The following is a 109,257-nucleotide window of genomic DNA, read 5'->3' on the forward strand; positions in this document are numbered from 1 at the left end:
CCTGTTTGTTGCCCATGCTGCATGCGTTGGTGTAGAAGCACTTCAGTTGTGCTACTGATCCCACCACCTTTTGGGGGGGGTGGGAAAACCCCAGCTTCTACCTGACCATTCCCAGGTGCTTCCATGATTTCTAACCCATCAATATCCCTTGTGTCTTTGCTACCGCATGGCACTCCATCCCCTTCCTCCCCTGCGATGGCAGACCAAAGCACCTCACTAGCATGCTGTCCCACAAATATTGATGTGCCGCCCCCAGGCTTGTCTCTGGTAGCCTGGTTTTATCCCTTTCCCCCTTCAAATGTAGCTCAAAGCTCTTTCAATGAGCCCTGCCAACTCCTGTGCAAAAGTCTTTTTGCCCCTTTGAGACCGCTGTACCCTGTGTGTCGCCTGCTGGCCTGGTGTCATGTAAACCAAACCATGACCAAAATACCCAAAGTCCTCCTGGAGATGCCACACTCAGAGGGTCTTCCTATTTCTGCCCCCATTATACCCTGCAGCTGGAGGGGTAGAGGAGAACACAACTTGTGCTCCTGGCCCCTTAATCAAGGCCCTGAGGGTTTTCCTGACTGTCTTGTTTTAATTTTGTAGTTATAAAAATGATTACTGAAATAAAAGATGCTGCTGAAAGCACCGAGTCGTGTCAAAGCAGCTCAGACTTGTGTCATTGCAGAGTCCTTGACAGGGAGAACCAAAGATTTTCACTTTAAAACCAGTCACAAGATAAACATCCCACAACGTGGGGAGATGTGCTCTTTGTTCTTTTTTTTTTTTTTTTTTTTTTCTGAATTAATACTGCTTTTAATTTTTGGGCATGCTTCTGGAAGCAACCAATGTTAACACAATGTACTTAGCCAGACAGAAGCATTTCAGGAGGATGCTGTGGTGTGTAGGAGCCAAGGAGTGCACGACAGGCTGCTCTGGGAAGGAAGGGGTCTGCTGGTGACTTAATAAATCATTCAAGGCACAGCTTCACTGAAAGGCCATACGCTGCCCCCCTCCCAGTTGCTCCTTGCAGACCATTTCTTTGTTTCAACATGGGAAACTGCCAAATGAAGGAGGTGGGAAATTTGCAATGTGCATAGAATAGAACGTAATCAGGCTTCTGTTAATTTTGTGCCTTCTACCTAGGAAGCTGTCGGATACAGTTTTGGAGAACTAATGGTGACAAGGCTTTGCTGGTGTGGTATTGCTTGACTTGTGTGGTGGAGAGAAGCCTTAAATTGGCAGGAGAGAGTCACCAACAAGCCGGGCCTGTTGCACGTGTTGCAAATGCATTTGCAGTTGGGCTTGTCAGGTTGCTCTTTGTCAAAGTATGTTTCAGAATGAGATACGCAAAAGCCGCCTGGACACGGTCGTGGGCAGCCTGCTGTAGGTGACCCTGCCTGAGCAGGGGGGCTGGACCAGAGGACCTCCAGTGATTCTGGAAGGCCTTTCTCTTCATTGTGATGCTGGGATTCTGGAATTCGTGCTGGGATTCTGGAATTCGTGCTGGGAGAGGCGAGCGGTGTGGTGTGCTGGGAGTGCCTTGCTCACCACTGTCTCCTGTGCTGGGAAGGCTGCGTGTATGTTCTGTCCTGAGACACTCAGCGCCTACGTCTGTCTGTCCAGGTGCACCGAGCAAGGTAAAAAAGAGCGTAAGGTCAGAAGTGCCTTTGGGAACTGCTGCGAGCTTCGCCACGGTAGACGGGGACTGCAACTCTTGAAGGGAAGTATAGTCGTGTTGGGGAATAACCGCAGGAGGTAGCTGGGTAAAGTGGCTCCAGCGTCAAGTTCTGATCTGTGTTGGTTTTGTTTGTTTTTTCATGGAGAGGGATGTCACATCTGTGGTCTGCATCAGACACAGGGTCTTCGCTGTTGGGGGCTGTTGGGGTAGAGAGCTGAAATTCTTTCCTCGTCTCACCTTCTGCTGTAGCTTTGTGCTTGTGGAGCATCTGCACAAACTCGGCAAGACAATCTGTAGGCTGCACTTGAGTGAAATAAGGCCGATTGTAGGATTCTGGTACAGACCGTCTCTGTCACGCTGGTGGCTTTTTAGACTACAGCTTAGGGCTTGGATGAAATGTAGGGTTTTTGCCTAAACCGCCGGGAGCGGGGAGGCTTTCTGCCTAAGCGGGAAAGACCTGACCCGGTGGTACTCCCTAAATCACCTGCTCACTCACTCGCTAAATCCTCTTTCTGCAGGAGTAAAATCCGGCAAAGTGCAAATTCACTGAACCTGACGACTACGAGAGTGCAGAAAGTGACTTTTCCATCTGCTGCTCCTCCAGTGCTTGTGAGTTGCTTCCTGTTTCTCTGGGGAAAATGTCATGGAACCAGTCATGAACAACAATTCAAAAATTGGTATAACTTTTATAAACCCTTTTATAACCCTTCCCTGAAATCACTTTAGCTTCCACCTCTGGCGGAATGAAAGAACGACGCCTGTCAGCTGCAGCCTTTCCCAGAGAGCTAGGGAGTCTCTCCGTGCAAGAGGGAGTTAAAAGTTGCCTTAGAAGATGCCTGACTGTGTCCTGGGTGGTGTCCTTTCTAAAAGTGAAGGGGTTTTTAGCCCTCCCTGCAAACTGAGTGTGCCGTTTCACCCGGGTATGAGCTAGCAGCCCGGGCTGACTGCCACAAAAAGGAGATGGACAAATTCCCTCTCCTTCTTCCCGATGCGTGGTCCTGCCTCCTTCCTTGTGCCACCTCTTATGCTTGCTGGTTGTCTCTGCAAGGCAGTTGAGCTCTCGAAGCTGGTGGAACACCACCTGCTTTTCTGGGTGAGTTTCCTGCCTGCTCAGGGAGTGAACTTGGCTCCTAAAGTGCTCTAAGGCACTGTTAAGGCAGTGCGAGGTGAGCCACAGGAGTACGGTAGTAGAACAAAGGAGCAGATGGAGAGATGGGAGGCGGCGGCAAGTCCTCTCTTTTGGTGGCAGGGAAGTCAGCATGTTTTGTGAAACCATCTCTTCAGCTGCGGCTGGCCATATTTTTAGCTTTTTCGTCAGTAAGCCCATTGCATTGTTGGCCCTTGAAATGGATTTTCAGGTACTACCGTCAGTCAAAACTGACGTCCCTGAACCCTGACTTGGCTGAATGTGATTCTGCTTGAACATGTAATTTCTCCATGTTTATTCTACTTGGAGCTTTTTAATGCAAAAATCTATCCTCAGCCTGTGACTCGTGGTACGCTCCTTTCTTTGGAAATAGTTTGGAAGTCATAAGTACCTAAGGTGAAGACCAATGGTAATTTTGGCTGCTAGAAGACAACTGACAATAAGTAACAAAGGGTAAAGTACGAAATCAAGGGAAAGGACAAATGGAAAGTTGTACCTGTTACTGAGAAGCTTTTTAAAATCTGATTTTTCTCAGCTCCCATCTTCCTAACCTGTGTGAGTAGACTTGAACTCAGTGTATTGGGCTTTTTCCTGTTATTTCTCTGTGGATACGTCTGGGTCGCTTTTTGTTGGTGATCTCACAGGCATCAGAAAAGCAAAGGATTCTCCTTTTGCTCTGCTGGGAGAGCAAAAAGTCTCCCGAGTGCCATTATTTGCAAGGAAAAGAGCTAGAGGTGATGTCTAGGGGATTTTTCACTGCATACTGATGAAACTTCTGTCACTCTCAAGAATAGTTCTGGCTGACGTGAGTCTAGTTGTGCAATTTTTTCCTGTATTTACAGCGAAGAATGCAAGACCTAACAGCTGAGGTAACGAGCAGTCTGCTGCAGTTTCCAGAGGTGACTCTTCAGGCACTTGGGGAAGATGAGGGAACCCTCGGCTCTGTGCTGTGCGGGAGGTTTTCTGGAGGTGAGCATTTTCCTTTAAATTTGGTCTCGGTACAAAGCTGTTCTTGCCTGGAGGCTACCTGAAGCCTCAGGTCATCGTATCAGCTGTGTCAGGTTGGTGCTGTTAAGAGGCATCCTGTTTAGAGAGAGAGAACAAAAAGGGTGCTTCAGCGATGACAAATGCTAATATTAAAACGTGAGTATAGTTAAACTTTGAAGTGGACTTTCCAGGTGATGTGACAGTAGAGCTGGGTGCCTATCTGGAGGTCTAGGCTTCTGTTAAGACCAGGTGGAATCTATCTACCTGAGTGTAAATGCAGGAATTGAGCTCATACTTCCTTTGGGCTGGCAGTAGTTCAGCGAAACAAAATGCCTTTGATTCTTCCTCTACGCTCTAAGACTTGTATTCCCATATGCGTTTAGATCATTTCTAGCAAAACCAAGGCGAATATGGTATAAAGGCTGTCGATCAGGACCTTGTCATCTTTATCCCAAACAACCCAGATTCTTCGGTGCGGGAATGACAAGTACCAATGCAAAATAACAAGGTGGTTAATTTTAGGAGGGATTGCTTGGGGATTTCAACGGGTGATTTTGAATCATTGACTAGAATGAGGTAGGTCGGTCTTCCTCTGCTAGGTACGTTTATTGAAGGAAAGGGGCAGGCACTGTGATTTTTTTTCAGCTGTTTTCAGTCTTCCGTTGGACATTTGCTTCAGTCCTCTTTCTTTTCTCTCACAGGGAGAAACGGCCTGGCGTGGTTGGCACGTGGTCCTCACCTTGAGGTGGTGAACTGTGTGACAGGAGAGCGGCTCTCTGCGTACCGTTTCAGTGGAGTCAATGAACAGCCTCCCACTGTTCGTGTGGTGAAGGAGTTTTCCTGGGAGAAGAGAACTGGACTGCTGGTTGGGTTGGAAGACGCAGAGGGAAGTGTTCTCTGTCTGTACGACCTTGGACTCTCAAGAGTGGTTAAAGCAGTTGTTCTTCCCGGGAGGGTAGGTACTTTTTAATTGGAGAAACGAAGCTTTGATGTTGTTAGGTGCTGCGTAGGCCTGTTTTAGGACAAGCTTTGGAGCGTCTCTTTGTAGGAGGTATTTTTTCTATCGTGCGTTAACATCCTGTCACTTGAGAGTATCCAGTCAAGACGGTGTTGCTGTAAAATCTTGGGCTTAATGTGCCATTATTGTTGGAGTTTACTGAGAGTAAAACAAGTTTTCTGGTTTTATTGTAGAGCACAGAGTTACCTGATTCTCTCCTTCCGCAAAAAGGCATTGAAAAGCACCTTTGTTTGGCCCTAATTGCTTGATTTCCATCAGAAATACCGTCTTTAAAATGGCTCAGAATTCCATAGTTGTGCTGTAAATGACTTCGACACATTGCCTTGAATCTCAGCCTAGCAAGCAGGCTGAGGAGAACACATTTTTCTGTTGACTTAGGAGAGGAAAAAAGAGCCTCTAGTGAGTTATCTGACAGATTGTTGGGAGGTCACCTTTCAGCCTGCAGTCCTTGAATCTCTGCTCTCTGACTAGTGTGTTTGTGTAGATGGGACACACTGGTGTAATGTTGCTGATGTTTTCTGTCTTCTGTAACCCAGAAACTCAAATGATGTGTGTCCCCTAGCCTCATTATCTTAATGTAAACAAGAATCGGTGGCAGTCAATAGAACATCAAGATTCATTTTTATCATCTTAGAATCTGCAACAACTAACTAACTAACTTCTTAGCCAGCTTTCCATCAGCTGCTTTGGTTTGACTTGCTAGAATACAGGTGGAGTTTTGTTTGTTTGTAATGCTACAGTGTGATGACTAGTAGTAAGCATTCGTATTGGGGTGACTGAGAGAGAGAAATACGTGCAGCTTTAGCGCAGGAGTCTTTGTGTGCTCGTGTCTCTGCTCTAGCAGTCAGTGTTGTCCTGGGATGTGCTGCAACGTGTGCTGAAAGGTCTGTCTTCGCCTTGTGAGACAGTTGCGTGCAGACTGCTGGGCACGTGAGAGAGCAGTGTGCGCTTCCTCCTTTAGGTGGAGTCACCTTTTTATCTGAGAAGCTGCTGCTTTAGGCTGGCTTTTAACATTTTTCTCAACATTCGTGAAAGCGCTGGTGTGCATTTAAAGCTTCTTTTCCTTTATGTGGTTGTTACTTTTCTTCTAAATGCGGACTAGTGTGAATTTTACTAAGCTGGTCTCTCCCTTCAACGCTTTCTAAATACGTTTCGCTCCCATGGAAATGGTGTGTCTCCCATGCAACTTGGCCGCTGCCTCGTCTGACTCTCGAGCCCTGATTTATCCTAACGCCCGTTTGTCAAAGAAGGCATAGACTGTATCGCGGTGCTGGTGGGCTGTGAGCGGTGGGAGACCTCGATGTAGTTGTGTTTGTCTGTCTTAAGCCCCTTGAATACGATAAAGTTTCTTGCGTATAACTGATTTTCTGTGTTTTCCTCCAGTTAATTACTGTGAAGTAGGAAATGGAAATTGCTAAGCTGTACTAATAGAATGCCCCATGTAAGTTGAAGTTAAGTCACTTACCCGCAGGAAATCTAGTAAATGGAAGGCAGTAACAGGTTTTTGTACGGGGCTTTTTTGTCTTTGTCTCTTTTCTTGATCTAATTGCAAACAATGCTTTGATGCTCCTGTATTTACTTTCTCTATTGAGCTTGTCAAAGAGCTCAAATAGTAACTTGTAGTTTTCCTGTAGGTAACCGCTATAGAACCCATAGCGAATCACGGAGGACCCAGCGTGAGCACTCAGCACCTCCATCAGAGTCTGCGATGGCTCTTTGGGGTGGCAGCAGTGGCTACAGATGCTGGCCATCTGCTTCTGGTTGACCTTAGTTTGGATGATTGCTCCTGCACTCAGAATGATATCGAAGCATTGGGTAAGCCTGCAGTTTTTCCACATGAATTTAAACGCAAGAAAACTTCTGTCTTCTAACGAAACAGTATGCATCCCACTTTGAAGACCCTTGTGTCAGACATTTCTGACGACTGGTTACAGGTGGCAGTTTGACATCGTATAGTCCTGACCTGATTAAACCTGGGAGCGTCTGACTGCTCCTCGCAGTGTTGTAAATGCCCCCTCCCACCAAGATCCCTGTGCCACTATGATTCTTGCCAGAGAGGTGTAGGAATTTTGCCACGTGAGCCGGTGCGGCCGCCTGGTAGGAAGTTGTGTTGGAGGAGCCCTGTTTCCCGGGAATGCTCTTCTGCTTGTGTTAATTGACTTGGGGCAAATTTTGGGCTTGTTTTTTAAAATAAACCCCACTTACCAACACCCATGCATTTGGATGAATGAAATCTCGAATAGGTGTACTCAGATTGCATACACCGTTTTGGCTATTACAACAGCAGCTTCAGCAATTGGTGCCACTTCAAACAGTTTCATCACGAGGCACAAACTCCTGATTTTCAGAGTCCAGGAAGAATTTGTCCATGAAGCTTACGCTTTTACCTAGCTTTCAAACGTGAGTGAGAATACTTGTCTGATCCGAGAGTTCTTATGTTGTTCAAAGACATACATAATGGAAATGGCAAAAAAAAGTGTTGCATAAATGGCTATTTTGCCTGGCACGGTAGCATTAGACGATAGGGGTTGTCACGTCAGTGCCTAAAATGCAGCCTAAATGGCATAACGTATTCATTTATTGCTTGGTTTTGTGTGTGTAGATCTAGAAGTTGTCACTAAAAATCCTGCTGAAGTTGCACAAAGAAGAGAAACTGTGACCAGCGAAGGGAGACATCTCTGTTTTCAACTACAAAATGCTTCCGGAACAGCAGTATCAGCCCTGTGCTACATAAGCAGAAGCAACCAGCTCGTTGTGGGTTTCTCGGATGGCTACCTGTCGCTCTGGAATATGAAAACTTTGAAGAGAGAGTAAGTAGGCCTTTACACTTGGCCATGCCTGGAGGTGTGGGGCTCTCGATTTGTTGCTTAAGGAAGTATGTGGATGTAAAGAGAACTTTTTCAGGGACTGACATGAGTATGAGTATAATCTTGGCACGTTCAGAAATCCTCTTCTGACATAACTTTTCAGTCATACCTGGATGAAGTGGTCCGCCTTCTCCCCAGTGGACTAGGATTGTTTTCCTTATTGTGCCTGTGGATTGAGGAATTGTGGGAAGCATGCTTCCTGGGGTTTTCAGAACCGGTTACTGCAACTGGGGCATCCATTGAAAGGCTGAAGTATGTCAGTGATGTGATTTTGGTGCCGATATTCTCTAAAGTGTCCAGGGTGAAACTAGTGAGACATGAAAACTCAATAGCTGACCTGTGCCTGAAAAATGTATTCTTTGCTACAGGTCAGCCTTGCCAAGATAGGAGATTGACCCATTCCAAGGCAACGGTGCATGTGCATGAAAGTTTGCTTGGAACATTTGTCAGTGAGAATAATGGATGTGTAAATGTGCAAGCAATTGAAAAATTAAGAGAGGACTTTAAATCTGCCAGAGAGCAATTTCTCTTGACGTATTTGACCAACTTCAGATAGTGCAGATCTGCTGAAGTGCCTCCCAGAAGTTTTCACAAGTTTTCTGGTTTATAGGCCAGCCTTTACTCTGTGCAGCAAAGTCAAGTGCTGCTTTGCCTGCGTGGCCTAAGTTGTGATGTAACCATTCTCCCAAGCGATACAACTCAGAATCCAAGGTGATTCTCCTCCTTTTATTTAGCTCATCCACCTTTTGATTCCACTTTGTGGCTGGCTGATTATCCTTAGTGTGAGCTTTAACCCATCCCATCTTAAAAGATGTTTTCCTGGCTATACCTGGCTATAATTGCCACTCTTTGTTTCTCCAAACTGGAGATCTATTTACTTCCCAGTTCAAGGTTTCCCACTGACAGAGCCACTGTGTGGCATCAGCCAATACTGCCTAAGAGTCTACGTATGTAATTTTTGCTCCGTTCTGTGCTTACAAAGCAGCTGCTCTTACTTCTCCTACTTGTGCGCTGCCTTCATCTTCCTCTATTACTTGTTTGCCGGTGGTAATGTCTAACGCAACAGAATTATATTGCCAGTTACCGCCTGCTCTTTTTGCTGAAGCATCTGTAAACCAAATGTTTTCTGTTGGAGTATTCTCAGTGAGGGGTGGTGCATTCAGAATGGGTGACAGTTTTAAAGGGTTGTTCTAACGCCAAAGGGTCTGTGTTTATGGGCATTTGCAATTTGGAAACTTTAGTGTGTCCTTCAGTTAGTTGCATGTTTTCTGCAACTCCTGTTAGGTAGGCATACAATTCTTTGATAGTGGGTTTCTGTGCAACTCCTTCTGGGGGAGCAGTCTCCTTTAGGATTGCTTCTACTAAATTAAATGGTCCTCTAGTTTGCACAGGTTGCAGCATGAGCAATTGTGGGTGAATCTTTGTACTCCTGTGGGAGTATAAACATAAAAGGTATATTGTGTTCCCTCCCAAGTGAAAGCAAACCTCTTTATCCTCCTTCAAGGGAACCGTAAGGAATGTATCTTTCACATCTAGCGCTGCCATCCATGGGTGTGCAGCTCTCTGCAAAGCAGCTGTTCAGTTTGCAATGTTGGGCACAGCAGCAGTTAGTGGGGCCGCATGAGCATTTAGGCTGCGATAATCAACTGTTAAACACCACCTCCCATCTGGTTTCCGAACCGGACAGACAGGTGAGTTATATGGGGGGTAGGTTCTGGAGATAATTTGTCTTTTCTCCAAATCAGCTATGACTTCAGAAATTCCATTTCGTGACGCAGCAAATATCGGATAATGCATTACTGCGTTATCCGATCGGTACACCGGGTAGTGCAGATCGGTACGTCAGTGATCTTTGACTCGGGGCACAGGGGCTGCGCGGAGCACCTGCGCTGCGGCCTCCTGATTTCTGCCCGGCTTAGGGGGATGTGGATAGCTAATGGCTATGGCCATTAGCCATATGGCCATTAGCCATATGGCCACATTAATGGCTGTGGATAGCTCACTTACTTAGAGATTTAATGGGCATTATGGAGGGTTCACTCCGCTCCATAATGTCGATTCCTCAATAAGCTGCCCAGCTGGTGATAGAATGGGGTGTATTTGTCAGGCTGGGGCCTAAATTGAAGAAAACTCCCAGATCCAAATAGCCGCTGGCTTCACCTTGACTTAACATCATTTGGTCGCTAGTGCTTAAGCATGCTCACCACAAATATTGAGTTTCAGTTTCACCGGGATTTCTGCTATATCTCTCTTGCAAATTCATCAATTGCAAGGGATCCCAGAGGCTGGTTCACATAGTATGTTGCAGATTACCACCCCGAGGTCCCGCAGTTTTTTCTGTTTCAACAACGGGTCTGCCTTCATATTAGGAGGATTTGTGGGGAACAAAGGATCATCGTCTTCTGACTTGGGATCACCCCAAATGTCTCTGTCCCAATCTTCAAGGGATACTATTGATCTGTACAATGTCAGGGGGGCGGGGAGCCTGTATAGGCATAATTTTGAATTTTTTTCCCATTTTTTGCCTTTTCCCCTTTGACATACAGTTGTTCGTCAACTCTTGTGTCTTGCATGCAACTTTATTTTTCCAGCTGAGAGCAAGATAGAAGCCAATCCACAGGTAAAATTTGAGTGGTTGTTGGGATTTTTTTAATTCCTCAATTTAGAGCATGCTCTGCAATTCCACGACTTTCATTTTACCACTTTTATGACAGAAATTCTTATGTTTCTCAAAGTAGCCAGATTAAATATTGGTCTTGGATAAAAAGTGCCTTGGCAGATGAAACCACTAGTTGTGTCAGCCAAATCCCTACTGATGTCTGGAGGTATGTGGACTTCCGTCCTTACTCGCTTGCCTGTAGCGAGGCAGTGGGCTGTCCTTCTCTGGAGATACCCAGAAGACTGAACTCCTGAAGTAAAATGTGTAGTCGGCCATACCACTAGAGGTGTCTCAGACTGAGGTAGTACTAGCATGTTACTGCCAACTTTCATTGAACTGTAGAGAAAAAACCCTCCTCAAAATCCTTGTAGAAAGCGCATAGCGAATGTTCCAGTTCTTGATAAAGATATTGAGAAAACTGGTAGAATTTAAAATATGTGAGGGAGACATCAGTATTTATTTTCTATATAGAACACCACTACTAATTTGTGTGGTATGGGATTGTTGTGGTTTAACCCCAGCCAGCAAGTAGGACCATGCAGCTGCTTGCTCACTCCCCCCAGTATAGGGTAGGGAGAAGAGGGGACAGAAAAAACCCTTTAATAGAACAGTAACAGAACAGGAAAGTAATAATAATAATAATGGTAAAAGGGTTTAGGTTTCTGGCCCCTTTAAAACTATCAGCTGCGGTATTTCCAGCACATCCAGAGGGGATCCACCTACGAGAGCTGGAAGACGTCTCATGGCAACATCTTTGAAATTACAAATATGCTGCTTAAAGGAGTGCAAAAAACATAACTTGAGCTCAGGTGTATGAAATTGGCCTTGGTGATCATATCTTATGAGAGAAATACGGTGGAGTAATCTGTGCAGCAAACTGTGTTGTCAGTGATGAAGTTTGTTATGGTGTTCCTGCTCCCCACCTCCCCAAGAAACTACAAGTGCTGTTACATTTTGTCCCACTTCGCAAAATCGATAGCACGTCCTAGCGCTGTGCTTTGTATTGGGCGCTAGGAAGGTGTTGATAACACACCGGTGTTTTCGCTACTGCTGAGCAGTGCTCGCACAGCACCTAGGCTCGCTCTCTAACAACCCCCCCCTCACCAGTAGGCTGGGGGTGGGCACGATCCTGTGCAGGGATATAGCCAGGACAGCTGACCCAAACTGACCAAAGGGATGTTCCATACCCTATTGCTGTCTGCTCAGCTACAAAGGGAAGAGGGGTGGGGGACATTCCTTATTGCAACGCTTGTCTCTGAAAATTACTCTGAGGTGTAAAAACTCTCCATCTCCTTCAGCTGCATCACATTCAACAATGTTTATTAACAGAAAAATCACATGCAAACTGTTGGTCTGTAGAATCCTAGCTGTATGGGAGATTGCCTGATGGAATTCCCTTCACTTTATGATAAGGTTTCCCGTGCATCTTCGGAGGTTGGTGACTTCAGCGCACTATCTTCCACCACCTACAGTTAAAAAAAAGCCTGTTAATGCAATAGTCATTACCAAACAGACTGACTTCACACTCACACAGATGAAACTGAGGACAGTGAAATGCCGCTTTTCCTTTCAGATCACTGCTGGGTGTAAAGTCAGAAACATACAGTGTACTCTCTGCTACCGATGACAGCCTCTGTGTTTAAGGGACGGAGAAGAGAGTGTTCAGTGTACGCCATCGCGTGCCCCGTTTCTGGTATTTCTGTTCCTGACTACGATTTGCCACCACTCCTGGACAAAGTGAGCAGTTTTACAATGCGAGCTGTAGCCACAACTGGCAGAAATCATCCCATTGCAGTACTTCCTGCACTGACGACAAATGCCCACACGGCGACCCACTCTGCATCTAACAGGGTAAAAGGCAACGATGAGAGAAAAGCTGAAAGTTCCAGTCGGCAACACTTTGTCAAACTGGCCAGCCCTCACATCCGACAGCTCAACCCTGCACTTCAAGGAACCGCTTGGACTGCCTGAGACAGCACAGTATATTCTAAATAGCTCCACCTCGTCTTTTCCCGTTCCCTGTGCTGAGCAAGTATTCGTTCCTTCTAGATCCACGTGAAGATACTCGGGGTTTTACGGTGAGAACAAAAGCAGTAACCGTTACTTATTTCCAGGGACTCGGATGGTCGGGATAATTGAATCCACGTGTAAAGACCTTTGCCCAGCCCTCTAAGTTGCAGTGCTAGCCAACAACGGCAGAAGGAAGCAGCCCCTCAACAGCAGTCTCCATAGAATCAGCTTATTTTCTTGCCTCCCGCCTCGTCAAAACTTGCTAAAGCGATATATTATTAGCAACACGCCATGCTTCAAAACTAAAGTCAAGAAATACTAGTCTGCGTAAACTTTCCTTTTATGCTTACAAATCTACGAACAAGAAAGCAGTAAGCAGTTTGTCCTAAATTCAGTGAGGGCCCACAAGCCAAAACCAGGCGCTTACATCTACATCAGTACCCACCAGTTATAACGAAAGCAGAAACACCTTCACTGCACTGCTACGGGAATGACTGCGGAAGCTTTGTGACCTGCTGCCTTCTTCCCAACCCAAATTTTCCATTGACTCCCATGAGGGATTTGCGTATTCCCAAGTCCAGCCCCGTCTTCTCTACAGTGTTGTCCTAAATCCCAAAGCCGAGACGAGCTGAATAAGTGAATGCATCTAAGGTCTCTTCTTGTTCCTGTCTCTAGTGAGGGACTGGCGGGTGCTGTTGAAACCCAACTGCTTGCTCTCCTGTTTGGATCTCAACAGGTCCCATTTTAGAAACATCCTCAATTTTAGAAACATCCTGCTGAAGAAACAGCACGTTTAGCAGCTATAAAAACGACATCATCTTTAAAATCCACCTTGTGAGAAACCGGTTTTCTCCTTCATTCCTGCCCAGGATTCTTTAATTCTGGACAATATTTTCGCCAGAAAATTTGGTCTTCGACGCACATTTCCTGCTTTAGCTTGTTTTCTTACTGGAGTTAATGGCTTTGGTCTTGAGACTGGAAAGCAAGAGGGGGAAAATTTCAGCCTGGTGTCATCCAAGTGACAGGGAATTCTCCCCTCTATTTCCCCCCGCTACAAGTTACCTTCTCTTGAGGCCAGTGCAGGCAAATGGTAAAGCTTGGCTCTCTCTACGGCCAGCTGCCTTTCAATTCGTGGAAGGATCTTGCCATATTGGGCTAATAGAGAATTTCTGGCAACTGCTCTGTCGGTCAAGCGATGATCGCCGTCGTTCTGATGAAGGAAAAGCGGAAAGCAAAAGCTTAACTCATTACAAGAAGTTCATTGCACAGACCTCTCCGTGCTATTTCGCATTAGTGAGCAGATTTCCTCTACGGGTGTGGGAAAACACCTCCACTGCACAGAACAGCGGCAAGTTCTACCCATCCGCACACACCGATTTCACCTGGTACTTTTAGCAAAGTGGAAGGAAGACTGGAATAGCAACAGAGCCTACAACTTGAAGTTAAAACAATGCTGGCACTCTGCAGAACCTTCTTCTGATACGCCTGTTATCACCTGCAATTTTCTGATATCACCTGCAATTTGCAAACGACTTACTACATAGCAGGCTTTCCCTTGTTCTTCCTGAAACGCCAGTGCCCTGAATATACGGGACAACTGGAAATTACCCTGGACAACATGATGTGAAGATTAAAACAAGCAAGAAAAAGCGACCTACGCACACCACCTGGCCGCATGACAGTTTTCAAATGCAGGACCTACGACTTCCAAACCACCTTAGAAGTTTGAGTCACTGGAAAACTATGATTCCAGAAAACAGCAAACGCGTCACAAATCCAGAACACAAGTTCACGCTTACCATAAGATTGACATTCATGGATTGATTCAGCTCTAGTGCTGCAATGTAGTTGGCACGCTGCAGATGGTAGACTAAAAGGAATTCTTGATTCTGAACACCAGCACTGGTCCTTAAAAACTTCTCCAAACACTCCTATGAGAAAAAAAAATCATTCCAAAAATCTGTTATGGCTCTGCCTTTTCTCTTTTCAAAGAGACGATGAACATTTTTCCTTGCTCCCACTTACTTGTTCGGTGTCTGTGAAAGGCAGCTTCAGCAAGTCTTCCATCAGGCCCATCTCCCGGCACATTTCGTACATGTGTTTTAAGAGGTCTTCTAAGTTTGCCTGAGCGGCATGTTGGTGCAACAGACCCCAAGCCTCCACCATGCACCTGTAATTAATGTTTCAGACGTAAAGGCATGTTAATAGCATAACCAAAGAGATGCCCCAAGAGTCTTGTACTCAAAGTTTAAAGGAAACTTAGGGGATGATGATTTCTATTCTTTGTTCTCCATTTTCACAAGATTTGCGTGACAAAATGGTGGGGTGTATTTCTTTACCTATTGGAGAGCAACACAGTGAGGAGAAGCTGCACTTCCCCGCTGCTTGCCGTGGGTGGCCTCATCAGCTGGATGTATCTGAGGGCTTGCCCATGCTCCCCTTGGCACAGGAGGGACTGAATAATTCTCCTGTGCTGCCATGACGCCGTTTTGATTGTAGCGGGATGAAAGAGCAGGGCCAGTGAATTCTGTACAAGTTAGAGATCGGGTTTTAAAATCATTTTCTAGATTATAGCTTTGTACTGCCATGTATCTCTAACTCAACTCTACCATACTTACTTCGTAATCATTGTGATCTAGAAGCCAAAAACCTTCAACAAGCTTAACAAGTCCCCAAGGCATGCCAAAGGCAGTTGCAAAGGAGTCGACTGAAGTTTCTGTCTCACTCGGAAAGGAACGCTTGATATCCAGCAGCAAGTAAATTGTCTGACATCAGGTATCTCATTAAGGCTAATCAGTTTGTAAGACCAAAACTTTATCACATTACCTTTAGAAAAACATAATGAAGTAAGAATATAAAAGTGGTAGGAAGCAGAAAATACATTCAAAACATTGGAGCATCCAACGCTCAATTATTACAGCAAATAAATTCCACAGTTGGGTTTTTCCCTCATGTCCAGCGTCTATAAAACAGTGTAAATTGTGGCATCCTTACAGTACAGCTCAGCTCCGAATGATTAAAACTGGATTTAAACCAGTATGCGGGTCACTCATTGGTAGCGTCATTTTCTCTTTCTGACGTCCGTTTTTAGGGACATCGTCTAACAAGACAGCTCTGGGCTATAAGCATTTCTAAGCCCCTTGCTCTCTAGGCTCCCTTCGCGGGTTAGGCAACAAACAGCAAAAGCAAGGCTGTGTATTTCAGCAGCTTAAAAATTAAGTTTCTGCCCCCTGACTTTTCTCTTCTCCCTGTTGCTTATTCCGTGTGCCTGCACTTTCAACGGAACCAAAGCAAGCACTGTGAGCTGCGCTGCAAAACCCGTGATTTCAGCAAAAATCCGGTACTGGTAAACCACTCTTAGAAATCCTTTTGCTCTGAAACAGAAATTGTTTTATAACCCATCATGGGTGTTTTAGAAAATTTTAAACGGTGTTTAAATTTGGAGAAAAACTAAGGACATTTTATATCTTCAACCCTTATTACTAAAACTGTTTTCTCCCTATCGGAGAAGACTTTTGCAACAAAACGTTTAAGAAAAAAGTCATCAAAAATCCACAGTACAAAGAAATAAAACAGCGCTTCTGTCTACAACTTAACGCTAAACTAAATGTTTTCACTTGCATCGTCTTTGAAGCATAAATGAAAAAATGTTACGAAACAGGTCGGCGACCAACACTGAAGAACATTTATGTGCATCCCCTGGAGGTGTAATAAAAATAACTAGAAAGGATACAATTGCGTGTTTGCAGTTTTCTTCAATGTTTTCTAGCAAATAGAGATCCAGCAGTGCCTGAAATGAAAAATTAAAAGTTCTGAAAAAACGCCTGTCTTCCCTAAATCATTGGCTTTTGGGTGGGGTTTGGCGGGGAGGGCGGCCGTTTGTTGTTGTTCTCAGTGAACAGGACACTCACATGCAAACTGGCAGGCGGGTATTTCCCAGTTCCTCCTGCATCTCTCCGCCACAGCTTCTCCACTTGGTCTCCTAACTGGGAAACCATTCCATCAACCATCAAGCAGTCCGAGTCCCATTTTCCTCTGGAACAAAAGGTAGCAAGGATTTGGACAGAGTTAAACACTAATTCCAGCCTCCCGGTGTAACGGCTTTCCTCCAGTCTTCTGCTGACTGCAGCCCTGCCCTTTCATCTCCCGATGGCACAAAGCAGAAAAAGGACACTAGAGGCTCTGTGCTTCGAAGGAACACACGAGCCTGTATGTAAGTTACTTGAGAAGTAAGCCAAGGAAGATGAACTTTGAAGTCAATACCTCCTACCCTGCAGCTTCCACCTTAACTCACCTTGCAGCCTCTTGGTCACAGTGCCATCGCCGAAGCTTGGTCAGCTCTTTATTCAGTTTTCAGTACAATTTCCAAAGAAAAACCTATTATCGGCTAATCCAAGGCATGCCGCCTATGTGCTAGGCAGCTAGTCCAGGAAAGAGAGCTGACGTTAGCAAGTGACTTCTATCCGACAGCCAGGAGAGTGCGAGGCGTGCCAACTCCATGTAACTCCAACCATCTTACGAAATCACACCACGTACTTGGGAGAAGGGGACTTAGGCCAATACAGTTATGACCCTCTATTGGTCATGTGGTCATAATCGGTCATATGGTCATATGGAGGTGACTGATCCTGCCCTAATCACATGGCCTTTTTCAGTAGTCAGAAATTATACACAGTAGCCAATGAATAAAGTAGACTCCCGAAAAATGATGATACCAACCAATGGTACTAAGCAGAGGTAGATAGCAACGTTTTAACACAGGAAAGTAACCTCTCTGTTCAACAGAACACACGTGTCACTGAAGTCAAGAATATTGCTGGCAGCCGCATTACGCATAGCCCATGCAACTGTTGAGATAAAAGCCATTCCCTTCCACTTCTGAATTTGCCGTGGAAGTGTTCTAGAGTCTTCCTCTAGCTCTTACCTTGATAAACGCTCAAGTTTCTGTCGCTGACCAGTATAGTAGCTCTCAATCAGAGGATAATTGTAGAAAGGTCTCGACAAACGCGTATCGTCATCTACAGGCAACAAAGTAGAAGCAAGTTAAAGCAGTCATATCACACTTGTAAACGAAAATTTTTGCCTAAAGAGACAGAAGATCGTACAAGCTAAGCATCAAGAAGCCTCCAACTCTGAAAGAAGCCAATCCTCTTTCTGCCTTTGCTAAAAGAACTCTAAGAGACAAGACTCAATTCCTTCTTGCCCCAAGTGCCGTTTCAAGGTTACAGTTCACGCAGCATTCACAACATGTAGGGTAAGCTGAAGTTCACTATAAAAAAAACCACCCAGTTCTCAAAGGGAATGGTTTCTAAACATGCCGCGTGAGCATCTGTGAGACAATTAATGCTGACAATGGAATTTCTAATCCATCCAACTAAAGAAGGATTTCCAAGGTGTACTTTCTCCTCAAGCAACTGATAGAAAGTTCAAAACATGCAGGTAATGCTCTCACTCTAAAAACAAGCATTCCGGTACTTGTTGTTTAATAGTACTTTGTTTAAAATCTCAAGTAGTTCAAGCTGTGGACACAAGCAGCGCCTTGAAGTCCGGGGTCCATTGCTATTCCTAAAATCCACCCAGGAAAGAAACTGCCTGCCTCATTCTACGCTGTGTACTTGACAACCCAGCAAAATCTCAACTTCACCCACAGAACTTCAACACACCCTGCCACTGAACCAGCACGACTTCTTCCTGACGAAACCGTTACAAAAACATGGCTAAGCATGCGTTCGTGGGAGTCACTCACTGGATGGTCGCCTTGCTACAAACGTATGACAGGTCACGCTTACCTAAACCCTCTGGAAGGAGACCGGATCGACAGAACCAGATGACCACTCGTGCATACAAAGAAATGAGGCCGGTTACCGCTTGCTTATTTGTCACGTCTGCAAAACCTGAACAAAGGCAGGAGATGATTAGCGTTATGCAATTCTGTTCATTTTCACAAAACTCCCTTCATCCTACTAAACCAAAAGTATAAAAATAGCACATTAGAAATCTTTCTCTTTGCGTTTTTCATGCTGTATCGCTTTCTTATTTGAAGAAAAAAACCACTATCACCACCAAAACAAAAAGCAACCCCTATAAAGAACTAAACTCACTAAAGGCTAAAATAAAAAAAAAAACAAAACCCCAAAGCCTGAACTACTAAATGCATGCAGGAATAAGACATCTGTTTCTCACGTAGCAGAGATTCTTCTGATAGCAAAGGGATATTCTTTTCTTTTCTCAATAGGCCAAGAACCATTTCTAAGAGAAAAAGCTGTAGAAACTCAAGTAACTTACTTTGCATGTTACTCGTTTACGCTTCCTTCGTATTGTTTAGCAATTTGCAACACGGTGTCTGCATGCAACTAGAACTTGCTAGCTAAGAACTCAAAGGAATAATTTTCAGCAATACCACATTCGGTTGCTGTAATTTCAGCCCAGTTGCCTACTAAGCTTCTCTCTGAATGTAGCCTCCCCCACCCCCTTGCATGAGCTCCACCATAAACTGTTGCCCTGAACTCCATGCGTGTTTTGTGGTGGTCCCAAGCGCTCAGCTTTAAGCCCCTTCTCCCAGCTAAATGTGACTGTCTTCCAATCCTCAAAAACAACAAAAGCCCATGTTGCCACAATTCCAAATCTTAATAAAACATACCAAAGATTTTGTAGCACTACTACAAACCTTTTTCAGTAAGCTCTTGTGCTTCTGTGAGAAAACAGTTTAAGACCGTGCTAAGGTTGCTCAAAAGCAACTGGCAGCGCTGGAGAGACCGTAATGTCTGGGCGTCAATGAAGTTGCAAGAGCCATCAAACAGCGGAACACCTTTTCAAGAATAAATATTAAATCGTTAGCCGACAGAGCAATTCCAGAGTTTCAAGGCGCACTTCAAGGACCGCGTGCAATATCCTATAGCGGCGTATTACTGAGGAAGCTCAATCAGAAAGAACGACTTTAGGTTTGCGGAATGACTACACTAGTACTCACAGATTTGGTCAAATTCTTCCTTTGTAGAGATCACTTGGTTCCATGTCCACTCAAGAACAAACCGTAAATTACCAGCAGACCTTGGCTGCTCTTTAAACAAAGAGAACAAAAAAGAAATGAATCAACAGGCTCCAACTCAAAGAGGTACCACGTAAAAAAACAACGTTCCAAGTATTACCTTCAGATATCCAATGTTTAATGCATCCAGTCAGAAGTCCCACAGAACCTGTCTGGACAGCAGCTGACAATACTGCTTCCAGCTGCTCCTCCTAAACGTAACAGACAAACTCAAATGAGAATCTTACCTACTTGCACCATGTGAACCATCAACAGTAAATGTTTCTTTCTAACTGTATACTCATTCAGACATCACAAAGTCAATCAGGACACAGGCCAGGAATGCCACGTCCTTTCTCTTAATTCCAGCCACAGGCTGGACTGCCCACTGCTCTGAGGAACACATTAACACACTTCTCCTCTGACATTTCAACTTACTGCAGCCTAATTCTAATCTTTCTTCACATGCCTCTGCATTACAGTCTTCACGTACTGAGTTCCAGCTTACTACGTCCAGAAACATCCTCTGCTAATACGCGTTACACATCTGTGCATATAAGTTTGCCATCAGGAACGCAGGAAGGGGACAGGACAAACACAACTGTGCAACATCCTAATGGCTTAAATGTTAGGCTCTTCAAATACTGTATTATATTGTAGTGGTAATCCTTACAAGGATAAATCACAGGTATGCACAGACGCGCGATATTAAGTAGTAGCTTATCTCAGCTGGTGTTCTCGTACTTCTCTCAGGTGAGAGGACCCTTCGTAAGTTTTTACTTTGGTTTTTGGGATGGGATTTGGTTGGTTGGTTGGGTTTTTTTAAACACATTCAAAAGTATCTTTCCCCTCTAGGCAAAATCATGACATTCAAAGCGACTTCTACACATGTAGAACACACATGTGATATTGCCATCTTTTTCTGAAAACTGGTTTCAGACAAGGAAACACACCATTGGCCAGCTTGCCAAGAAATGTCTTTGAGCTACCACACTGTGCAGAAGCGTTCATGTCCTAACACACGTCCACAAATGTGGTGACGAATGCAGGAGACAGGAAGAGGAGGGCAGCGGGAAGGCTGCTCTCCCCTTCCTGCTGATCGCTCCAGGGAAAGGTTGGTGCATTGCAAATGGAAAACCTATGGCAGGGGGAGTGAAGTCACTGTGGTGGCATAAAGCACATAGAAGGTAGTGAGTGTCATGAGATAAAGGTGATTAAGGTGTTGCAGCTGCAAGAGGGCAGTCTCAGAGCAGCAAATTGGGCTACTGCAGCACAAGGCAGAGGCTACAGAGGTGAAGATCCGCCCGGAGAGGATGCAGAAAAGCCTACCGATGAAGGGAAAACGAGGGCAAGCCGTGAAGAAATTGCCAGGGAGAGCTGACAGCAGTAATCCTTTACCACAGCCCACTTCCTTGGAAGCAAATGATCACGTACAGTGACAGTGCAGCAAGCCGACGTCTGCAAGAGCTCGCATCCCAGTGAGACGCCCCCATTGTCGGCTACTGCACTGAACCACTGCTTTGAGAAACTGACAGGGATGGGGGTTGCTCTGGGGGACACATGCGTTATGTTGGGCATGACCAGCACTGACTGCACGCTTCCTTGTGCGCATCTGTGTGTGGCACCGAATTAAGAGAGGGGTCTCTAAAGACAGATCTCTTAGGGCTGTTCCCAGTCAAAGTCACTACTTTGGATCTAAGGATACGGTTACTTCTGCTAGCTCAGGTCAACACCTGTATTTCAAATTGGAGTATCGTGTCTTGTAGCCCCTCCAGCCCTGTCAGACCAGATGGATGTATTTCCCCCTTGATTCCCTCATAGGCACTCACCTGACTCAAACTGGATGGCTGGACATCAACTGGTCTTGGAGACAGCAAGCCAGCTACAAGACACCTATTGTAGCTCTCCTGAATGGCTTCCCATATTGAAGGGCCAGATTTCTTCAAAAAATTCAAGGTCTGAAACATCGATCGAAAACCACAGATTAAGACAGCATTGTTATTCCGTCACTACGCTTCTGGATAACCTCTAAAAGGAAGAATCTAAATGTTCACTGACACCGTCAGACAGCCTGAACCACTAAGATGCTTTAGGTTAGCAATCTGCGTAATTAAGTCTTTTCTACCTTCTCTGTCTATACACAGGCCTTGCTCTTTCCCTCAACACTGACACAAAATACATTCTGTATAAGCTAAGCTAACATGCAACTTCACGCTCTGGAAGATCCTTTCTATGCCTATTCGTATGGAAGCCGATTCATGTTGGAAACATTTAGTGAGCTGAAACTTCACTCAAAATTATCTGTCACAATCTGTGCCGTGGCTCAGAAGTTATAATTGGCCGAGTTTGGGAGAAAACAAAATTTTCACTCCTCAAACAGTTATGTCATTTTTCATTTTCTCCATTCCCTCCTTTTTCAAGAGAATTGGGGATCAAAACTCTAACTCAAGACTATGCAGGCAGTTCGACTGAGGGGCAATAAAGAAGTAACACCTTTCCCCGCCTTCTACAGTGGTTTTGTTCTTGCTCCTGGAGCAACGTTGCATTCCTTTCTAGACATTCAATCCCCAAACGTGCTTCAAGAGGAGACAACGGCAGTTGTACAGTCCCAAGAGGGGACCTAAAACATTACCATTTGCATACAACTGGCGACAGGATACAATTGCAACTATGCGTGTGGACGGGCAGGATGAGCATGAAACGGTCCCTAACACGGAAAGCAGTGCAACAGAAAACTTTGAAAAGCTACATCTCCTGCCACTCGCAATAAAGATACAGTAAAAGATCACCTCCTTCTGGAAGCCGGTGCAAGTCATGTGAACGACTCCGGAGGTCAGCAAGCACGTACCATCTGCAGAAACAGGGAACGTTTGACAACCTTCCGTACTCTCACAGTTATGGCATGACCACTTTACATTTTTTACACACCGGTATCTAGAAACATATAACTGAGTGCTTTGAGCTTCAGTTCACAGTCATTTCAGGCTATAACCAGCACCACTTCACCGGCTACATTACAAAAGCACCAAAACTCAGCCGGCTGTCAGATATGTTCCACAATAGTAAATACCTTGTCAGTACAACGTGATCAGAGTTGGGTTTGGGGGGGACTGGGTGTTTTTTTGGTTTGGGTTGGGTTTTGAATGACAAACAATGACTGAACAAGAGAACCAATGAATGGCATTTGACCTCATTTTAAGCTTATCACTCTCAAAAGCAGTGAAATACCTACCAAAGTTATAGTTGCCCGGATGAAAAAACCGCTCAGGTGGTGGATAAGAAGGAGGAACTCCCCGACTTAGACTCCGCTCATGGACCAGAATATCCAAAAGGAGCTTCGGAGAAGTCACGCTCACTACGGTATCCAGCGACCACAGTGCAAAATAGGGGCACTCATGAGGGAATTCTTCCGGCCTTAAAGAAAACAAGCGCGTAAGCTAAATGCCGACATTCAAATGAATTATTGGCAGGCATATGGAAAACTACTGAAGAAAAATCTACCTTAGCGAATCTGGCATTTGAGCAGAATACCAGCGATTAATGTCAAATACACCCAGGTAAGTAGATGGTTTTCCCTGACCGTACGTATTCACTTGCCAACTGAAGATCGAGACACTGGTGTCAGGAGACGTGACTGTAAAAGACAAGACGTTGTTTCTGACTTGTAGAAAATACGATAGATCCGATAGTTTTAAAACACCACTTTCTATTTTGGCTTCATTCTCTTCTGTCACTCGTGAAACACAACACTTCCTAAGAGTGATTACAGTAATTACGGAATAGCAAACATCTCTGTGATAGGTTTCAGTCACACTGCCCCTTTTTCTTGTCCCCTCGTCCAGATCACTGGTCAAGATACTAAAGAGAAGTGGCCCCACTGCAGTGCCCTGGGGAACAGCACTTGTGACGGGCTACCATCTGGATGCAGATGCGGACATCGGTTTGAAGAAGGGAAAAAATTCTGGTAACATTCCTAAGCAATGGAGAGTTTGAACTTCTTGTTCAAAGATGGCAGCTGGAGGAGTAAAATGACTGACCGTCATCATACAAACGGCCCCACCATACATCGCGATAGCATGTCAGCAAGCATAAAATAAAACCCACTTTTTCCCTTAAAGAAGTCCCACATAACTTAAGCATCCATTTTTTCTTCGTAAATAATCCCAACAATCTAGTCTATGCAGATAGGCAAGACTTTCAGACTGTGGGGACAGAACAGCATTCGTTGCTTAGGTTCCAAAAGCACTTCTTTTAAAATCACCAAACACGGACATCAGAACAAACCTTCATTTACGCTATCCTCTCCGTCAACGTCGCTGCGGAATTTTTCGACAGTCTGGCAGCTGATTAATTTAGTACTCATCTGGCCTCTCAAGGGAAAGACTCCACCCGTGAGATCTAAACTGAACTTTTCGCCACAGTATTGCAAACCCTGGGGGAAAAATCAGAGAAGAGAGCAAAGGTCATTTTAAGATAAAAACATACATTATGGCTAAACATGAAAGACAGTCTAACAGAATAGGCTTATTATACTGTGTATTTCGCATGAGCCTCTTTCTGATGGTAAATAGAAAGTACGCCTGACATGCAAGAGAATGCAGTGTCAAATCGTAACGGGTAAGTTTGGCTGTAAAGGCTTTGCACTTTTTCAAAATTTAGAATTTCCCTAACATTATTCAGATCTAAACATGTTTTGCAGAATTCCTTGCGACATCCAAGAATGTTCTTTATAAAAATAAATATATCGCTACAAAGAGATATCTAAAATGATGCAACACACATGCATGCAAAGCTCTTTGCTCCATGTCTTGATTGCAGAACTGATGAAGTTAGCGAAGCCCCAGCATTCGAGCAGCTAAAGCGGTCAAGAGGTATTTTCTATGGGCACACCACCAGAGTGACCGTGCACCCCTCTCTAGTTACTGTGAGAACTTCATACTGATTAGCAATCTTCTTTCAAGCCACGTAAGCTATGACAGCTCCTCCTCTCATCTTGTCAGAGACTAACGGGTGAAATATCCCTCAGCTCCTTCACCAAGCACAGCCAACAGCAAAAGGGAAAACCAGAAAGGACACGGGGTGCACGTGGCCAAGGCTTTTAGCATCACGAATTACTACACAGTAAACAAACTAATTTTGAGATACACAGAAACCCCGGCACGATTGTGTTGAACCTCTGATAGTGCCGGTTTTTAAGTAAGCATGAAGTGAAATACCGTCTTTCCAAATACAGCATTCATTCAAACTGTCTACCATACAACACATGAATGGGTGTACTGGGGACAAATAGCAGCTCTATAATTAAAAAAAAAAAAAAAAAAAAAAAAAGAGGGAAAAAGAAACCCAACCTACACAACCCATAAACTGATAACGCCACATTCTACCCAGGTTTCCTAAACTTGCAGAGCTCTGAAACGAACTGGCATGAAACCACACATTCCCGTATGATCTCATAGGATACATCTAATTCACCTAATCTGAGAAGAGGCGAGCTTTCTCTTAATGATTCCAGGAAGTGTTACAAATAAATATGAAGGTTGTCTAAAAAGAAAAATTAAATAATTACAAAAGTCTTTCATAACTAAAAAGAAAATGCTTCTGAAGCAAAGCAGTGCATTTTAAACTTTCCACGCCGGGCAAAGTCATTCTAAGGAACTCCATTGTATGGGAGATGTTAAGTAATGACTCCATTGACTAGCAAAACACAAAAACAAGTTTTCAAACGAGATGCACTGCTCAAACTCTGATATCAAAGTAGAGAGTGTATACTCTGCCCATCCGCAAGCATTGTGCAGAACGAGGGTAAAGATGCGCTCTACGATCGTGATTTGATGCACCAGATTTAGCAACTGCTGCGACAGTACAAAAAGGTCTTTGGAAGCATTACTTAAACATACCTTTCTGTTTAATTACTTAAGCAGACTTAAACCAGCCTTGAAGGCAATGGAGACAAGAGTTTGACACGCATATAGAAAAACACAGTACCACATGTTCCATAAGTCCTATTTGTGACTCTTACCATGACACACAGTCAAAGAGGCACTGCTTCATAGCCTCAAACCTAATTCCTGGAACAAAAAGCACTGCTGTATTGAAAAAGTCTTTTGAGCTCCTATGAACTCTATCCAATGAACAAGGATCAACAGTAGATTCCTCCTTCTTTACTCAAACTTGGCCTAGCAAACGGGAGACACTTAAATTTTCTACCCCTGAAGATGGACAAGAAACTTGACTCAGACAGCCATGCAGGCAGACAGTCATGTAGTACTAACCAATCTGTGACTACAAGGAAGTGTTCTGAGACTAAAAGTATCCGCTGTGGAGCACAGGTCCCGCACATCAACAAAGATAAAGAGATAGCATCCAGCACGCGATGAATCCCTGGAAGATCCTTCTACTTGGTCACCGTGATAGATAATGCATTTTAAAGAAACACCACCTTTTCCAAACACCTAACCTCTATCTATGCAAAAGCAACAGTGCCAAATGAGGAAGCACCTTTCCTACACATAAGCAAAACACTCAAAATCTAAATTAATCCAAAAAAATCAAAAGGCACAGTCCCTACAAAAACCAGAGTACCACGATACAAGAGTCACCCCTGTTTCGTTCCATAGCTATTGAGAATATGCAAGAGAAAGTACCAAATCAGGAGGAAAGACTTGCTCTGAACTAAGATTACTGTCCCCTCAAAAAGATTTTGGAAGACTTCCAGGCGTACAACTGAATGGAATTACACATCTAACAGATGCGCCTTGTCTCTGTTAGCTATCTGAGATACAAGGATACCTCACATCTGTATTTTAAACGCATCCTCCTTGGAGCCAGATCTAACATTTAGGTACACTCTTCTGACCAAATTACATATTTTCCTGGCTTTAAGAGTAGATTGAATAGGTCACCCAGCCAAAAAGAAGAACGAGTTATCTTTACAGCTACTAAGTGTCAGGATCAACACTGAAGAGACACTGTAGGTGCATTTCATGTGAAAAGTCCGGCTGACAAAGCTCTAAGGGAAACCAAGAATATAAAACTGAAGATCAGCAAAGACTAGAGTATGACTGTATTTTAAGAAAGGGAGAGAGACAGAAGCTTATTCAAGTCCGAAGCTTGGTTAAACCAAGCGATTCAAGGCCCAATCTTCTCTTCCTACATGCCATTCATTTGGTATTTCAGAATAATTTTATTTGCAAAAGCCGCGTCCTCTTCAGGAATTTCATTTATACGGGCTCTTTGCAGATGGATCTAGCTGGAACACACGACACTGCAGTATAAAATGGTACGCCTTCTTTCCAAAAGGTATGGACAAAGGCCGTGCCCAAGAAGACTCAGCAAAACATGATTATTTTTTCAGCCAGCTCTGAAGGTTGATGGTAAATCTCACCCCTGTAACTCAACTGATACTCCCTTAGAGAAAATTACTATTGTCTGCTTTTCCCACGCATGCACCTCTTACCTCATACATGACTTGTCCTGAGGCCACGCGTTTTCTGTCACCAAACGCTAACTGCTGCAGGTGTAAACTCACCACATCACCTTCACTGAAAAAGGGATAAATTATGAAATTTGGTTACAAAGCTGCTTTATAGTCCTCATCGTCGTGTTAGTAGACCTAGACGTTTTCTTAATAGCATGCTCCTGCTGAAAAGAACACCACCTCTTCCCAAAACATGATCATCGGCCACATTTAGCCACTGAAACATGAAGGAGGGCGTTTTGACACTAACAGCTTCAGGGGCAAAAGCCAACCGTACAATTGGAAAGCTGTAATATGTTGTATGGACTAAGAATTGTTGGAAATAGTTCTTCACAATGAAGAGTTCTCCATCAAAACTGCTTTGAAGTCAAATTTTAAAAGACTGCCACTCTACCAACAGCTGAGCTGATGGAATCGCTTGCTGATGCAGACAGAGAGATCTCTCTGCCCTTCCCTTACCACCAAAGTTCCCCTCCCCCTCTTGCACACTCTGCACCCTTCCAAGTCCGATTTGATTCAGCAGAACAGCAGGAACCCATTGGCTTTTCTGCTGAATCGTTTTCTGCCCGGGGAGCTGCACTGGCTCACCAAGGCTCCACAGACTGCTGACGCTGGCACAAGGCCATCGGCAATACTGTCACCGCCGCCTTTAGGGGCGGCAGGCTGTTGTGTGGGCACGTCTGGTGTTCTAGATCTGCAGCCTCAACTGCTCCTAGTGGTATTTTAATACCACGGTGTGACTATCAAACAAATGATGAAGCGGTCATCGAGGAACAAAAGCAAACCATTTGAGAATGCGAGCAGAAGAATATGGCCACTGTTGCTTTGCCTTCCGACAGAAGGCAGGAACTAGTAGGTCCCTCTTCACGTCTGGTAAATCCTGTAAAAATTGCATTCTAAGTTTAACACCTTCCGTACCGGAAAGAATCGCAGACACACAACAAATACACATGTTCAACTGTATGGGAACAAATATCCTTAAAAAAAAAAGAATTAATTCATTGGCTGATAGTTAAAGTTTTTATTCACCTTTCCTGCGTAGACTGAACAGCCCACAAGTAGCAACAATTGCGAGGATCATTCTCAGGCTCTTGAAAAGTGACAGCATAGACAGGAATCCTCCCTCCTTCAAGCTGAGCGTGGTGCCTACAGATTTAGGGGAAAAAAAAAGCAAAACGAAAAAGAAAACAAAAGGTGAGCCTAGTGGCCCAAACACAGGTAGTTTCTCGTTTCTTGGACTACGTCAAGCATTGTTCTTCCTGACTTCTGAACCTTATTTGTACCTCCACACTCTACTCTTGCCACCTAATTATTCCTCCACTGTCTATTTATGCATCCAACAGCTCCTGGGGAGTCAGTGCAGATCTGCTGAAGTGAATCCCGACCAGAAGTTAGCCAAATATCTCAGGTGAGATTGCTCTTTCGGCCAAAGCTGACATGCAGGAAAGAATACATTTTTCAGGCACAGGTCAGCCATTGAGTTTTCATGTCTCACTAGTTTCACCCTGGACACTTTAGAGAATATCGGCACCAAAATCACATCACTGACATACTTCAGCCTTTCAATGGATGCCCCAGTTGCAGTAACCGGTTCTGAAAACCCCAGGAAGCATGCTTCCCACAATTCCTCAATCCACAGGCACAATAAGGAAAACAATCCTAGTCCACTGGGGAGAAGGCGGACCACTTCATCCAGGTATGACTGAAAAGTTATGTCAGAAGAGGATTTCTGAACGTGCCAAGATTATACTCATACTCATGTCAGTCCCTGAAAAAGTTCTCTTTACATCCACATGCTTCCTTAAGCAACAAATCGAGAGCCCCGCACCTCCAGGCATGGCCAAGTGTAAAGGCCTACTTACTCTCTCTTCAAAGTTTTCATATTCCAGAGCGACAGGTAGCCATCCGAGAAACCCACAACGAGCTGGTTGCTTCTGCTTATGTAGCACAGGGCTGATACTGCTGTTCCGGAAGCATTTTGTAGTTGAAAACAGAGATGTCTCCCTTCGCTGGTCACAGTTTCTCTTCTTTGTGCAACTTCAGCAGGATTTTTAGTGACAACTTCTAGATCTACACACACAAAACCAAGCAATAAATGAATACGTTATGCCATTTAGGCTGCATTTTAGGCACTGACGTGACAACCCCTATCATCTAATGCTACCGTGCCAGGCAAAATAGCCATTTATGCAACACTTTTTTTTGCCATTTCCATTATGTATGTCTTTGAACAACATAAGAACTCTCGGATCAGACAAGTATTCTCACTCACGTTTGAAAGCTGCGTAAAAGCGTAACCTTAATAACTAAGCCAAATTCTTCCTGGACTCTGAAAAGCAGGAGTTTGGGCCTCGTGATGAAATTTGAAGTGGCACCTCGTGTTTGAAGTGGCACCAATTGCTGAAGCTGCTGTTGTAATAGCCAAAACGGTGTATGCAATCTGAGTACACCTATTCGAGATTTCATTCATCCAAATGCATGGGTGTTGGTAAGTGGGGTTTATTTTAAAAAACAAGCCCAAAATTTGCCCCAAGTCAATTAACACAAGCAGAAGAGCATTCCCGGGAAACAGGGCTCCTCCAACACAACTTCCTACCAGGCGGCCGCACCGGCTCACGTGGCAAAATTCCTACACCTCTCTGGCAAGAATCATAGTGGCACAGGGATCTTGGCGGGAGGGGGCATTTACAACACTGCGAGGAGCAGTCAGACGCTCCCAGGTTTAATCAGGTCAGGACTATACGATGTCAAACTGCCACCTGTAACCAGTCGTCAGAAATGTCTGACACAAGGGTCTTCAAAGTGGGATGCATACTGTTTCGTTAGAAGACAGAAGTTTTCTTGCGTTTAAATTCATGTGGAAAAACTGCAGGCTTACCCAATGCTTCGATATCATTCTGAGTGCAGGAGCAATCATCCAAACTAAGGTCAACCAGAAGCAGATGGCCAGCATCTGTAGCCACTGCTGCCACCCCAAAGAGCCATCGCAGACTCTGATGGAGGTGCTGAGTGCTCACGCTGGGTCCTCCGTGATTCGCTATGGGTTCTATAGCGGTTACCTACAGGAAAACTACAAGTTACTATTTGAGCTCTTTGACAAGCTCAATAGAAAAAGTAAATACAGGAGCATCAAAGCATTGTTTGCAATTAGATCAAGAAAAGAGACAAAGACAAAAAAGCCCCGTACAAAAACCTGTTACTGCCTTCCATTTACTAGATTTCCTGCGGGTAAGTGACTTAACTTCAACTTACATGGGGCATTCTATTAGTACAGCTTAGCAATTTCCATTTCCTACTTCGCAGTAATTAACTGGAGGAAAACACAGAAAATCAGTTATACGCAAGAAACTTTATCGTATTCAAGGGGCTTAAGACAGACAAACACAACTACATCGAGGTCTCCCACCGCTCACAGCCCACCAGCACCGCGATACAGTCTATGCCTTCTTTGACAAACGGGCGTTAGGATAAATCAGGGCTCGAGAGTCAGACGAGGCAGCGGCCAAGTTGCATGGGAGACACACCATTTCCATGGGAGCGAAACGTATTTAGAAAGCGTTGAAGGGAGAGACCAGCTTAGTAAAATTCACACTAGTCCGCATTTATAAGAAAAGTAACAACCACATAAAGGAAAAGAAGCTTTAAATGCACACCAGCGCTTTCACGAATGTTGAGAAAAATGTTAAAAGCCAGCCTAAAGCAGCAGCTTCTCAGATAAAAAGGTGACTCCACCTAAAGGAGGAAGCGCACACTGCTCTCTCACGTGCCCAGCAGTCTGCACGCAACTGTCTCACAAGGCGAAGACAGACCTTTCAGCACACGTTGCAGCACATCCCAGGACAACACTGACTGCTAGAGCAGAGACACGAGCACACAAAGACTCCTGCGCTAAAGCTGCACGTATTTCTCTCTCTCAGTCACCCCAATACGAATGCTTACTACTAGTCATCACACTGTAGCATTACAAACAAACAAAACTCCACCTGTATTCTAGCAAGTCAAACCAAAGCAGCTGATGGAAAGCTGGCTAAGAAGTTAGTTAGTTAGTTGTTGCAGATTCTAAGATGATAAAAATGAATCTTGATGTTCTATTGACTGCCACCGATTCTTGTTTACATTAAGATAATGAGGCTAGGGGACACACATCATTTGAGTTTCTGGGTTACAGAAGACAGAAAACATCAGCAACATTACACCAGTGTGTCCCATCTACACAAACACACTAGTCAGAGAGCAGAGATTCAAGGACTGCAGGCTGAAAGGTGACCTCCCAACAATCTGTCAGATAACTCACTAGAGGCTCTTTTTTCCTCTCCTAAGTCAACAGAAAAATGTGTTCTCCTCAGCCTGCTTGCTAGGCTGAGATTCAAGGCAATGTGTCGAAGCCACTTACAGCACAACTATGGAATTCTGAGCCATATTAAAGACGGTATTTCTGATGGAAATCAAGCAATTAGGGCCAAACAAAGGTGCTTTTCAATGCCTTTTTGCGGAAGGAGAGAATCAGGTAACTCTGTGCTCTACAATAAAACCAGAAAACTTGTTTTACTCTCAGTAAACTCCAACAATAATGGCACATTAAGCCCAAGATTTTACAGCAACACCGTCTTGACTGGATACTCTCAAGTGACAGGATGTTAACGCACGATAGAAAAAATACCTCCTACAAAGAGACGCTCCAAAGCTTGTCCTAAAACAGGCCTACGCAGCACCTAACAACATCAAAGCTTCGTTTCTCCAATTAAAAAGTACCTACCCTCCCGGGAAGAACAACTGCTTTAACCACTCTTGAGAGTCCAAGGTCGTACAGACAGAGAACACTTCCCTCTGCGTCTTCCAACCCAACCAGCAGTCCAGTTCTCTTCTCCCAGGAAAACTCCTTCACCACACGAACAGTGGGAGGCTGTTCATTGACTCCACTGAAACGGTACGCAGAGAGCCGCTCTCCTGTCACACAGTTCACCACCTCAAGGTGAGGACCACGTGCCAACCACGCCAGGCCGTTTCTCCCTGTGAGAGAAAAGAAAGAGGACTGAAGCAAATGTCCAACGGAAGACTGAAAACAGCTGAAAAAAAATCACAGTGCCTGCCCCTTTCCTTCAATAAACGTACCTAGCAGAGGAAGACCGACCTATCTCATTCTAGTCAATGATTCAAAATCACCCGTTGAAATCCCCAAGCAATCCCTCCTAAAATTAACCACCTTGTTATTTTGCATTTGTACTTGTCATTCCCGCACCGAAGAATCTGGGTTGTTTGGGATAAAGATGACAAGGTCCTGATCGACAGCCTTTATACCATATTCGCCTTGGTTTTGCTAGAAATGATCTAAACGCATATGGGAATACAAGTCTTAGAGCGTAGAGGAAGAATCGAAGGCATTTTGTTTCACTGAACTACTGCCAGCCCAAAGGAAGTATGAGCTCAATTCCTGCATTTACACTCAGGTAGATAGATTCCACCTGGTCTTAACAGAAGCCTAGACCTCCAGATAGGCACCCAGCTCTACTGTCACATCACCTGGAAAGTCCACTTCAAAGTTTAACTATACTCACGTTTTAATATTAGCATTTGTCATCGCTGAAGCACCCTTTTTGTTCTCTCTCTCTAAACAGGATGCCTCTTAACAGCACCAACCTGACACAGCTGATACGATGACCTGAGGCTTCAGGTAGCCTCCAGGCAAGAACAGCTTTGTACCGAGACCAAATTTAAAGGAAAATGCTCACCTCCAGAAAACCTCCCGCACAGCACAGAGCCGAGGGTTCCCTCATCTTCCCCAAGTGCCTGAAGAGTCACCTCTGGAAACTGCAGCAGACTGCTTGTTACCTCAGCTGTTAGGTCTCGCATTCTTCACTGTAAATACAGGAAAAAATTGCACAACTAGACTCACGTCAGCCAGAACTATTCTTGAGAGTGACAGAAGTTTCATCAGTATGCAGTGAAAAATCCCCTAGACATCACCTCTAGCTCTTTTCCTTGCAAATAATGGCACTCGGGAGACTTTTTGCTCTCCCAGCAGAGCAAAAGGAGAATCCTTTGCTTTTCTGATGCCTGTGAGATCACCAACAAAAAGCGACCCAGACGTATCAACAGAGAAATAACAGGAAAAAGCCCAATACACTGAGTTCAAGTCTACTCACACAGGTTCGGAAGATGGGAGCTGAGAAAAATCAGATTTTAAAAAGCTTCTCAGTAACAGGTACAACTTTCCATTTGTCCTTTCCCTTGATTTCGTACTTTACCCTTTGTTACTTATTGTCAGTTGTCTTCTAGCAGCCAAAATTACCATTGGTCTTCACCTTAGGTACTTATGACTTCCAAACTATTTCCAAAGAAAGGAGCGTACCACGAGTCACAGGCTGAGGATAGATTTTTGCATTAAAAAGCTCCAAGAAGAATAAACATGGAGAAATTACATGTTCAAGCAGAATCACATTCAGCCAAGTCAGGGTTCAGGGACGTCAGTTTTGACTGACGGTAGTACCTGAAAATCCGTTTCAAGGGCCAACAATGCAATGGGCTTACTGACGAAAAAGCTAAAAATATGGCCAGCCGCAGCTGAAGAGATGGTTTCACAAAACATGCTGACTTCCCTGCCACCAAAAGAGAGGACTTGCCGCCGCCTCCCATCTCTCCATCTGCTCCTTTGTTCTACTACCGTACTCCTGTGGCTCACCTCGCACTGCCTTAACAGTGCCTTAGAGCACTTTAGGAGCCAAGTTCACTCCCTGAGCAGGCAGGAAACTCACCCAGAAAAGCAGGTGGTGTTCCACCAGCTTCGAGAGCTCAACTGCCTTGCAGAGACAACCAGCAAGCATAAGAGGTGGCACAAGGAAGGAGGCAGCACCACGCATCGGGAAGAAGGAGAGGGAATTTGTCCATCTCCTTTTTGTGGCAGTCAGCCCGGGCTGCTAGCTCATACCCGGGTGAAACGGCACACTCAGTTTGCAGGGAGGGCTAAAAACCCCTTCACTTTTAGAAAGGACACCACCCAGGACACAGTCAGGCATCTTTTAAGGCAACTTTTAACTCCCTCTTGCACGGAGAGACTCCCTAGCTCTCTGGGAAAGGCTGCAGCTGACAGGCGTCGTTCTTTCATTCCGCCAGAGGTGGAAGCTAAAGTGATTTCAGGGAAGGGTTATAAAAGGGTTTATAAAAGTTATACCAATTTTTGAATTGTTGTTCATGACTGGTTCCATGACATTTTCCCCAGAGAAACAGGAAGCAACTCACAAGCACTGGAGGAGCAGCAGATGGAAAAGTCACTTTCTGCACTCTCGTAGTCGTCAGGTTCAGTGAATTTGCACTTTGCCGGATTTTACTCCTGCAGAAAGAGGATTTAGCGAGTGAGTGAGCAGGTGATTTAGGGAGTACCACCGGGTCAGGTCTTTCCCGCTTAGGCAGAAAGCCTCCCCGCTCCCGGCGGTTTAGGCAAAAACCCTACATTTCATCCAAGCCCTAAGCTGTAGTCTAAAAAGCCACCAGCGTGACAGAGACGGTCTGTACCAGAATCCTACAATCGGCCTTTTTTCACTCAAGTGCAGCCTACAGATTGTCTTGCCGAGTTTGTGCAGATGCTCCACAAGCACAAAGCTACAGCAGAAGGTGAGACGAGGAAAGCATTTCAGCTCTCTACCCCAACAGCCCCCAACAGCGAAGACCCTGTGTCTGATGCAGACCACAGATGTGACATCCCTCTCCATGAAAAAACAAACAAAACCAACACAGATCAGAACTTGACGCTGGAGCCACTTTACCCAGCTACCTCCTGCGGTTATTCCCCAACACGACTATACTTCCCTTCAAGAGTTGCAGTCCCCGTCTACCGTGGCGAAGCTCGCAGCAGTTCCCAAAGGCACTTCTGACCTTACGCTCTTTTTTACCTTGCTCGGTGCACCTGGACAGACAGACGTAGGCGCTGAGTGTCTCAGGACAGAACATACACGCAGCCTTCCCAGCACAGGGAGACAGTGGTGAGCAAGGCACTCCCAGCACACCACACCGCTCGCCTCTCCCAGCACGAATTCCAGAATCCCAGCACGAATTCCAGAATCCCAGCATCACAATGAAGAGAAAGGCCTTCCAGAATCACTGGAGGTCCTCTGGTCCAGCCCCCCTGCTCAGGCAGGGTCACCTACAGCAGGCTGCCCACGACCGTGTCCAGGCGGCTTTTGCGTATCTCATTCTGAAACATACTTTGACAAAGAGCAACCTGACAAGCCCAACTGCAAATGCATTTGCAACACGTGCAACAGGCCCGGCTTGTTGGTGACTCTCTCCTGCCAATTTAAGGCTTCTCTCCACCACACAAGTCAAGCAATACCACACCAGCAAAGCCTTGTCACCATTAGTTCTCCAAAACTGTATCCGACAGCTTCCTAGGTAGAAGGCACAAAATTAACAGAAGCCTGATTACGTTCTATTCTATGCACATTGCAAATTTCCCACCTCCTTCATTTGGCAGTTTCCCATGTTGAAACAAAGAAATGGTCTGCAAGGAGCAACTGGGAGGGGGGCAGCGTATGGCCTTTCAGTGAAGCTGTGCCTTGAATGATTTATTAAGTCACCAGCAGACCCCTTCCTTCCCAGAGCAGCCTGTCGTGCACTCCTTGGCTCCTACACACCACAGCATCCTCCTGAAATGCTTCTGTCTGGCTAAGTACATTGTGTTAACATTGGTTGCTTCCAGAAGCATGCCCAAAAATTAAAAGCAGTATTAATTCAGAAAAAAAAAAAAAAAAAAAAAAAGAACAAAGAGCACATCTCCCCACGTTGTGGGATGTTTATCTTGTGACTGGTTTTAAAGTGAAAATCTTTGGTTCTCCCTGTCAAGGACTCTGCAATGACACAAGTCTGAGCTGCTTTGACACGACTCGGTGCTTTCAGCAGCATCTTTTATTTCAGTAATCATTTTTATAACTACAAAATGAAAACAAGACAGTCAGGAAAACCCTCAGGGCCTTGATTAAGGGGCCAGGAGCACAAGTTGTGTTCTCCTCTACCCCTCCAGCTGCAGGGTATAATGGGGGCAGAAATAGGAAGACCCTCTGAGTGTGGCATCTCCAGGAGGACTTTGGGTATTTTGGTCATGGTTTGGTTTACATGACACCAGGCCAGCAGGCGACACACAGGGTACAGCGGTCTCAAAGGGGCAAAAAGACTTTTGCACAGGAGTTGGCAGGGCTCATTGAAAGAGCTTTGAGCTACATTTGAAGGGGGAAAGGGATAAAACCAGGCTACCAGAGACAAGCCTGGGGGCGGCACATCAATATTTGTGGGACAGCATGCTAGTGAGGTGCTTTGGTCTGCCATCGCAGGGGAGGAAGGGGATGGAGTGCCATGCGGTAGCAAAGACACAAGGGATATTGATGGGTTAGAAATCATGGAAGCACCTGGGAATGGTCAGGTAGAAGCTGGGGTTTTCCCACCCCCCCCAAAAGGTGGTGGGATCAGTAGCACAACTGAAGTGCTTCTACACCAACGCATGCAGCATGGGCAACAAACAGGAGGAGCTGGCAGCCATTGTGCAGCAGGAAAACTCTGACATAGCGGCCACCGCAGCAACACGGTGGGATGATACGCACGACTGGAGTGCTCCATCGGATGGCTATAAACTCTTCAGAAGGGATAAGCCAGGAGGGAGAGGCAGTGGGGCGTCCCTGTGTGTTAGGGAATGTTTGGACTGTCATGAGCTTAATGATGATGATGACAGGGTTGAATGTATACGAGTAAGAATCAGGGGGAAGGTGAACAAGGCAGATATCAAGGTGGGACTCTGTTACAGACCACCCAACCAGGATGAAGAGGCGGACAAAATATTCCATAAGCAGCTGGGGGAAGTCTCACAATCACTACCAGTTGTTCTCACGGGGGACTCAACTTACCAGATGTCTGCTGGAAATATCTTCGTCAACAACCTGGACGAGGGGATCGAGTGCACCCTCAGTAAGTTTCCAGACGACACCAAGCTGGGTGCGAGTGTTGATCTGCTTGAGGGTAGGAAGGCTCTACAGAGGGCACCTGGACAGGCTGGATCGACAGGCCAAAGCCAATGGTATGAGGTTCAACAAGGCCAAGTGCCAGGTCCTGCACTTGGGTCACAACCACCCCATGCAGCGCTACAGGCTTGGGGAAGGGTGGCTGCAAAGTTGCCTGGTGGAAAACGACCTGGCGGTATTGGTAGACAGCCAGCTGAATAAGAGCCAGCAGCGTGCCCAGGTGGCCAAGAGCATCCTGGCTTGTATCAGAACTAGTGTGGCCAGCAGGACTAGGGACGTGATCGTCCCCCTGCATTCGGCACTCGTGAGGCCACACCTGGAGACCAAGTCTCATGAGGAGCGGCTGAGGGAACTGGGGTTGTTTAGCCTGGAGAAGAGGAGGCTGAGGGGAGCCCTTCTTGCTCTCTACAGCTACCTGAATGGAGGTTGGAGCGAGGTGGGGGTCGGTCTCTTCTCCTAAGTAACAAGTGACAGGACAAGAGGAAAGGGCCTCAAGTTGCACCAGGGGAGGTTTAGGTTGGATATTGGGAAGAATTTCTTCACCCAAAGGGTTATCAAGCATTGGAACCGACTGCACAAGGAAGTGGTGGAATCGCCATCCCTGGAGGTCTTTAAAAGGCGGGTAGATGTCATGCTGACAAACCTGGTTTAGTGGTAACTTGGCAGTGCTAGGTTATCGGTTGGACTTGATGATCTTAAAAGTATCCTCTATCTATCGCTCTGCGCTCCCGAGCCCAGCCAGTCTGGACAACACTTTGGTGTTTTCAGCCTTCAGTTCCCTCAGCAGCTTCTCACCAGGACTTGCCTTTATCACGGCTTTGGTCCTGATCATTTTTGTCCTTTTAAATATGAAAATATATAAAAGACAATAAAGCACCTGTTACCCAGACAATCCCAGCAAACAAGATTTCCTGTCAAACATGATTTTTTTTTCTTCCTTCTTCTTTTCTTCTTTTCTTCTTTTCCCTCTTCAGAAATATCTCAGGTAGCTCTAGAACTTGACAGGTGAAAGAGTCTCGCGGCCACTTCGCTCCTTGGGTGGAAGTATCTGCTGCCCTCTCTTGTACCGCTACCAGCAATCACAGCCTGGTTTGGTTTGGACCCTGCCAGCCCAGGAAAATCCCTCTCTTCTCCAGCTAAGCCTAACGTGCAGCAACGTAGCCATAGCTGCTGTGCCTCTCATATGTGGGGCAACGTGGGATGGGAAACTTCAAAACCAGACCTCATCCACTCTAACTGCGGGTACGCCAGGTAGGCAGGCAAATGCCCTGCAGAGACAACGCCAGCTGCCCCTGCACGGAGCTGGCTCAGGCATGGGGAGCTGCTTGGTCTGCATTCGTCAGCACATGAAAGCAATTCAGCTCTTTGCAGGACTGAACTGGTGCGGGAAACGTTCAATCTTCTGCTCCTGATATCTCCTCGTAGCCAGGCAGCTGCAGCCACGCGGTCACGGAGCCATGAACCGCGTTGGGACAGCAGACATCTAAGTGCCTGAGCTCTTTTCAGGGGAGCTGGAATAAGAAGGAATAATTAGTGCTGGAGTCCCAGCGAAAGCCTGTCTGGAAGGACTGCAAAGAGGGCCGTTTTCAGTTCTGAGCCCCAGAAAGGCCAGGAGGAGAGAGGGAACCTCCTCTTGCAGAAGGAGACGAGGGACTGGGGAAGTGGCCGGGAAGCAAACTGCTCCTGGGCAGGAAGGAATAGCTCTGTGTGGCACTGTCGCTGGGATCCGGCATCGGGAAGCAGAGACAACCAACGCCTGGCAGCAGGGGTCATCTGTACGCTCTACGTTTCAACTCTGTGCTGCATTGCCGGGAGAGAAAGGGAAGGAAAGAAGCTGAACTAAGTCACGCACACGAGAGAGACCCAGAATTCTCAGGAAAAAGAGCTACCTCCGTCACATAACTTAGCTGTCAAAATATACGCCGTGCGTTAATAAGAATACAGAATAAGCTCTTAATATGCTGCCCTCCCTTATTGGCACATTCACCCTTTCCTTCCTCCTCAGCTGTCAGTCACTTTGAGCTGGTATCTCTTCTCATTTTGCCCAGCACCTGACCGCAATTGGCACCGAGACCAGAGCGGGAAAAACTATGAAAGTGTGCCTTTCAGCGTATCGTCGGGTTGACAGAGTTCCTTCGTAACAGAGGTCTGCTGGAGTCTCGGCTGCAGTCTGTGAGCGTATCAAACGTATTACCTGCCATTGGGTTTTGAAGGAGGTTTTTAAAATTAGTTTTAAACCCTACCAAAAATGAGATAGGGATTAACATGGAAAAGATGACCATAAAGTCCTTAAACATAAAAGAAGAATCCTAGTGTCTTAGCAATCTGGCTATAAACTAACTCTTTTTAGCAGGTTAGCAATTTAGGAGAAAGAGAGACAGACAGATGAGAAGACAGAGGTGGGTTTTGTCAAAGTGAATACTGAAGGTGCTCAAATCCTGGTAACTCTGCCTTACGCTAGCGCCAACGTAAAAAAAACCCTCAAAACCACGTCGATGGTATTGGTACAAGTAACAGTTGAAGAATCTGTCCTTAAATTTGTTCAAAACAGTAAGAAAGTTAGCATTTGAAGAAACTCAGGTAAGCTGTTTGAAGACTGTCAGCATTTACAGTCAACATTTTCACACGTGCACGTTTTCTATTTGTATTCTTCCATCTTTCATTTGATAGTACTTGCTTTAAGAAAAAATACCTCTTCAAAGGTGCTGGAGTATACAGTTAATTCACCCGAGACAAAGAGGACCCTGTGGGGGTTTCATCTTATTTAGGAATGCAACATCTGGTGCACAGGACCAACAGTAATCGCAGATTACAGGAAACAAAACTACTTGTTTTATAATACTGCCTCGCTTTATGTAAAGAACACGGCGTTTATATAAAACAGGTGCTTATAGTTTTATAGCTGCATTTATCTCTATTTAGTTAAATTTTTCCAAATATGCAGAGAACTCTTGCAAAAGAAGTGGGGTTTCAATCTCTAACGTAGAAAGCGAGAGATCGATTTTGTGTCAGCCACGTTTCTGTTCTGAAAACAGAAATGGTCTCCATTTGAGTGATGCATTAATAGTGCTACGAATCTTTTAGAATCATAGAATGGTTTGGGTTGGAAGGGACCTTAAAGATCATGTAGTTCCAACCCCCTGCCCTGGGCAGGGACACCTCCCACTAGGCCAGGCTGCTCAAAGCCCCATCCAGCCTGGCCTTGAACACTTCCAGGGAAGGGGCATCCACAGCTTCCCTGGGCAACCTGTTCCAGTGCCTCACCACCCTGACAGTAAAGAATTTCTGCCTGATATCTAATCTAAATCTACCCTCCTTCAGCTGTAAACCGTTACCCCTCATCCTATCGCTACACTCCCTGATAAAGAGTCCCTCCCCATCCTTCCTGTAGGCCCCCTTTAGGTACTGGAAGGCTGCTATAAGATCTCCCCAGAGCCTTCTCTTCTGCGGGCTGAAGAACCCCAACTCTCTCAGCCTGTCTTCATAGGAGAGGTGCTCCAGCCCTCGGATCTTCCTTCTTAACCCCCTTTTTTCTTCAAAAAAGGAGGACAACCCAGAAAAGAGAAAGAAGGAATGTACTACAAGAGATGAAACAGCTTGGCCAGTGTTACGGCAGAGCAGCCGGGTGGCTCAAGCAGCAACACGATGCTCTTAGGTCCAGGCAGCACCCACACACTTCAGCCAACATGCCCAGAAGGGTCACGTTAAGAGAGCATAAAGGATGATTGTCAAATTACAATGAGCAAAAAAGAAATCAATGTACACAGAAAACTAAGATTTGTTAATACGGAAGCAAAGCGACCTCATTACCTGGTCATTATAGATTTCCAGCACGTTGAAAGTGTTCTGTAAAGACAAGAAGTAATTAGAAGGTAAAACAGACAGGCAACAAACAGCAAAAGCTAGGCTCTGTATTTCAGCAGCTTAAACATTAAGTTTCTGCCCCATGACTTTTCTCTTCTCCCTGTTGCTTATTCCGTGTGCCTGCACTTTCCACAGAACCAAAGCAAGCACCGTGAGCTGCGCTGGAAAACCCGTGATTTCAGCAAAAATCCGGTACTGGTAAACCACTCTTAGAAATCCTTTTGCTCTGAAACAGGATATTTCACCACATCATTCTAGTAAGAAGCCATTTGCTACAGATAGGAGGGTTTTAAAAAATTTAAAACGGTGTTTAAACTTTGAGAGAAACTAAGGGATATTTTCAACATTTCCTACTAAAACTGTGTTCTCTTATCAGAGAAGACTTTCTAAACTCCATCGTAACATACGTTTCAACACACCATTTTATTGTATTTTTGTTGTATTTTCCCCTAGCCAAATGTGCACGAGGAAACCGCTAGCAGACCTCAGGGTGGGCTAGCCAGTGAGCAGGAGGAAAAGCCATCTCTGGAAAGATGCGGTGTCTCAGCCAGAGGTGAGAGACGGAGCCCAGAGTTGGGGCACAGACGACAGCTGGGCTCAAGGCTCTGCTGATCCTCTGGGGCTCTGCAAATGTGGCTGCGTGGGGGAACCTGCAGAGTGACAGCATGCCTCTGGTGTCACTCGTGAGCTTCAACTGCAACAAGCCAGAGAGGCGGCTTTCTGTGAGCTGCCCCAGTGCAAGATGGCAGGTGGTAAAGGCACGGCCCCGTCTCTGGCAGCCTGCGTAGCCAGCCGCGTTGCTGTCGTGCATGTGTGTGGTGCACCCTCAGCCTTGCTACTGGCCTGCAAACGGGAAAGCAGCAGCCGCATCCAAGGGTCTGGGACAGAGACACCCCCAGGTCTGGGGTGCACCAGGCCGGGCTCCTGCCGCCAGGAAGGACGAAGCCCCGGCTCAGCAGATTTGTAACAACCCTTCGCTACTTGGCAGACACCGGCATCAAGCTTTAAGCTTCGCAGTATTAAGTTCACCAATGCCAAAAAGAAACCTGTTCTGTACCAGTAAGACTACGGATAAGAAGTAAATGACTCGTGAGACCCTATGGATTGGTTTCTGCCCGTAGCTTGTTTTCCCCACCAGAAATCAACAACAAAGCTATTTACGAGTGGTTACATGGGAACTGATGAAATTGCAGCAAACAATTTTATTGAAATAACAAGCCTGAGAGTAGCGTTCCACAAGGGGAAGTTCTGATGGGGGATTAAACTGCTCGGTTATCCTCAGACATATTTGCACACCGGGCATATTCTTGCAATACGATGCATGGCTTTATCCAGTGCACTTCCAAAAGGAGAGACGAATTTTATTTCCACCGGTGGAGGTGACCAAGAGCCTCCTTTTCTTGTGGTCCTGAAAAGAAAGAGAAGTATCAAATTGATTTTTTGATTACCAACAGTATTCAGTAGAGGAAAACGTTTTGCAATGTTGGAATTACAAAATCGATGCCAAAGAATTATTTATGGGCTTCTTTGAAGATAGGGTCAAGGCAGAAAACATAGAGAAACAAGCTTCCTTTTGCTTTCGTTCCTTACCAGACTGTCCCAAGCATTCTCACTCAGTATTTGCGTGAGCTTTTTGAGCGCCCCCACGCCCTGATTTTAAGAGGCAACTCTCCCCAGACGGTTTTCCAGAAGGAACCGGAAAACACGGCCAGAAACAAGACGTTCTCTTTACTCGTCGTCTGACCCACTCCTGCCTTCTATGGGGAACTAAAGACCGTAAGAGCGTGGTTTCGTAAGGTGGAATGACAGGAGAGCACGCCATCATTGCAAAGAGTAGCACCCACTTGGCCTTTCCTAGCCCCTCCCTCTTTAGGTTCCAATAGAAAACTGAATATAAAAATATAAAAATATTGCACAGCTTAAAATACAATTGTTTACATTCTGACTTCGATACAATGCAACTTAACTGTGAATGTAAGGAATTATCATTTTGTATTGTAAGCCCAATTATTTGTGCCAGAAGGTCAAAAATCATTTATAAAATTTACACTAGTACATTTTACACGATTACTTGTTAAAGGAGTTCTAAGCAAACTTTAAAAAGCTTAAAAAGCTTTTGGCCTCACTTTCGAAGGCTTTAAACACTCTTGCAAACCAACATTAACATTTCTGACCTATAAAGGCCATTCAACCCTATGTTCCCTCAAAAAGCTATCAGACAGTAAGCATGTTGTGAAGTATACATTTTTATTTAACAATCCTAAAATAACTTGTATTTACATATTATATAAATGTATGAAGTCTTACTATAAAATAAAAAACTGCATTGACGGAGGAAATAACACTCCATATGGAGTTACTTATTGAAGACCGTTTGTTTATGAAATTTTACAATAATTTATATAAATTCGAGAGCACGCCATCATTGCAAAGAGTAGCACCCACTTGGCCTTTCCTATCATGGACAATTTTTCTCCTGGACCTCAAAAGAGGAGGCGAAAAGACAAATTGAGAAGACAGGTCCGGGTCCAAATCCTTAAGCTGCACAGAACGGTCTGCTTCTCCAGCTAAAACCACAATGCACTGTTAGCATACACGGACACTAGACATAAAGGACAGTGACATTAAATTGCAGCTGATAATCAAAAGCACAATAGCCGCCTGAAATAAAAGGTCCAATCAGGTTCATAAACACTCAATGTGGAGGTATTTTTCCCCTAGTTACTGCCTCTTAGGATCCATTCTTTGGCAGTACATAGTGAAACAAAAATAATGCGGTGCAGTGATTTTACCTACACTTAGGTAATCAAAGATATTGCGCTCAAGAGGCATCAGCAATCCTTAAACATCTCAAAAGAGTTCTTCTTATCATGTACTCTAATACAAAGAGCCCAATGCGCAGTAACTTCACTACCAAAGTATATGTCCATGGAAAACAGTCACATCATTAAACAGCTGGATAGTTTGTTACAAGACGCAGCTCATTTTAAGTTAAAAACTGAACAGGATTTTGGAAGCATGTCCCCTTTGTTTCTCCAGTGTGGGGAAGAGATGTCAATCACATATTACCAGATACCCTCCGGTTTTTGAAACAGGTAGAAATTAAGCTCATGATAAAAATTCAGATTAAATTTCATATTACTCTACTCAGATCAGCCTCCTCCACCACTAGCCAGCCAGTCACGTAGAGTTCAGAAAACAGATGAATCATCTCCTCCCCAATTTTTTTTGTATGGTTAGATTCTTTACAACGCTTAAAAGCCGTCCTCACAGTCTGTTTTCTGTGGTTTACAAAACAGCAATATCCCCTATTTTGCGTATAAACATAATGCTCCTACCTTTACATTTCTTTGTCAGCTTTGTGAGAGGAGGGGAGAAAAGGAAGGACGCATTTTCCTCAACAGGCAGTTTCTGATGCACGGCAGTTTTGCGGGATCTGGTGCTCATAACGCGATCTGTTGAAGTTCTTGATGTTTCATCACGTCCTGATGGATTTAAGTCTTCAAGCAGCAAAGGACTGCCACCAGGTCCCTGGGGGAAGGCCCCCTCCCCCGTGCTCTCCTCCAACACTGCTCGTCTCTTTCTGCCCCGACGCCCTGTCCTTACTGCCGTCCTGGGTGGGGTTAATTCCTCCTTTGGCTGTGCAGGTGTTTGCTCATGAGTATCCGTTTTTTCTGGCTTAGCATGTGGAACTCTTCTGGTACTTCTCCTGGGAGTAGCAAGGATTTCCACCTTCCCGCCTGAACGTATGCCTTCCCGAGTAGAGAGAGATTGTGTCTCTGCCAAGAGATTTTGGGCCCCCTTCCTAGCACTTCTTCTAGGAGTCACAGGAAGTTTAAATTCTGTTTGAGGAAGTGACGATTTAGACAGATCAAGGTCAGAATTTTCTGAAACTTCTGATGAACTCATCTTTCTTCTTCTGCCTCTTTTAGTTGGCACAGGTAAAAGGACTTGGTCACTAGACTGCGCCTCTTGGTCCTTGACAATACTTTCAGTAAATTGTGAATTAATGCCCTTCAGTTTTCCTGCCCTTCTGCTGGGACTGACGGCTGGTTTTACCTTATGATCAGGGTCAGCCTGGCCAGGTCCTTGATCTCCTGCTGAACTTTTTCCTCCTCTAGTCCTCTTGGAAGCAGCAGAAGCAGTAATGCTACCCTCAGAGAGAGACGTTTCCTCAATAGCCTCTTCTTCCAAGACTTCAGACATAGCTTCCTTTGCTCTCCTTAATCCTCTTCTTGGAGTAACGGCTATGGACTGCGTACTGACGGACAATGTTTGTCCGTCAGAATGGCTGCTTTCTACTTTCTGTACGTTAGTCACTTTAGGCTTCCTACCTCTCCTAGGAGTAACAGGCATCACAGGTGTTTGCTCACCTTGAGCATTTTCTTCTGTTTGAAGACCAGAAGTCTCAGGGGCTTCTTTGGCTCGCCTGGTACTTCTCCGAGGAGACAGTCCAACCAGAAACGGTTTATCTGCCTTCAGAAGTTGCTGAGCACCTGCAGATGGAATACTTAAACTTCTACTCAGTTGTCCCCTTGTGCGTGTTCTAGGAGTGCTAACATACTCCACTTGATGGATGCTGGTTTCATCTTCCACTCCTTCTGGCACAGTTGTTAAAGGAGCTCTGGCCTTCTGGAATCTAGTTCCCTTTTTTCCTATGGTTTCATGAATAGATTGTTCTACAACTTCAGACGTGAATTCTTTACTTCTTGTGTCTTTGATTACATCCAGTAAGTTCTCAGCAATAGCCACCTTAATGGGTTCAGGCACATATGGAAGCGACTCTACAATATTTTGAGATTCCTGATCATTAGTTACAGTGGACGCTGAGTTTGTAACATGTTCTTGGTTTTCAGTATTTCCTAAACTGTTCACAGGTTTCTCCTCTGTTGTTGCGCCAGCCGGCTTAGAAGCATCTCCTAGTGTAGGGTCTCCCATCTCCCCTTCACCACCTTCTTCTTCCAAGACTAAAGTAAAATTACTCTGAGATATAAAAAGCTCTCCATCTCCCTCAGCTGCATCACATTCACCATCTTTATCGTCAGGCAAATCACATGCAAACTGCTGCTCTATAGGATCACAGGTGTATGGAAGATTGCCTGATGGATGTCGTTCACTATAGGGTGGTGTTTCCGGTGCCTCTTCAGAGATTTGTGCCTTAACCCCACTGTCTTCAATCACCTAAAGTTAAAAAAAATGCCTGTTAATGCAATAGTCATTACCAAAGAGACCGACTTCAAACTGACCCAGACGAAACCGAGGACAGTGAAATGCTGCTTTTCCTTTCGGATCACTGCTGGGTGTAAAGTCAGAAACATACAGTGTACTCCCTGCTACCGATGACAGCTTCTGTGTTTAAGGGACAGAGAAGAGAGTGTTCAGTGTACGCCATCGCGTGCTCCATTTACCATCTAACAGGGTAAAAGGCAGCGATGAGAGAAAAGCTGAAAGTTCCAGTCGGCAACACTTTGTCAAACTGGCCAGCCCTCACATCCGACAGCTCAACCCTGCACTCTAAGGAGCCGCTTGGATTGCCTGAGACAACACAGCATATTCTAAATAGCTCCACCTCGTGTTTTTATGGTGAGAACAAAAGCAGTATCTGTTACGTATTTCCAGGGACTCAGATGGTCAAGATAATTTAATCCACGTGTAAAGATCTTTTCCCAGCCCTCTAAGTTGTAGAGCTAGCCAACACCGGCAGAAGGAAGAAACCCCTCAAGAGCAGTCCCCAGTCTCCATAGAACCTGCTCATTTTCTTGCCTCCTGCTTTGTCAAAAGTTGCTAAAGCATCATATTATAGCAACGCGCCATGCTTCAAAACTAAATCCAAGAAATACCAGTCTGCATAAACTTTCCTTTTATGCTTACAACTCTATGAACAAGAAAGCGGTAAGCAGTTTGCCCTAAGTTTCCCAAGTCTAGAACCATCTTCTCTACAGCGTTGTCCTAAATCCCAAAGCCCAGACGAGCTACATCAGTGACTGCCTGTTTAACTTCCTCTGCAATCTGGGACACCGAAACGCATTTTCTCTTACTTAAGACCAATCTATTTGTGGTACCCCTACCTTTCAGTCTGTATTTCACTCCTAACTATTGCTAATTCCTGTGACTACAATCCTACAGGAAATTGACAGTATGCTCTGCATGGTACGTGGATTCATTGTGGATGTCCCCTAAAGAACTCAGCAGCCCCAGCAGAAGAAAGAATAATGGGACAACTAGAGAATCACCAGTGCTAATTTTCACTCCACGTGAACAACCTTTAAAAAGTCCTCTTTTACGAAGTGGAGATGTTGCAAAAAAATGCTGTTGTACTTAAAAAAAAAAAAAAAAAAAGAGCTTGAAGTACCTGGAGTAGCTGGAAATATCTTGACACTGAAATGAACTCACTGCTGGGATTTCTGTTTATGTTAATAAGGAAGAGAGAGGAAAGGATCCAAGCACCTAAATCATTCTGAAAATGAGTTTGGTTCCCGCATCATTTTGTCCTTTCGTAAACGGCCCCCAGCATCAACAAGCTGCACTCCCCAACTTTTTGTATCATCTTTAACAATTAAACTACTACTTTGTTAAGTCAAATAAGAAATGTTTACGTTCCAGGAAACCAAATGAATGCATGGTTATTTTAAAAAATAGTTTAGACATTTGTTTGTCCTTCTACAGCTCTCAAAGGCCCAAGTTTTGACAGGTTCTATTTGGTGCTACAGGAGCAGAAAATGCACAGCAGAAAAAGCGATCTGCCCTTATGGAATGAGGTTTTCACTTGTGTTGACCAGCTAAAGAAACACAGATGGTTTTGTGTGCCTTCTAATTGTCAGTAAGATGGGACTGTCCTCAACACTTGCAAAGCGTTTTCTATTTTGTAGAAAATGGGAAAAGAGTTTACTTACAGTCGTTTCCTCAGTTTTAGGAAGATTGAGAGAAAGAGTTATTTCTTCCTGCAGAAAAGGAACATTTTCTTCAACTTCAGCTGCTTCCTGGTTCTGGTCTTCAGGTAAATCCACACACTTCCCCTCGAGGCGATTTTCTGAATGAGTACTGACCATGTCCTCACTGTCAAGGATACTTATCACAGCTGGAAGAGATTTTTATAATTTAAACTCAACTGCTGTATAAATGACACAGTTGTAAGCAACAAGAAGTAACAGACGGAGCAGGAGCCAACAATGGTAGTCTCCGTCCTGCCACCTATATTGGGCTTCCTCCAAAAACTAGAAGCCAGAACTATCTACCTGGTGAAAGAGGCAGCCCCACAATAAATTAAAAAAAAATACTGAAAAAAAAAAAAAGGAAAAAGAAAAAAGAGGAAAAGGAAAATCAGCTGGCAATTCCATAGAGAAGAACAACAAGAGAGGAAAGGGGGGCTGGAAAGGCACACTCATAGCGAGCTCTTCTTCACAGCCTGAACCCCGAGGATGCATCATCTTTTAACGCAGGAACTCAAGCAGCAGATCCCTGTCCTGGTTTCAGCCAGACGGGCTTAATTTTCTTTCTAGTAGCTGCTGTCTTTTGGATTTGGTATGAGAAGAATGTTGAGGAATGTAGATAACACCGACTGTTTCAGTTGTTGCTAGCTAATGTTTATATTGGTCATGGACTTTTTCAGCTTCCCAGAGAAGCTGAGGGACCATAGGCACCACCAGGGGGATATTCCATACCACAGGCGTCATGCTCAGTACATAAATGGGGGTTGGCTGGGGCGGAGGGGCGGGCAGGGATCCGCGATCACTGCTCAGGACAGGCTGGGTACGGGTCATCGGGTATTGTATCGTTTTATCTTGTATACCCTGTTACCATAATAATTATTATTACCACCATTATTATGACTTTCCTCTTCTGTTACTGTTCTATTAAACTGTCTTTTTCTCAACCCACGAGGGTTTTTTCTGTCCCCTCTTCTCCCTACCCTGCTGGGGGGAGTGAGCCAGCGGCCGCGTGGGCCTAGTTGCTGGCTGGGGTTAAACCACAACAATCCCATACCACACAAATTAGTAGTGGTGCACAACAGCCAAATAAATACTGATCTCTCCCTCTAATATTTTAAATTCTACCAGTTTTCTCAATATCTTTATCAAGAACTGGAACATTCGCTATGCGCCTTCTACAAGGACTTTGTTTGAGGAGGGTTTTTTCTCTACAGTTCAATGAAAGTTGGCAGTAACATGCTAGTACTACCTCAGTCTGAGACACCTCTAGTGGTATGGCCGACTACACATTTTACTTCAGGAGTCCAGCTACCTCAACTCACATAACAGCTCCAACGCACTGTACGTACACTCACCGTCTGTCTCCGGGGATGCAGAAAGCTGTGCATTTGGTGCAACTGCTATGGCTTTTTCTTCGGACGAAGAGGACATTTTGGACTCCTGGTAGTTTGTTTCACTTCTTGAACAGAAAAAGAGAAATGCCTCGTTAAGCTTCAAAACAAACCTTGCACAACTTTACAAATGACTAACATTCTCTCAAAAAGCAGCTGCAGCTTTTAAAGCATCTGGTGAGAAAAGGGCTTCCCTTTCCATAAACAAATAGATGCTAATTGAGCACGCAGAGAAAATAGAAATTAAGTGTATAAAACACTGCCAGAAAGTATTCAAACCCCCAAATAAACCCGCTTATGTTACAGGAACCTCAGGTGTAACTTTAAAAGCTACTCCAAAGTCGTTTGGTCTGACCTGGCAGAGATGTTACTATTTTCTTTGCTGACATCCATTTTCTCCAAACCATCTCCAGGTATGCTTTCTGAAGACTCTTCCGTTTCAGCACGATCATCCTCGGGATTGCTCAGAGTCAACAGAGTTGGTTTAGCTCTACTTTCCGACCAAGCATCCTCCACCACTCCACGATGATGATGCTCAGACGAAGGTCCAGACAGCACTTTAGCATCTTCTGTCACCTTTTTTTTTTTTCCAAAAAAATAAAATTGACAATCAGTAACACGCAAATGCCCTTTGTCAAAGCAAGAAATAAAAAAAAAGGAAAAACAAACTGATATACAGTATAAGGATTACAAGTGTCAGCTTAATCAAGGTGCTACAAAATTAATTCTTATTCTGGCACTACGTTAGCCTTTGAAGCCAGCTGTCACAATTAAGCATGCTTTTGACGCCTCATTGAGTTTCCACGACCTTGGGGGATTAGGATGGAGTGAGTCTTGAAAGAGATCGCTTATACTGTCATCTCAGGGCGGTTCATTGGGTTCACTGCTGTCTCTTCAAGAAGAGCAGGAGCTTTACGTACCTAAAATCATAACTCAAGATTTCTCTTTCTTTACCTTTGCATTTTTCAACTTGGATGCACCGCTCAAATATTCCACTCTTCACTATGCCCGGAGCATGGAACGAGGAAATTCATGTGCTCACGCTACAGTATCAGTAAGAACTTTGTAGAGGAGAGGGAGCCTCTTGCTATAATTGAGTAGCTCTTTGTAACAGGCAATAAAAGGTATAATAAAAACTGACTGTGACAATTTGTTAGTACCTGTACGGAAAGCTCGTATGTGTAGACACTAGCACGTGCCCCTGTTCTGCCCCTGATTTTGGTACGTTACTTCGACAACTGCAGGACGAGCTGAATGAGGGAATCCAAGCGAGAGAATAAAAGGAGGAGGGGAAGGGGACAACTTTCAGGTGCACCAACTTCCTTTGACCACTATCCGAATGCTACCCCTGGTGCAAGGCAAGAAGCAAAACTGAGCACCTGAGGGCTGGAGAACAGACAGCGCTACAGCTCTCTTCATCCGGGGTCTGTTTTTAACGTCCCTTTAGTAAATCCAGCCTTGCAAAAAGAGAGACTAGAAGGTAATGCAGCTCATGACTACGCTGCTTTCAAAGGTGTTTAATTCACCAAGTTTAACAAACCCAAACACCTGGCTCAATCTATATTCCTTTCCTGCCTGCCATACCACCCCTTCATAAGGTTTAGCAGGAAGCTGAACTAGCAATCGGGAACACTCACAGCTCCTAACGACACTTGAGTAAAAACCACCAAGATCACTGGTATGTATTATGAAGGTGTTCCTGCAGGCAGGTGATGCTACAGAAGGTCTAACACAGCCGTTTAGGACCAAATTCAAGTCTGCCATTCTGATGTGCAATTCCAGGTCTCAATTTAAGGAGGCAGGCAAACTCTATAAAAATCCAAATCCAAACACAGTCTATAAAGACTTTAACTGGAAAAAGATCACTCACTGCAGCCCAACTTACCCCAACAGTCCACGCTGCATTCGAGTTCTCCTCCCTGAATGATATCCTAGGCTCCTTTGCTCGTAAAGGAGGAGTGACCGATCGTCCCGGAGACGCGGAGGGAGTAGCTAGGGGAGTGGTGCGAAGGCTGGATCTGAGAACAGACCGAGGAGTAAACCCAGGAACACCAGAAGCAGATGTGGCCAAAACTTTAGCTCTCTAGGAAAAGAAATAAAAGCACTTAATTTAAAACCCATTAAATGTTCAAAACAGAAGGCTTCCCTTGTCAAAAGTAAGAGTTTAAATTACAAACCGAGTTTGTACCAGCAGAGAGGATGTTTAGCCTCTGCACTGCTCTTTTTCCAGAGGTACGAAAACCTTAACGATAAAAAAGCTTTTTATGTCTACAAGCTTTATATAACGATAAAAAAGCTTTTTATGTCTACAAGCTTTTGGTTTGGTTGGTTGTCACTGGTGTGTTGCGTTGGTTTTTTTAATACAAACCTTAACCACAGGAGGAGTGGTAAGTAAATTCAGCTCTGAGCCTCCTGAAAAATTATTTTGTGAGGTGGAACCATGCATATTTGATCTCGGTGGGCTGGATGGCATGAACGAAGTGGAAGCTCTGCACGGTGACTGTGCTGCAGAACATGAAGGAACGGGATGGACCATCAAATCAGGCAACCTGTTAAGAGACACGATTTAAAAGAGGAAAACAGATAAATCAATGGGGGCAAGCTCATGCTGCGTTCGAGAAATCTGACATGACACAGCACAAAAACATTCAATCAACAAGAAATATGGGTAAGCCCTCAGCTGTTCAGGTGATGTATCAGGCCCAGGAAGAAGTTACAGGCATTTCCTTTTTGTAATTATTTCTCTACATTTCACACTTAATTTCCCAAATCACTGCCTCTGAGGCAAGAGTAATCCCATTTCAAGCTGCACGAGGCATGTAAGTCCCATGCCAGAAGAAAATGTATCTACATTTCTGCGCTGGGACCACTTCCAATTCTCCACTTAGTTGTGTCCCTAAGTTGGCCTTTTGGAAGCATTCATTCTGTGGATGTACTATAGCTGGAACGCTTCCATGAAGATTTCGTAACTGGCGTCCCAACAAATGCATCGCGCCACTCTGCACCAGGGAGAGGATGTGTTATGGCTGGTGGTCCTGTAGCTCGAGGTCTAGAATTAAAAGGAAAATGTAACTGACTGTCATTCCCCTGAAGTCCACACGTACCGGAACTCAAGTTCATTTGACCACGCCACTCATAGGAAAGTCATCTGACAACTACGAGCCTCCTTCCTGCTCTTTATAACTCTGCCAAATTTTAAGCAAAAAGGGCAGAAACAAAGCAGACACTGGGCAGGAGGTGGTAAAACAGGACTATTTGATCCCACAATCAAGTCTATCAGTATCTGTACGCCCATACCTTGATGGTAATCATAGTCTTAGTTTCAGCTACCTAAAAGCCTGTAAACACACTTCCCAGAATGTAAACATATATGTATTTGCATAAATGAGATTACCATAGCAGAAAAACTGTCTCTCCACACAGTACTTATGAAGTATTGATTCTTAAATGTAATATGTTGAATGTGCAAAAAGCCAAACAAGGCTTTAGTCAGGTGCACCTTCCTTCTGGCACACAACATAACGTATCTGAGCAACTGAATGGTAAGGCTGTCTGAGTAAGAAGACGTGTATTTATTGCTCAGTTGCAAAGAAACTGTTTTAAGTGGGGTCGTCAATGGTGTGTAACATTGAATAGCTTCATAGAGTAGCTTTGGAGTAGTGCCATATTTTGTTCAACATTTAGCTTCAGCTGTAAGCAAAGGTGTAGAAACTTATTCCTAGTGTTTCAATGGATAGTACAAAAAATACAGGACGATTTTTATTGAGAACTAGCAAAACCAGTTAGTAACACCTAACAGAAGCTTGCACACTTGAGAGAACTTTCTCCTGGAGCAGGCTGCAAAGGTTGGCATCCAGGCGCCTTTTGGGTACCTCCAGTGAAGGAGACCCAACTACCTCACTGCAGGCAGGAGAGTAAGGACAAAAGACCACATAACCTCAAGACAACGGTACGGAGTCAGGTGACCTTTATAACACGTAGATCAAGACTAAACTTTGTTAAAGGGCTGCTTACCTATCAACTCGTGAGAAACCGGTTTCCTGCTCATTTCCTTCCCAGACTTCTCCAGTTTTGCACAATACAGCACTGAGGAAATTTTCTCTAGTACACAAATGTCCTGCATTAGCTGGGTTTGTTACTGTGGATAATGGCGTTGGTCTTGAGACTGGAAAGCAAGAGGGGAAAAATATCAGCCTGCTGCCGTCAAAGAGGTGGGTGGTTAGTTCTCCACCATATTTCCCCCCCTAAAAGTTACCTTCTCTTACGACCGACGCAGGCAAATGGTAAGGCTTGGCTCTCTCTACGGCCAGCTTCCTTTGAATTCGTGGAAGGATCTTGCCATATTGGGGTAATGCAGAATTTCGGGCAACTGCCCTCTCTCTCAAGCGAGGATCATGATCATTCTGATGAAGGAAAAGCATAAAGCAAAACTTTAACTAATTACAAGAAGTTCCTTGCACAGACCTCTCCGTGCTATTTCGCATTAGTGAGCAGATTTCCTCTACAGGTATGGGAAAACACCTCCACTGCACAGAACAGCGGCAAGTTCTACCCATCCGCACACACCGATTTCACCTGGTACTTTTAGCAAAGTGGAAGGAAGACTGGAATAGCAACAGAGCCTACAACTTGAAGTTAAAACAATGCTGGCACTCTGCAGAACCTTCTTCTGATAACACCTGTTATCACCTGCAATTTTCTGATATCACCTGCAATTTGCAAACGACTTACTACATAGCAGGCTTTCCCTTGTTCTTCCTGAAACGCCAGCGCCCTGAATATACGGGACAACTGGAAATTACCCTGGACAACATGATGTGAAGATTAAAACAAGCAAGAAAAAGCGACCTACGCACACCACCTGGCCGCATGACAGTTTTCAAATGCAGGACCTACGACTTCCAAAACCACCTTAGAAGTTTGAGTCACTGGAAAACTATGATTCCAGAAAACAGCAAACGCGTCACAAATCCAGAACACAAGTTCATGTAACACAAAATGTAATCTGGCTATTTTGAGAAATAGAGGTTAGACAAGAATTTTTGTCATAAAAGCCGTGAAATGAAAGTTGTGGAATTGGAGAGCACACTGAAACTCGCAGAAATTAAAAAAACAAAGAAAACCCACAGAAATTTAACCTGTGGATTGGCATCTAGCCTGCTCTCAGCTAGAAGAATACAGTTGCGTGCAAGACACAAGCGATGACATACAACCTACTCGTCATCCCACAGGAAGGAGTGACACAAACAACTTCCAGTAATCTAAGCCACGCATAACATACGTATCTCAATCACGGAATGGTAAGATTGGCTGATGGGAAAGATACATGTTTATTCCTCAGATGCAAACAAACTGTTCTCAGTGGGGTCAACAGTGGTGTGTAACATTTAATGTATAGCTTCATAGAGTAGCTTTGGAGTAGTGACGTATATTGGTCAACATTTAGCTTCAGCTGTAACCAAAGGTGTAGAAACTTGTTCCGAGTGTTTCAAAGACTGGTATGAAAAAAACAAAGCAGGATTTTTATTGAGTACTATCAAAACCAGTTAGTAACACCCAGCAGAAACTTGCACGCTTGACAGAACAGAAATTTCACGCTTACCATAAGATTTACATTCATGGACTGATTCAGCTCTAGTGCTGCAATGTAGTTGGCACGCTGCAGATGGTAGACTAAAAGGAATTCTTGATTCTGAACACCAGCACTGGTCCTTAAAAACTTCTCCAAACACTCCTATGAGAAAAAAAAAATCATTCCAAAAATCTGTTATGGCTCTGCCTTTTCTCTTTTCAAAGAACGATGAACATTTTTCCTTGCTCCCACTTACTTGTTCGGTGTCTGTGAAAGGCAGCTTCAGCAAGTCTTCCATCAGGCCCATCTCCCGGCACGTTTCGTACATGTGTTTTAAGAGGTCTTCTAAGTTTGCCTGAGCGGCATGTTGGTGCAACAGACCCCAAGCCTCCACCATGCACCTGTAATTAATGTTTCAGACGTAAAGGCATGTTAATAGCATAACCAAAGAGATGCCCCAAGAGTCTTGTACTCAAAGTTTAAAGGAAACTTAGGGGATGATGATTTCTATTCTTTGTTCTCCATTTTCACAAGATTTGCGTGACAAAATGGTGGGGTGTATTTCTTTACCTATTGGAGAGCAACACAGTGAGGAGAAGCTGCACTTCCCCGCTGCTTGACACTGATGGATTCATCATCTGGATATATCTGAGGGCTTGCCCATGCTCCCCTTGGCACAGGAGGGACTGAATAATTCTCTTGTGCTGCCATGATGCGGTTTTGATTGTAGCGGGATGAAAGAGCAGGGCCAGTGAATTCTGTACAAGTTAGAGATCGGATTTTAAAATCATTTTCTAGATTATAGCTTTGTACTGCCATGTATGTCTAACTCAACTCTACCATACTTACTTCGTAATCATTGTGATCGAGAAGCCAAAAACCTTCAACAAGCTTAACAAGTCCCCAAGGCATGCCAAAGGCAGTTGGGAAGGAGTCGATTGAAGTTTCTGTCTCACTCGGAAAGGAACGCTTGATATCCAGCAGCAAGTAAATTGTCTGACATCAGGTATCTCATTAAGGCTAATCAGTTTGTAAGACCAAATGTTTATCACATTACCTTTAGAAAAACATAATGAAGTAAGAATATAAAAGTGGTAGGAAGCAGAAAATACATTCAAAACATTGGAGCATCCAACGCTCAATTATTACAGCAAATAAATTCCACAGTTGGGTTTTTCCCTCATGTCCAGCGTCTATAAAACAGTGTAAATTGTGGCATCCTTACAGTACAGCTCAGCTCCGAATGCTTAAAACTGGATTTAAACCAGTATGCGGGTCACTCATTGGTAGCGTCATTTTCTCTTTCTGACGTCCGTTTTTAGGGACATCATCTAACGAGACAGCTCTGGGCTATAAGCGTTTCTAAGCCCCTTGCTCTCTAGGCTCCCCTCGCGGGTTAGGCAACAAACAGCAAAAGCAAGGCTGTGTATTTCAGCAGCTTAAAAATTAAGTTTCTGCCTGTGATTTCAGCAAAAATCCGGTACTGGTAAACCACTCTTAGAAATCCTTTTGCTCTGAAACAGAAATTGTTTTATAACCCATCATGGGTGTTTTAGAAAATTTTAAACGGTGTTTAAATTTGGAGAAAAACTAAGGACATTTTATATCTTCAACCCTTATTACTAAAACTGTTTTCTCCCTATCGGAAAAGACTTTTGCAACAAAACGTTTAAGAAAAATGTCATCAAAAATCCACAGTACAAAGAAATAAAACAGCGCTTCTGTCTACAACTTAACGCTAAACTAAATGTTTTCACTTGCATCGTCTTTGAAGCATAAATGAAAAAATGTCATGAAACAGGTCGGCGACCAACACTGAAGAACATTTATGTGCATCCCCTGAAGGTGTAATAAAAATAACTAGAAAGGATACAATTGCGTGTTTGCAGTTTTCTTCAATGCTTTCTAGCAAATAGAGATCCAGCAGTGCCTGAAATGAAAAATTAAAAGTTCTGAAAAAACGCCTGTCTTCCCTAAATCATTGGCTTTTGGGTGGGGTTTGGCGGGGAGGGCGGCCGTTTGTTGTTGTTCTCAGTGAACAGGACACTCACATGCAAACTGGCAGGCGGGTATTTCCCAGTTCCTCCTGCATCTCTCCGCCACAGCTTCTCCACTTGGTCTCCTAACTGGGAAACCATTCCATCAACCATCAAGCAGTCCGAGTCCCATTTTCCTCTGGAACAAAAGGTAGCAAGGATTTGGACAGAGTTAAACACTAATTCCAGCCTCCCGGTGTAACGGCTTTCCTCCAGTCTTCTGCTGACTGCAGCCCTGCCCTTTAATCTCCCGATGGCACAAAGCAGAAAAAGGACACTAGCGGCTCTGTGCTTCGAAGGAACACACGAGCCTGTATGTAAGTTACTTGAGAAGTAAGCCAAGGAAGATGAACTTTGAAGTCAATACCTCCTACCCTGCAGCTTCCACCTTAACTCACCTTGCAGCCTCTTGGTCACAGTGCCATCGCCGAAGCTTGGTCAGCTCTTTATTCAGTTTTCAGTACAATTTCCAAAGAAAAACCTATTATCGGCTAATCCAAGGCAGGCCGCCTATGTGCTAGGCAGCTAGTCCAGGAAAGAGAGCTGACGTTAGCAAGTGACTTCTATCCGACAGCCAGGAGAGTGCGAGGCGTGCCAACTCCATGTAACTCCAACCATCTTACGAAATCACACCACGTACTTGTGAGAAGGGGACTTAGGCCAACAAAGTTATGACTCTCTATTGGTCATGTGGTCATAATCGGTCATATGGTCATATGGAGGTGACTGATCCTGCCCTAATCACATGGCCTTTTTCAGTAGTCAGAAATTATACACAGTAGCCAATGAATAAAGTAGACTCCCGAAAAATGATGATACCAACCAGTGGTACTAAGCAGAGGTAGATAGCAACGTTTTAACACAGGAAAGTAACCTCTCTGTTCAACAGAACACACGTGTCACTGAAGTCAAGAATATTGCTGGCAGCCGCATTACGCATAGCCCATGCAACTGTTGAGATAAAAGCCATTCCCTTCCACTTCTGAATTTGCCGTGGAAGTGTTCCAGAGTCTTCCTCTAGCTCTTACCTTGATAAACGCTCAAGTTTCTGTCGCTGACCAGTATAGTAGCTCTCAATCAGAGGATAATTGTAGAAAGGTCTCGACAAACGCGTATCGTCATCTACAGGCAACAAAGTAGAAGCAAGTTAAAGCAGTCATATCACACTTGTAAACGAAAATTTTTGCCTAAAGAGACAGAAGATCGTACAAGCTAAGCATCAAGAAGCCTCCAACTCTGAAAGAAGCCAATCCTCTTTCTGCCTTTGCTAAAAGAACTCTAAGAGACAAGACTCAATTCCTTCTTGCCCCAAGTGCCGTTTCAAGGTTACAGTTCACGCAGCATTCACAACATGTAGGGTAAGCTGAAGTTCACTATAAAAAAACCCACCCAGTTCTCAAAGGGAATGGTTTCTAAACATGCCGCGTGAGCATCTGTGAGACAATTAATGCTGACAATGGAATTTCTAATCCATCCAACTAAAGAAGGATTTCCAAGGTGTACTTTCTCCTCAAGCAACTGATAGAAAGTTCAAAACATGCAGGTAATGCTCTCACTCTAAAAACAAGCATTCCGGTACTTGTTGTTTAATAGTACTTTGTTTAAAATCTCAAGTAGTTCAAGCTGTGGACACAAGCAGCGCCTTGACGTCAGGGGTCCATTGCTATTCTTAAAATCCACCCAGGAAAGAAACTGCCTGCCTCATTCTACGCCGTGTACTTGACAACCCAGCAAAATCTCAACTTCACCCACAGAACTTCAGCACACCCTGCCACTGAACCAGCATGACTTCTTCCTGACGAAACCGTTACAAAAACATGGCTAAGCATGCGTTCGTGGGAGTCACTCACTGGATGGTCGCCTTGCTACAAACGTATGACAGGTCACGCTTACCTAAACCCTCTGGAAGGAGACCAGATCGACAGAACAAGATGACCACTCGTGCATACAAAGAAATGAGGCCGGTTACCGCTTGCTTATTTGTCACGTCTGCAAAACCTGAACAAAGGCAGGAGATGATTAGCGTTATGCAATTCTGTTCATTTTCACAAAACTCCCTTCATCCTACTAAACCAAAAGTATAAAAATAGCACATTAGAAATCTTTCTCTTTGCGTTTTTCATGCTGTATCGCTTTCTTATTTGAAGAAAAAAACCACTATCACCACCAAGACAAAAAGCAACCCCTATAAAGAACTAAACTCACTAAAGGCTAAAATAAAAAAAAAAAACAAAACCCCAAAGCCTGAACTACTAAATGCACGCAGGAATAAGACATCTGTTTCTCACGTAGCAGAGATTCTTCTGATAGCAAAGGGATATTCTTTTCTTTTCTCAATAGGCCAAGAACCATTTCTAAGAGAAAAAGCTGTAGAAACTCAAGTAACTTACTTTGCATGTTACTCGTTTAAGCTTCCTTCGTATTGTTTAGCAATTTGCAACACGGTGTCTGCATGCAACTAGAACTTGCTAGCTAAGAACTCAAAGGAATAATTTTCAGCAATACCACATTCGGTTGCTGTAATTTCAGCCCAGTTGCCTACAAAGCTTCTCTCTGGATGTAGCCTCCCCCACCCCCTTGCATGAGCTCCACCATAAACTGTTGCCCTGAACTCCATGCGTGTTTTGTGGTGGTCCCAAGCGCTCAGCTTTAAGCCCCTTCTCCCAGCTAAATGTGACTGTCTTCCAATCCTCAGAAACAACAAAAGCCCATGTTGCCACAATTCCAAATCTTAATAAAACATACCAAAGATTTTGTAGCACTACTACAAACCTTTTTCAGTAAGCTCTTGTGCTTCTGTGAGAAAACAGTTTAAGACCGTGCTAAGGTTGCTCAAAAGCAACTGGCAGCGCTGGAGAGACCGTAATGTCTGGGGGTCAATGAAGTTGCAAGAGCCATCAAACAGCGGAACACCTTTTCAAGAATAAATATTAAATCGTTAGCCGACAGAGCAATTCCAGAGTTTCAAGGCGCACTTCAAGGACCGCGTGCAATATCCTATAGCGGCGTATTACTGAGGAAGCTCAATCAGAAAGAACGACTTTAGGTTTGCAGAATGACTACACTAGTACTCACAGATTTGGTCAAATTCTTCCTTTGTAGAGATCACTTGGTTCCATGTCCACTCAAGAACAAACCGTAAATTACCAGCAGACCTTGGCTGCTCTTTAAACAAAGAGAACAAAAAAGAAATGAATCAACAGGCTCCAACTCAAAGAGGTACCACGTAAAAAAACAACGTTCCAAGTATTACCTTCAGATATCCAATGTTTAATGCATCCAGTCAGAAGTCCCACAGAACCTGTCTGGACAGCAGCTGACAATACTGCTTCCAGCTGCTCCTCCTAAACGTAACAGACAAACTCAAATGAGAATCTTACCTACTTGCACCATGTGAACCATCAACAGTTAATGTTTCTTTCTAACTGTATACTCATTCAGACATCACAAAGTCAATCAGGACACAGGCCAGGAATGCCACGTCCTCTCTCTTAATTCCAGCCACAGGCTGGACTGCTCACTGCTCTGAGGAACACATTAACACACTTCTCCTCTGACATTTCAACTTACTGCAGCCTAATTCTAATCTTTCTTCGCATGCCTCTGCATTACAGTCTTCACGTACTGAGTTCCAACTATTTTCAGAAACATCCTCTGCTATCACCTGTTACGCATTCTGTGCATGTAGGTTTGCCATTGGAGTGCACGAAGGGGGCAGAACAAATACACTGTTTGCTTGGAAACACTTGAAGCTACAGCCAAGCAGTTTTCTAGACTGTGAAGACATGAAGCAGGTCTCATACCCAAAAACACTGTTAGAATTTTCAGTCAGCCAGAAAATTAAGTTATAAGTCAGCCAGAAAAGGAAGGTCAAAAAAAGCGTACCCCCTCCACGAGCAGCGCTGGCAAATTGGTAACAATGCCCAGTGACTGGAAAAAGGGAAACACTGCACCCGTTTTTAAAAATGGTAGAAAGGAGGACCCTGGGAACTACCGACCTGTCAGCCTCACTTCTGTGCCTTGGAAGATCGTGGAACAGATCTTCCTAGAAGCTATGCCAAGGCACACGGAGGACAGGGATGTGATTTGAGACAGCCAGCACGGCTTCACCAGGGGCAAGTCCTGCCTGACCACCCTACTGGCCTTCTATGATGGAGTGACTACACCAGTGGACAAGGGAAGAGCTACGGGTTCTTTTACCTGGATTTCTGTAAGGCCTTTGACATGGTCCCCCACAACATCCTTCCCTCTAAATTGGAGAGACAGGGATCTAATGGGTGGACTGTTTGGTGGCTGAGGAATTGGTTGGATGGTGGCATCCAGAGGGTAGTGGTCAATGGCTGCATGTCCAGATGGAGATCAGTAACAAGTGGTGTCCCTCAAGGATCCAGATTGGAACCAGTACTGTTTAGGATCTCCATCGGTGACATGGACAGTGGGATCAAGTGCACCCTCAACAAGTTTGCAGATGACAGCAAGCTCAGTGGTGCGGCTGACATGCCTGGAGGATGGGATGCCATCCAGAGGGACCTGGACAAGCTCGAGAAGTAGGCCTGTGTGAAGCTCATGAGGTTCAACAAGGCCAAGTGCACCTTGGGCAACCCCCAGTATCAATACAGGCTGGGGGATGAAGGGATTGAGAGCAGCCTCGAGGAGAAGGACTTGGGGGTACCGGTGGATGAAAAGCTGGACGTGAGTCAACTGTGCACGTGCAGCCCAGAAGGCCCACCATATCCTGGGCTGCATCCAAAGAAGTGCAGCCAGCAGGTCGAGGCAGGTGACTGTGCCCCTCGGAGGGCTGGAGCACCTCTCCTATGAGGACAGGCTGAGAGAATTGGGGTTGTTCAACCTGGAGAAGAAAAAGCTCCGAGAAGACTTTATTAGGGGGTTCAGTAGTTAGAAGGCGGTTATGAGAAAGATGGGGACAAACTTTTTTGCAGGGCCTGTTGCGATAGGACACGGGTAACGGCTTTAAACTAAAAGAGGATAGATTCAGTCTAGATATAGAGAAGACATTTTTTACAATGAGGGTGGTGAAACACTGGAAGAGGTTGCCAGGAGAGGTGGTAGATGTGCCATCCCTGGAAACATTCAAGGTCAGGCTGGATGGGGCACTGAGCAACCTGATCTAGGTGAAGATGTCCCTGCTCACCGCAGGAGAGGTTGACTACATGATCTTTTAAGGTCCCTTCCAACCCAAACGATTCTATGAATTTTCTGAAATAACAGAAAAGAAGTGAAACATTTCCATTCTAATAGGTTTAAATTTTAGGCTCTTCAAATACTGGATTATAATGTGGTGCTAATCCTTTAGAAGAATAATCCACAGGTATGCACAGACGCGCGATATTAAGTAGTAGCTTGTCTCAGCTGGAGTTCTCATACTTCTTTCAGATGAAAGGATCCCTCAGAAAACTTTATTTTGTTGTGGGGGGTGATGAGGGGAGGGGAGATTTGTTTGGTTTTTTAAACACACTGAAAAGTATCTTTCCCTTCCAGGCAAAATCATGACATTCAAAGCGATTTCTACACATTAGAAGACACATGAGATGTTTCCACCTTTTCTGAATACTGGTTTCAGGCAAGGAAACACACCAAATACTGCTCACAGTGGCAAACAAAACTGCAAAGCAAGCTTCTTGACCCTACTTCTGAAATTTGTCTTCCTAACACTCACAGGAAATCCCTGCTCAAATGCATAACAAGCCTGATGTAGAATCCAGGAGGCAGGAAGATGAGGGCAGCGGGAAGGCTGCTCTCCCCTTCCTGCTGATGGCTCCACTGCATGATGACCAGCTGGCTGATCCTTTCGCTTAGACCCTGCCGGGGGGAAGAAGATGGGCTGCTCATCACAAAGGCTCCATCTCTCACGGAACTCTTCAAATGACAGAGAAAGGTTGATGCAAATGGAAAACCTATGGCAGGGGGAGTGAAGTCACTGTGGTGGCATAAAGCACAGAGAAGGTAGCGAGTGTCATGAGATAAAGGTGATTAAGGTGTTGCAGCTGCAAGAGGGCAGTCTCAGAGCAGCAAATTGGGCTACTGCAGCACAAGGCAGAGGCTACAGAGGTGGAGATCCGCCCGGAGAGGATGCAGAAAAGCCTACCGATGAAGGGAAAACGAGGGCAAGCCGTGAAGAAATTGCCAGGGAGAGCTGACAGCAGTAATCCTTTACCACAGCCCACTTCCTTGGAAGCAAATGATCACGTACAGTGACAGTGCAGCAAGCCGACGTCTGCAAGAGCTCGCATCCCAGTGAGACGCCCCCATCGTCGGCTACTGCACTGAACCACTGCTTTGAGAATCTGACAGGGATGGGGGTTGCTCTGGGGGACACATGCATTATGTTGGGCATGACCAGCACTGACTGCACGCTTCCTTGTGCGCATCTGTGTGTGGCACCGAATTAAGAGAGGGGTCTCTAAAGACAGATCTCTTAGGGCTGTTCCCAGTCAAAGTCACTACTTTGGATCTAAGGATACGGTTACTTCTGCTAGCTCAGGTCATGCCTGTATTTCAATGCAACTTTGCAAAGAATCCAAAAATTGGATTATCGTGTCTTGTAGCCCCTCCAGCCCTGTCAGACCAGATGGATGTATTTCCCCCTTGATTCCCTCATAGGCACTCACCTGACTCAAACTGGATGGCTGGACGTCAACTGGTCTTGGAGACAGCAAGCCAGCTACAAGACACCTATTGTAGCTCTCCTGAATGGCTTCCCATATTGAAGGGCCAGATTTCTTCAAAAAATTCAAGGTCTGAAACATCAATCGAAAACCACAGATTAAGACAGCATTGTTATTCCGTCACTACGCTTCTGGATAACCTCTAAAAGGAAGAATCTAAATGTTCACTGACACCGTCAGACAGCCTGAACCACTAAGATGCTTTAGGTTAGCAATCTGCGTAATTAAGTCTTTTCTACCTTCTCTGTCTATACACAGGCCTTGCTCTTTCCCTCAACACTGACACAAAATACATTCTATATAAGCTCAGCTAACATGCAACTTCACGCTTTGGAAGATCCTTTCTATGCCTATTCGTATGGAAGCCGATTCATGTTGGAAACATTTAGTGAGCTGAAACTTCACTCAAAATTATCTGTCACAATCTGTGCCGTGGCTCAGAAGTTATAATTGGCCGAGTTTGGGAGAAAACAAAATTTTCACTCCTCAAACAGTTATGTGATTTTTCATTTTCTCCATTCCCTCCTTTTTCAAGAGAATTGGGGATCAAAACTCCAACTCAAGACTATGCAGGCAGTTCGACTGAGGGGCAATAAAGAAGTAACACCTTTCCCCGCCTTCTACAGTGGTTTTGTTCTTGCTCCTGGAGCAACGTTGCATTCCTTTCTAGACGTTCAATCCCCGATCGTGCTTCAAGAGGAGACAACGGCAGTTGTACAGTCCCAAGAGGGGACCTAAAACATTACCATTTGCATACAGCTGGCGACAGGATACAATTGCAACTATGCGTGTGGACGGGCAGGATGAGCATGAAACGGTCCCTAACACGGAAAGCAGTGCAACAGAAAACTTAGAAAAGCTACATCTCCTGCCACTCGCAATAAAGATACAGTAAAAGATCACCTCCTTCTGGAAGCCGGTGCAAGTCATGTGAACGACTCCGGAGGTCAGCAAGCACGTACCATCTGCAGAAACAGGGAACGTTTGACAACCTTCCGTACTCTCACAGTTATGGCATGACCAGTTTACATTTTTTACACACCGGTATCTAGAAACATATAACTGAGTGCTTTGAGCTTCAGTTCACAGTCATTTCAGGCTATAACCAGCACCACTTCACCGGCTACATTACAAAAGCACCAAAACTCAGCCGGCTGTCAGATATGTTCCACAATAGTAAATACCTTGTCAGTACAACGTGATCAGAGTTGGGTTTGTGGGTGACTGGGTGGTTTTTTGGTTTGGTTTGGTTTGGGTTTTGAATGACAAACAATGACTGAACAAGAGAACCAATGAATGGCATTTGACCTCATTTTAAGCTTATCACTCTCAAAAGCAGTGAAATACCTACCAAAGTTATAGGTGCTTGGATTAAAAAACCGCTCAGGTGGTGGATAAGAAGGAGGAACTCCCCAACTTAGACTCCGCTCATGGACCAGAATATCCAAAAGGAGCTTCGGAGAAGTCACGCTCACTACGGTATCCAGCGACCACAGTGCAAAATAGGGGCACTCATGAGGGAATTCTTCCGGCCTTAAAGAAAACAAGCGCGTAAGCTAAATGCTGACATTCAAATGAATTATTGGCAGGCATATGGAAAACTACTGAAGAAAAATCTACCTTAGCGAATCTGGCATTTGAGCAGAATACCAGCGATTAATGTCAAATACACCCAGGTAAGTAGATGGTTTTCCCTGACCGTACGTATTCACTTGCCAACTGAAGACTGAGACACTGGTGTCAGGAGACGTGACTGTAAAAGACAAGACGTTGTTTCTGACTTGTAGAAAATACGATAGATCCGATAGTTTTAAAACACCACTTTCTATTTTGGCTTCATTCTGTTCTGTCACTCGTGAAACACAACACTTCCTAAGAGTGATTACAGTAATTACGGAATAGCAAACATCTCTGTAATAGGTTTCAGTCACACTGCCCCTTTTTCTTGTCCCCTCGTCCAGATCACTGGTCAAGATACTAAAGAGAAGTGGCCCCAGTGCAGTGCCCTGGGGAACAGCACTTGTGACGGGCTACCATCTGGATGCAGATGCGGACATCGGTTTGAAGAAGGGAAAAAATTCTGGTAACATTCCTAAGCAATGGAGAGTTTGAACTTCTTGTTCAAAGATGGCAGCTGGAGGAGTAAAACGACTGACCATCATCATACAAACGGCCCCACCATACATCGCGATAGCATGTCAGCAAGCATAAAATAAAACCCACTTTTTCCCTTAAAGAAGTCCCACATAACTTAAGCATCCATTTTTTCTTCGTAAATAATCCCAACAATCTAGTCTATGCAGATAGGCAAGACTTTCAGACTGTGGGGACAGAACAGCATTCGTTGCTTAGGTTCCAAAAGCACTTCTTTTAAAATCACCAAACACGGACATCAGAACAAACCTTCATTTACGCTATCCTCTCCGTCAACGTCGCTGTGGAATTTTTCGACAGTCTGACAGCTGATTAATTTAGTACTCATCTGGCCTCTCAAGGGAAAGACTCCACCCGTGAGATCTAAACTGAACTTTTCGCCACAGTATTCCAAACCCTGGGGGAAAAAATCAGAGAAGAGAGCAAAGGTCATTCTAAGATAAAAACATACATTATGGCTAAATATGAAAGACAGTCTAACAGAATAGGCTTATTATACTGTGTATTTCACATGAGCCTATTTCTGATGGTAAATAGAAACTACGCCTGACATGCAAGAGAATGCAGTGTCAAATCGTAACGGGTAAGTTTGGCTGTAAAGGCTTTGCAGATCTAAACATGCTTTGCAGAATTCCTTGCAACATCAAGGTTTCTTTATAAAACCTAAATATATCTCTACAAAGGGATATCTGAAATAGTGCAACACACACGCATGCAAAGCTCTTGGCTCTGCATCTTGACTACAGAACTCATGATGTTAGAGAAGTCCCAGCAAAAGAGCAGTAAGCCTTAACTGAAATACCGGCAAGGTAATACTGAAGAGTAAGCAAAGCCCTTCTAAAACTAAAACACCCAATCCGGGTGCGCTGCTCCTCTAGAGCAACGTATGTTTCTGTCATAAAACCCCTGCACATCAACAAAGATAAGGAGATGGCATCTAGAACGTGCTGAATCACTGGAAGATCCTTCTACTTGGTCACCGTGATAGATAATGCATTTTAAAGAAATTTTTTCCAAACACCTAACCTCTATCTATGCAAAAGCAACAGTGGCAAATGAGGAAGCACCTTTCCTACACATAAGCAAAACACTCAAAATCTAAATTAATCCAAAAAAATCAAAAGGCACAGTCCCTACAAAAACCAGAGTACCACGATACAAGAGTCACCCCTGTTTCGTTCCATAGCTATTGAGAATATGCAAGAGAAAGTACCAAATCAGGAGGAAAGACTTGCTCTGAACTAAGATTACTGTCCCCTCAAAAAGATTTTGGAAGACTTCCAGGCATACAACTGAATGGAATTACACATCTAACAGATGCGCCTTGTCTCTGTTAGCTATCTGAGATACAAGGATACCTCACATCTGTATTTTGAACGCATCCTCCTTGGAGCCAGATCTAACATTTAGGTACACTCTTCTGACCAAATTACATATTTTCCTGGCTTTAAGAGTAGATTGAATAGGTCACCCAGCCAAAAAGAAGAACGAGTTATCTTTACAGCTACTAAGTGTCAGGATCAACACTGAAGAGACACTGTAGGTGCATTTCATGTGAAAAGTCCGGCTGACAAAGCTCTAAGGGAAACCAAGAATATAAAACTGAAGATCAGCAAAGACTAGAGTATGACTGTATTTTAAGAAAGGGAGAGAGACAGAAGCTTATTCAAGTCCGAAGCTTGGTTAAACCAAGCGATTCAAGGCCCAATCTTCTCTTCCTACATGCCATTCGTTTGGTATTTCAGAATAATTTTATTTGCAAAAGCCGCGTCCTCTTCAGGAATTTCATTTATACGGGCTCTTTGCAGATGAATCTAGCTGGGACACACGACACTGCAGTATAAAATGGTACGCCTTCTTTCCAAAAGGTATGGACAAAGGCCGTGCCCAAGAAGACTCAGCAAAACATGATTATTTTTTCAGCCAGCTCTGAAGTTTGATGGTAAATCTCACCCCTGTAACTCAACTGATACTCCCTTAGAGAAAATTACTATTGTCTGCTTTTCCCACGCATGCACCTCTTACCTCATACATGACTTGTCCTGAGGCCACGCGTTTTCTGTCACCAAACGCTAACTGCAGCAGGTGTAAACTCAACACATCACCTTCACTGAAAAAGGGATAAATTATGAAATTTGGTTACAAAGCTGCTTTATAGTCCTCATCGTCGTGTTAGTAGACCTAGACGTTTTTATTCACCTTTCCTGCGTAGACTGAACAGCCCACAAGTAGCAACAATTGCGAGGATCATTCTCAGGCTCTTGAAAAGTGACAGCATAGACAGGAATCCTCCCTCCTTCAAGCTGAGAGTGGTGCCTACAGGTTTAGGGGAAAAAAAAAGCAAAACGAAAAAGAAAACAAAAGGTGAGCCTAGTGGCCCAAACACAGGTAGTTTCTCGTTTCGTGGACTACGTCAAGCATTGTTCTTCCCGACTTCTGAACCTTACTTGTACCTCCACACTCTACTCTTGCCACCTAATTATTCCTCCACTGTCTATTTATGCATCCAACAGCTTCTGGGGAGTCAGTGCAGATCTGCTGAAGGGAATCCCAACCAGAAGTTAGCCAAATATCTCAGGTGAGATTGCTCTTTCGGCCAAAGCTGACATGCAGGAAAGAATACATTTTTCAGGCACAGGTCAGCTATTGAGTTTTCATGTCTCACTAGTTTCACCCTGGACACTTTAGAGAATATCGGCACCAAAATCACATCACTGACATACTTCAGCCTTTCAATGGATGCCCCAGTTGCAGTAACCGGTTCTGAAAACCCCAGGAAGCATGCTTCCCACAATTCCTCAATCCACAGGCACAATAAGGAAAACAATCCTAATCCACTGGGGAGAAGGCGGACCACTTGATCCAGGTATGACTGAAAAGTTATGTCAGAAGAGGATTTCTGAACGTGCCAAGATTATACTCATACTCATGTCAGTCCCTGAAAAAGTTCTCTTTACATCCACATGCTTCCTTAAGCAACAAATCGAGAGCCCCACACCTCCAGGCATGGCCAAGTGTAAAGGCCTACTTACTCTCTCTTCAAAGTTTTCATATTCCAGAGCGACAGGTAGCCATCCGAGAAACCCACAACGAGCTGGTTGCTTCTGCTTATGTAGCACAGGGCTGATACTGCTGTTCCGGAAGCATTTTGTAGTTGAAAACAGAGATGTCTCCCTTCGCTGGTCACAGTTTCTCTTCTTTGTGCAACTTCAGCAGGATTTTTAGTGACAACTTCTAGATCTACACACACAAAACCAAGCAATAAATGAATACGTTATGCCATTTAGGCTGCATTTTAGGCACTGACGTGACAACCCCTATCATCTAATGCTACCGTGCCAGGCAAAATAGCCATTTATGCAACACTTTTTTTTGCCATTTCCATTATGTATGTCTTTGAACAACATAAGAACTCTCGGATCAGACAAGTATTCTCACTCACGTTTGAAAGCTAGGTAAAAATCTGACCAAATTCTTCCCGGACTCTGAAAAGCAGGAGTTTGGGCCTCGTGATGAAATTTGAAGTGGCACCTCGTGTTTGAAGTGGCACCAATTGCTGAAGCTGCTGTTGTAATAGCCAAAACGGTGTATGCAATCTGAGTACACCTATTCGAGATTTCATTCATCCAAATGCATGGGTGTTGGTAAGTGGGGTTTATTTTAAAAAACAAACCCAAAATTTGCCCCAAGTCAATTAACACAAGCAGAAGAGCATTCCCGGGAAACAGGGCTCCTCCAACACAACTTCCTACCAGGCGGCCGCACCGGCTCACGTGGCAAAATTCCTACACCTCTCTGGCAAGAATCATAGTGGCACAGGGATCTTGGTGGGAGGGGGCATTTACAACACTGCGAGGAGCAGTCAGACACTCCCAGGTTTAATCAGGTCAGGACTATACGATGTCAAACTGCCACCTGTAACCAGTCGTCAGAAATGTCTGACACAAGGGTCTTCAAAGTGGGATGCATACTGTTTCGTTAGAAGACAGAAGTTTTCTTGCGTTTAAATTCATGTGGAAAAACTGCAGGCTTACCCAATGCTTCGATATCGTTCTGAGTGCAGGAGCAATCATCCAAACTAAGGTCAATCAGAAGCAGATGGCCAGCATCTGTAGCCACTGCTGCCACCCCAAAGAGCCATCGCAGACTCTGATGGAGGTGCTGAGTGCTCACGCTGGGTCCTCCGTGATTCGCTATGGGTTCTATAGCGGTTACCTACAGGAAAACTACAAGTTACTATTTGAGCTCTTTGACAAGCTCAATAGAAAAAGTAAATACAGGAGCATCAAAGCATTGTTTGCAATTAGATCAAGAAAAGAGACAAAGACAAAAAAGCCCCGTACAAAAACCTGTTACTGCCTTCCATTTACTAGATTTCCTGCGGGTAAGTGACTTAACTTCAACTTACATGGGGCATTCTATTAGTACAGCTTAGCAATTTCCATTTCCTACTTCGCAGTAATTAACTGGAGGAAAACACAGAAAATCAGTTATACGCAAGAAACTTTATCGTATTCAAGGGGCTTAAGACAGACAAACACAACTACATCGAGGTCTCCCACCGCTCACAGCCCACCAGCACCGCGGTACAGTCTATGCCTTCTTTGACAAACGGGCGTTAGGATAAATCAGGGCTCGAGAGTCAGACGAGGCAGCGGCCAAGTTGCATGGGAGACACACCATTTCCATGGGAGCGAAACGTATTTAGAAAGCGTTGAAGGGAGAGACCAGCTTAGTAAAATTCACACTAGTCCGCATTTAGAAGAAAAGTAACAACCACATAAAGGAAAAGAAGCTTTAAATGCACACCAGCGCTTTCACGAATGTTGAGAAAAATGTTAAAAGCCAGCCTAAAGCAGCAGCTTCTCAGATAAAAAGGTGACTCCACCTAAAGGAGGAAGCGCACACTGCTCTCTCACGTGCCCAGCAGTCTGCACGCAACTGTCTCACAAGGCGAAGACAGACCTTTCAGCACACGTTGCAGCACATCCCAGGACAACACTGACTGCTAGAGCAGAGACACGAGCACACAAAGACTCCTGCGCTAAAGCTGCACGTATTTCTCTCTCTCAGTCACCCCAATACGAATGCTTACTACTAGTCATCACACTGTAGCATTACAAACAAACAAAACTCCACCTGTATTCTAGCAAGTCAAACCAAAGCAGCTGATGGAAAGCTGGCTAAGAAGTTAGTTAGTTAGTTGTTGCAGATTCTAAGATGATAAAAATGAATCTTGATGTTCTATTGACTGCCACCGATTCTTGTTTACATTAAGATAATGAGGCTAGGGGACACACATCATTTGAGTTTCTGGGTTACAGAAGACAGAAAACATCAGCAACATTACACCAGTGTGTCCCATCTACACAAACACACTAGTCAGAGAGCAGAGATTCAAGGACTGCAGGCTGAAAGGTGACCTCCCAACAATCTGTCAGATAACTCACTAGAGGCTCTTTTTTCCTCTCCTAAGTCAACAGAAAAATGTGTTCTCCTCAGCCTGCTTGCTAGGCTGAGATTCAAGGCAATGTGTCGAAGTCATTTACAGCACAACTATGGAATTCTGAGCCATTTTAAAGACGGTATTTCTGATGGAAATCAAGCAATTAGGGCCAAACAAAGGTGCTTTTCAATGCCTTTTTGCGGAAGGAGAGAATCAGGTAACTCTGTGCTCTACAATAAAACCAGAAAACTTGTTTTACTCTCAGTAAACTCCAACAATAATGGCACATTAAGCCCAAGATTTTACAGCAACACCGTCTTGACTGGATACTCTCAAGTGACAGGATGTTAACGCGCGATAGAAAAAATACCTCCTACAAAGAGACGCTCCAAAGCTTGTCCTAAAACAGGCCTACGCAGCACCTAACAACATCAAAGCTTCGTTTCTCCAATTAAAAGGTACCTACCCTCCCGGGAAGAACAACTGCTTTAACCACTCTTGAGAGTCCAAGGTCGTACAGACAGAGAACGCTTCCCTCTGCGTCTTCCAACCCAACCAGCAGTCCAGTTCTCTTCTCCCAGGAAAACTCCTTCACCACGCGAACAGTGGGAGGCTGTTCATTGACTCCACTGAAACGGTACGCAGAGAGCCGCTCTCCTGTCACACAGTTCACCACCTCAAGGTGAGGACCACGTGCCAACCACGCCAGGCCGTTTCTCCCTGTGAGAGAAAAGAAAGAGGACTGAAGCAAATGTCCAACGGAAGACTGAAAACAGCTGAAAAAAAATCACAGTGCCTGCCCCTTTCCTTCAATAAACGTACCTAGCAGAGGAAGACCGACCTACCTCATTCTAGTCAATGATTCAAAATCACCCGTTGAAATCCCCAAGCAATCCCTCCTAAAATTAACCACCTTGTTATTTTGCATTTGTACTTGTCATTCCCGCACCGAAGAATCTGGGTTGTTTGCGATAAAGATGACAAGGTCCTGATCGACAGCCTTTATACCATATTCGCCTTGGTTTTGCTAGAAATGATCTAAACGCATATGGGAATACAAGTCTTAGAGCGTAGAGGAAGAATCGAAGGCATTTTGTTTCACTGAACTACTGCCAGCCCAAAGGAAGTATGAGCTCAATTCCTGCATTTACACTCAGGTAGATAGATTCCACCTGGTCTTAACAGAAGCCTAGACCTCCAGATAGGCACCCAGCTCTACTGTCACATCACCTGGAAAGTCCACTTCAAAGTTTAACTATACTCACGTTTTAATATTAGCATTTGTCATCGCTGAAGCACCCTTTTTGTTCTCTCTCTCTAAACAGGATGCCTCTTAACAGCACCAACCTGACGCAGCTGATACGATGACCTGAGGCTTCAGGTAGCCTCCAGGCAAGAACAGCTTTGTACCGAGACCAAATTTAAAGGAAAATGCTCACCTCCAGAAAACCTCCCGCACAGCACAGAGCCGAGGGTTCCCTCATCTTCCCCAAGTGCCTGAAGAGTCACCTCTGGAAACTGCAGCAGACTGCTCGTTACCTCAGCTGTTAGCTCTTGCATTCTTCGCTGTAAATACAGGAAAAAATTGCACAACTAGACTCACGTCAGCCAGAAATATTCTTGAGAGTGACAGAAGTTTCATCAGTATGCAGTGAAAAATCCCCTAGACATCACCTCTAGCTCTTTTCCTTGCAAATAATGGCACTCGGGAGACTTTTTGCTCTCCCGGCAGAGCAAAAGGAGAATCCTTTGCTTTTCTGATGCCTGTGAGATCACCAACAAAAAGCGACCCAGACGTATCAACAGAGAAATAACAGGAAAAAGCCCAATACACTGAGTTCAAGTCTACTCACACAGGTTAGGAAGATGGGAGCTGAGAAAAATCAGATTTTAAAAAGCTTCTCAGTAACAGGTACAACTTTCCATTTGTCCTTTCCCTTGATTTCGTACTTTACCCTTTGTTACTTATTGTCAGTTGTCTTCTAGCAGCCAAAATTACCATTGGTCTTCACCTTAGGTACTTATGACTTCCAAACTATTTCCAAAGAAAGGAGCGTACCACGAGTCACAGGCTGAGGATAGATTTTTGCATTAAAAAGCTCCAAGAAGAATAAACATGGAGAAATTACATGTTCAAGCAGAATCACATTCAGCCAAGTCAGGGTTCAGGGATGTCAGTTTTGACTGACGGTAGTACCTGAAAATCCGTTTCAAGGGCCAACAATGCAATGGGCTTACTGACGAAAAAGCTAAAAATATGGCCAGCCGCAGCTGAAGAGATGGTTTCACAAAACATGCTGACTTCCCTGCCACCAAAAGAGAGGACTTGCCGCCGCCTCCCATCTCTCCATCTGCTCCTTTGTTCTACTACCGTACTCCTGTGGCTCACCTCGCACTGCCTTAACAGTGCCTTAGAGCACTTTAGGAGCCAAGTTCACTCCCTGAGCAGGCAGGAAACTCACCCAGAAAAGCAGGTGGTGTTCCACCAGCTTCGAGAGCTCAACTGCCTTGCAGAGACAACCAGCAAGCATAAGAGGTGGCACAAGGAAGGAGGCAGGACCACGCATCGGGAAGAAGGAGAGGGAATTTGTCCATCTCCTTTTTGTGGCAGTCAGCCCGGGCTGCTAGCTCATACCCGGGTGAAACGGCACACTCAGTTTGCAGGGAGGGCTAAAAACCCCTTCACTTTTAGAAAGGACACCACCCAGGACACAGTCAGGCATCTTTTAAGGCAACTTTTAACTCCCTCTTGCACGGAGAGACTCCCTAGCTCTCTGGGAAAGGCTGCAGCTGACAGGCGTCGTTCTTTCATTCCGCCAGAGGTGGAAGCTAAAGTGATTTCAGGGAAGGGTTATAAAAGGGTTTATAAAAGTTATACCAATTTTTGAATTGTTGTTCATGACTGGTTCCATGACATTTTCCCCAGAGAAACAGGAAGCAACTCACAAGCACTGGAGGAGCAGCAGATGGAAAAGTCACTTTCTGCACTCTCGTAGTCGTCAGGTTCAGTGAATTTGCACTTTGCCGGATTTTACTCCTGCAGAAAGAGGATTTAGCGAGTGAGTGAGCAGGTGATTTAGGGAGTACCACCGGGTCAGGTCTTTCCCGCTTAGGCAGAAAGCCTCCCCGCTCCCGGCGGTTTAGGCAAAAACCCTACATTTCATCCAAGCCCTAAGCTGTAGTCTAAAAAGCCACCAGCGTGACAGAGACGGTCTGTACCAGAATCCTACAATCGGCCTTTTTTCACTCAAGTGCAGCCTACAGATTGTCTTGCCGAGTTTGTGCAGATGCTCCACAAGCACAAAGCTACAGCAGAAGGTGAGACGAGGAAAGAATTTCAGCTCTCTACCCCAACAGCCCCCAACAGCGAAGACCCTGTGTCTGATGCAGACCACAGATGTGACATCCCTCTCCATGAAAAAACAAACAAAACCAACACAGATCAGAACTTGACGCTGGAGCCACTTTACCCAGCTACCTCCTGCGGTTATTCCCCAACACGACTATACTTCCCTTCAAGAGTTGCAGTCCCCGTCTACCGTGGCGAAGCTCGCAGCAGTTCCCAAAGGCACTTCTGACCTTACGCTCTTTTTTACCTTGCTCGGTGCACCTGGACAGACAGACGTAGGCGCTGAGTGTCTCAGGACAGAACATACACGCAGCCTTCCCAGCACAGGAGACAGTGGTGAGCAAGGCACTCCCAGCACACCACACCGCTCGCCTCTCCCAGCACGAATTCCAGAATCCCAGCACGAATTCCAGAATCCCAGCATCACAATGAAGAGAAAGGCCTTCCAGAATCACTGGAGGTCCTCTGGTCCAGCCCCCCTGCTCAGGCAGGGTCACCTACAGCAGGCTGCCCACGACCGTGTCCAGGCGGCTTTTGCGTATCTCATTCTGAAACATACTTTGACAAAGAGCAACCTGACAAGCCCAACTGCAAATGCATTTGCAACACGTGCAACAGGCCCGGCTTGTTGGTGACTCTCTCCTGCCAATTTAAGGCTTCTCTCCACCACACAAGTCAAGCAATACCACACCAGCAAAGCCTTGTCACCATTAGTTCTCCAAAACTGTATCCGACAGCTTCCTAGGTAGAAGGCACAAAATTAACAGAAGCCTGATTATGTTCGTTTCACTGTCTTAACAAAGCAAACCCCAGGCAGATCAATGCAGGAAAACCAGTTGATGCAGCAGGTGAACAAGAAGCTGTCCTCAGCAGAACAGGGTACGGTACTGTGTGCCCAAACGCCTGTGCCAGCTGCCAGCCAAGACCGATACAACCATCCAGAGGGAGCACCTGAACGACCCCGGTTAGCCATACACCCCACACAGGGCTCAGCATTCCCGACAGAATTAAGTCCCTAATTTTTATCAAACCCCCATCATTTTATCAAACATGATCAGGAAGCAATTATTAGATCTGAAAGACTGACGCCACGCTTCCTTTCTATTGGCAGAAGTTCCAGACCTGGAGTCACGGTTTATTAAGGAAGGGCAGAGAGGGGCGTGAGTAACAAATCTTAAAGATGACAAAAAGGGGAAAACATCAGACTCAGAAGACCAGAGGTTCATGGATCTGGCCGCAATGCCCGTTACTGGGAAACTCGCCTGAGCCACAGCAACGTACTGGTGCTCCCACTCCTTCCAGGCTTCCTCCGGACGGGACTCCCACGTGGCCTGTGTGCTCCGGATCCGCCACTCATTCCCAGCCAGCAGAAACTCTTCTCCCTCCTGCCTGCAATAGCCTTACTTACACTGGGTTTGGGCTTTTGTCTTGATCAGCACTTGATAAGGGAACTGACTCTGAGCAACTGGATGTGCCCACGCCAGTGCTGCACATGAGGACAGGGACCATTTCTCAAAGGCAGAGCTTTTCTTCTCAAGTTTTTAAAAGCAATGTGTCTGTGGAGAAAAAAACCAAACAGAACACCTTTGAAAAAAAATCCCAAGTCACAGATATTAAGTACTACTCCTGTATCGCCAGGCAGAAATGCAGCGGTGCTGCTAAGATGCCTTAATAGAGCAGAGCACCAGCTGGCCAGCAGGCAGTAAGGGGAGAGCAGCCGCTGTCAGGGAGCGCCCACCCCAGACAAGGCTTCTGGGGGTCTTGGTTCACATGGGCCTCATCTCCGGGTCAGATGGAGTCCTAATTCAGACACAACAAGGGGGCTGCGTTCATCGGCACGTGAAAGCAATTCAGCTCTTTGCAGGACTGAACTGGTGCGGGAAACGTTCAATCTTCTGCTCCTGATATCTCCTCGTAGCCAGGCAGCTGCAGCCACGCGGTCACGGAGCCATGAACCGCATTGGGACAGCAGACATCTAAGTGCCTGAGCTCTTTTCAGGGGAGCTGGAATAAGAAGGAATAATTAGTGCTGGAGTCCCAGCGAAAGCCTGTCTGGAAGGACTGCAAAGAGGGCCGTTTTCAGTTCTGAGCCCCAGAAAGGCCAGGAGGAGAGAGGGAACCTCCTCTTGCAGAAGGAGACGAGGGACTGGGGAAGTGGCCGGGAAGCAAACTGCTCCTGGGCAGGAAGGAATAGCTCTGTGTGGCACTGTCGCTGGGATCCGGCATCGGGAAGCAGAGACAACCAACGCCTGGCAGCAGGGGTCATCTGTACGCTCTACGTTTCAACTCTGTGCTGCATTGCCGGGAGAGAAAGGGAAGGAAAGAAGCTGAATTAAGTCACGCACACGAGAGAGACCCAGAATTCTCAGGAAAAAGAGCTACCTCCGTCACATAACTTAGCTGTCAAAATATACGCCGTGCGTTAATAAGAATACAGAATAAGCTCTTAATATGCTGCCCTCCCTTATTGGCACATTCACCCTTTCCTTCCTCCTCAGCTGTCAGTCACTTTGAGCTGGTATCTCTTCTCATTTTGCCCAGCACCTGACCGCAATTGGCACCGAGACCAGAGCGGGAAAAACTATGAAAGTGTGCCTTTCAGCGTATCGTCAGGTTGACAGAGTTCCTTCGTAACAGAGGTCTGCTGGAGTCTCGGCTGCAGTCTGTGAGCGTATCAAACGTATTACCTGCCATTGGGTTTTGAAGGAGGTTTTTAAAATTAGTTTTAAACCCTACCAAAAATGAGATAGGGATTAACATGGAAAAGATGACCATAAAGTCCTTAAACATAAAAGAAGAATCCTAGTGTCTTAGCAATCTGGCTATAAACTAACTCTTTTTAGCAGGTTAGCAATTTAGGAGAAAGAGAGACAGACAGATGAGAAGACAGAGGTGGGTTTTGTCAAAGTGAATACTGAAGGTGCTCAAATCCTGGTAACTCTGCCTTACGCTAGCACCAACGTAAAAAAAACCCTCAAAACCACGTCGATGGTATTGGTACAAGTAACAGTTGAAGAATCTGTCCTTAAATTTGTTCAAAACAGTAAGAAAGTTAGCATTTGAAGAAACTCAGGTAAGCTGTTTGAAGACTGTCAGCACTTACAGTCAACATTTTGACACGTGCACGTTTTCTATTTGTATTCTTCCATCTTTCATTTGATAGTACTTGCTTTAAGAAAAAATACCTCTTCAAAGGTGCTGGAGTATACAGTTAATTCACCCGAGACAAAGAGGACCCTGTGGGGGTTTCATCTTATTTAGGAATGCAACATCTGGTGCACAGGACCAACAGTAATCGCAGATTACAGGAAACAAAACTACTTGTTTTATAATACTGCCTCGCTTTATGTAAAGAAAACGGCGTTTACATAAAACGATGCTCTTAGGTCCAGGCAGCACCCACACACTTCAGCCAACATGCCCAGAAGGGTCACGTTAAGAGAGCATAAAGGATGATTTTCAAATTACAATGAGCAAAAAAGAAATCAGTGTACACAGAAAACTAAGATTTGTTAATACGGAAGCAAAGCGACCTCATTACCTGGTCATTATAGATTTCCAGCACGTTGAAAGTGTTCTGTAAAGACAAGAAGTAATTAGAAGGTAAAACAGACAGGCAACAAACAGCAAAAGCTAGGCTGTGTATTTCAGCAGCTTAAACATTAAGTTTCTGCCCCATGACTTTTCTCTTCTCCCTGTTGCTTATTCTGTGTGCCTGCACTTTCCATAGAACCAAAGCAAGCACCATGAGCTGCGCTGGAAAACCCGTGATTTCAGCAAAAATCCGGTACTGGTAAACCACTCTTAGAAATCCTTTTGCTCTGAAACAGGATATTTCACCACATCATTCTAGTAAGAAGCCATTTGCTACAGATAGGAGGGTTTTAAAAAATTTAAAACGGTGTTTAAACTTTGAGAGAAACTAAGGGATTTTATATCTTCAACATTTCCTACTAAAACTGTTTTCTCTTATCAGAGAAGACTTTCTAAACTCCATCGTAACATACGTTTCAATACACCATTTTATTGTATTTTTGTTGTATTTTCCCCTAGCCAAATGTGCACGAGGAAACCGCTAGCAGACCTCAGGGTGGGCTAGCCAGTGAGCAGGAGGAAAAGCCATCTCTGGAAAGATGCGGTGTCTCAGCCAGAGGTCAGAGACGGAGCCCAGAATTGGGGCACAGACGACAGCTGGGCTCAAGGCTCTGCTGATCCTCTGGGGCTCTGCAAATGTGGCTGCGTGGGGGAACCTGCAGAGTGACAGCATGCCTCTGGTGTCACTCGTGAGCTTCAACTGCAACAAGCCAGAGAGGCGGCTTTCTGTGAGCTGCCCCAGTGCAAGATGGCAGGTGGTAAAGGCACGGCCCCGTCTCTGGCAGCCTGCGTAGCCAGCCGCGTTGCTGTCGTGCATGTGTGTGGTGCACCCTCAGCCTTGCTACTGGCCTGACCTGCAAACGGGAAAGCAGCAGCCGCATCCAAGGGTCTGGGACAGAGACACCCCCAGGTCTGGGGTGCACCAGGCCGGGCTCCTGCCGCCAGGAAGGACGAAGCCCCGGCTCAGCAGATTTGTAACAACCCTTCGCTACTTGGCAGACACCGGCATCAAGCTTTAAGCTTCGCAGTATTAAGTTCACCAACGCCAAAAAGAAACCTGTTCTGTACCAGGAAGACTACGGAGAAGAAGTAAACGACTCGTGAGACCCTATGGATTGGTTTCTGCCCGTAGCTTGTTTTCCCCACCAGAAATCAACAACAAAGCTATTTACGAGTGGTTACATGGGAACTGATGAAATTGCAGCAAACAATTTTATTGAAATAACAAGCCTGAGAGTAGCGTTCCACGAGGGGAAGTTCTGATGGGGGATTAAACTGCTCGGTTATCCTCAGACATATTTGCACACCGGGCATATTCTTGCAATACGATCCAGGCTTTATCCAGTGCACTTCCAAAAGGAGAGACGAATTTTATTTCCACCGGTGGAGGTGACCAAGAGCCTCCTTTTCTTGTGGTCCTGAAAAGAAAGAGAAGTATCAAATTGATTTTTTGATTACCAACAGTATTCAGTAGAGGAAAACGTTTTGCAATGTTGGAATTACAAAATCGATGCCAAAGAATTATTTATGGGCTTCTTTGAAGATAGGGTCAAGGCAGAAAACATACAGAAACAAGCTTCCTTTTGCTTTCGTTCCTTACCAGACTGTCCCAAGCATTCTCACTCAGTATTCGCGTGAGCTTTTTGAGCGCCCCCACGCCCTGATTTTAAGAGGCAACTCTCCCCAGACGGTTTTCCAGAAGGAACCGGAAAACACGGCCAGAAACAAGACGTTCTCTTTACTCGTCGTCTGACCCACTCCTGCCTTCTATGGGGAACTAAAGACCGTAAGAGCGTGGTTTCGTAAGGTGGAATGACAGGAGAGCACGCCATCATTGCAAAGAGTAGCACCCACTTGGCCTTTCCTAGCCCCTCCCTCTTCTGGTTCCAATAGAAAACTGAACCGTGAAGTGGGGAAAACGGTGCCCAGGAGACCAGCAAGCTGGACAGGCTCGCAAAGTCAGAGCAGAACTGTACCGCCAAGTGAGGAAGAGCAAGTGAGGTGGCCAAAAGCTGAATCGCTACCGTTGTTTCTTAATGACTGCAAGCTGGCTCTGTTCAGGGGAAGAGTGGGATTCTTTCCCCTTCTCAGACACTTTTTCAAGCATTTCATGAAGAAGTTTAGCACTTTTCTCATTTTGCTCAGCTATTGTCTTAGTCATTTTCTCCACCGCCTCCGGGCCGGAGCCGTGGCGTTTGCCGGGGCCCGTGTGGGGGCAGCCCATGCCGCTGGCGGCGGTGTCCCTACGGCCGGGCCGTGGCTTTGGCCTGTATGGGCGGAGGCGTGGCTTTCGCCGGGGCCTCTGGGCGGCGCAGCCGCCGTGGGCCTGGCCGATGCCGGGGCCGGTGGGGGGCAGCCGATGCCGCTCGGGCTGGTGTCGGGGCCGGTGGCGTTGTTTGTGCCTGTGTTGCGGCTTGGGCAGTCACCTGAGTTGTTTGAGTTTCTGCTGTAGCTTTCCGTGGGGGGGTTGTCTGAATTCCTACTGCAGCTTTCGGTGGCAGGGCTGCCCGAGTTTCTGCTGTCTTCGGCTTTGGCCCCGGGGTCTGAGTAGCAACATCACATGTCACATCATACTCACTCCTGCACCGATATTTAACAATAAACCAGCCCTGCAACACACTCGGGAAAACCGACAACAGGATCACGTACGAATGAAAGTAACCTTCACTCTCGAAACGGCCCGAAGGTTTCTCATCCCGATTCTGTTACTGTCGCTTTGGCATCATCACCGAAGGGCAAAGTCAACTTTCCCCAGGTACGACCAAGAGCGTAATGAGGAAAAGAATCCATCCCGAAAGTGTAATTAGGAAAAGCCTCCATCACGAGATGCCCAAGATAGGCAGGCAGAACCGTTATCCAAGCAATTATTTTATACCTCTGAAGGCAAACCCACGCCAACGTGGCACGCTTAGACCACCGCGTCCAAACACAAACGAGAAACAGGCCATGCAATATATTTGACCGCTTAAACCCCACTGCATCCATTAACTTCATACAAAGCTCTCTAAAGGCACGATACCAGATTTCACGTAAGACCGACATGCTGTGAACTCTCTGTTCTCCCTGAACAAGCTGGAATTCAAACTATTCAGGCAATCTATCAGAGCTGCGTTCGTGCCCCACGTCGGGCGCCAATAAATCTGTCGTGGTTTTGGCCGAATTGGCCAATGGCCGGCGACAGATGCTCCCCCCCAACCTCTCGTACACGGAGAGGAGGAGGAGAGGTAGAGAGAGATTTACGAGCTTAGGAGAAACTAAACTGCTTTCATGAAATCCTAATAATAAAATAAAAAGGGAAAGAATGAAATAGATACAGTCCATACAAAACTGGACGAAGCTCCCAGGATGACGTCACCGCACAAACCTCAAATCTCAAATTCTCCTAATTCCGAGTGTTCCTGCAGGCAGGCAGGTGACGTTACAGAAGGCCTAACATAGCCGTTTAAGACCAAATGCAAGTCTGCCATTCTGATTTGCAGTTCCAGTTCTCAACGTAAGCAGTTTGAGCAAACTCTATAAAACTGCAAGTGTAATCACGGTCTGTAAAGCCTTTAACTGGAAAAATCACTAACTACAGCCCACCTTACTCCATCAGTCCACGTGGGGTTCGAGTTCTCCTTCCTGGAAGATATTCTGGGTTCCTTTGCTCGTAGAGGAGGGCGAACTGATCATCCCGGAGATGCAGAGGGAGCTGCTAGGGGTGCGGTGCGAAGGCTGGGTCTGAGAAAGGACTCAGGAGGAAAAAAGACAAGATCCTGGGAGGGCACGTAGCCAGGACAGCTGACCCAAACTGACCAAAGGGATGTTCCATACCCTCTGCCGTCTGCTCAGCTACAAAAGCTAAGCGAGAGGAGGAGGGCTGGGGGGCATTCCTTATTACAACGCTTGTCTCTGAAAATTACTCTGAGGTGTAAAAAGCTCTCCGTCTCCTTCAGCTGCATCACATTCAACAATGTTTATTGACAGTCAAACAACATGCTGACTATGACTCTGGAGAATCCTAGCTGTATGGACGATCGCCCGATGGATGTCCTTCACTTTATCCTGGCGTTGCCGGTGCTGCTTCTGAGGTTGGTGACTTAAGCGCACTATCTTCCACCACCTACAGTTAAAAAAAAGCCTGTTAATGCAATAGTCATTACCAAACAGACTGACTTCACACTCACACAGATGAAACTGAGGACAGTGAAATGCCGCTTTTCCTTTCAGATCACTGCTGGGTGTAAAGTCAGAAACATACAGTGTACTCTCTGCTACCGATGACAGCCTCTGTGTTTAAGGGACGGAGAAGAGAGTGTTCAGTGTACGCCATCGCGTGCCCCGTTTCTGGTATTTCTGTTCCTGACTACGATTTGCCACCACTCCTGGACAAAGTGAGCAGTTTTACAATGCGAGCTGTAGCCACAACTGGCAGAAATCATCCCATTGCAGTACTTCCTGCACTGACGACAAATGCCCACACGGCGACCCACTCTGCATCTAACAGGGTAAAAGGCAACGATGAGAGAAAAGCTGAAAGTTCCAGTCGGCAACACTTTGTCCAACTGGCCAGCCCTCACATCCGACAGCTCAACCCTGCACTTCAAGGAACCGCTTGGACTGCCTGAGACAACACAGTATATTCTAAATAGCTCCACCTCGTCTTTTCCCGTTCCCTGTGCTGAGCAAGTATTCGTTCCTTCTAGATCCACGTGAAGAGCTTTGTGACCTGCTGCCTTCTTCCCAACCCAAATTTTCCATTGACTCCCATGAGGGATTTGCGTATTCCCAAGTCCAGCCCCGTCTTCTCCACAGTGTTGTCCTAAATCCCAAAGCCGAGACGAGCTGAATAAGTGAATGCATCTAAGGTCTCTTCTTGTTCCTGCCTCTAGTGAGGGACTGGCGGGTGCTGTTGAAACCCAACTGCTTGCTCTCCTGTTTGGATCTCAACAGGTCCCATTTTAGAAACATCCTCAATTTTAGAAACATCCTGCTGAAGAAACAGCACGTTTAGCAGCTATAAAAACGACATCATCTTTAAAATCCACCTTGTGAGAAACCGGTTTTCTCCTTCATTCCTGCCCAGGATTCTTTAATTCTGGACAATATTTTCGCCAGAAAATTTGGTCTTCGACGCACATTTCCTGCTTTAGCTTGTTTTCTTACTGGAGTTAATGGCTTTGGTCTTGAGACTGGAAAGCAAGAGGGGGAAAATTTCAGCCTGGTGTCATCCAAGTGACAGGGAATTCTCCCCTCTATTTCCCCCCGCTAAAAGTTACCTTCTCTTGAGGCCAGTGCAGGCAAATGGTAAAGCTTGGCTCTCTCTACGGCCAGCTGCCTTTCAATTCGTGGAAGGATCTTGCCATATTGGGCTAATAGAGAATTTCTGGCAACTGCTCTGTCGGTCAAGCGATGATCGCCGTCGTTCTGATGAAGGAAAAGCGGAAAGCAAAAGCTTAACTCATTACAAGAAGTTCATTGCACAGACCTCTCCGTGCTATTTCGCATTAGTGAGCCGATTTCCTCTACGGGTGTGGGAAAACACCTCCACTGCACAGAACAGCGGCAAGTTCTACCCATCCGCACACACCGATTTCACCTGGTACTTTTAGCAAAGTGGAAGGAAGACTGGAATAGCAACAGAGCCTACAACTTGAAGTTAAAACAATGCTGGCACTCTGCAGAACCTTCTTCTGATACGCCTGTTATCACCTGCAATTTTCTGATATCACCTGCAATTTGCAAACGACTTACTACATAGCAGGCTTTCCCTTGTTCTTCCTGAAACGCCAGCGCCCTGAATATACGGGACAACTGGAAATTACCCTGGACAACATGATGTGAAGATTAAAACAAGCAAGAAAAAGCGACCTACGCACACCACCTGGCCGCATGACAGTTTTCAAATGCGGGACCTACGACTTCCAAACCACCTTAGAAGTTTGAGTCACTGGAAAACTATGATTCCAGAAAACAGCAAACGCGTCACAAATCCAGAACACAAGTTCACGCTTACCATAAGATTGACATTCATGGATTGATTCAGCTCTAGTGCTGCAATGTAGTTGGCACGCTGCAGATGGTAGACTAAAAGGAATTCTTGATTCTGAACACCAGCACTGGTCCTTAAAAACTTCTCCAAACACTCCTATGAGAAAAAAAAAATCATTCCAAAAATCTGTTATGGCTCTGCCTTTTCTCTTTTCAAAGAGACGATGAACATTTTTCCTTGCTCCCACTTACTTGTTCGGTGTCTGTGAAAGGCAGCTTCAGCAAGTCTTCCATCAGGCCCATCTCCCGGCACATTTCGTACATGTGTTTTAAGAGGTCTTCTAAGTTTGCCTGAGCGGCATGTTGGTGCAACAGACCCCAAGCCTCCACCATGCACCTGTAATTAATGTTTCAGACGTAAAGGCATGTTAATAGCATAACCAAAGAGATGCCCCAAGAGTCTTGTACTCAAAGTTTAAAGGAAACTTAGGGGATGATGATTTCTATTCTTTGTTCTCCATTTTCACAAGATTTGCGTGACAAAATGGTGGGGTGTATTTCTTTACCTATTGGAGAGCAACACAGTGAGGAGAAGCTGCACTTCCCCGCTGCTTGCCGTGGGTGGCCTCATCAGCTGGATGTATCTGAGGGCTTGCCCATGCTCCCCTTGGCACAGGAGGGACTGAATAATTCTCTTGTGCTGCCATGACGCCGTTTTGATTGTAGCGGGATGAAAGAGCAGGGCCAGTGAATTCTGTACAAGTTAGAGATCGGGTTTTAAAATCATTTTCTAGATTATAGCTTTGTACTGCCATGTATGTCTGACTCAACTCTACCATACTTACTTCGTAATCATTGTGATCTAGAAGCCAAAAACCTTCAACAAGCTTAACAAGTCCCCAAGGCATGCCAAAGGCAGTTGCAAAGGAGTCGACTGAAGTTTCTGTCTCACTCGGAAAGGAACGCTTGATATCCAGCAGCAAGTAAATTGTCTGACATCAGGTATCTCATTAAGGCTAATCAGTTTGTAAGACCAAAACTTTATCACATTACCTTTAGAAAAACATAATGAAGTAAGAATATAAAAGTGGTAGGAAGCAGAAAATACATTCAAAACATTGGAGCATCCAACGCTCAATTATTACAGCAAATAAATTCCACAGTTGGGTTTTTCCCTCATGTCCAGCGTCTATAAAACAGTGTAAATTGTGGCATCCTTACAGTACAGCTCAGCTCCGAATGCTTAAAACTGGATTTAAACCAGTATGCGGGTCACTCATTGGTAGCGTCATTTTCTCTTTCTGACGTCCGTTTTTAGGGACATCATCTAACGAGACAGCTCTGGGCTATAAGCGTTTCTAAGCCCCTTGCTCTCTAGGCTCCCCTCGCGGGTTAGGCAACAAACAGCAAAAGCAAGGCTGTGTATTTCAGCAGCTTAAAAATTAAGTTTCTGCCCCATGACTTTTCTCTTCTCCCTGTTGCTTATTCCGTGTGCCTGCACTTTCAACGGAACCAAAGCAAGCACCGTGAGCTGCACTGGAAAACCCGTGATTTCAGCAAAAATCCGGTACTGGGAAACCACTCTTAGAAATCCTTTTGCTCTGAAACAGAAATTGTTTTATAACCCATCATGGGTGTTTTAGAAAATTTTAAACGGTGTTTAAATTTGGAGAAAAACTAAGGACATTTTATATCTTCAACCCTTATTACTAAAACTGTTTTCTCCCTATCGGAGAAGACTTTTGCAACAAAACGTTTAAGAAAAAAGTCATCAAAAATCCACAGTACAAAGAAATAAAACAGCGCTTCTGTCTACAACTTAACGCTAAACTAAATGTTTTCACTTGCATCGTCTTTGAAGCATAAATGAAAAAATGTTACGAAACAGGTCGGCGACCAACACTGAAGAACATTTATGTGCATCCCCTGGAGGTGTAATAAAAATAACTAGAAAGGATACAATTGCGTGTTTGCAGTTTTCTTCAATGTTTTCTAGCAAATAGAGATCCAGCAGTGCCTGAAATGAAAAATTAAAAGTTCTGAAAAAACGCCTGTCTTCCCTAAATCATTGGCTTTTGGGTGGGGTTTGGCGGGGAGGGCGGCCGTTTGTTGTTGTTCTCAGTGAACAGGACACTCACATGCAAACTGGCAGGCGGGTATTTCCCAGTTCCTCCTGCATCTCTCCGCCACAGCTTCTCCACTTGGTCTCCTAACTGGGAAACCATTCCATCAACCATCAAGCAGTCCGAGTCCCATTTTCCTCTGGAACAAAAGGTAGCAAGGATTTGGACAGAGTTAAACACTAATTCCAGCCTCCCGGTGTAACGGCTTTCCTCCAGTCTTCTGCTGACTGCAGCCCTGCCCTTTCATCTCCCGATGGCACAAAGCAGAAAAAGGACACTAGAGGCTCTGCGCTTCGAAGGAACACACGAGCCTGTATGTAAGTTACTTGAGAAGTAAGCCAAGGAAGATGAACTTTGAAGTCAATACCTCCTACCCTGCAGCTTCCACCTTAACTCACCTTGCAGCCTCTTGGTCACAGTGCCATCGCCGAAGCTTGGTCAGGTCTTTATTCAGTTTTCAGTACAATTTCCAAAGAAAAACCTATTATCGGCTAATCCAAGGCATGCCGCCTATGTGCTAGGCAGCTAGTCCAGGAAAGAGAGCTGACGTTAGCAAGTGACTTCTATCCGACAGCCAGGAGAGTGCGAGGCGTGCCAACTCCATGTAACTCCAACCATCTTACGAAATCACACCACGTACTTGTGAGAAGGGGACTTAGGCCAACAAAGTTATGACCCTCTATTGGTCATGTGGTCATAATCGGTCATATGGTCATATGGAGGTGACTGATCCTGCCCTAATCACATGGCCTTTTTCAGTAGTCAGAAATTATACACATTAGCCAATGAATAAAATAGACTCCCGAAAAATGATGATACCAACCAGTGGTACTAAGCAGAGGTAGATAGCAACGTTTTAACACAGGAAAGTAACCTCTCTGTTCAACAGAACACACGTGTCACTGAAGTCAAGAGTATTGCTGGCAGCGGCATTACGCATAGCCCATGCAACTGTTGAGATAAAAGCCATTCCCTTCCACTTCTGAATTTGCCGTGGAAGTGTTCTAGAGTCTTCCTCTAGCTCTTACCTTGATAAACGCTCAAGTTTCTGTCGGTGACCAGTATAGCAGCTCTCAATCAGAGGATAATTGTAGAAAGGTCTTGACAAACGCGTATCGTCATCTACAGGCAACAAAGTAGAAGCAAGTTAAAGCAGTCATATCACACTTGTAAACGAAAATTTTTGCCTAAAGAGACAGAAGATCGTACAAGCTAAGCATCAAGAAGCCTCCAACTCTGAAAGAAGCCAATCCTCTTTCTGCCTTTGCTAAAAGAACTCTAAGAGACAAGACTCAATTCCTTCTTGCCCCAAGTGCCGTTTCAAGGTTACAGTTCACGCAGCATTCACAACGTGTAGGGTAAGCTGAAGTCCACTATAAAAAAAACCACCCAGTTCTCAAAGGGAATGGTTTTAAAACCATTGTTTAAAACAATTGTTTGTGAGACAATTAAGGCTGACAATGGAATTTCTAATCCATCCAACTAAAGAAGGATTTCCAAGGTGTAATTTCTCCTCAAGCAACTGATAGAAAGTTCAAAACATGCAGGTAATGCTCTCACTGTAAAAACAAGCATTCCGGTACTTGTTGTTTAATAGTACTTTGTTTAAAATCTCAAGTAGTTCAAGCTGTGGACACAAGCAGCGCCGTGACGTCAGGGGTCCATTGCTATTCCTAAAATCCACCCAGGAAAGAAACTGCCTGCCTCATTCTACGCCGTGTACTTGACAACCAGGCAAAATCTCAGCTTCACCCACAGAACTTCAGCACACCCTGCCACTGAACCAGCACGACTTCTTCCTGACGAAACCGTTACAAAAACATGGCTAAGCATGCGTTCGTGGGAGTCACTCACTGGATGGTCGCCTTGCTACAAACGTATGACAGGTCACGCTTACCTAAACCCTCTGGAAGGAGACCGGATCGACAGAACCAGATGACCACTCGTGCATACAAAGAAATGAGGCCGGTTACCGCTTGCTTATTTGTCACGTCTGCAAAACCTGAAAAAAGGCAGGAGATGATTAGCGTTATGCAATTCTGTTCATTTTCACAAAACTCCCTTCATCCTACTAAACCAAAAGTATAAAAATAGCACATTAGAAATCTTTCTCTTTGCGTTTTTCATGCTGTATCGCTTTCTTATTTGAAGAAAAAAACCACTATCACCACCAAACCAAAAAGCAACCCCTATAAAGAACTAAACTCACTAAAGGCTAAAATAAAAAAAAAAAACCAAAACCCCAAAGCCTGAACTACTAAATGCACGCAGGAATAAGACATCTGTTTCTCACGTAGCAGAGATTCTTCTGATAGCAAAGGGATAGTCTTTTCTTTTCTCAATAGGCCAAGAACCATTTCTAAGAGAAAAAGCTGTAGAAACTCAAGTAACTTACTTTGCATGTTACTCGTTTACGCTTCCTTCGTATTGTTTAGCAATTTGCAACACGGTGTCTGCATGCAACTAGAACTTGCTAGCTAAGAACTCAAAGGAATAATTTTCAGCAATACCACATTCGGTTGCTGTAATTTCAGCCCAGTTGCCTACTAAGCTTCTCTCTGGATGTAGCCTCCCCCACCCCCTTGCATGAGCTCCACCATAAACTGTTGCCCTGAACTCCATGCGTGTTTTGTGGTGGTCCCAAGCGCTCAGCTTTAAGCCCCTTCTCCCAGCTAAATGTGACTGTCTTCCAATCCTCAGAAACAACAAAAGCCCATGTTGCCACAATTCCAAATCTTAATAAAACATACCAAAGATTTTGTAGCACTACTACAAACCTTTTTCAGTAAGCTCTTGTGCTTCTGTGAGAAAACAGTTTAAGACCGTGCTAAGGTTGCTCAAAAGCAACTGGCAGCGCTGGAGAGACCGTAATGTCTGGGGGTCAATGAAGTTGCAAGAGCCATCAAACAGCGGAACACCTTTTCAAGAATAAATATTAAATCGTTAGCCGACAGAGCAATTCCAGAGTTTCAAGGCGCACTTCAAGGACCACGTGCAATATCCTATAGCGGCGTATTACTGAGGAAGCTCAATCAGAAAGAACGACTTTAGGTTTGCAGAATGACTACACTAGTACTCACAGATTTGGTCAAATTCTTCCTTTGTAGAGATCACTTGGTTCCATGTCCACTCAAGAACAAACCGTAAATTACCAGCAGACCTTGGCTGCTCTTTAAACAAAGAGAACAAAAAAGAAATGAATCAACAGGCTCCAACTCAAAGAGGTACCACGTAAAAAAACAACGTTCCAAGTATTACCTTCAGATATCCAATGTTTAATGCATCCAGTCAGAAGTCCCACAGAACCTGTCTGGACAGCAGCTGACAATACTGCTTCCAGCTGCTCCTCCTAAACGTAACAGACAAACTCAAATGAGAATCTTACCTACTTGCACCATGTGAACCATCAACAGTAAATGTTTCTTTCTAACTGTATACTCATTCAGACATCACAAAGTCAATCAGGACACAGGCCAGGAATGCCACGTCCTTTCTCTTAATTCCAGCCACAGGCTGGACTGCTCACTGCTCTGAGGAACACATTAACACACTTCTCCTCTGACATTTCAACTTACTGCAGCCTAATTCTAATCTTTCTTCGCATGCCTCTGCATTACAGTCTTCACGTTCTGAGTTCCAGCTTACTACGTCCAGAAACATCCTCTGCTAATACGCGTTACACATCTGTGCAGATAAGTTTGCCTTCAGGAACTCAGGAAGGGGACAGGACAAACACAACTGTGCAACATTTGCATGGAAACAGTGAAGCTACGGCCAAGCAGCTTTCTAGACCATGAAGACATGAAGCAGTTCTGACACCCAAAACAGTACATTGGAATTTTGTAACGTGACAGAAAAGAACCGAAACATTTACATCCTAATGGTTTAAATGTTAGGCTCTTCAAATACTGTATTATAGTGTAGTGGTAATCCTTACAAGGATAAATCACGGGTATGCACAGACGCGCGATATTAAGTAGTAGCTTATCTCAGCTGGTGTTCTCGTACTTCTCTCAGGTGAGAGGACCCTTCATAAGTTTTTACTTTGGTTTTTGGGATGGGATTTGGTTGGTTGGTTGGGTTTTTTTAAACACATTCAAAAGTATCTTTCCCCTCTAGGCAAAATCATGACATTCAAAGCGACTTCTACACATGTAGAACACACATGTGATATTGCCATCTTTTTCTGAAAACTGGTTTCAGACAAGGAAACACACCATTGGCCAGCTTGCCAAGAAATGTCTTTGAGCTACCACACTGTGCAGAAGCGTTCATGTCCTAACACACGTCCACAAATGTGGTGACGAATGCAGGAGACAGGAAGAGGAGGGCAGCGGGAAGGCTGCTCTCCCCTTCCTGCTGATCGCTCCAGGGAAAGGTTGGTGCATTGCAAATGGAAAACCTATGGCAGGGGGAGTGAAGTCACTGTGGTGGCATAAAGCACATAGAAGGTAGCGAGTGTCATGAGATAAAGGTGATTAAGGTGTTGCAGCTGCAAGAGGGCAGTCTCAGAGCAGCAAATTGGGCTACTGCAGCACAAGGCAGAGGCTACAGAGGTGAAGATCCGCCCGGAGAGGATGCAGAAAAGCCTACCGATGAAGGGAAAACGAGGGCAAGCCGTGAAGAAATTGCCAGGGAGAGCTGACAGCAGTAATCCTTTACCACAGCCCACTTCCTTGGAAGCAAATGATCACGTACAGTGACAGTGCAGCAAGCCGACGTCTGCAAGAGCTCGCATCCCAGTGAGACGCCCCCATCGTCGGCTACTGCACTGAACCACTGCTTTGAGAAACTGACAGGGATGGGGGTTACTCTGGGGGACACATGCGTTATGTTGGGCATGACCAGCACTGACTGCACGCTTCCTTGTGCGCATCTGTGTGTGGCACCGAATTAAGAGAGGGGTCTCTAAAGACAGATCTCTTAGGGCTGTTCCCGGTCAAAGTCACTACTTTGGATCTAAGGATACGGTTACTTCTGCTAGCTCAGGTCAACACCTGTATTTCAAATTGGAGTATCGTGTCTTGTAGCCCCTCCAGCCCTGTCAGACCAGATGGATGTATTTCCCCCTTGATTCCCTCATAGGCACTCACCTGACTCAAACTGGATGGCTGGACATCAACTGGTCTTGGAGACAGCAAGCCAGCTACAAGACACCTATTGTAGCTCTCCTGAATGGCTTCCCATATTGAAGGGCCAGATTTCTTCAAAAAATTCAAGGTCTGAAACATCAATCGAAAACCACAGATTAAGACAGCATTGTTATTCCGTCACTACGCTTCTGGATAACCTCTAAAAGGAAGAATCTAAATGTTCACTGACACCGTCAGACAGCCTGAACCACTAAGATGCTTTAGGTTAGCAATCTGCGTAATTAAGTCTTTTCTACCTTCTCTGTCTATACACAGGCCTTGCTCTTTCCCTCAACACTGACACAAAATACATTCTATATAAGCTCAGCTAACATGCAACTTCACGCTTTGGAAGATCCTTTCTATGCCTATTCGTATGGAAGCCGATTCATGTTGGAAACATTTAGTGAGCTGAAACTTCACTCAAAATTATCTGTCACAATCTGTGCCGTGGCTCAGAAGTTATAATTGGCCGAGTTTGGGAGAAAACAAAATTTTCACTCCTCAAACAGTTATGTGATTTTTCATTTTCTCCATTCCCTCCTTTTTCCAAGAGAATCAGGGATCGAAACTCTAACTCAAGACTATGCAGGCAGTTCGACTGAGGGGCAATAAAGAAGTAACACCTTTCCCCGCCTTCTACAGTGGTTTTGATCTTGCTCCTGGAGCAACGTTGCATTCCTTTCTAGACATTCAATCCCCGATCGTGCTTCAAGAGGAGACAATGCGCAGGAGCAGGCTGTCCCCATGTGCCAGAAGACAAGCCGTTGGGGAAAAAGGCCGGCCTGGCTAAACAGGGAGCTAGTGTTGCAACTTCGGGAAAAAAAGAGGATCTATGGCCTCTGGAAGGAAGGGCAGGCCACTCAAGACGACTACAAAGAGGTAGTTAAGCTATGTAGGGAAAAAATCAGGAGGGCCAAAGCCCAGCTGGAGCTAAACCTGGCTTCTGTTGTCAAGGACAACAAAAAAAGCTTCTATAAATATATTAGCAGTAGGAAGAGGACTAAGGATTATCTCTGTCCTCTAGTAGATGGGGCCGGCAACATAGTGACCAAGCATGAGGAAAAGGCTGAGGTACTTATTGAAGTCTTTGCCTCAGTCTTCAGCAGTAGGACCAGTTGTTCCCTGAGCACCCAGACCCCTGAACTAGAAGACAGGGATTGGGAGCAGAATGAAGCCCCTCTAATCCAAAGGGAAATGGTGAGGGACCTGCTTCAGCACCTGGAGGTGCACAAATCTATGGGGCCGGATGGGATCCACCCAAGGGTATTGAAAGAGCTGGCGGAGGTGCTCGCCAGGCCACTTGGTATCATTTATGAGCAGTCCTGTACAACCGGGGAGGTCCCAGCTGACTGGAGGTTAGCAAATGTGACACCCATCCACAAGAAGGGCCGGAAGGAGGATCCGGGGAACTACAGGCCAGTCAGTCTGACCTCGGTGCCTGGGAAGGTCATGGAACAGATCCTCCTCAGTGCCATTACACGGCACATGCAGGAGAACAGGGTGATCAGGCCCAGTCAGCATGGGTTTGTGAAGGGCAGGTCATGCCTATCAAACCTAATATCCTTCTATGATAAGGTGACCCACTTAGTGGATGAGGGAAAAGCTGCGGATGTTATCTACTTGGATTTTTGCAAAGCTTTTGATACTGTTTCCCACAGCATTCTCCTGGAGAAACTGGCTGCTCATGGCCTGGACAGGTGTACTCTTCGCTGGGTAAAAAACTGGCTGGATGGCCGTGCCCAGAGAGTGGTGGTAAATGGAGTTAAATCCAGTTGGTGTCCAGTCACAAGTGGTGTCCCCCAGGGTTCGGTGCTGGGGCCGTTTCTCTTTAATATCTTTATCAATGATCTGGATGAAGGGATTGAATGCACCCTCAGTAAGTTCGCAGATGACACTAAACTGGGCGGGCGTGTTGATCTGCTTGAGGGTAGGTTGGCTCTGCAGAGGGATCTGGACAGGCTGGACCGATGGGCTGAGACCAATGGTATGAGGTTCAACAAGGCCAAGTGCCGGGTCCTGCACTTGGGTCACAACAACCCCATGCAGCGCTACAGGATTGGGGCAGAATGGCTTGAAAGCAGCTCGACAGAAAAGGACTTGGGAGTGTTGGTTGACAGCCGGCTGAATATGAGCCAGCACTGTGCCCAGGTGGCCAAGAAGGACAACAGCATCCTAGCCTGTATCAGGAATAGTGTGGTGAGCCGGACTAGGGAAGTGATCATCCCCCTGTACTCGGCACTGGTGAGGCCCCACCTCGAGTACTGCGTTCAGTTTTGGGCCCCTCGCTACAAGAGGGCCATTGAGGTGTTGGAGTGTGTCCAGAGAAGGGCTACAAAGCTGGTGAGGGGCCTGGAGGACAAACCTTATGAAGAACGACTGAGGGAGCTGGGGTTGTTTAGCCTGGAAAAGAGGAGGCTGAGGGGAGACCTTATCACCCTCTACAACTACCTGAAAGGAGGTTGTAGAGAGATGGGGGCTGACCTCTTCTCCCTGGTGACAAGTGATAGGACGAGGGGAAACGGGTTCAAGTTACGTCAGGGGAGGTTTAGATTAGATATTAGGAGACATTTTTTCACTGAAAGGGTTATTAAACATTGGAATAGGCTGCCCAGGGGGGTGGTGGATTCACCATCTCTGGAGGTGTTTAAAAAAAGGGTAGATGGGGCACTGAGGGACATGGTTTAGAAGTGGCTCTTGTCAGGGTAGGCTAAAGGTTGGACTCGATGATCTTAAAGGTCCCTTCCAACCTCAACAATTCTATGATTCTATGATTCTATGAATGGCAGTTGTACAGTCCCAAGAGGGGACCTAAAACATTACCATTTGCATACAGCTGGCGACAGGATACAATTGCAACTATGCGTGTGGACGGGCAGGATGAGCATGAAACGGTCCCTAACACGGAAAGCAGTGCAACAGAAAACTTAGAAAAGCTACATCTCCTGCCACTCGCAATAAAGATACAGTAAAAGATCACCTCCTTCTGGAAGCCGGTGCAAGTCATGTGAACGACTCCGGAGGTCAGCAAGCACGTACCATCTGCAGAAACAGGGAACGTTTGACAACCTTCCGTACTCTCACAGTTATGGCATGACCACTTTACATTTTTTACACACCGGTATCTAGAAACATATAACTGAGTGCTTTGAGCTTCAGTTCACAGTCATTTCAGGCTATAACCAGCACCACTTCACCGGCTACATTACAAAAGCACCAAAACTCAGCCGGCTGTCAGATATGTTCCACAATAGTAAATACCTTGTCAGTACAACGTGATCAGAGTTGGGTTTGGGGGGGACTGGGTGTTTTTTTGGTTTGGGTTGGGTTTTGAATGACAAACAATGACTGAACAAGAGAACCAATGAATGGCATTTGACCTCATTTTAAGCTTATCACTCTCAAAAGCAGTGAAATACCTACCAAAGTTATAGTTGCCCGGATGAAAAAACCGCTCAGGTGGTGGATAAGAAGGAGGAACTCCCCGACTTAGACTCCGCTCATGGACCAGAATATCCAAAAGGAGCTTCGGAGAAGTCACGCTCACTACGGTATCCAGCGACCACAGTGCAAAATAGGGGCACTCATGAGGGAATTCTTCCGGCCTTAAAGAAAACAAGCGCGTAAGCTAAATGCCGACATTCAAATGAATTATTGGCAGGCATATGGAAAACTACTGAAGAAAAATCTACCTTAGCGAATCTGGCATTTGAGCAGAATACCAGCGATTAATGTCAAATACACCCAGGTAAGTAGATGGTTTTCCCTGACCGTACGTATTCACTTGCCAACTGAAGACTGAGACACTGGTGTCAGGAGACGTGACTGTAAAAGACAAGACGTTGTTTCTGACTTGTAGAAAATACGATAGATCCGATAGTTTTAAAACACCACTTTCTATTTTGGCTTCATTCTGTTCTGTCACTCGTGAAACACAACACTTCCTAAGAGTGATTACAGTAATTACGGAATAGCAAACATCTCTGTGATAGGTTTCAGTCACACTGCCCCTTTTTCTTGTCCCCTCGTCCAGATCACTGGTCAAGATACTAAAGAGAAGTGGCCCCAGTGCAGTGCCCTGGGGAACAGCACTTGTGACGGGCTACCATCTGGATGCAGAGGCAGACATCGGTTTGAAGAAGGGAAAAAATTCTGGTAACATTCCTAAGCAATGGAGAGTTTGAACTTCTTGTTCAAAGATGGCAGCTGGAGGAGTAAAACGACTGACCATCATCATACAAACGGCCCCACCATACATCGCGATAGCATGTCAGCAAGCATAAAATAAAACCCACTTTTTCCCTTAAAGAAGTCCCACATAACTTAAGCATCCATTTTTTCTTCGTAAATAATCCCAACAATCTAGTCTATGCAGATAGGCAAGACTTTCAGACTGTGGGGACAGAACAGCATTCGTTGCTTAGGTTCCAAAAGCACTTCTTTTAAAATCACCAAACACGGACATCAGAACAAACCTTCATTTACGCTATCCTCTCCGTCAACGTCGCTGCGGAATTTTTCGACAGTCTGGCAGCTGATTAATTTAGTACTCATCTGGCCTCTCAAGGGAAAGACTCCACCCGTGAGATCTAAACTGAACTTTTCGCCACAGTATTGCAAACCCTGGGGGAAAAATCAGAGAAGAGAGCAAAGGTCATTCTAAGATAAAAACATACATTATGGCTAAACATGAAAGACAGTCTAACAGAATAGGCTTATTATACTGTGTATTTCGCATGAGCCTATTTCTGATGGTAAATAGAAACTACGCCTGACATGCAAGAGAATGCAGTGTCAAATCGTAACGGGTAAGTTTGGCTGTAAAGGCTTTGCACTTTTTCAAAATTTAGAATTTCCCTAACATTCTTCAGATCTAAACATGTTTTGCAGAATTCCTTGCGACATCCAAGAATGTTCTTTATAAAAATAAATATATCGCTACAAAGAGATATCTAAAATGATGCAACACACATGCATGCAAAGCTCTTTGCTCCATGTCTTGATTGCAGAACTGATGAAGTTAGAGAAGCCCCAGCAGCTAAAGCTGTCAAGAGGCATTTTCTATGGGCACACCACCAGAGTGACCGTGCACCCCTCTCTAGTTACTGTGAGAACTTCATACTGATTAGCAATCTTCTTTCAAGCCACGTAAGCTATGACAGCTCCTCCTCTCATCTTGTCAGAGACTAACGGGTGAAATACCCCTCAGCTCCTTCACCAAGCACAGCCAACAGCAAAAGGGAAAACCGGAAAGGACACAGGGTGCACGTGGCCAAGGCTTTTAGCATCACGAATTACTACACAGTAAACAAACTAATTTTGAGATACACAGAAACCCCGGCACGATTGTGTTGAACCTCTGATAGTGCCATTTTTTAAGTAAGCGTGAAGTGAAATACCGTCTTTCCAAATACAGCATTCATTCAAACTGTCTACCATACAACACATGAATGGGTGTACTGGGGACAAATAGCAGCTCTATAATTAAAAAAAAAAAAAAAAGAGGGAAAAAGAAACCCAACCCACACAACCCATAAACTGATAACGCCACATTCTACCCAGGTTTCCTAAACTTGCAGAGCTCTGAAACGAACTGGCATGAGACCACACATTCCCGTATGATCTCATAGGATACATCTAATTCACCTAATCTGAGAAGAGGCGAGCTTTCTCTTAATGATTCCAGGAAGTGTTACAAATAAATATGAAGGTTGTCTAAAAAGAAAAATTAAATAATTAAAAAAAGTCTTTCATAACTAAAAAGAAAATGCTTCTGAAGCAAAGCAGTGCATTTTAAACTTTCCACGCCGGGCAAAGTCATTCTAAGGAACTCCATTGTATGGGAGATGTTAAGTAATGACTCCATTGACTAGCAAAACACAAAAACAAGTTTTCAAACGAGATGCACTGCTCAAACTCTGATATCAAAGTAGAGAGTGTATACTCTGCCCATCCGCAAGCATTGTGCAGAACGAGGGTAAAGATGCGCTCTACAATCGTGATTTGATGCACCAGATTTAGCAACTGCTGCGACAGTACAAAAAGGGTCTTTGGAAGCATTACTTAAACATACCTTTCTGTTTAATTACTTAAGCAGACTTAAACCAGCCTTGAAGGCAATGGAGACAAGAGTTTGACACGCATATAGAAAAACACAGTACCACATGTTCCATAAGTCCTATTTGTGACTTTTACCATGACACACAGTCAAAGAGGCACTGCTTCATAGCCTCAAACCTAATTCCTGGAACAAAAAGCACTGCTGTATTGAAAAAGTCTTTTGAGCTCCTATGAACTCTATCCAATGAACAAGGATCAACAGTAGATTCCTCCTTCTTTACTCAAACTTGGCCTAGCAAACGGGAGACACTTAAATTTTCTACCCCTGAAGATGGACAAGAAACTTGACTCAGACAGCCATGCAGGCAGACAGTCATGTAGTACTAACCAATCTGTGACTACAAGGAAGTGTTCTGAGACTAAAAGTATCCGCTGTGGAGCACAGGTCCCGCACATCAACAAAGATAAAGAGATAGCATCCAGCACGCGATGAATCCCTGGAAGATCCTTCTACTTGGTCACCGTGATAGATAATGCATTTTAAAGAAACACCACCTTTTCCAAACACCTAACCTCTATCTATGCAAAAGCAACAGTGCCAAATGAGGAAGCACCTTTCCTACACATAAGCAAAACACTCAAAATCTAAATTAATCCAAAAAAATCAAAAGGCACAGTCCCTACAAAAACCAGAGTACCACGATACAAGAGTCACCCCTGTTTCGTTCCATAGCTATTGAGAATATGCAAGAGAAAGTACCAAATCAGGAGGAAAGACTTGCTCTGAACTAAGATTACTGTCCCCTCAAAAAGATTTTGGAAGACTTCCAGGCGTACAACTGAATGGAATTACACATCTAACAGATGCGCCTTGTCTCTGTTAGCTATCTGAGATGCAATGATACCTCACATCTGTATTTTAAACGCATCCTCTTGGAGCCAGATCTAACATTTAGGTACACTCTTCTGACCAAATTACATATTTTCCTGGCTTTAAGAGTAGATTGAATAGGTCACCCAGCCAAAAAGAAGAACGAGTTATCTTTACAGCTACTAAGTGTCAGGATCAACACTGAAGAGACACTGTAGGTGCATTTCATGTGAAAAGTCCGGCTGACAAAGCGCTAAGAGAAACCAAGAATATAAAACTGAAGATCAGCAAAGACTAGAGTATGACTGTATTTTAAGAAAGGGAGAGAGACAGAAGCTTATTCAAGTCCGAAGCTTGGTTAAACCAAGCGATTCAAGGCCCAATCTTCTCTTCCTACATGCCATTCGTTTGGTATTTCAGAATAATTTTATTTGCAAAAGCCGCGTCCTCTTCAGGAATTTCATTTATACGGGCTCTTTGCAGATGGATCTAGCTGGAACACACGACACTGCAGTATAAAATGGTACGCCTTCTTTCCAAAAGGTATGGACAAAGGCCGTGCCCAAGAAGACTCAGCAAAACATGATTATTTTTTCAGCCAGCTCTGAAGTTTGATGGTAAATCTCACCCCTGTAACTCAACTGATACTCCCTTAGAGAAAATTACTATTGTCTGCTTTTCCCACGCATGCACCTCTTACCTCATACATGACTTGTCCTGAGGCCACGCGTTTTCTGTCACCAAATGCTAACTGCAGCAGGTGTAAACTCACCACATCACCTTCACTGAAAAAGGGATAAATTATGAAATTTGGTTACAAAGCTGCTTTATAGTCCTCATCGTCGTGTTAGTAGACCTAGACGTTTTCTTAATAGCATGCTCCTGCTGAAAAGAACACCACCTCTTCCCAAAACATGATCACCGGCCACATTTAGCCACTGAAACATAAAGGAGGGCGTTTTGACACTAACAGCTTCAGGGGCAAAAGCCAACCGTACAATTGGAAAGCTGTAATATGTTGTATGGACTAAGAATTGTTGGAAATAGTTCTTCACAATGAAGAGTTCTCCATCAAAACTGCTTTGAAGTCAAATTTTAAAAGACTGCCACTCTACCAACAGCTGAGCTGATGGAATCGCTTGCTGATGCAGACAGAGAGATCTCTCTGCCCTTCCCTTACCACCAAAGTTCCCCTCCCCCTCTTGCACACTCTGCACCCTTCCAAGTCCGATTTGATTCAGCAGAACAGCAGGAACCCATTGGCTTTTCTGCTGAATCGTTTTCTGCCCGGGGAGCTGCACTGCCTCACCAAGGCTCCACAGACTGCTGACGCTGGCACAAGGCCATCGGCAATACTGTCACCGCCGCCTTTAGGGGCGGCAGGCTGTTGTGTGGGCACGTCTGGTGTTCTAGATCTGCAGCCTCAACTGCTCCTAGTGGTATTTTAATACCACGGTGTGACTATCAAACAAATGATGAAGCGGTCATCGAGGAACAAAAGCAAACCATTTGAGAATGCGAGCAGAAGAATATAGCCACTGTTGCTGTGCCTTCTGACAGAAGGCAGGAACTAGTAGGTCCCGCTTCACGTCTGGTAAATCCTGTAAAAATTGCATTCTAAGTTTAACACCTTCCGTACCGGAAAGAATCGCAGACACACAACAAATACACATGTTCAACTGTATGGGAACAAATATCCTTAAAAAAAAAAAAGAAATAATTCAGTGGCTGATAGTTAAAGTTTTTATTCACCTTTCCTGCGTAGACTGAACAGCCCACAAGTAGCAACAATTGCGAGGATCATTCTCAGGCTCTTGAAAAGTGACAGCATAGACAGGAATCCTCCCTCCTTCAAGCTGAGAGTGGTGCCTACAGGTTTAGGGGAAAAAAAAAGCAAAACGAAAAAGAAAAAAAAGGTGAGCCTAGTGGCCCAAACACAGGTAGTTTCTCGTTTCTTGGACTACGTCAAGCATTGTTCTTCCTGACTTCTGAACCTTATTTGTACCTCCACACTCTACTCTTGCCACCTAATTATTCCTCCACTGTCTATTTATGCATCCAACAGCTTCTGGGGAGTCAGTGCAGATCTGCTGAAGGGAATCCCGACCAGAAGTTAGCCAAATATCTCAGGTGAGATTGCTCTTTTGGCCAAAGCTGACATGCAGGAAAGAATACATTTTTCAGGCACAGGTCAGCTATTGAGTTTTCATGTCTCACTAGTTTCACCCTGGACACTTTAGAGAATATCGGCACCAAAATCACATCACTGACATACTTCAGCCTTTCAATGGATGCCCCAGTTGCAGTAACCGGTTCTGAAAACCCCAGGAAGCATGCTTCCCACAATTCCTCAATCCACAGGCACAATAAGGAAAACAATCCTAGTCCACTGGGGAGAAGGCGGACCACTTGATCCAGGTATGACTGAAAAGTTATGTCAGAAGAGGATTTCTGAACGTGCCAAGATTATACTCATACTCATGTCAGTCCCTGAAAAAGTTCTCTTTACATCCACATACTTCCTTAAGCAACAAATCGAGAGCCCCACACCTCCAGGCATGGCCAAGTGTAAAGGCCTACTTACTCTCTCTTCAAAGTTTTCATATTCCAGAGCGACAGGTAGCCATCCGAGAAACCCACAACGAGCTGGTTGCTTCTGCTTATGTAGCACAGGGCTGATACTGCTGTTCCGGAAGCATTTTGTAGTTGAAAACAGAGACGTCTCCCTTCGCTGGTCACAGTTTCTCTTCTTTGTGCAACTTCAGCAGGATTTTTAGTGACAACTTCTAGATCTACACACACAAAACCAAGCAATAAATGAATACGTTATGCCATTTAGGCTGCATTTTAGGCACTGACGTGACAACCCCTATCATCTAATGCTACCGTGCCAGGCAAAATAGCCATTTATGCAACACTTTTTTTGCCATTTCCATTATGTATGTCTTCAAAGAACATAAGAACTCTCGGATCAGACAAGTATTCTCACTCACATTTGAAAGCTAGGTAAAAACGTAACCAAATTCTTCCTGGACTCTGAAAAGCAGGAGTTTGGGCCTCGTGATGAAATTTGAAGTGGCACCTCGTGTTTGAAGTGGCACCAATTGCTGAAGCTGCTGTTGTAATAGCCAAAACGGTGTATGCAATCTGAGTACACCTATTCGAGATTTCATTCATCCAAATGCATGGGTGTTGGTAAGTGGGGTTTATTTTAAAAAACAAGCCCAAAATTTGCCCCAAGTCAATTAACACAAGCAGAAGAGCATTCCCGGGAAACAGGGCTCCTCCAACACAACTTCCTACCAGGCGGCCGCACCGGCTCACGTGGCAAAATTCCTACACCTCTCTGGCAAGAATCATAGTGGCACAGGGACCTTGGCGGGAGGGGGCATTTACAACACTGCGAGGAGCAGTCAGACGCTCCCAGGTTTAATCAGGTCAGGACTACACGATGTCAAACTGCCACCTGTAACCAGTCGTCAGAAATGTCTGACACAAGGGTCTTCAAAGTGGGATGCATACTGTTTCGTTAGAAGACAGAAGTTTTCTTGCGTTTAAATTCATGTGGAAAAACTGCAGGCTTACCCAATGCTTCGATATCGTTCTGAGTGCAGGAGCAATCATCCAAACTAAGGTCAACCAGAAGCAGATGGCCAGCATCTGTAGCCACTGCTGCCACCCCAAAGAGCCATCGCAGACTCTGATGGAGGTGCTGAGTGCTCACGCTGGGTCCTCCGTGATTCGCTATGGGTTCTATAGCGGTTACCTACAGGAAAACTACAAGTTACTATTTGAGCTCTTTGACAAGCTCAATAGAAAAAGTAAATACAGGAGCATCAAAGCATTGTTTGCAATTAGATCAAGAAAAGAGACAAAGACAAAAAAGCCCCGTACAAAAACCTGTTACTGCCTTCCATTTACTAGATTTCCTGCGGGTAAGTGACTTAACTTCAACTTACATGGGGCATTCTATTAGTACAGCTTAGCAATTTCCATTTCCTACTTCGCAGTAATTAACTGGAGGAAAACACAGAAAATCAGTTATACTCAAGAAACTTTATCGTATTCAAGGGGCTTAAGACAGACAAACACAACTACATCGAGGTCTCCCACCGCTCACAGCCCACCAGCACCGCGATACAGTCTATGCCTTCTTTGACAAACGGGCGTTAGGATAAATCAGGGCTCGAGAGTCAGACGAGGCAGCGGCCAAGTTGCATGGGAGACACACCATTTCCATGGGAGCGAAACGTATTTAGAAAGCGTTGAAGGGAGAGACCAGCTTAGTAAAATTCACACTAGTCCGCATTTAGAAGAAAAGTAACAACCACATAAAGGAAAAGAAGCTTTAAATGCACACCAGCGCTTTCACGAATGTTGAGAAAAATGTTAAAAGCCAGCCTAAAGCAGCAGCTTCTCAGATAAAAAGGTGACTCCACCTAAAGGAGGAAGCGCACACTGCTCTCTCACGTGCCCAGCAGTCTGCACGCAACTGTCTCACAAGGCGAAGACAGACCTTTCAGCACACGTTGCAGCACATCCCAGGACAACACTGACTGCTAGAGCAGAGACACGAGCGCACAAAGACTCCTGCGCTAAAGCTGCACGTATTTCTCTCTCTCAGTCACCCCAATACGAATGCTTACTACTAGTCATCACACTGTAGCATTACAAACAAACAAAACTCCACCTGTATTCTAGCAAGTCAAACCAAAGCAGCTGATGGAAAGCTGGCTAAGAAGTTAGTTAGTTAGTTAGTTAGTTGTTGCAGATTCTAAGATGATAAAAATGAATCTTGATGTTCTATTGACTGCCACCGATTCTTGTTTACATTAAGATAATGAGGCTAGGGGACACACATCATTTGAGTTTCTGGGTTACAGAAGACAGAAAACATCAGCAACATTACACCAGTGTGTCCCATCTACACAAACACACTAGTCAGAGAGCAGAGATTCAAGGACTGCAGGCTGAAAGGTGACCTCCCAACAATCTGTCAGATAACTCACTAGAGGCTCTTTTTTCCTCTCCTAAGTCAACAGAAAAATGTGTTCTCCTCAGCCTGCTTGCTAGGCTGAGATTCAAGGCAATGTGTCGAAGTCATTTACAGCACAACTATGGAATTCTGAGCCATTTTAAAGACGGTATTTCTGATGGAAATCAAGCAATTAGGGCCAAACAAAGGTGCTTTTCAATGCCTTTTTGCGGAAGGAGAGAATCAGGTAACTCTGTGCTCTACAATAAAACCAGAAAACTTGTTTTACTCTCAGTAAACTCCAACAATAATGGCACATTAAGCCCAAGATTTTACAGCAACACCGTCTTGACTGGATACTCTCAAGTGACAGGATGTTAACGCGCGATAGAAAAAATACCTCCTACAAAGAGACGCTCCAAAGCTTGTCCTAAAACAGGCCTACGCAGCACCTAACAACATCAAAGCTTCGTTTCTCCAATTAAAAAGTACCTACCCTCCCGGGAAGAACAACTGCTTTAACCACTCTTGAGAGTCCAAGGTCGTACAGACAGAGAACACTTCCCTCTGCGTCTTCCAACCCAACCAGCAGTCCAGTTCTCTTCTCCCAGGAAAACTCCTTCACCACACGAACAGTGGGAGGCTGTTCATTGACTCCACTGAAACGGTACGCAGAGAGCCGCTCTCCTGTCACACAGTTCACCACCTCAAGGTGAGGACCACGTGCCAACCACGCCAGGCCGTTTCTCCCTGTGAGAGAAAAGAAAGAGGACTGAAGCAAATGTCCAACGGAAGACTGAAAACAGCTGAAAAAAAATCACAGTGCCTGCCCCTTTCCTTCAATAAACGTACCTAGCAGAGGAAGACCGACCTACCTCATTCTAGTCAATGATTCAAAATCACCCGTTGAAATCCCCAAGCAATCCCTCCTAAAATTAACCACCTTGTTATTTTGCATTTGTACTTGTCATTCCCGCACCGAAGAATCTGGGTTGTTTGCGATAAAGATGACAAGGTCCTGATCGACAGCCTTTATACCATATTCGCCTTGGTTTTGCTAGAAATGATCTAAACGCATATGGGAATACAAGTCTTAGAGCGTAGAGGAAGAATCGAAGGCATTTTGTTTCGCTGAACTACTGCCAGCCCAAAGGAAGTATGAGCTCAATTCCTGCATTTACACTCAGGTAGATAGATTCCACCTGGTCTTAACAGAAGCCTAGACCTCCAGATAGGCACCCAGCTCTACTGTCACATCACCTGGAAAGTCCACTTCAAAGTTTAACTATACTCACGTTTTAATATTAGCATTTGTCATCGCTGAAGCACCCTTTTTGTTCTCTCTCTCTAAACAGGATGCCTCTTAACAGCACCAACCTGACACAGCTGATACGATGACCTGAGGCTTCAGGTAGCCTCCAGGCAAGAACAGCTTTATACCGAGACCAAATTTAAAGGAAAATGCTCACCTCCAGAAAACCTCCCGCACAGCACAGAGCCGAGGGTTCCCTCATCTTCCCCAAGTGCCTGAAGAGTCACCTCTGGAAACTGCAGCAGACTGCTCGTTACCTCAGCTGTTAGGTCTTGCATTCTTCACTGTAAATACAGGAAAAAATTGCACAACTAGACTCACGTCAGCCAGAACTATTCTTGAGAGTGACAGAAGTTTCATCAGTATGCAGTGAAAAATCCCCTAGACATCACCTCTAGCTCTTTTCCTTGCAAATAATGGCACTCGGGAGACTTTTTGCTCTCCCGGCAGAGCAAAAGGAGAATCCTTTGCTTTTCTGATGCCTGTGAGATCACCAACAAAAAGCGACCCAGACGTATCCACAGAGAAATAACAGGAAAAAGCCCAATACACTGAGTTCAAGTCTACTCACACAGGTTAGGAAGATGGGAGCTGAGAAAAATCAGATTTTAAAAAGCTTCTCAGTAACAGGTACAACTTTCCATTTGTCCTTTCCCTTGATTTCGTACTTTACCCTTTGTTACTTATTGTCAGTTGTCTTCTAGCAGCCAAAATTACCATTGGTCTTCACCTTAGGTACTTATGACTTCCAAACTATTTCCAAAGAAAGGAGCGTACCACGAGTCACAGGCTGAGGATAGATTTTTGCATTAAAAAGCTCCAAGAAGAATAAACATGGAGAAATTACATGTTCAAGCAGAATCACATTCAGCCAAGTCAGGGTTCAGGGACGTCAGTTTTGACTGACGGTAGTACCTGAAAATCCGTTTCAAGGGCCAACAATGCAATGGGCTTACTGACGAAAAAGCTAAAAATATGGCCAGCCGCAGCTGAAGAGATGGTTTCACAAAACATGCTGACTTCCCTGCCACCAAAAGAGAGGACTTGCCGCCGCCTCCCATCTCTCCATCTGCTCCTTTGTTCTACTACCGTACTCCTGTGGCTCACCTCGCACTGCCTTAACAGTGCCTTAGAGCACTTTAGGAGCCAAGTTCACTCCCTGAGCAGGCAGGAAACTCACCCAGAAAAGCAGGTGGTGTTCCACCAGCTTCGAGAGCTCAACTGCCTTGCAGAGACAACCAGCAAGCATAAGAGGTGGCACAAGGAAGGAGGCAGGACCACGCATCGGGAAGAAGGAGAGGGAATTTGTCCATCTCCTTTTTGTGGCAGTCAGCCCGGGCTGCTAGCTCATACCCGGGTGAAACGGCACACTCAGTTTGCAGGGAGGGCTAAAAACCCCTTCACTTTTAGAAAGGACACCACCCAGGACACAGTCAGGCATCTTTTAAGGCAACTTTTAACTCCCTCTTGCACGGAGAGACTCCCTAGCTCTCTGGGAAAGGCTGCAGCTGACAGGCGTCGTTCTTTCATTCCGCCAGAGGTGGAAGCTAAAGTGATTTCAGGGAAGGGTTATAAAAGGGTTTATAAAAGTTATACCAATTTTTGAATTGTTGTTCATGACTGGTTCCATGACATTTTCCCCAGAGAAACAGGAAGCAACTCACAAGCACTGGAGGAGCAGCAGATGGAAAAGTCACTTTCTGCACTCTCGTAGTCGTCAGGTTCAGTGAATTTGCACTTTGCCGGATTTTACTCCTGCAGAAAGAGGATTTAGCGAGTGAGTGAGCAGGTGATTTAGGGAGTACCACCGGGTCAGGTCTTTCCCGCTTAGGCAGAAAGCCTCCCCGCTCCCGGCGGTTTAGGCAAAAACCCTACATTTCATCCAAGCCCTAAGCTGTAGTCTAAAAAGCCACCAGCGTGACAGAGACGGTCTGTACCAGAATCCTACAATCGGCCTTTTTTCACTCAAGTGCAGCCTACAGATTGTCTTGCCGAGTTTGTGCAGATGCTCCACAAGCACAAAGCTACAGCAGAAGGTGAGACGAGGAAAGAATTTCAGCTCTCTACCCCAACAGCCCCCAACAGCGAAGACCCTGTGTCTGATGCAGACCACAGATGTGACATCCCTCTCCATGAAAAAACAAACAAAACCAACACAGATCAGAACCTGACGCTGGAGCCACTTTACCCAGCTACCTCCTGCGGTTATTCCCCAACACGACTATACTTCCCTTCAAGAGTTGCAGTCCCCGTCTACCGTGGCGAAGCTCGCAGCAGTTCCCAAAGGCACTTCTGACCTTACGCTCTTTTTTACCTTGCTCGGTGCACCTGGACAGACAGACGTAGGCGCCGAGTGTCTCAGGACAGAACATACACGCAGCCTTCCCAGCACAGGGAGACAGTGGTGAGCAAGGCACTCCCAGCACACCACACCGCTCGCCTCTCCCAGCACGAATTCCAGAATCCCAGCACGAATTCCAGAATCCCAGCATCACAATGAAGAGAAAGGCCTTCCAGAATCACTGGAGGTCCTCTGGTCCAGCCCCCCTGCTCAGGCAGGGTCACCTACAGCAGGCTGCCCACGACCGTGTCCAGGCGGCTTTTGCGTATCTCATTCTGAAACATACTTTGACAAAGAGCAACCTGACAAGCCCAACTGCAAATGCATTTGCAACACGTGCAACAGGCCCGGCTTGTTGGTGACTCTCTCCTGCCAATTTAAGGCTTCTCTCCACCACACAAGTCAAGCAATACCACACCAGCAAAGCCTTGTCACCATTAGTTCTCCAAAACTGTATCCGACAGCTTCCTAGGTAGAAGGCACAAAATTAACAGAAGCCTGATTATGTTCGTTTCACTGTCTTAACAAAGCAAACCCCAGGCAGATCAATGCAGGAAAACCAGTTGATGCAGCAGGTGAACAAGAAGCTGTCCTCAGCAGAACAGGGTACGGTACTGTGTGCCCAAACGCCTGTGCCAGCTGCCAGCCAAGACCGATACAACCATCCAGAGGGAGCACCTGAACGACCCCGGTTAGCCATACACCCCACACAGGGCTCAGCATTCCCGACAGAATTAAGTCCCTAATTTTTATCAAACCCCCATCATTTTATCAAACATGATCAGGAAGCAATTATTAGATCTGAAAGACTGACGCCACGCTTCCTTTCTGTTGGCAGAAGTTCCAGACCTGGAGTCACGGTTTATTAAGGAAGGGCAGAGAGGGGCGTGAGTAACAAATCTTAAAGATGACAAAAAGGGGAAAACATCAGACTCAGAAGACCAGAGGTTCATGGATCTGGCCGCAATGCCCGTTACTGGGAAACTCGCCTGAGCCACAGCAATGTGCTGGTGCTCCCACTCCTTCCAGGCTTCCCCCGGACGGGACTCCCACGTGGCCTGTGTGCTCTGGATCCGCCACTCATTCCCAGCCAGCAGAAACTCTTCTCCCTCCTGCCTGCAATAGCCTTACTTACACTGGGTTTGGGCTTTTGTCTTGATCAGCACTTGATAAGGGAACTGACTCTGAGCAACTGGATGTGCCCACGCCAGTGCTGCACATGAGGACAGGGACCATTTCTCAAAGGCAGAGCTGTCTTCTTTTCTTCTCAAGTTTCTAAAAGCAATGTGTCTGTGGAGAAAAAAACCAAACAGAACACCTTTGAAAAAAAATCCCAAGTCACAGATATTAAGTACTACTCCTGTATCGCCAGGCAGAAATGCAGCGGTGCTGCTAAGATGCCTTAATAGAGCAGAGCACCAGCTGGCCAGCAGGCAGTAAGGGGAGAGCAGCCGCTGTCAGGGAGCGCCCACCCCAGACAAGGCTTCTGGGGGTCTTGGTTCACGTGGGCCTCATCTCCGGGTCAGATGGAGTCCTAATTCAGACACAACAAGGGGGCTGCGTTCATCGGCACGTGAAAGCAATTCAGCTCTTTGCAGGACTGAACTGGTGCGGGAAACGTTCAATCTTCTGCTCCTGATATCTCCTCGTAGCCAGGCAGCTGCAGCCACGCGGTCACGGAGCCATGAACCGCGTTGGGACAGCAGACATCTAAGTGCCTGAGCTCTTTTCAGGGGAGCTGGAATAAGAAGGAATAATTAGTGCTGGAGTCCCAGCGAAAGCCTGTCTGGAAGGACTGCAAAGAGGGCCGTTTTCAGTTCTGAGCCCCAGAAAGGCCAGGAGGAGAGAGGGAACCTCCTCTTGCAGAAGGAGACGAGGGACTGGGGAAGTGGCCGGGAAGCAAACTGCTCCTGGGCAGGAAGGAATAGCTCTGTGTGGCACTGTCGCTGGGATCCGGCATCGGGAAGCAGAGACAACCAACGCCTGGCAGCAGGGGTCATCTGTACGCTCTACGTTTCAACTCTGTGCTGCATTGCCGGGAGAGAAAGGGAAGGAAAGAAGCTGAACTAAGTCACGCACACGAGAGAGACCCAGAATTCTCAGGAAAAAGAGCTACCTCCGTCACATAACTTAGCTGTCAAAATATACGCCGTGCGTTAATAAGAATACAGAATAAGCTCTTAATATGCTGCCCTCCCTTATTGGCACATTCACCCTTTCCTTCCTCCTCAGCTGTCAGTCACTTTGAGCTGGTATCTCTTCTCATTTTGCCCAGCACCTGACCGCAATTGGCACCGAGACCAGAGCGGGAAAAACTATGAAAGTGTGCCTTTCAGCGTATCGTCAGGTTGACAGAGTTCCTTCGTAACAGAGGTCTGCTGGAGTCTCGGCTGCAGTCTGTGAGCGTATCAAACGTATTACCTGCCACTGGATTTTGAAGGAGGTTTTTAAAATTAGTTTTAAACCCTACCAAAAATGAGATAGGGATTAACATGGAAAAGATGACCATAAAGTCCTTAAACGTAAAAGAAGAATCCTAGTGTCTTAGCAATCTGGCTACAAACTAACTCTTTTTAGCAGGTTAGCAATTTAGGAG

At 45.2% G+C, this 109,257-nt stretch overlaps 3 protein-coding genes across 3 annotated transcripts; all 3 read right to left on the minus strand.

Annotated features, from left to right (window-relative positions):
• Positions 1-13,201: 13,201 nt before the first annotated feature.
• LOC134513846 (protein ELYS-like) lies at positions 13,202-32,705 on the minus strand (the record flags this gene model as incomplete). The annotated part of the gene is made up of 24 exons (XM_063331030.1): positions 32,585-32,705; positions 31,612-31,865; positions 29,734-29,914; positions 28,718-28,925; positions 27,885-28,001; positions 26,835-26,919; positions 23,663-23,810; positions 22,880-23,012; positions 22,611-22,792; positions 22,168-22,229; positions 21,208-21,336; positions 19,500-19,590; positions 19,322-19,411; positions 19,019-19,159; positions 18,141-18,245; positions 17,276-17,369; positions 16,263-16,386; positions 16,085-16,141; positions 14,970-15,116; positions 14,691-14,878; positions 14,377-14,521; positions 14,151-14,282; positions 13,414-13,561; positions 13,202-13,326 (listed from the first exon to the last, which is right to left on the minus strand). Coding segments are annotated over exons 1-24 (3,207 nt in total), but the record flags the coding sequence as incomplete, so codon positions are not given.
• A 9,391-nt stretch (positions 32,706-42,096) lies between these two features.
• LOC134512965 (protein ELYS-like) lies at positions 42,097-72,494 on the minus strand (the record flags this gene model as incomplete). Its single annotated transcript, XM_063328891.1, has 31 exons — positions 72,374-72,494; positions 71,401-71,654; positions 69,523-69,703; positions 68,521-68,728; positions 67,688-67,804; positions 67,514-67,598; positions 65,738-65,885; positions 64,955-65,087; positions 64,686-64,867; positions 64,238-64,299; positions 63,278-63,406; positions 59,902-59,992; positions 59,724-59,813; positions 59,421-59,561; positions 58,542-58,646; positions 57,677-57,770; positions 56,664-56,787; positions 56,486-56,542; positions 55,462-55,608; positions 55,183-55,370; positions 54,869-55,013; positions 54,643-54,774; positions 53,296-53,443; positions 53,055-53,205; positions 51,409-51,589; positions 50,926-51,123; positions 49,396-49,616; positions 49,005-49,108; positions 47,614-47,798; positions 44,059-45,901; positions 42,097-42,128 (listed from the first exon to the last, which is right to left on the minus strand). Coding segments are annotated over exons 1-31 (5,997 nt in total), but the record flags the coding sequence as incomplete, so codon positions are not given.
• Positions 72,495-82,941: 10,447 nt separating this feature from the next.
• Positions 82,942-104,598, minus strand: LOC134513842 (protein ELYS-like; the record flags this gene model as incomplete). Its single annotated transcript, XM_063331027.1, has 24 exons — positions 104,478-104,598; positions 103,505-103,758; positions 101,619-101,799; positions 100,618-100,825; positions 99,786-99,902; positions 98,734-98,818; positions 95,578-95,725; positions 94,795-94,927; positions 94,526-94,707; positions 94,083-94,144; positions 91,064-91,192; positions 89,229-89,319; positions 89,051-89,140; positions 88,748-88,888; positions 87,868-87,972; positions 86,999-87,092; positions 85,986-86,109; positions 85,808-85,864; positions 84,693-84,839; positions 84,414-84,601; positions 84,100-84,244; positions 83,873-84,004; positions 83,136-83,283; positions 82,942-83,048 (listed from the first exon to the last, which is right to left on the minus strand). Coding segments are annotated over exons 1-24 (3,189 nt in total), but the record flags the coding sequence as incomplete, so codon positions are not given.
• Between the last annotated feature and the right edge of the window lie 4,659 nt (positions 104,599-109,257).

This window comes from Chroicocephalus ridibundus, chromosome 3, assembly GCF_963924245.1.
Source record: "Chroicocephalus ridibundus chromosome 3, bChrRid1.1, whole genome shotgun sequence".
NCBI lineage: Eukaryota > Metazoa > Chordata > Aves > Charadriiformes > Laridae > Chroicocephalus > Chroicocephalus ridibundus.